General features: G+C 44.0%; 2 protein-coding genes across 5 annotated transcripts in view; both read right to left on the reverse strand.

Moving 5' to 3' along the window:
- Positions 1-2,608: 2,608 nt before the first annotated feature.
- On the reverse strand, positions 2,609-57,196 carry GTF2B (general transcription factor IIB). The gene is made up of 8 exons (XM_068099729.2): positions 57,119-57,196; positions 43,592-43,698; positions 30,585-30,718; positions 30,272-30,418; positions 29,561-29,690; positions 29,287-29,428; positions 6,678-6,817; positions 2,609-3,253 (listed from the first exon to the last, which is right to left on the reverse strand). The coding sequence occupies exons 1-8, from the start codon at positions 57,154-57,156 to the stop codon at positions 3,120-3,122; spliced, it is 972 nt and encodes a 323-aa protein (XP_067955830.1). The 5' UTR covers positions 57,157-57,196; the 3' UTR covers positions 2,609-3,119.
- An 18,473-nt stretch (positions 57,197-75,669) lies between these two features.
- LOC137423307 (DENN domain-containing protein 1B) overlaps positions 75,670-144,179 on the reverse strand; it is a 92,960-nt gene continuing 24,450 nt past the window's right edge. For 3 of the 4 annotated variants that reach the window (XM_068110320.2, XM_078774356.1, XM_078774358.1), the window contains 17 exons: positions 135,870-135,980; positions 131,102-131,258; positions 130,926-130,979; positions 126,798-126,908; positions 126,384-126,484; positions 125,610-125,655; positions 123,553-123,657; positions 118,602-118,727; positions 118,393-118,494; positions 100,566-100,653; positions 100,331-100,368; positions 84,324-84,395; positions 84,038-84,082; positions 77,762-77,797; positions 77,554-77,639; positions 77,079-77,316; positions 75,670-76,934 (listed from right to left, as the gene is read on the reverse strand). In XM_068110320.2, the coding sequence (XP_067966421.2) occupies positions 76,362-76,934; positions 77,079-77,316; positions 77,554-77,639; positions 77,762-77,797; positions 84,038-84,082; positions 84,324-84,395; positions 100,331-100,368; positions 100,566-100,653; positions 118,393-118,494; positions 118,602-118,727; positions 123,553-123,657; positions 125,610-125,655; positions 126,384-126,484; positions 126,798-126,908; positions 130,926-130,979; positions 131,102-131,258; positions 135,870-135,980 (2,089 nt within the window). In that variant the 3' untranslated portion in view covers positions 75,670-76,361. Of the gene's footprint in view, positions 76,935-77,078; positions 77,317-77,516; positions 77,640-77,761; positions 77,798-84,037; positions 84,083-84,323; positions 84,396-100,330; positions 100,369-100,565; positions 100,654-118,392; positions 118,495-118,601; positions 118,728-123,552; positions 123,658-125,609; positions 125,656-126,383; positions 126,485-126,797; positions 126,909-130,925; positions 130,980-131,101; positions 131,259-135,869; positions 135,981-144,179 lie in introns of those variants that run through there. The other variant, XM_078774359.1, reaches the window with a different exon arrangement.

Here is a 144,179-nt window from a genome sequence, read left to right on the forward strand (position 1 = left end):
GCTAACACAATTTGTTTTGGGAAGTTGTCACAAACTGAAAACCACTGCCCAAGCAGCATTTGTTTGAGTACCACGATAGCATAAGTTTACATGGAGACCGCCATATTGTTAAGCGGTACCGAGAACCTCGTTCCGTTCCATTGGAGTGCTTTGAGTAAAGCAACATGCTTACTAACGGAACACACCCCAGGGCTGCTCTTTGTTGAGCTAAAATTGTTACCACCACATAAGTTGTGGTGATCATTCAATACTTTGCTTCTTCTGATGTGAATCAAACGAATGTACTGTACCTGTGTTGTCTAGTCAGGATTCACTCTGGGAACATGTAAACCTCATATTGCCAATGCTGCAAACGAGTTGTTGTTGTGCTACCCCAGTCCGTTCTGGTTGAGCAGACCAATGGCACGGAGATAACCGATCGATCTCACAGGAGCGACCCAGAAAAGCTAGAAATTTGCTGTTACAAGGAACTGTGCACCTCTCATGTCAAAGTGGTCTTGATTTTTTAAAGCATTTTTACTTCTGTGTGTAGGTGCTCAACAACAACAACATGCATTTTAAGGCCATTTTCCCTGCTAGAGCAGGGGTTAGCCTTGCGGTCCACATGACAATCTTCTCCATTTTGCCCTATTTTCTGCATCTCTCCTTGTTAACCCCCTTACCCACATTTCTTCTTCCACCATCTTTAACCAAGTCTTTCTCGGTCTTCCCCGTCCTCTACTTCCTTCTACATTCATTTCCATCACTCTTCTCAACCAGTCACTTTCATCCTTCCTCAACACATGACCAAACCATCTCAACCTGTTCCTCTTCACAGCATCCATCACAGGCTCTATTGCCATCATCTTTCGCAATTCATTTGTCTTCCTCTCTCTCAACGATACTCCACACATCCACCAAACCATTCACATTTCCACCCTTTCCAGCCTTCGTTACTGCTCTACGTTCATTACCCATGTCTCCTCCCATAAATCATAACACTTCTCACACATGCAGCACACACCTTTCCCTTCAGCTTCAACGACACTCCCCTCCTCGTCAGCACGCCACTCAGTTCCCGAAACTTCTTTCATGCACATCTCACTCGAGCAACCGTTGCCGAATCTGATCCACCTTCTCCATTCAGCATGTCTACAAGGTAGCAAAATGTTTTCACACCATCTCCAAGATCCAACTCAACATTTCCTCCATCTGCAGCTCCCTCTGTGCACACCTTACATTTGAATGTAGCTGCCACGCTGGTTAACGACCCTCTCACACCACTACATTTTTGATGAACCCACTCAGCGCACATTGTACATTGAATGGAGTTCACTCCGACACCCTTCCTGCACACAGCACAGGGCCACTTCCCAGTTCTTTCCACCTCACCACATGCTTTTGTGATGTGTAGGTGCTCGATGGAAGTTTTTAATGTGCAACCTGTGATGATGAATCTGTGATTTGTATGGGTGTTGAGATCTGTTTGATACGCTGGAGGCCCAAGATGAGCTGGCATACAGTTGTGGCCAAAAATATTGGCACCCTTGCACTTTTTTCAAATAACTCAATTTTCTCTAAAAATAAGTTGAAATCGACCAAAGTATTTGGTCTCCACAATTCTTTATTTCACTGTTAATATTACAGAACCTTTGATTTTGATTCAGAACTTAATTTATCCTTTTAAGTCAGAAAATAAAAAGAAATGGCATTGACAAAATTATTGACACCCAAGACTTAATATTTGGCATCACAGCCTTTGGACAAAATAACTGCCGTCAAGCACTTCCTATAGCCATGAATGAGCTCCCGACACCTCTCGACTGGCAGATTGGCCCACTCTTCTTGTGCAAACTGCTCCAGTTCTCCCAGATTTGAAGGTTGCCTTCTCCCAACTGCTGTTTTCAGACCTCCCCACAGGTGTTCAATGGGATTTAGATTTGCTCATATATCCTTTTAAATATTTTTGTTTTTACTATTTATTTACTCATATTTTGTTTGAGAGTAAGACTTTTGGGAGTGTGTCAAATGAGTCGTTCCCAACACAGTTGAGGAAAGCTTATGATGAAAGCTTCCTTTCTTAATATTTTGGTTAGTATGGAGAACACTCGGAGATATTCCTGTTAACCGACTGAATGAACGTGTTCCTTGTTAGTTTGAATTGTATGTCAGCTTTCACTTATCATGGCATCTTCAATGAATAGCAACCAACTCAAATACCATTCATCCATTCATTCCATGAAGGGGAGTAGTCCCCAAACATAAGCTGATGAATCTCCACTGGAGGTCATCGCAGCAGAACATGACATTTTATGACGCAAAGTAACAAGGTAAAACACCTGCTTGCATTGCACTTTGGTCCATTGCTCATCTCTGACAGCAGTATCTATAAATATGGCTGCCGCCCAGCAAGGACAGTTGGAATTAAATCTCGGCACAATGATGCTTGAAAGACTGTGGACGGTTTGGCTTTTGAAGTGGTCCTCATACATCAGTGCATCTGAGATCACGCCTCTAATCTATTGTTAATTATCGAAACATGGACTCAAATCTTTGTGTTCTCCCAAATTAGCAAGGAATTAATCCTAGCTCCTGAAAATTTCGTTCAATAAAAGGCAGCACTGCAAAAGCCAGAAATACTGCAATTTTATTCCTCATTCAAAACAGTATACGAGTTGCAATGAAACCTTTGTCTATTACAATTTACAACAAAATTATCAAGCTTACATTTGATGAAGAAAAAAAAAAAAAAAACACAAGCAAACTTTCTCAAACAAAGACAAACTAATGAAATGAAATGAACAAAAAGGATGTGAAAACAATTCAAACAACATAATAGCAGCCTTAACGTTTGCATCAAGGTTCCATTGCTCATCACTGGGGAGAAGGGGGAAGAAGAAGAGGCTCTCATTTTCAAAAATCCGCTACTCAAATTCTTATTCCATTCGGTACAATGGAGATTGCTCTGGGTTTTTGTATCCATAAATGAAGTCCTTGTGGGTCAACCAAGATAGTCAAAGTTGGCCCCCAATTCTTGGCGTCCACATCTTCAAATTATATCTTCCTTCCTAAATTCTATATTTGCTTTCACAAAAACGACACCCGGCATTATCCCCAACGTTTATCCACAACCCATATCTTTACAGCTGGGGCAGTTTATCAACCGGTGTGTCAAACTTGAAATCGGGCGGGAAAAGCTCAGCTGCCTTGAAGTACAAGAGGCGGTAAGACTGCCGGATCGTCACATCGGCAACACCCGCGATGTCTCCAATTTCTGCAAAATAAATGTATAATAAGTCAGAAACATATATTGGTCAATTGTTGCAAGTGTACCTTTGATTTTTTCCCTGTTGCAGGGAAACAACAACAACAACAACAACAACAACAACAACAGGCATTTTAAAGGCCATTTTCCCTGCTCGAGCAGGGGTTAGCCTTGTGGTCCCCATGACAATCTTCTCCATTTTGCCCTATTTTCTGCATCTCAACCTTGTTAACCCCCTTGCCCACATTTCTTCTTCCACCATCTCCATCTAAGTCTTTATCGGTCTTCCCCATCCTCTACTTCCTTCTACATTCATTTCCATCAGTCTTCTCAACCAGTCACTTTCATCCTTCCTCAACACATGACCAAACCGAGCAGGGAAAACGGCCTTAAAATGCCTGTTGTTGTTGTAGACATGGAATTTTATTCCATCCATATCGGCTACATGCATAGCAACAACATTTTAAATAAACATTTATCTCTCATAATCAGGACATTGTAATTATCATTTTATCATTGTAAAATTTGTCCCCAATGAGGTTACAAATTATATGCACGGATCCCATTTTAAAACACTGCTTTCAGTAACTCATTTACAAAGTATTGCATTGGGAACAAATGTCAAAAAGGGAGAATAAACTGTATCAAACAGAAATACCAGTACTATACAAGAATGCTGCAATCCTCATGAAAGCATCCACATCTGAGTTGGAAAAAAAGAGATGGACAAACAGCTACATATGCAAACCCATGTGTACTACAAATAAACAGATGCCTACCAGTCAGTGTGATCCCTGGCCCTGCTTTCCTTTGCTGAGCGCCATTATCTGGGGGTTGTAGTTAGTCACTAAGTTGCACACATGCTTCGGAGTGGTCGGTTGTCAAACGACCGCGGGAGGGGCTGAGCACGTTCTTCATGTGTGAGAATATCTGCTCACAGAGGTACGTTGACACGAAGACTGACAGCAAAGTCAGTGCAACGTTCCGGAGACAGCTGAACTTCTTCGGCACGGATGTCCAGCAGGTGAAGATGCAGGTTCCGTGATCTTGCACTGCCGTGGTTTCTAGTCGTTTCCGTAGCTCTGCAAACTTAGTCACCCACAGTGTTGAACTCTTCAGCTCAATCAGCTGCATTTCCATGTCCTGTGTATCCAACCAGTCTATCAGAGATAAATCCAATTTGTGTCCATCAAAGCTGTCTGGCTTGATCAAGAAAGAGAACATGGATCCGTACTTCTGAAAGTCCTCAAATCATGTTGTGAACTCCGACTCGAGCTCGCTCATGTATTTGTATATTTCAGCGGTGCTGATGCTGTGCTGCGAGGACAGCTCCATTATGTGTCTGAAGTAGCGGAAAGTGGAGGTAGCAACATCGCTTGAAAAGATTGCTAGCTTGCTGACAAAAGCCGTCCATGTGTCGAACATGTCCAAAACAGTTTGCCCTGCACCTTGCAGTCGGAGATTGAGCTCGTTGAGGTGTCCCGTAATATCCGTGAGAAACATAAGTTTCACAACCCACTTCTCGTCCTCAAGTTCTGGGTAGTTTTGGCCCTTTTCAGCCAGAAAGGCCTTGATGGCATCAAAGCAGCTGACAAACCGCTCCAAAACTTTATCGCAGCTTAGCCACCTAACCGCTGAGTGGAGAGGGATATCTTTGTATGTGCAGCCCATTTCCTCAAGCAAGGACTGGAACTGTCGGTGTGTCAGAGCAGATCGCTTAACTATGAATTTAATAACCTTTACTACCGTAGCCATAACCTCATTAAGATCTGAATTTGACATCTTTGCACAGAGATTTTCTTGGTGTATTATGCAGTGGAGTTTCATGATGGGGTGACCGACTTTTTCCTCAATTAATCTGACAGCTCCCCTCTGTTTCCCGTCCATGGCAGGGGCGCCATCTGTTGTCACTGCAAAAATCTTCCTGAAGTCAATCCCTCGCTCCTCAAAATGTTCCATAAACACCTTGGCTATGTCCTCACCTTTTGTTGTGTCAGACATCGACTTTGAGCAGCAGAGTTCCTCTCTTACAGTCGAATCACAGTATCTTGCCATGACTGCCAAACGTGGAACGTCATTCACGTCCACGCTCTCATCAAGTGCAATGCTAAATACCACAGCATCTTTTAACCCAGCTATTTGCTGCACGCTGACATTTTCTGCCATTTCTTCGATGCATCGCTCAACACTTCTAGCTGACATGGGAATATCTTTTATTCTTGATTTGATTCTCTTTTTTTGGTAAGCCTTCAAACAGAACCTCTAAGCTACAGAGAAAAGCCTCCTTAATATATTCGCCATCAATGAATGGCTTTCTGCGTTTCGCAATGCAATGAGCAATGCAATAGCTTGCTTCAGTCACATGGTTTTTAGCAGTGGCAAAGATTTTGAGGGTGTTGGCTTGCTTCCCATACCTGTACATGGCACGTTTGATGGATTCTGCCTTGTCTGCCTGATCTTTGAAAGTTTTCTCGTGCTTTGTCTCAAAATGGCGCTTAACACTCGACGTTCGACAAACAACATTTTCAAAACATAAAGTACACACAGCAGGTCCTTCTGAAAAACAAAACCCCACTCTTCTGTCCATGAGGGCTGGAATGCCCGAACCTTTACTTTAGCTTTCTTAGCTAGCGGGGTTGCCATCATCTACCAAACCTGAACCACTTCACTGCAATTCCTGTGGGAAATGTGAGCAGAGACCACCAATCAAACTAAATAAGACAGGCTGCGCAACAGCCAATGGCTGTTCAAGAGGTCATTTGGCATGCAGCTGAGAGGGCACTGCTTTTGCCAGTGTGCCAATGATTACGCTGCCGCATGCCAATAATAATAATAATAATAATGCATTTATTTTATATAGCGCTTTTCAGGGAGCCCAAAGACGCTTTGACAGAGTGCAAAACATAATGCATAGCAAAACATAAAAACAATTGCAAAAAAAGAAGAATCAATAGGGAAATATTCAAAGCACAAAGGAGGGAGAAGGAGAGGAGATAGTCAGGGGTTAGATGCTGTGGGTTAAATGTTGAATGCAGTGTTGAACAGGTGGGTCTTGAGTGATGTTTTGAATGTGGTGAGTGAGGAGGAGTCTCTGATGGTGTGAGGTAGTGAGTTCCAGAGGGTGGAAGCAGCGATGGAGAAGGCCCTGTCCCCCCAGGATCTAAATTTGGTCCGGATGGGGGGGGGGGGAGGGGGGGGGGTCAGGAGGTTGGTAACCAGCAGAGCGGAGGTTGCGGGTGGGAGTGTGTCTGGAGAGGAGGTCAGCCAGGTAGGATGGGGCCAGGTGGTGGCACGTGCGCCGAAGGTTGCCGACCCCTGGCACTAGAGAGACCCAATTGCCCTTTTCCTTTTCAATCACTTTTTCTTGGTAATTCATTGCATTTTTTTGCACAAACAAATGCATATTAGGGAATAGCATTCGGTGAAAGCAAACCTTTCTGTGTGCGCTTGTCTGCAGATGCCTGAGATGCCATATAAATTGCCGCTGCAGCAACAGAGATTGGTGAGCGTCCAGGCACGAGATCAAGATCCACAGCACACCGGGCAATGTGCGTTGCCGCAATTTGTACTGCTCTGTAATACAGTATGAAAGCAATACGGTTACAAGAACAAAACTAGAAAGCATCTCAAAATGAAACTAGAAAGCATTTTCAGAAGAAAGCATCTGAAAATGCAAAGACCATCCACATCCGCTTTGTTGTCGAATCAAATTTGATGAAAACGACTGTTAAAATAAATTGTACATTTTATTCATTTGTTTTCCCCATATCTAATAAATAAAATTTGTCTGTCTACAAGTCTGTCTATGTTCTCGTATTTTGCAAAGACCGCTGGGCTGACAACCACCAAATTTGGCACAACGACCAAATCCGATGGGTATTTTCATCCACCACATCAGCTTTTAAAGACCTTCAATACCCCAAATACCCTTAAGACCCCAAAGACCATTTGAGGCCCTTCAAGACCTCAAAGACCCTTGAAACCCCTGAAGACGCTTAAGACTCTATCCACCCATGAAGCCGTGTGACTATATGTATATTAATTATGAACGGTTTGAAAATCAGTTGCGCCCTGACCACACGTGCGTCAATTAATTACCTAATATTGGAATGTACCTTTTAAACCTTTCAACCCTTTAGACCAATGGTCGGCAACCTTTTTCTCGTGGAGAGCCAGATTGTCATGGGGTTGCCGGGTGCAGGCTGGAACGATAACCACGTGGTTAATTAAATGAGGTCATTGGTTAGTTATTAGAGGTTAGAAGAGTTTCTTGTTAATTGCCAAACGTGAGATTTGCACACAATTTAAACATGGAATGGTACTGTTTTCTTGTCCGTCTGTCAATGTGAGTTCTGTACCTGCATTTTTGCATGGCATGGTGAGTGCAATACAAAGGAAGTGAAAGCCAAGCATTTCTCAGGTCTGCAGTCCAAACTGAATGCATCTATATGGGTCAGAAGGGATCTCTATGCTGGCCGGATCCGGCCCTCAAACCATAGTTTGCCTATCCCTGATTTAGACTGTTAAGACACTTTAAGACTCCCCAAGACCTTTAAGATCCCAAAGACCCCTTAAAAACTCCACAATCCTTAAGATCCTGAAAACACAGACTCTTAAGACCCCTAAGATGCTTTATATCCCAAAGATCCCCAAGACCCTATAGACCTTTAAGACCCCTAAGACCCCTAAGACCCCTAAGACCCCTAAGACTCCTTAAAATCACAAAGATCATTTAGATCCCAAAGACCCTTTAGACCTTTAACCCAAGATAAGTAGGCAATCCCCTGGGCAATCCAACCATACAGAATGGGTAGAGCCAGAGGTACACCCATCTAGGGCTGACACTTTAAGACCCCCTCTCCCCTCCCCACATGCCCCCCCCACCAACCCACTCTCCCAAATCTCCAAAGACCCTTTAGACCTCGAATATACTTAGGATCCCTTTTACCTTCAGGACCTTTTCAGACCCTTTTAACATGCGAGAGATTAATCCTTTCGACCCCTTAGGCACCAACTTCTATTGCAACATACTCTAATTTGGAGTTTCGACTCGAGAACATTTTAATTTTAAGCGCACACCACGCAAACATCTATAGTCCTTTTTGCAAAAAATAAAAAAATTTTAAAAAGAAGACGACTTTTCTCATCAAGTATTGTGCAAACTCAACCTACCCAGCTCAGGGTGGGTACTCTGCCATTGAATATACAGGGTATTTATAAAGTCTCCATCTATTTCAGTGAAATAACGGTTTTTATTGATTTTTATTGCAGAACCCCATGAAGATGAATGTGTAAGAACGTGTGATGGTTGTAGCATTGCATATTCAAGGAAAGAAATGCAAAGAAATTCGAGAGCAGTTTAAAAGAAAGAATTTTTTTTTTTAAATATCCAGAATCCAGTGTCTTGTCTGTAGGACCTAGATTATGAAATTTTCTTTCAAACTGCTCTCGAATTTCTTTGCATTTCTTACCTTGAATACGCAATGTTACCACCATCACATGTTCTTGCACATTCATCTTCGTGGGGTACTGCAATAAAAATCAATAAAAACCGTTATTTCACTGAAATAGATAGGGACTTTATAAACACCCTGTATAAAGAAGAAAGTTTTTTTTGTTTGATTGTTTATGCATTTGGGCCCTTCAGGAACCAGTGCGACCAAACTCCCAGGAAAAAAACCAGGCAGTGTATAAGCACAAGACCCGATCGAGGCCTAAAGACCAATTATCTTGTTTTATCTGGGGTCAATTTTTTATCCAAACATAGCCCTTCACCTTCCTCTCGATGAACGAGGAGGCAATGCAAAGTTTGGTCGCACTGGTTCCTGAAGGGCCCAATTTTTTTTTTTAATATCAGACAAAAAGCCTGATGTTGGCTTAAAGGTTAAGGTGGCTGGCTTGAGGTCTTCGGGTCCTGAGTCCGAGCCCCTGTCGTGCCATTAAATTAACACCAGATGGGTTGACTCAGCCTGTCATTCTACTGAGGTCGGCAAAATTTGTACCAGCTTACTGGTAACAGGGGCACTGCATCTGCTGCACAGCTATGCCCCCAGAAATTGATGCAGCCAAGCAGCCACAGGCTGCATATGAATGCCTACGTCACACATAGGCGGATTTGTCGGCGACTACTGGCGACTGGAAAAATCGCCACCACCCGCCGACAATCGTAATGAAACCGTAATGGACGGTCGCCTGTAGTCGTGGTTATCCTCCCCAGGTCGGCTGCAGTCGGCAAGAGCCGCAAAAGGGGCCAAATATTTTTTTTAATGTTTAAAAACGGCGCGCTCAGTCGCACTCGAAAAAAATCCGCCATGCTGTCGTGATGGAACCGCCATGCTGTCGTCGGTATCCGTAATAAGAGCGTAAAGCGGCCGCAACCCAGTCGCTCATAGTCTTCCGCAATCGCCCCAGCAGCTAGCACGGCAGAGATGCGAATGCCATACGGCCTTCCTGCGGCATCATCCCGACTACAGGCTGACACTGTTGCGGCTGCATATCGACTACAGAATAACTACCACGTCTCCCCTGCGGCTATGGGAGACTGACGACGACAGCAGTAGGACTAGTGGCGGCCGAGTTACGGCCATTGGCGACAAAGATACGACTGCCTGGCGACTGCATTACGACATACCACGATTCCATGGCAAGACATGATGGTGTGAGGGTCTCCGTGGAGTGAGGTCATGTGGTGCCGACAAGGATATGGCTTTATTGTTTGGACTTGGGACAGTAGTGTAATAATGTTGCTTCTGGGACACCTCCGTTTAACATGGGAAATCCCTATCTAATGTCATTTACCCCCTTGTCTTTTTCAAAAATCATAAACACCTCTATTTCTCCCACCCTCATCTTTATGAACCTTTTGTCTGTAGTACCTATCCTTAATGTTGTTCATTAGACCACTCAAACACTACAAATATTTGTTTTCTCTTATAGACCTATCATCCTTCTTCTACATATCATCTGGCAGATTAATCTTTGACCCATTCACTTCCATATTAATTCTTTCCCTCCCTCATTGCCCCTAAACACCTATATTTCTCTCACCCTGTTCTTTACGAACCTTCTAACCTTTTGACATGTTATCCTTATTCATTAGACCACTTAAACACCTGTGATCCTTCTGACCTCATGGACCTTTTAACCTTTTACTCTTAATATCATCTGGTGAATATAACCCACTCAAACAACGACCCTACAAATATTTGTTTATGCGTGGGAAATAATTTAATTCTCTTGCCACTCTCTTCACCATCTAATATATTAACAAAAAAGATGATTGAGTTTGGTTCTTTATTAAGATATTTTAACTGAGCTAAGATAAAATGGTAAACCTCCCTCAATGTTCTTGTTTGAGCGCCTCCAGTGCCACATACCATTTTTTGGTAAGCCCCGCCCACTTTTTGGTAAACCACGCCCATTTTACTAAGCCCCGCCCACTTTTTGCTAAGCTCCTCCCACTTTTGCTAAGCTCCTCCCACTTTTGCTAAGTCCCACCCACTTTATAAACTCTTCAGCATTGTATCATTTCCAGGTAATACATAACATCATTTTCAGGGAATTTCCATCACATCATTTCCAGTTAAGACACGCCCAGGGAATTTCCACAGGAAATGACACACACCCAGCCCTTCTTATAAAAGGCACCGACCACACAGGCTTTTTCAAACACGCTTTCTGCTTCACTTGAGAATGGACTCCTATGCCGAAATGGAATGGGATAACTTTGCTATTCCTTGGAGTCCTACTACCTGTGTAGCGCTCAACCTTCAGATTGATGAACTGGACTCGAACCTCTTGTCGATGGAGGAAATTGTATCTGAGCTACGAAATGAAAATTCTACTTTTAACACAACTTGGGATAAAGTTATTTTTTTGTTTGAAGATCTTTTGAACAACCAAGACCCACAGAACGAGTTCTACCTTGATGACCCAGCCAAAGAGTTATACCTTGGAGATCCACAAAATCCTGAAAAAGAGTTCTACCATGATGATACTTATTGTGAGTTATCAAAACAAAACCCACTGAACGAGTTCTACCTTGATGACCCAGCCAAAGAGTTATACCTTGGAGACTCACTAAATTTGGGAAAAACAAATTATGAGGTCTGCCTAGATGGTTCTAACTGTGGAGCCTACCTTGGAGACTCACTAAATTTGGGAAAAACAAATTATGAGGTTTGCCTAGATGGTTCTAACTGTGGAGCCTACCTTGGAGACTCACTAAATTTGGGAAAAACTAATTATGAGGTCTGCCTAGATGGTTCTAACTGTGGAGCCTACCTTGGAGACTCACTAAATTTGGGAAAAACAAATTATGAGGTCTGCCTAGATGGTTCTAACTGTGGAGCCTACCTTGGAGACTCACTAAATTTGGGAAAAACAAATTATGAGGTTTGCCTAGATGGTTCTAACTGTGGAGCCTACCTTGGAGACTCACTAAATTTGGGAAAAACAAATTATGAGGTCTGCCTAGATGGTTCTAACTGTGGAGCCTACCTTGGAGACTCACTAAATTTGGGAAAAACAAATTATGAGGTCTGCCTAGATGGTTCTAACTGTGGAGCCTACCTTGGAGACTCACTAAATTTGGGAAAAACAAATTATGAGGTCTGCCTAGATGGTTCTAACTGTGGAGCCTACCTTGGAGACTCACTAAATTTGGGAAAAACAAATTATGAGGTTTGCCTAGATGGTTCTAACTGTGGAGCCTACCTTGGAGACTCACTAAATTTGGGAAAAACTAATTATGAGGTCTGCCTAGATGGTTCTAACTGTGGAGCCTACCTTGGAGACTCACTAAATTTCATAAAATTAGGAAAAGAGTTTTACCTTGGAGACTTTGAAAACTGGTTTCGTTTTGGAGACTCGGAATGGGGGTTTTGTTTTGATGACTCGGAATGTGATACCTATCTTGGAGGCTCAACAGGAATGTGGTTATACCTTGGGAACTTGGAAAGTTGGTTTTATTTTGGAGACTCTACCTGTGGGGTTCCTCTTGGAGACTCTTTGGATTCTAAAGCAATGAACAATGTTCTTTATTTAATGACGCTTGATTTAAGCAATATCAAGAAAGTTCGAGGAAGAAAATGCTGGAAAATTCTTTCTTCCCATTTCTACTTCTTCAAACTTAAAAGCCTTGAAAGACAGAATTGGAGGAAGAGAAAAAAAAAAAAAAGAAATACGTATTTAAAAAAGAAGAAAAGAAAGATTATGTTAGGGTTTGGGTGGGATTTTGAATGTGAGGGTTAGGGATGGGGTTGGGTTAGGGTTGGGATTTTGAATGTGAGGGTTAGGGTTGGGGTTGGGTTAGGGATGGGGTTGGGTTAGGGATGGGGTTGGGTTAGGGATGGGTTGGGTTAGGGTTGGGATTTTGAATGTGAGGGTTAGGGTTGGGGTTGGGTTAGGGATGGGATTGGGTTAGGGTTGGGATTTTGAATGTGAGGGTTAGGGATGGGTTGGGTTAGGGATGGGGTTGGGTTAGGGATGGGGTTGGGTTAGGGTTGGGGTTGGGTTAGGGATGGGGTTGGGTTAGGGATGGGGTTGGGTTAGGGATGGGGTTGGGTTAGGGATGGGGTTGGGTTAGGGATGGGGTTGGGTTAGGGATGGGGTTGGGTTAGGGATGGGTTGGGTTAGGGATGGGTTTGGGTTAGGGATGGGGTTGGGTTAGGGCTTGGGTTGGGTTAGGGTTTGTATATTATTATGACTCACTCGCACATACACACACACACAAAAGTTAAGCCCCAACTAAAAAGTTGTGGGATTCTGTGTTTGGGGTTCACAGATTTAAAAACGTATCCCCATTATACACACACAAAAGTTAAGCCCCAACTAAAAAGTTGTGGGATTCTGTGTTTGGGGTTCACAGATTTAAAAACGTATCCCCATTATACACACACAAAAGTTAAGCCCCAACTAAAAAGTTGTGGGATTCTGTGTTTGGGGTTCACAGATTTAAAAACGTATCCCCATTACATTTTATTTATTTATTTATTATTTTCAAGGGTATTAGCTGCTTACTTGTGTTTTTTGTAATTCTTGTGAGTAAAATGAACCCAAGATTTCTTCTCCATTTAAATCATATAATTTGTAGGTCCAAGGGACTGTATCCATTACATCAATGATTTTAAATAATTCACGAGTCCATTTTTGTGTATAACCTTTCTCAAAATGACTTTTCCATTTGTATATTCTTACAATATCACCAACTTTAAACTTGGGCTTTCTCAAATTAATCTCCTTTTCATATTCTAATTTTGTAAACTAGGGCATGCCCGTACTATATATATATCTAAAATTATATCCCCCCCCCTATTTACATGAAATGGTTTGGTCCAAAGCGAACGGCTTGCGAGTGGTGACAATCCCCCCCCTCTATTTACATGCAATGGTTCGGTCCAAAGCGAACGGCTTCCGGAGTTTGGTAAAGAAATCGCCATCGCGTACACAAACGCGCAGGAAAGCGAATGAATCGCAAATTCGTTTTTATTAGTTGTAAAACATAATGCCCAATTATTCAATTAGCGCCAACGTATTTTGGCTGTTTGCAATTTAATCGCAAGGCAAAGTAGAAAGAGAAGAGGGAAAAAAAGAAAAGCCTTGCCTTGCTGCAAACAGCTGCTGCAAACAACAACAACAGGGAAGGCTGCACTGTCCGGAAGTTGGCATATCGCAGTTACGATTATTTTAGTGTTAATGGCCAATTATTCAATTAGCGCCAACGTATTTTGGCTGTTTGCAATTTAATCGCAAGGAAAAGTAGAAAGAGAAGAGGGAAAAAAAGAAAAGCCTTGCATTAACGCATTAACGCTTGCATTGCATTAACGGTTCGGCACACGTGATAGCTCGCTGCTCTCTGATTGGTTGAAGCGTTTTTTGGACATAGCTCGGTAGGTACTTGTCCGATTAATTTCAAACCTTGAAAAGGCACATCCTCGGGTCCCCAGCAATATACCTGGCAAGTTTCAAGTATATCGGACCCGTGGTTGTCGAGAAACAGCGGTCACAGACAAACACACAGACACACAGACAGACACACAGACACACAGACACACAGACACACAGACACACAGACACACAGACACACAGACACACAGACACACAGAGATTACTGGAATTATAGATAAATGTTTCTGATGGTTTTGATTGTGTTGATGAATGAACTGTATTATTGTAATTATCTACAATATCCTGAATTAAATACACCCATTTTTGAGAACCGAGTTGTGTGAATTTTTTATATAATTTCTCTTTTAAAGTACGATTAAAACGCTCAATAACAACTGCCTTTCCTTCATTAAAGGTGCTGTATAATTTAATACCCTTCCCCTTAAGAAATTTCATGAATATTTTGTTATAGAACTCTGTTCCCTCATCAGTCCATAACTTCTTTGGTTTCCTTTTATCCCGATCAAATATTAGCTTAAAGGCTAACATTAAAGTATCACCCCTTTTATTTTTTAAAGGGACAACCCAGGCAAATCTACTCCTCAAATCAATAACGGTTAAAGCATACCTGTATCCCCTGTCATTATTCAATTCAATTAAATCAGCGGACCATATGTGGTCAGTGTATTTAGAATAAACCTTCCTTCTTTTAAACTTTGTGATTATAGGTTTGTGTAATTCTTCAGCCAAAAGCTCCTCAGTCTTGATGGCATCATTAGAGCCTAATAGTTTTTTGAGGAATAACCAAGACCAAGTTTCAATTTAGCATTTATCAAATTTCTCACAATAAACCTATCAACTTTCTCTCTCAACGTTGGATTTTGTATCAAAGACAAATTATACAACATTTCGCTGTCGGCTTTATGTTTTTCAGTCAACGTAGTGGTTTTCCCATAAGCAATATCATGCTTCATACACACTTCGTCAACCCTATTTGTAGGTTTAGACCAAGGTTTAGGATTGTCAGCCTCATCTAATCTTTTATCCAAGTTTGTTCCTGGACCACAGAAAGAATACCCTGGAAGGTGTAATTCCCCTGGAATTCCAGTTGTTGTAAATTTACTTCCTGACAGAAACTTTTGTATGTCTCCTCCTCTTTTAGGAGAGATGAATTGGCACTTTTTAGAGCCACATACTTGACATATTCCTTTTTGATAAACTCTATTATTTTTAGCTTTAACATAAGAGATATTTTTAGATTTAGTTTTCTTTTTACATTTGAGACAATAACTCATATTTATTTATCAGAAAAATTCCGACAGAGTATCAAAACCTTTTTGGTTTTCAACATATACATTTCAATCTTTATTTTTAAAACATAAAGAATCCTAAGGAATGCCTTCACTCTCTCCTCCATTTATTTACAAATAAAAACTAACTAAAGTCAATGACACCAACATCATCAATCACATAATCTTTTCCTTCTTCTTCTTCTTCTTCTTCACCACTTTCTCGTTTAAATCTCTGAAATTGAAGACATTGACGTTCTTATTTTTGAAACCATTATCTTCATAAGAGTTGTTAATTCTTTAATTTCCTCTTCGGTGCGTTGAGATTGATTTATTTGCTTTAATACACTCAATCTTTTATGAATCTCAGTGATTTCCATCTTTTTATATTTTTCCTCCCTCTCTCTTTGCTCCCTCTCCTCCTCCTCCATTTTCTCCCTCTCCCTTTCCTCCTTCTCCTTTTTCTCTCTTTCCTCCTTCTCCCTTTTCTCCCTTTCCTCCTTCTCCTCCCTCTCCTCCTTCTCCTCCTTTTTCTCCCTCTCCTCCTTCTCCTCCCTCTCCCTTTCCTCCTTCTCCTTTTTCTCTTTCCTCCTTCTCTTCTTCAACTCCTTCCTCATCCCTTGCTACCCTTGAGTTTGAACCCCAAAGAATATTATACATATACTCATCTGGATTTTGAGATATTCTTGTATCTATAATTATTTTTCTCATAATAGGATACCAATAAGATTTGTTGACGATTTCTAAAAGAGTTTTATATTTCATAACTTTGAGAAGTTCATTTTTATTTAATATTTTAAACAAGTCTCTATTTGTGGGTTTAACAATATCAGTATAAGGCCAGTTTTTTATGACAAAATTCCCATGTATATGCTCCAAATCATAAGGTATGTAATACCGAGCACCCTTTTCTTGTAGGTATCCTTGAATACAAAAATTATAATTCTCTTGTAGTCTTCTTCCTGCCATTTATGTATCAGAAATATATGTGAGATTAATATTATGACAGGTAATACCACCCCATCTTCCCACTACCAAATCGGTTTGTATTCCTCGGCTTTCTATCCTTATCTCATTACCTTCCTTCTTTGTCATGCGAACCATCGCTATACTATCATATATTTTTATTTTCTTAAAATCACGTATTTGTTGTTTACTAATTGTACTTCCACATAAATCCTTATCTTCACCAAGTGGATAATATTCTTCTTTACGAGACTGATTTAAATCATGTAGGTCTTCTATGTTTATTGAAAAAGACCAATTATACCCTAAATCAGGCATATCATACCCCCATTTATTAATTCGCATATTAACTAAATGTCCTTCTTTATAAAATTCAATTGTAAGCAGGTAGTTAAATTCAATGAGGAAAGGTGTATGGTCAGTATAACCAGGTGTTGTGGTTGTAAATTTTACTTCTTTCACAAAACGTGCTGTTTTCTTTAAAAATATATATTGTGATAAATCACTTAATCTAATTAAGTCATTCGCATCTGTAGGGTTTGGATAATTGATTAATTTATAAGTATTCTTCATATTAATATTTTTACTTACACTATATTTTTGTCGTTCAGCCTGTGCCTTTGTATAATAATTTGATAAATCAATATCCTGAGAGGATTTTCCAAAGATAGAACCATCTTTTCCAACATAAGTCATTTATATTAGATTAAAAATGATATCATAAAACTTTTCATTATTGTTGAGTTGAAATAATACATATAAACATAATTGACCACAACATTTAGAATTAATTTCTTGAACTTGAAATGTTTGATAAACACCATTCTGTAAGAATTGTATTACTTCAACAGGTGGTGGCATACCATAACTATCAAAATAATATTTATCCTGACTATTATGAATACAAACCCAATGAGAACCATTCTGTGTGTCTAAATTCATAATAATATTCTTTGTATTCTTATTTATATGTATTAATTCATCTCTCATACAGATTACCACATTATCAATTTTTAGTGTTTTACAATACTTGGCTAGTTCTATATTTGACGTTGTATTCTTTCCAAATTGTTTAAACCATTTATCCATTTATTTATGAGAAAGATACAATCCATTACCCCGTTTAGTTAGTTTAACACCCGCTTGAGCGATAGAGGAAAGCATATCACCAACCAACAATCTAGCTTTATCAGGTAGACTTTCAAGTTTTTGAGCAAAATCTACAATTACACCACTTCCACTAATTTGTTTCTCCAACTCCTTGTTATGTCTTTCCAATTCTTTTTGAGCTTTTAGTTGTGCCTTCCTTTCGTTAGCAGTTTTTACCGCTGCTGAAATACCACCAGTCAATGCTCCCGCCGCACTTAAACCAGCAAATAAAGGAATTAGAAACGGGAGAAATCCTCCTCTTGACTCGTCTATTGAATATTTCTTTAACATAGGTTTCGTCATTTTAATTTTAAGTGATCCAACATCATTTAGTGTTTTTACTTGTGTGTGTGTGAGTAAAACATCAATTCTTACAGCTCCTTTTCTTTGAATTGTATTAACATTAATAATACAAGGCTTTTGATTTTGAATACAAGATGTTAATTTATTAAGATTGATTTGATTAACATATACCCCAACCATTTATTTATGAGAAAAAACCTATGTGATATTAATCATAACACCATTATCTGTATTAATCTGTAATTCTGTTTCCTCCAAAAGCAAACAATAAGCATCAACTTCTTCATTCTCCCCTCTTTCAATGTATAGAGAAGTATCCACTCGATTAGACTTTATAGTTTCCTTTTGAGAACTCAGGTCAATTGCGTAGATTGTATATAAACCTTTAAATGCAACCATATCCAAAATAGGATCATTATTACCATTACTTTCACACACCTTTTGGTAGGACTTGTAGGCTTCCGCATAATCATTTTTTTCCCAATCAATTTCCAATCTATCTCGCGGATAAAATGTGCCATCAAGAGAAACCCGAAGTTGTTTCACCTTAGCATTATCACTCAGCGCATTATTCTTATTAGTACCGTCCTCTCCATCTGGTTTTTTAAAAATGAGCCAGAGGTATCGTGGCTTTCCTTGAAGAACACCCAAATTCCAAGTGTAGGTAGTGTGTTCCAGTTTAACGTGTTGACATCTTCTTTTAAGGTATGATACATTTAGCGGTTTCTTTGAGTTAAGTCTTCTATTTAACATCTCTTCCGTTTTAAGATTAGGAGTATATTCACTGATATACCAACACAAATCATTAATAACAAATTTATTGTTGTCTCCAAAAGCATTTTCATCCCCAAAAAGCAACCTATTTACATTATCATTCCTTTGTAGTTGAAATCTAATTTTAAGACCATACAAAACTTTATCATAATCGCAAAATCCAAATATACCTTTAAGAGGTACTGCTACGGTAAAACTATTCACTGCTTTTGTTTCATCATTATACATTGACTTCCTTTGACTATAACCAGGGTCTGCGTTTGTACCCGTTGACATATCAGGAATAAAACCTTCAACAGCTCCCTTACCCATTCTATCACTAAACGAATATAGTGTAAATTTCATCATTTCAGATGTAGCAGCGACATAATCAACCGCTTCAACCTCTTGTGTTCCAATATACAGGCGGACACTGTCAAACATTTTCCAGAAGAAATCATTTACGAGTGTAGCATTAGTATTATTCGCAGCCTTAGTGAATTTAAATTTACACAGCAAGAAACTATCAGCTATATTCAAGTAAGTTTGTTGATTATTTATTTCAAAACTTTTTGTTCCGTTTGAATTCCAGTCTGTTCCTGTTATAGCATTTACCTTAAAATAGTCTTCCTTTTTAGTGGAGTTTGAAATGATAATCGTATCATCCAAATCATAGATACTATCAATCGCTTCCATACTTGTATTTATATAGCATTAAAATTGTTGAAACCCTGACCCAAGTATTTTAATGATTTTTTGTCGTTCTTGTGAAGATAGTTGAGTTTTACCTTTTTTTATTTCTTTGATTGCTTGTAATTTATGAGACTCCTTTTGAGCATCTTTTATACTCTTTATAGCACCCGCAACGGAGCCCACGGCAGAAGCAGTTGAACCAATTAGGTCTTTATGTTTAAGGATGGTTGAACCAATACCCATTAGAGTATCAATTATCCCATCTCCTTTATTTCGAAATTGATGACCTACACCTCGTTGTCTCTTAGGTTTATAGTATCCTCTACCCACATACCTTGTATAGTCTGGTGAAAGGAACATGCCCTCCCCTGTAATTATTTTATATTTTCCCAACTCGTGTTTTCTCACAATAACCATTATTTATTTATTGAAAAACTTCACGTAGGTGAATTCTGATGGATATAATTTCATCATTAAAGGATATCATACGATTATCTTGGTCGGTTATCCTAAAATTTACTCTGTATATGGTTTTTCCTGACACAGGTAAATAGACAAGATTTTTTGGTTCCATATTAAATTTATAACCAATCGGGGTTGAGTATGCACTGAATGAAAATATTGTATTTGTTCTTATTCCATCGTTATAAGCACCATCAATCAAATCACAATGAATTAATACTGAATTTATACCGGAGGATATTTGGATAACATTATCACTGTAAAACGTCCCGTTATTTTCAATCTTTTTTGAAGAGAAACCCAATAGCTCTCTAAACGAATTTTCAATCGTGAAATCAACTTTATAATTATTTTTAAGTTTAATAGTTGATTTTGAAGTGTGTTTTTGAATATCTATTACAATATTTTTTGGTTCATCACCTTTTTCTTTCATAAGGCGAGAGACTTCTGAAGATATTTGAGAAATCTCGTAAGCTCCAGGTGAAACAGTTATAGTTTTGTAGGCAGTGCCTGGATTATAACTAAACTTGTTGTTTTTCTCTGTGATATTAAAAAGGGTATTGTAAGTTTCCATTGACAACAAAGATGCCTCATATGAGGTAAGGGGGTCAAGTTGTAGTGGGTAAGGGAATGAAGCTGTGTAATCGCTCGTTGTGAAATTAAAACTAAGAATTGTGCTTCTCATCTTATTTAATATCTAATAAAATATCTTTGTATTGACATTTATTAATTATTTTCATATTCATCAACTGATCTAAAATGGCTGAGGATTCATTAAAACAATTGTTGTTTCCAGCCTTCTTACTACCTAACAACAATAATAGCCTATTAACTAATTGTGATGGGTCATTTGGAAGAAAACTAACACCTGAACCAAGTTTACTTAAAGCATCAATAATATGTTTCTCCTTCTCATTCTTCTTACTTTTACCAGCAACAGAAACTCCATAATCAAGTGCATTTAACAACTCAATATATACCCTATCTTCCTCTCTTTCCATATCAAGTGGTTCCTCAAAATATTTTGAACCGCTGAATCCGGGGTTTGTTAGAAGAAACATTAATCTTGGAGTTAATTTAACATTTGGTTGAGTAGAACTCAAGAACATCAATTCATCATTAAATATCAATACCTTTTCTTCCACAAGATGAAACACTGCTGGTTCTTCTGTTGGAATGAGACCTGCTCTGGTTTTTGAACCCGCCGAATATTCATTGTTTTGAAGAGCTTCCACAACATAATTAGGGGGTTGATTTACCTGCTCAAGTTTCCGAAATAATCCCTCGTCATCATATTCTAATTCACCAAGTTCTTGTTTTGTTATCTGACTAAAATCTTTGAGCATTTGAAGTTTTTTCGGAGTAAATTCTACCGTGGGAACTGTAGGTGAGTGTTGAGTTTTCAAAAGTGGTTTAAAGAATTTCTCTTGTTTTCTTTCAAAGGCTTCTTCACCAGTTAGTTTCTGTCTCCGTTTCTTCTTTATCTCTTCCTGTTGTTTAACAACTTTTGAAACTAATTGTTGATGTTCCTTAAACTTTCTTTCTCTTTCTTCGGTATTCATTTTCTGTATTTATTTATTGAAAAATATCATTTAGTATCTCATCTTGTTTCACAACAATATATTTATATTTTCCAATCGTGTGTTTCATATAATTTTCAAATTCTTTTTTACTACATAACGTAGAGCAATTATCTCTCCAAAAATTATTTACATCTATTGAATTTAACTTAAATAAAATAAAAGTATTGGCATTGTTTCTTATTGAGCGTCGAGGGAGTTGAAAATATGATTGACTAAGATATATACAATTACAAGAAGAATGTCTCCCTCTTGTATAGTAGCTATCCATTACTGTTTGGTTTCTCTCATTAACACAATCATCAAAGATGACGAGGTTCTTTTTTGATTTATCTAAATCTTGAGGTGAAGGTATATCATCCGTATTATCACTGAGAATACAAGTTATGGGTTTCGATTTTGATTTCTGTGTATCACAAAATAATTGTATTATATCTTCAATATTATAATCATTCAGTTTGTTTTGAAGTTTAAATAAACCGATAATGTCTTCCTTTTTAAGACCTGCATTAAAACCCTGTGAGAGTAGTTGATACTCGGGTTGAAAACTTGACTTTGTAAAAATTATTAAATTATCATAATCTAAAAAATTAGGACCAAGGAGCATCTTTAAAAGTAAACAGGTTTTCCCACATCCGCTTGAACCAACTATTAGACATCTCAATGAATTTGGAATGTTTTTATGGTTATTAAACTTTATCTTATTTTCCCAAACGGGTAAAAAATCATTCATTTATATATTTGGAAAACAAGTCATCTAACTTTTTTTGAGCTATTTTAGAAACTCTATATTTTATCCTGAGTTCGGGTTTAATTTCAAAATAATTCATTATTTTATTTATATAGTATCTTGTATTAACATTTCCATTAAAATTATTTTGAATAATAAATATCATTAAACCCTTATACATTTCCTCAATACAAAGAGTCTCTTTCCTTGTAAGAAATGGTGTATTATCACCATAATGCTTAACATTCATCTCTCTTATTAATCTTGTAAAGTAATTCATTTTTGGTTCTAATTTAAAAGAGTTATATGTTTTTTTATATTTCTTATTATCATTAATTAGAATATAATCACAGAATAAACATTGTTTATATGAACCCTCATTATTAAGCCCTATTCTATCACAAGCTGGACAATTCTCTAATTTATCATATGGAGAGTCTGGAAATTCTAAATATCCTTCAGAACTTATCATATTTATATAGTAAATTTTTACTTAAACTAAACGCAAGTTTATTCATTAATAAATACAATGTTTCAAAGCACAAAAGACAAATTTCAATCAATCTCTACTTCGGTGGAAGATATAGAAAAATATGTCAAAGATGTTAAATTGAACAAAGATAAATATGGAAATTTTTGGGTAAAACCAGTTATGGAAAATAACATGAGCCCCTCTATTTCATTTAAAGGAAGAGCTCTAACTATACCTGGAAAGACATCCATTAAAGTAAATCTAACAAAAGTTTCTCCTCTACTCCTGGCAATTTATTCAAAGCTTGAAAAAGTGATTGACCACGATACTTTGAAAAAGAATGATAAGACCATTAATAATTCTAGAGGAGACATTTGTATTTTCTTTAATAATCCAAAGGGTGTAGATCTAAGTAAAATGAATGATGTTAATATTTCTGGTGAAATGTCATTTCGTTCTATGATAGTTAGAGATTATTTAAAGATAACTTTTGATATTAAAAATGTAGAGATTGAATCCGTTAATGAAAGAAAGTATATTGGTATAGATGGAAAGGTTTTTTCTGCTAATTAAATATGAGTCATTACAGCAGTGAAGATTTTACTATTTCATTGAACTCGGACGATAGTGATGATAGTATTTCATTGAACTCGGACGATGGTGATGATAGTATTTCATTGAACACAGATGATAGTTATGATACTAATAGTTTGTGCTCAAATGATAGTTATGAGAGTAGCTTTATTGATGACTCTGAGTATGATTCTGAGTATTCATGTGATAGTTATGACTTAGATGATTCTGAGTGAAAAAGTGTTTTAGTTTAAGCACAGCGATATATATAAAACGGAGCTGTAAAGCTCAAAAGTGTTTTATTTTAAGCACAGTGATATATATAAAACACCACGTTTTCTCACGCTATAAATATGGTTTATTGTGATACTTGCGAGAAGGAAGTAAAATATTATAAACAACATATTCTCACCGCAAAACATACATACAACATTTTAAACAAACTTTCCCCTCTTCCACCTGAAACAAAACACTGTTCTACATGTAATAAAAATATCCTCAAGAAAGGCTTCAAAATACATCTTAAAACAAATCTACATTTATCAAATTTTATCACAACTAAAAACTCTGATGGAGCATTCAAAGGACATATTAAAATAAGAGTCTTTAACTTCAAACCTCCTGAACCAGAGTCTATAGTTGATGCTGTAGAAATAGTTAAACCTGCTGTTCAAACGTTGATTGAAAAAACACTAAAGGAAATGAAACCACTTAAATTTTATATGGGAGTAAAATTAGAAATGACAAAGGATGAAGGAGTTATAGATGCACCATACATGAGAACTGAGCCACACTTTATATCTTCATATCAAGATTTTAAAACATCAGGAGTCTATGATGAACTTATTAAACAAGAGCAAGATGTGGATAATTCAATCGTAGGAAGTGGATTCAATATAGGAAAAATTATTTACATAGACATTCATATTCTTAAATCAGATCCTCTAAAAGCTTCTTCTTACATTGATTTACCCAGTGTTATCAAAAATAGAAAAGCAGTTATCAATATCAAAAATAAAGACAATAAATGTTTTCTCTGGTCTATTTTAGCACACTTACATCCTCCACATTTTCATGATGAAAGAGTATCTCATTATAAAAAATATGAGAATACATTAAATACGAAAGATCTAAAGTTTCCGATGACTTTAAATGATATTCCTAAATTTGAAAAGATGAATAATTTATCAGTTAATGTTTATGGTCTAACAGAAACAAACAACATTCAGGTTTTAAAGCTTTCTGACAATTGTAAACAAACTCATATTAATCTTCTATATTTTAATTCAGACGAAAATTCACATTATACATACATCAAAGATATTGCTAAATTAATAAAACCACAAGTCTGTAAGAGAACAAATAAAATATATATTTGTTTGCGTTGTCTTAACTTCTTCAATTCACAAGAAAGATTAGATAAACATTCAAATTATTGTGGCGAACATAAATCAACGGTAATCAATATGCCTAAAGAAGGCTCAAAGATCACATTCAAAGATGAAAATAAAAAGATCAAACATCCATTTGTTATATATGCTGATTTTGAAAGTATTTTAGAAAAAATTGATACTGCTTCTCCAGATCCAAAAGAATCATACACAAATAAATATCAAAAACATACTCCTTGTGGTTTTTGTTATTATATCAAATCATCCGTTGGTGATAAATATAACAAGTTAGAGATGTATAGAGGCTCAAATACCCCAGAGGAGTTTGTGAAACGACTAGAAAAAGACTGTGTTCGATTAACCAAGATAATGAGAGAAACCAATAAACCAATGTCCTTAACAAGTAAAGAAAAAAGGGAATTTATAAAAAACAATGTCTGTCATATTTGTGAGGAGAAAATTGGTAAAGGTCTAAAGGTTAGAGACCATTGTCATCTCACTGGTAAATATAGAGGTCTGGCTCATCAAAGTTGTAATATTAATTATCAACTCCCCTCTTTCATTCCTGTCTTTCTTCATAACAACGCTCATTATGATACACATCTATTTATCAAGGAACTCTCAAAGACTTCTGGAAGTATCTCAGCAATTCCAAACACGGATCAGAAATACATTTCATTCACAAAAACAATTCACACATCTCCTATTACTCATATCAGATTTCTTGATACATTTAAATTCATGGCAAGTCCATTGGTTAACTTGGTTCAAAATCTAAAAGAGTTTCCATGTCTTTCAGAGTATTTTTTAGATAAAGATTTTCTAACACAAAAGGGAATTTACCCCTATGACTATATGGACTCATTTGAGAGATTCAATGAAACACAACTTCCTTCAAAAGAAAATTTCTATAACAAATTAAACAACAGTAATATATCTGATAAAGATTATGTACACGCACAAAATGTTTGGGAAAAATATAACATCAGGAATCTTGGCGAGTATCACGATTTGTATCTCAAAACTGATGTGCTTTTATTGGCCGATGTATTTGAAGCCTTTAGATCTGTTTGTCGCACTGGATATGGATTGGATCCTGCTCACTACTACACAGCACCTGGATTGGCCTGGAGTGCGATGTTGAAAATGACAAAACAAGATTTGGATTTGATAACCGATGTTGATATGCTTTTGATGATTGAAAAGGCAAAAAGAGGTGGAATTTCACAAGTCTGCTCGAGTAGATACGCAAAAGCAAATAACAAATATCTTCCAAATTATGATCCAACGAAAGAGAGTTCTTACTTGATGTACTATGACGCAAACAACCTGTATGGCTGGGCAATGTCTCAGGCTCTTCCTTATGGAAAACTTAGATGGGTAAAGGAAAAAGACTACAAAAACGTTTTACAAGATGTATGTATCTCTACACAAAAAGAATTGGATGAAGAAAAAGTTGGTTATTATTTTGAAATTGATTTAAAATATCCAGAGGAACTCCATAACCTACACAAAGATCTCCCATTTGCTTGTGAGAAAGAAAGTCCAAAGAAAGAATGGTTGAGTGATTATCAACGATCGTTTGATATAGGTGAATCAACAGAAAAATTACTTACTACATTATATAACAAGAAAAATTATGTTCTACACCAAAGAAATTTGCAACAATATTTATCAAAAGGTCTAAGAGTAGAGAAGATCCATAGGGTTCTAAAGTTCAATCAAAGTCATTGGTTAAAGGGGTACATTGATTTTAATACACAAAGAAGAACAGAGTCAAAAACAGATTTTGAGAAAGACTTTTATAAATTGATGAATAATGCGGTCTTTGGTAAGACTATGGAGAATGTGAGGAAAAGACAAAATATCAGATTATCAACATCTTGGGAACAAGCATCAAAATTAATTAATAGACCGAGTTTTACTCGAGCTGAGGTCTTTACTGAGAACTTTTGTGCGATCCATTTGATTAAAGAGAGTATTGAAATGAACAAACCTATTTATATTGGGACAACAATTCTTGATTTATCAAAGTCATTAATGTATGATTACTTTTATAATAACTTGAGGAAGAAATATCAAAATGATGTTAATCTACTTTATATGGATACAGATAGTTTTATTTTGAAAATTAATACCAACGATGTTTATTCAGACATGAAAAGAGACATTAATATCTATGACACGAGTAATTACAGTCCAGAGAGTGAGTTGTTCTCTTCTAAAAATAAAAAGGTGATTGGAAAGTTCAAGGATGAATTAGGAGGAAATGTCATGAGTGAATTTGTGGGATTGAGGTCTAAGGCTTATGCTTATAAATACATTGTGAATAACGTTGAAAAAACTGATAAGAAATTAAAAGGTGTAAAGAAAAATGTCATTAAAGAAACAATAAACTTTAAGGATTATTATAACTGTTTAACAACAAAGAAAGAAGAGTTTAGAAAGATTAATGGAATAAGAAGTTATAAACATCAATTATATTCAGAAGAGGTGAATAAGAAAGCATTGGGGGCTTTTGATGATAAGAGGTTTATTTTAGAAAATGGAATTGATAGTCTCCCTTATGGTTATATAAGTATATAAGTGATAAGATATATATAAGTGATAAGATATATATAAGTGATAAGATATATATAAGTGATAAGATATACATAAGTGATAAGATATATATAAGTGATAAGTTAAAAAGGGGGGGTTGGGGATTTTAACGGGCTACCGCCGCCTTTTTTACTATTATATAAATGATAGAACCAAGTATCAACCAGACTAAAGAGTGGAGGTGTAATCAACCTTGGTATATAAATGGAAAACATAATGAATGTGAAAAATATCAAATAGGTATAATTGAAAAGGCAACTGGTAAAAAAATTCACAAAACAAATAAGAGAATTAATTTAAATACCGGTGAATTGGGTAAAAAAGATGGAAATATTTTTGAGTGGACGGAAAACTTTGATGGTTGTCAGGAAAATATATACTTTAATTTAAAAATGGTATGTGGCACTGGAGGTGCTCAAACAAGAACATTGAGGGAGGTTTACCATTTTATCTTAGCTCAGTTAAAATATCTTAATAAAGAACCAAACTCAATCATCTTTTTTGTTAATATATTAGATGGTGAAGAGAGTGGCAAGAGAATTAAATTATTTCCCACGCATAAACAAATATTTGTAGGGTCGTTGTTTGAGTGGGTTATATTCACCAGATGATATTAAGAGTAAAAGGTTAAAAGGTCCATGAGGTCAGAAGGATCACAGGTGTTTAAGTGGTCTAATGAATAAGGATAACATGTCAAAAGGTTAGAAGGTTCGTAAAGAACAGGGTGAGAGAAATATAGGTGTTTAGGGGCAATGAGGGAGGGAAAGAATTAATATGGAAGTGAATGGGTCAAAGATTAATCTGCCAGATGATATGTAGAAGAAGGATGATAGGTCTATAAGAGAAAACAAATATTTGTAGTGTTTGAGTGGTCTAATGAACAACATTAAGGATAGGTACTACAGACAAAAGGTTCATAAAGATGAGGGTGGGAGAAATAGAGGTGTTTATGATTTTTGAAAAAGACAAGGGGGTAAATGACATTAGATAGGGATTTCCCATGTTAAACGGAGGTGTCCCAGAAGCAACATTATTACACTACTTGGGACTTTTGGGAACTTTATTTTTGGGACTTTGGAAACTTTATTTATGGGACTTGGGACCAGTGGAAATAATTTGTTGGACTTTATTTCCATTCTCTCTCCCTGCAGAAAAGTTTGATTATTACATTACAATGAGACATCTTTATTAACTTTGTTATTGTACATCAAACATCTTTATGCTTCATGTCATACATCATTGAAATGAATAAAGTGAAATGTAAAATAGAGAAATAAAGATTTAAAAAGTTGTGTGAATCGTCTCCAATCGCCGGCGGTCTTATTGCAGTCTTGCGGACGTCGGAGTAAACCGCCACCCGGCCCCAATGCAGTCGCCGCGATCCGCCATCGGTCGTAATCTAGCCGCCAGACTGTCGCCACACTGCCGCCGTGCATCCGCAATGCAGTCGCAATGTGGCCGCCTGCAGTCGCCATACTGCCGCCTGACCATATTTGACCGCCCGAAATCGCCAGTGGTCGCCGAAAAATCTTGATCGCCGGCAGTCGCCGGTAGTCGCCAAAATATCCGCCTATGTGTGACTTAGGCAGAACCACCCACAACCAGCCAAAAATAATTTGATCCCGGGTGGTGTGTAGGTAACAGAACACTACCTCGATCGCTCCCCCAAATATATTTTTTGTTTGCTGTTAAGAAATACGTATATAACCTTCCATTATTATTTTTTTTTTTAATCTGTCAACCAGCACAAATTTTCCTTTTTATATCATGGTAATTTTACCACAGGCTTTTGCTAGTTTTTTAAAATAATTGACTACCAGTATATTATTCGATGAGAATCCATAGCAATTTTGAGATAGCCAAGGCAAAGTTCCATAGCATGGACTCCATTTCCAAAGGTGGTACAAGTAATCTGTCACAAACAGCTTTGCTGAAGTCGATCAAACTCTTTGTTGAGCACTACAAAAATGACCTCACATTTATAAACTACAATACATATATGTACAAGATTGCAATAAAATAATTTGTAGACTGTTCAAAACTGAGGGTAAGTACAGCCTCATGCAACTTAACTCACTAGAATATCTATCAATTTGGCGACTCCCACCCCCTTTGCATAAATAAATACGTTACCAATCCCAAGTCTTTCCAAACTCCCTCACCAAATCTGTGGAGGCCAAAAACAATACATACTTCGGCAATCCCAAGTTGGAGCAGAATCTTGACATAAAGTCTCCTGTTGTGATGAGATCAACACTTGTTTCCAGTGCTTTTAGGATGAGCTTGAAGCAACGACCAATCTCTTTCTTTGAAATCCTTGATACAGCACAGATCTCTGAGAAGTGAGGGTTGAAGTGGGCAAGAGGAGGAAAGGAATGCATCAAACAGGCATTGATGCTGAAAAAATAAATAAATAAAGCCTGGTGATTGGGCTCAATATCTGGTATTTTCGATTGGTGATACTTGCCTTTGAATGTGCGTGGAACACCCTCCTGGCGACAAGCTATGTACAAACACGCCGAAGCAATGGCATCGTTGCTTCGTCCCTTTAGACACCTTTGCTCATACACCTGTTTGAATAGGTTGTTTGTTCGATCCTAAAGAAAATTGAGAACAGATACAAAGATTGTAAACTTTGGGAATATAGGATATATCTCTAGTCTTTCAGACTCGTCTTTATTCATGTGTTTCACATCTCACCTTTCTAAATATGCTTTGCATATACAGCAGAGACTGTTTGCAGACAAGCAAAATTGGATCAAAGATGATTCCTTTATTAGATCGCAAAGAATAATTGATGCAGGCTTTAGGTGTTTCACTGCCATGGAAAACGCTCATGCAATCAAATTCAAAATGTTTTTTATATATATTTTAATCGTACCTCTCATGGGAAAACCATCAAGTACCAAATTATAAACGGGAAAGAGAGAAAAATTAAAGTTGAAAATAAACTCAACATGATAAAAAGATAAAACAGGGAAACTCAATATGATAGGAAGATAAAACAGGGAAGAAAAGAGAGTCAAGGAAGAATGGAGACCACTCAAAAGATGTTAAAAGTTGGGTTTTAAGGAAGTTTTAAAAGTTGTCAGAGAAAAGCAGAAAAGAACAGGAAGAATTTTTTTCCTCAATGTCCCAGGAAGAGCAGCACAAGGGCACATCTTCATAAAGGTCATACCACGATGTTCCGTGGAAGATTGATGCGATCAGCCATGGTGTTTATTTCACGGAAAGCAGTAAGCATGGCACGATCCTGACTGGTCATTGCACGCCGGTTTTGGTACTTAGAATTGCCAAATTCATCAAAACTGGCTGCACCAGTCCCCTAAAGGATGAGAGAAACAAAAAAAAACAACATTCCATTGGCAATTATTTCATGAATACGTGGGGAAATTGCAATAATACAGGCAGCGATAAGCTCCAATAATGCAAATGGAAGAGAAAAATGTGGATTTCGGTTCATAAATGGATATAATGTAAAAAGTGCTCACCTTTCCAATGACTGTGGACAGATCACCTCCATTTAGTAATGGATTCTGTGCATCTCCAACTCGGGATGGATCTTTTCCAACGTGGTCATTACTGAATGTCCGCCACTCAGATCCCACATCAATCATTCGGTCTCCTGAAGAAACAAGACAATGCAAGTCTTGAAAACTAATTTGATAAGTGAAAATGTGAGTACCTCGAAACACGATAGAAAATACATATCTGATCAAATTAAATGGACTTCACAGGAGGAACACGCCACATTGCGTCACCACTTGCTACTCCACACTGCCGTGGAGTACCACACATCCAACTGAAGCCACAACTAAAAGGCAGACATCAGATCTGTCATTCACAGATTTATCAAAAATGCATTATGTGCAAGTCTGATAAATGGAACATGTCCTTCAATCCCGGATAACTTCAGTCTCACCCTGTCACTCCGGGAGGATCATCAAACGAACTCACCTATCTATTTCCACGGTCAGCCGCTGGACAATGTTCAGCCTCTTGAACTTATAGGTTCACGATCATCTCATTCCTGGGCCAACCATATAGCAAAGCCAGCTACAGACAGGACATTCTGTCGTTCTAAGTCTTCCTTGAAAAATCATAACTCACAGACAAGGCTTTGTCCATAGCTCATTGGAACACTGCTCTTCACTATAGAATGCCAGGCCATCATCACATTTATCTCCTGAATTCTGTGGAATTTAAAGCACTCACAATTATTGGCATCTCTTCATCTTTGCTTGCTATCTTTTATACCTCCTTTAATCTTACCTCACCAACCTTCTTAATTGCAGGTTACTATGTTTCCTTCCCTCGTCTCATTTTTGTTTTCCAATCAATTAATTCCCTTACTACTGTAGTTCGCTGGCTTTTACCATTTTTTTGCTTACCACCGCTTTTTCCTCCGGTGAAGCGTAAAGCCCGAAACGTCAGCGCTTCGTGATCCTTTATGATGGAAAATGTTATTCATTAAACTCACGTTTTGTTATTTCTCTTGTACTGCCAACATAGACCATTACTTCTCTGCTGGAATTAGCAACTATATTTTTACCGTCTGATGCTATGTTCTTACATAAACAAACATTTTGTATTTGCAAAATGAGTTCAAGCACTGAAATCTCAAATGTGAATACTGCTGGGAAGCTTAACTGCATGGAAATTCTGGGAAAATGTGTAATCGTCTATGTCAGAGATTTGGTAAGTGTTGAAATGACCTTGAAATAAATCTTTGGCAACCATAGGTAATTCCACAAGGCACACAAGAAATGTATGTCTATTCTCAAAACGAGCCAGAAAACATCTGGCAAATCTTAAAGCCCAAGTGTCCAATCTGTGTCTTCCCTCAAAATCCCTTGTGGCACATGTTTAGTCTGTTTCTGGTGTGTGTTTCTGGTGTGCGCTTCTCATCCATCCCGTCTCACCGCAAATGGCATAACATCTGACTTCGTTCAAGAAGAGTCTGACTATCTTGAATTGCTCTTCACTTCCAAGGCTTGTGTACCTAACCAATTCCTTTCCGTCCAGACCTTATCCCTTAGCACACACAATGCCTTCTGGACACTGCAATTTGTTCAACAGAGAAGGTAAAAAACGTTATTGGCAGCCTCGACTCTGCCGCAGTAACAGGCCCAGACGACATCAGTGTCCGCGTTCTTAAATTATACTCTGCAACTCACACATATCCTCTGTTTGCTCAATTCAACCTAATCTTTCAACTTTTGTTTCATCCAACCTGCTTGTAAAAAGTCAAAAATAAATCCAATACCAAGAAGGGTACAAAAACATATCCTCTCAATTTCAGGCTGGATAGCTGGCTTACTTCCAATTATCAAGGAAGTCATGGCATGAATCATCACAACTGACAGTCTTTCCTTTCCTCAAATTGCCTGATCTCCGACAATCAGTTTGAACTTCGTCCTGGCCAATCAACTAACAATTATGCCACTACCTCTCTCTCAATGGATGTAGGCCCTGAATCTCAAGCAAGAGGTTAGAGCAGTGTCTCTGTGCACATCTTAGGCATTAAAAATGCAGTGAGGTACTTTGCTCTGATAGCCAAGCTTTACTCCTCTATAATGAAAGGCTAACGTATTGAATGGTTTGCAGAGTTCATCCTTTTACACATTCAGCGTGTAACCCTCAATTGAATCCTCTCATCTAATCCCCCAGTTGAGGCTGGAGTGCCTCAAGGAGTCTTGGACCCAGTGCTGTTCCTCAGGCACATTAATGTCCTCTCTGATGCTCTGGAAAACAATTTTACTCTTTGCAAAAGACTCCACATTATACCATAGAATTCAAAATCTCACGAGGCTGGCTGACCTGCTGACCGAGGAAGGATCAGGAACTGGTCTAACACTTAGAATATTTCTTTCAATACAAGCAAATCTAACACTCACCCAATCTCTTCTTAATGATTGTCAAATGAACCCACCACCCCATTTACACAATCAATCACTGGTAGAATAATTAATTCTCTCAAACTTCTGGATTTCACAGCTACAACCTATCCTGGAAAGACAAAATCTCAGAACTGGCTTCCATAGACAGATGGGAAATAGGCCTCCTCAATCAAGCAGTCCTTCCTTCATAAATCTGAACCTTTCACTCTCAGACTGGGCTGGTGCTCCTGCCTCACACCTAGCTCGTCTTCACGCTGTTGAAACCAAAGCATTCAGAATCATTGGAATCTCCCACGATGAAGCTAACTCCAAGGGCCTCTCACTCACTCACCGCAGGCAGGTCGGTGGTCTTTCCATCTTCTACCGACTCCTCTCTGGCCTTGCCCCCCCTTCCCCCCCCCCCCCCCAGCTCTCTCTGGGCTCTGTCCCGCAAATATTCCTACAGGTCGCACAAGATCTGCCTGCAACCCCCTTATGGTTAAACTGCCAAAATCAAGACTCTGCTCACCTTCACTCCTTCATTCCTCTTTTCTCCTACCTCTGGAACAAACTCCCTCACTCCCTTCAATCCCACTCCACCCTCCAGGTCTTTAAAACAGCTGTTCACCACCATCTCTTATCTTCCCCCATCCAAAACCTTGATCTTTTCTACCCCCGCTAATTTCACCCCAATTCCACTTTTTTGAAATACCAACTTCTGTCCTGGAAGTCCTTGTGTTTTATACTTCTCCCACCGCCCCCCCCCCCTTCCCACGCCTCCTACCCCCAAGCCCTCTCCCTCCCACACATCTCCATGCTCTCAAATGTTGTGTGCTCTCAAGTGTTTGTGTGCTTCCCCCATCTCTCCCCATCTTGTCTTCCGCTCCCTCTTTTTATGTATTTTGTTTGTCTGGTTCATTTGTTTGTGAAGTAAATGTCAGCTCTTTCACGAGCCTCGATTCAGTATACAAAAAAAAAAAGAAAAAAAAAAAAGACATGGCTCCACATAGGAGGTTGCCAACTCACCTGGTCGTCATGTGGCCATTACATTTTGATGAAACTTTCTCAAAATCTCTATGGTTAAAACTGCACGACAAAACAATTTGAGCACCAACTTCAAATGGTTTTGGTGATGTGCCCCAACCCCCAAATATGGGATTCCGCATGCATTTTTCACACTTGCAAAATTCAGTCTGTTGTATTGAGGTTTTGGTATGCTCACTACTGTAAACCTGAATACTGCAAGGTCATTACTCCATCAGAAAGACGATGAACAATGTGATGCAAATCGATATTAAAAAATGATGTTTTATTTTAACAAAAGCAATAATCTTTAAGAGTTTGCAGCAGGCCAATAATGCGAGTCTAAAGCCATATAGCGATTTAGCCACACAGTACAGGCCTGCTGCAAACTGCAATAGCTAATTCAACCATATTGTTCTTTACTGCACTTCTGCTGCACATTTGGTTCAATGCTCATTTATGGTTGTACAGCAACCATCAAATCAAGTAATCGTCACCCTCGTCTGCCCGCACCTCACATTCACAACCGCTCACCCACCGATCCTCATAACCGCCACAGCCCCAAACTCAGTGTACACGTACACAACATTTACGGAGACCAACTCAAAGTAGCAGGCAGGCCATTATTATACACCGATCTGTGAACTAAATGTTATCAAAAGGTTAAAAACATCAAATTAATTGTGCAGCAGTTACTGATATCAAATGATTCAAGGTCTGACAACATATAAAATTAGAGCGGCACTCGTAGAGCACATAGTCTCGCCTCCCACATTCATTCTTAATAAACATACTATCGTTAACTGAACACGGTACTATTATAGCCCACTGCTATTATGGTCCATATACCCGTATTATCCATGCACCCGATTATGTCACATGGCATGGGTTATGCACGTCGTAAATGTAATTCTTCACTCCCATTGGGTCATAGATCAGATATATGAAGTTTCAGATTTTTCAGATAAGGATTTCAATTCAACCAATTATGGCTGGAATACCACTTCACTATGACATCATTATCAACCTATATACCCCAAGGGGAGTTGATTAAATATGGCAAGTTAAAAAAAAAATTCGTTGAGTGGTTATGGAGAAAATGATGTCCAATTTTTCCCTTTAATCCACGATTGCTGCCATACCATGTGACCTATGACATCAGACATGCATGGAGAGTCCCTCCTATGTTTAGAATTTTGCATCGATCGGACAAGCGGTTGCAGAGAAAACCATTTTAAAAGTGAAAACATATAGAAGTGGGCAAACACAAAGCACGCTCACACACACACACACATCTATAGCCTCGCATCCCCTTCGGGGCAAGACCGATTATTTTGGGAGGAAGAAACAGAAATGTTGATGAAAATGAGAAATAAGTGCCATCTTAAAGTTGCAAAACGTATTCCATATTGCATGAACTCTAGTTCTACCCAACCACCGCGACATTTGGAAATGACCTGTGCCTAAATCAGCAATGACCATTCCGACCAATGACCATTCAGCAATGATCAGCAATGACCATTCCACAATGACCATTCCGGGTGTATTCCGTTGGAGCAACCTACAAGATGAACCTTATGTTGTTGTTTGCAACGGTGACAAGTTTGTCAAAAAAAAACCTGTAATGCGGTATCTACAGAACAACTGACAAGGCTGTCAAAACTCACTGACCACTTCGACCATGGCTGTTAACAGATAGGAGTTCCTACTAAACACTAAATGCATTGTAAAATAATAATAACAAGTCAAGTGAATCCACTTGGATTCCGCCCAGGTTGGCACATGGAAATTATGATGTAGCATAATTATCATCTCGGGTCAAGATTTGAAATTATGCCATTGTTTTTGTAAAATTGCTACTAGTATTCACATTATGTACTTTCACCAAAACATACATCATCATAGAAACATACATAGAATTTGGGTCCTCTGGGTCATTTGGGTCCTCTGGGTCATTTGGGTCCTCTGGGTCATTTGGGTCCTTTGGGTCCTCTGGGTCATTTGGGTCCTCTGGGTCATTTGGGTCCTCTGGGTCATTTGGGTCCTCTGGGTCATTTGGGTCCTTTGGGTCCTCTGGGTCATTTGGGTCCTCTGGGTCATTTGGGTCCTCTGGGTCATTTGGGTCCTCTGGGTCATTTGGGTCCTCTGGGTCATTTGGGTCCTCTGGGTCATTTGGGTCCTCTGGGTCATTTGGGTCCTCTGGGTCATTTGGGTCCTCTGGGTCATTTGGGTCCTCTGGGTCATTTGGGTCCTCTGGGTCATTTGGGTCCTCTGGGTCATTTGGGTCCTCTGGGTCATTTGGGTCCTCTGGGTCCTCTGGGTCCTCTGGGTCCTCTGGGTCCTCTGGGTCCTCTGGGTCCTCTGGGTCCTCTGGGTCCTCTGGGTCATTTGGGTCCTCTGGGTCATTTGGGTCCTCTGGGTCATTTGGGTCCTCTGGGTCATTTGGGTCCTCTGGGTCATTTGGGTCCTCTGGGTCATTTGGGTCCTCTGGGTCATTTGGGTCCTCTGGGTCATTTGGGTCCTCTGGGTCATTTGGGTCCTCTGGGTCATTTGGGTCCTCTGGGTCATTTGGGTCCTCTGGGTCATTTGGGTCCTCTGGGTCATTTGGGTCCTCTGGGTCATTTGGGTCCTCTGGGTCATTTGGGTCCTCTGGGTCATTTGGGTCCTCTGGGTCATTTGGGTCCTCTGGGTCATTTGGGTCCTCTGGGTCATTTGGGTCCTCTGGGTCATTTGGGTCCTCTGGGTCATTTGGGTCCTCTGGGTCATTTGGGTCCTCTGGGTCATTTGGGTCCTCTGGGTCATTTGGGTCATTTGGGTCCTCTGGGTCCTCTGGGTCATTTGGGTCCTCTGGGTCCTCTGGGTCATTTGGGTCCTCTGGGTCATTTGGGTCCTCTGGGTCATTTGGGTCCTCTGGGTCATTTGGGTCCTCTGGGTCATTTGGGTCCTCTGGGTCATTTGGGTCCTCTGGGTCATTTGGGTCCTCTGGGTCATTTGGGTCCTCTGGGTCATTTGGGTCCTCTGGGTCATTTGGGTCCTCTGGGTCATTTGGGTCCTCTGGGTCATTTGGGTCCTCTGGGTCATTTGGGTCCTCTGGGTCATTTGGGTCCTCTGGGTCATTTGGGTCCTATATTCCTATCCTATAACATATATATCTCCTATAACCTATCCTATAAATATAGATTTGATGACGTCATGTTTACACATCTGAGCGACAGAAATGAGCGACAGAAATGAGCGACAGAAATGGGTGACAGAAACTAGCTTCACTTTTGAGCGCCCGAAATTCCCAGGCAAACGCTATAACGCACCAGGTTTACAACCTGTGCGTTAATAAATAAATACAGCTGTGGTGGAAAACCCTGGTGCACATGCACATAAGCACACACCAATTGTGATGTATGGTAAATACAATTGACGACACTTTTTGTGTGGTGCTCCTGCCTGACTCCATTTACATGCCTTCAGAATGTAAATTATGGTATCTGAGGAACAATCACCTTTCTTTAAAAGGCCGTCTGACGCTTTAAATTACTTGTACGCAACGTGAAAAGTACAAACTACAGGTTCACTCCAGCCTGCACTAAATGCATGTTCGAGTCTCACTGGTGTTCGAGTCTCACTGGTTGGGCGATCCATTTTCAACCACAACTACGTGCATTCTCACTCTGCTGCGCGGTGTTTGCTGGAACGTACAAGTCACATTTTGATTTGGTGATTAGGGTTAAGGAAGAGGCAAGGTCTTAAACTTGTAAACGATTTGATAGAAACATTTGACATTTCATGTTTTCCACAGTATGCGAAGAAGTCTTTATACACAACGGATACTAGCTCAAATCCATGTCTGTGTCCATGAGACAGGTTTGTATTGGACAGTCAGACAGACAGCTTCTGAAGGGAAATTAAGCAAATTTGGTATATTTCTTCATGTAGTTTGAAACTCCAAATGCAGTGACATCATGTCAATGGGTTTGAATTGCAGCTGGAAAACGCATGTGATTCACAACGATACGTTTGTTTTGCTGGGATCTAATGCGATTGTGCAAATTACCAGAGAATAATTGCCTTGGATAAACACCGAGGAACTCCCTCAAAGTGTCGCTGCTGAAAGCTGTATTTTGCTTCTGTGTCCCTAGTACCCTACCTGCAGCTCAATGCTATAAACTCCAACAGGTTCAGGATAATGGTAATTCAAGCCAGCAATGCTCAAATTCTCGCCGAGCCATTCCATGCTGTCAGCAGCATTCACAATCTTTGTTCGCACAACTTGCATCACACGCATATCAGCAGCGCTTGAGACTGGTGCCACATGCGACTTTATAGCTTACAGGACTTCTTCAGGGCCATTGTGAAAATTAACAGAGTTCATAAGAAAACAAGAATGACCGCACTGTGGTCACAACCTGCAATATAGAATACAGTGCCGAAAGAAAGTCGACTCCCTCTCAAGATTTTCACCCTTCGTTGCCTTATAGCCTGGAATTAAAACGCATTAAATCTGACTTTTACATCTTTATTGAAACATCATAATCCACAACTTCCAAGTGAAAAACAAATTCTACAAATTTCAGAAAAGTATTTTAAAATACAAAACTAGAATATCTTGGTTGGATAAGTAAGATAACACCCAATTCGTCAGTACTGCAACCGATGGACGAGTGACTATTGCTGACATAGCTACAGCCACAAAACCTCTATTTATAATAAAAGGGTGTGTGTGTGTGCGTGTGTGTGTGTGTGCTCCATAACTCCAAAACCATAAAAACCTAGCAACCCCAAACTTTGCATGCATACTTCTCGAACACCGCAGGAATGCATGAATTAAAACTGAGTGTTTGGGTTTGATAAAACACCCGTTTGGAAGATAATTAACGGCCTTATTTAATTAAAACAAAAACCGGCTTTATCCTAGGTCAGTCCGCTATCCCCTGCAAGGGTGTTATGTTTTTTTCAGCCTGCTCAACGCCTTGCCTTGGAACAGGCTGCAATGGTTTCTGCACGATTAAGCACTCAAAATTTACATTTTCACTTTCCTCACTCACATTAACAAATGCCTGATCTTCATACCTACGAATCGCTGTATACATCACCATTGTCGGTGCTATAGTTTTCAAATTATGAGCTTCAAGCGATTTTATGCATTATATGATGCGATGTTCCACAATTGTTTGTGGTTTTTTTTTTTGGTTTTTTTTTTCGGATACAAGATCGAGGCTCGTGAAAGAGCTAACATTAATCACACAAAAAGACAAACCGACACACAAAACACAAAAAACAAGGGGAGCGGCAGACAAGATGGGGAGAGAGGGGGAGCCCTCTCACGGACGAATTAAAGGATATAATCAAAGTTCTGATATTTTAAAAAGACAGCAGGAAATCCATAAGTATTACAGATTAGACAAAACAAAGGTTTCTTCGTTCACCGCTGTTATGTCTGCCCGTGTGGCGTGTATAGAGCCTTGCAAAATCGATTACACAAGAGAGTCGTTGGACTGTCTGTGTGTCACCATCTTTCTCAGAGATGGCTGAACGGATCTTCGTCAAACTTTCAGAGGTTCATCAGTGACTGCCTGGGAGTGTTTTAGGCAAAAATAAAAATAAAAATTTGAAAAAAAAAGTTCATTTTTTTAGATTACAAAAAAATGCTCACTCTATAGTGCCTAAGCCTTTTTGATTAATGATAGTTAAATAAAATTACACATTCGCATAAATAAATACAAAACAATCACCAGACATTTGAACACAAATAATAAAACAATTCCAGAAGCAGTAGAAGTTGGTGGTAAGGCTTCTTCTTCTTCCTGAACATCATCATACTTAACTCAGAAACGTGATGAACGACACATTCACCAGCATATATTCAACAAAAAGGTAAAATGATGATTTGATTTTTGCGATGGATCCTGATTTGGATGGAAATTTGCTTTTCCATTATAGTTTCCCTCATTTAAAATATGTTAATGTTTCTTTCTCTCTTGAGCAATGCTGGGTGCTCCAGCTATAAACGCTTTTATACTTACTCGAGGTACAAATACAAATACAACTTTGTCTGGGGGGTAACATAGGCTATGTGACTGTGACCTCATTCGGGGGTGTGGGGACCGGGAGAGGGGTGTACATTCTCTATGCAAGTGCGGCACCACTTGGTGATGGTGGCAGAGGGTATTACAATTTCCATTTTTACCTGTGCAACACTGAAGTTATGAAGCACTCCTTGCACGAGAAAAATTTTCCTCCTTCCCTTCCCCCCTCCCCCAAAACGGAGGGGCCTGTCAAAGCCACCCCCCCCCCACCCCCCACCCCCTCAAAATATGTGTGTCATATATCTTCTCCCCTCCCTCCCCCTTCCACTCCACCTACTCCCTTCCTCACTCCTCCCTCTCCTGCTTCCTCCCCCCCTCGACAACGCTGAGTACTCCTGCTAGTAATGCCATACAAGCAACCGTTCCTTATCAACAGTTATTTGTAAGCCATGGTGATACAGTTGCAAGCGGTGAAATTTACTTTTTATCACAGCGGACGTCGTTTATGAAATTAAAATTACAAATGTTAAGGACAATGTTAAGGTGACAAAATAAACATGTTATTCTTCAACTGTTTCGTTGGAGTGCTTGCTCAAGTGCTTAAGCCACTTGGCTTCCATGGTGATAGTGGCTCATTACTCTGTGGAGACATCCCAGAAGTTAGAAGACAAAATAAATTAGAGGATTAAAAGCAACGGGACAAGCACAATGTCCGAGATGTATGCACACTCACTCTAAGCCGTCTAGCCTGTGTTCAAATCCCGACCCAGCTACAAGCTGTCATCCCAGTGCTTCACAGGCAGAGCAATTCATCAATGTGTGTGCCGTCCCTCAGATGGACGTTAAACTGGGCGTCACATCTGCCTGACTTTCAACCGCCCCATATTCTCCCCCCCCCCCTTCTTCCCACCCTCTCTCTCTACCTCACACCTCCTCATCCTCCCTTCCTCCCTTCCACGCTCCCTCACCCCTGCTCCCTCCCTATCCCCATCCTCTCTCCCCCCTCCAAATCTTCCTGTTCCTCCCTCCCAGTCCTCCTGCTACACCCCCTCCTCCCCCTAATCACCATCCTCACGCTCTCCCTACTCCCGGTGCTCCCTCCGGCTCCTCTCTCCTCCTTCCCCCTCCCCCTGCTCTCCTCCTTCCCCCTCCCCCTGCTCTCTCAAATCCTCGTCCTCCTGCTCTCCCCTGTCCCTATCCTCCCCACCTTCCCCCTGCTAATTATATAATATAAATATATAGATATATGCACCATTTATGTAATAGATAGACGCAGTCTTCCTATCATGGTGTTCGTGTCTATGAATCCTCATCTCTCTTAGCTATGCTTTACTGTAGGTTCGGTTAGTGAGTTAATGGAATTATTGATTGTTGGTTGCATCATTTATTTGTTCTGATTGCTACCTTGTAAATTCCTCCCTGTGACAATCATCATTCTTTATTAAATCCACTTGATCTCAGGTGGATTGTCATTGTCGCGGTTCTCCTAAAATTATTAAAAGAAAGACCCATTACAAGGTAATTGGCAACAGTGAGTCAACACTGTACACCCAGAAGGCACGTCAGGCTCGCTTGGTCTCATTTGCACAAGATGTACGAGTTGCGACACCTCATCGGTGTGCCGCTCGGTGGATTCAGACTTCCAATTCACATGGTATTGTGGCTGTCAGACACGTGATCTGGTGAGGAAGACCGCAAAATGATCGACCGTTATGGTCACGTAAATACGACACGTCGGACTCATACCTCAATATTGCCAACCGGAGAGAGAGACGACCATTACAATATTGTGGAGGTTGGTGTTGTTGTGAACGTAGACAAGGATGGGGGAAGAGCAGGTATGTGATAAATCTATACCGTATTTGACACACAATGCTATAGTTCTAACATTTAAGGAATTTGTTTGTTGAGGTTAAATGATGTATTCATTTATGAAAGGTTTTTTTTTGTTTGTTTTTTTTTACATTAAAAAAAGGTTGTGAATTCCAAATGTTCCTATGATGTTGGCTTAGCGGTTAGGGTGCCGGCTTGGGATCCTTGGATCCTGGGTTCGAATCCCGGTCGATCGCTGAATTAACACCAGGGGGGTTGACTCAGCCTGTCATCCTTCCGAGGACGGCAAATTGAGTACCAGCTTGCTGGGATGAATGATCACGGTGTGTACCCCAATTTAGAATAGGTACACGTAATTAGGTACACGTAATTTAGAATAGGTACACGTACATGGTGTGTACCCCAATACACGTACGTATCCCTGCGCATCGTAAGAGCGTGACCAAGGGTTGGCGTCAGGAAGGGCATCCGGCCATAAAAACATTGCCTCAAACAGGGAACCATGATTGTCATGGGGCCCGCAAGGCTAACCCCCGCTCGAGCGGGGAAAATGGCCTTAAAACGATCATTCATTCATTCATTCATGCTGCCATGTAATTTGAAATTAATACTTTCTACCTGGCCTCAGATTTAAGAATTGCTGAGAACATGCTGGCAGTGCAGTGTTGCATTGCAGAGGAAAAGCTTGAATGAATACTTCCAAAAAGGTGGAAAGGGGTTTTCACAGATGCAGACAAGTAAGGGTGGAGAGGGTTGAAGATTTCTATCAAACTTGTGCAAATAAGAAACAGATGGCCTCTTGGGAGGAATATTCATCCAGTTGAATGGTCTATGGAACAAAATCCACAGGTTTGTCATAGCAGGACTTATCTAATCATCTAGTTCCATCAAGTCTTGCCCAAATTCTGGTGACATTCATGGTCAGATTTCTCCAAACATCCCTATCCTGCACTGCTTCCTAAAGCTCTGGCAAAAACAGCACGGTTGCAGCCTTTACCCCATCTATCAAACACATAGGATGTCTGCCTCTTCCTCTTCTTCCCTCACCCATTCACAGAACAGAATTGGTCGACTTCTCCAGACTTTTGTTTCCTGTACGCATGTGTCCAGGGTATGACAATTTCTGTTTTAGCATCAGCACTTCTACTCTCGACTGGACCAAAAATAATCAAACTTGTTAAATGACAATTTGATATTCACCATCAGACAATGTAAGCAGATAGTGGGTGATGCCACTCAAAATTGACCAACACTTCACCCCTCACCCCCTGTGAAGAACCACCTTTAGAGGGCATTTTTCCCCGCAGAGGGGTTGGCCTTTTTCGGGCACATTGGTCCCCTTTTTGAAGCAATGTTTTACGGTCAGATGCCCTTCCTGCCGCCAACCCTGTTAGTCGCCTCTTGCGACACACAGGGAATTACCAGTGAACTGGTACTCAATTTGCCGACCTCGGAAGAATGAGAGGCTGAGTCAGCCTTCCTGGCGTTAATTCAGTGATCGACCGGGATTCAAACCCAGGATCCTAGGATCCCAAGCCTGCACCCTAACCGCTAAGCCAACACCAAGCTCCCCCACCCCCTGTGGTTATAACATTTTAAAATTTGGTTACATATGAGTATTACACCATATATCAAGGCAAAAGGTATAACAGAACTCTGCCAACTGGCAGAAGTCCAAAATAAATAGCAACGTTTTAAGTCTTAAAAGTTGTGTGAACTGTGGCAATTATATCTCATGCTTACCAACGACCAGCCCACATTCTGGGCAGATCATATCGCCAGCACGATAATCTTCCACCAATACTGCCTCTGGGTGGCTAGGGCAATGAATCTTCGTGATTGGATGAGGGCTGTAAGGCAGAAGGGTAAGGAATGATAGAGAAATAAATGTAGTTAAAACAAGTACAACATTCAAAAGAAAGTAAAGAAGTTGAATCCATCCATCACCAGAAACAAAAAGACTAAATCGAGCAGCAAAAAATAAATAAATAAACATTACTCGTATCCATAATTGCGTAGCTAATTACGTTGAGATCATAAAAGACGAGACAAGCCACTGCGCAAAATAAAAGAAAAATAAAGGAAAAATCACAACCACTTGTTCTGTCAAAACGATCTTGAATTTGTGCTCTCATCTGAACTGAGAACCCAGGTCCATATCACATATATACTACATGCATTTATCCATTATCGATTTATGTAAAAGCTCAACTGTGAGCAATGTACAAAATCTACAAAAATAAAAACATGAATACAAGTCCTCTTCAATGACAAGCCCCAACCGCACCAAAATGGCATGTGTAGATTTTACATTTAAAACCTCCATCAACCCCCTTCTGTTGAAACTATCTAAATCTAGGATCACTGATCACACTCACTCATTCGTTCCTCTTTTCCCCCCATCTGTGGAACAAACTTCGACACATTATCTTCAATCTCATTCTTCCCTCTAGGACTTCAACATGATGTTCATCACGACCTCAGATCAACCCCAATCCAAAACCATGGCCCTTTCTAACCTTGCCACCATGCACAATCGAACCCCCTCCCTCCCTCACCCCCCCCCCCCCCCCAAGACCTCCTCCTTCAAAAGGCAGGTTGGTGGTCTTTATATCTTCTACAGACTCCTCTCTGGCCTTGCTCCTCCAGTTCTGTCTGTGCTCTGTCCCCCAAATATTCCTACAGGTCACACAAGATCTGCCAGCAACCCTCTTCTGGCTAAACTGCAAAAATCAAGATTCTCTATTCACCTTCACTCCTTCATTCATTCCTATTTTCTCCCACCTCTGGAACAAACTCCCTCACTCTCTTCAATCCAGGTCTTTAAAACAGCTATTCACCACCATCTCTTATCTTCCCCCATCCAAAACCTTGATCTTTTCTACCCCCGTTAATTCATCCCAGAGCCACGTTTTTGAAATTCCGACCTCTCCTGGAAGTCCTAGCAGTGTCCATGTGGTTTTTTTTTTTTAACCTCTCCCACCCCTCCCCCATTCCCACGCCTCCTCCCCCCAAGCCCTCTCCCTCCCACAGATCTCCCGATATCCGTGCTCCCAAATGTTGTACTTGTGTACTTTCTTCTCTGTCCCCATCTTGTCTCCCGCTCCCTTTATCATATGTTTTATGTGTCAGTTTGTCTTTTTGTGATCAATGTTAGCTCTTACACGAGCCTCGATCTTGTGGATAATATGAATGAATGATCGTTTTAAGGCCATTTTTCCATGCTCGAGCGGGGGTTAGCCTTGCGGAAAGCGGAAAAGGAATGTTACATACTGCTTCGGAAAGCCCTTGTATGAACTTGCGAGAGAGAGAGAGAGAGAGAGAGAGAGCGTTTGCTCAATAAACGTATTACGTACGCATCATTCCAGCCCCTCGCTATATTGCGAGGTCCGGTCGCGCGCCAACGACACACGAAGCTGCCTGCCGTTCTTCGCCCGCGGAACCGGAGCCTGGACGGAGTCGACCTACCTGGAACCATCTACCTGGACCTTCCGTCCTGCCCGCTACAATTCCCGTGTGAGTGTGTTTGTTTGTCCGGGGTCGTTAAGTTAAGACTGTTTAGTTAAGCCTGCCCTGTGTGCTGCTTCTTCTTCTTCCTCCTGTATATTCCTTTCGTTTCCTCTTTGGTTTTGTACATAATTAATAAACCACACTTTGTTCTTCCTTTACTCTGGTTTCCTCTCCATCTGATCGCTTTAGTCTTTTCCCAATTGAGTACCGGTGGCACGATTTTGGAACCGCTATAATCGGGTGTAGTATTTGTTAACGGCCCAAGTCGCGGCTCGCTTCGCTCGGCGTATTCATTAACGCTGCGGCTCGGGTGGGAGTTATCTCCTCGCTTTACGGCCGGTGGTAGTACTTAGGTACCAAGACTAATTAGGCTTACAACCCTACTTCCCACCGACCGGAAGTGACGTCATAGCTTCCAGGACTTGGGGGCGGCAGGCTTAAAAGACAAGGCGATTAAACCCCCCCCCTTGATAAGGGGAGCGTCGACCCCCGAATCCGCAACAATTGGTGTCTGGGAGTGGGATTTGAAGCCCGAACCAAATTTTCTAATCTGTAAAAAAAATTGGTCAAAAATATCAAGCGGCCAAAATTTAGCATTAAAAACCAAATTAAAATCGTGCCATGGATAGTCAAGGCGATCGGATGCCGGTGGGGGAAATAGAGGAGGAGTTAGAGGCAACCCAGGACCCCCGGGAGGAGGAAGAACAATTGGGAGAGATGGAGGAGGAAAATAATGAAGGTGTGGTAGAGGGGGTGGCAGGCGCCTCGCACATGGCGAGGGCTGCGCCCGCTGCGCAAATGGGAGGGATGAATATGCAGGACGTCATTGCGCAGCTGCAGGCAGCCGTACAAATGGGGTTGGGAAACCAAATCGAGGGATTAAAAAATGAATTGGGAAGCCAAATTGGGGGGTTGAGAAATGATATGGGTGGCCAAATTGGGGGATTGAGTAAGGAGATGGGAGAAATGAGGACCGATAGTGAGGGAATGGAAAATAGAATGAGGGAGCAATTAGAAAATAAATTGGGAGGATTAGAAGATAAATTAGGGGGCCAATTGGAGGACGTGGGTAGTCAAATGAAAGAAATGAAGGACGGGACGGGATTAGAAAATAGAATGGCCACCCAGGAGAACCAAATGGAGGCAGTGAAGAATGGGTTAACGGGGTTAGAAAACAAGATGGGAGGCAAATTGAGGGAAATGGGGGATCAATCCGCCCGGGAAATCAAACGAATGGGGGATCAGATAGAGGAGGTAAAGAACGGGCTGGAAAGCAAATTGGACGCCCAAAATAACGAATTGGAGCAAATGAGGGCGGCATCCAAGAAAGAAATGGGAGAGATGGGGGGGACATAAGGCACGGGGTGAGTGAAGAGGTCGGAGGGGTAAGCAGCGAGGTAAAGCGGGGTGAGGAGCGCGTGGAGAAAGAGGTGAGAAAGAGTATGGCTAGGTTACAGGGGGGTATAGAGGATTTGACATGAGTAGAGCAGCTGACAGTGGGACAAAAGGAGTTAGGGGAGCAAGTAAGCAGGAACACGGACGTGATAGGGGGGCTGAAAGCAGCACAAAGGGAAATTAAGAAGGAACTTATGGCAACGAAAAAGGAATGCCAGATGGTACACGAGGGGCTGACAAAGAGGTTGGACGAGGTGATAGAGACGTTGGGGGCAAGAGAACAAGAGGTTAGGAAGCATATAGAGACAACCAAGGTGGCCTTAGAAGAAGAAATTGTGGGGGCGCACCGGGAGATAGAAGAGGTGAAACAAAAGTTAGAGGAAGTGGAAGAGGGGGTGAGTGAAATTAAAAAGAGACGGAGGGAGACTAAGAAGGAAATAAAGGAGGAAGAGATGGAATCGGTGCAAGGTCTGTGCTCACATCGTGATGACGTGCTTAATAACCAAATAAAGAGTTTGTAGGTGGCGGAAGAGGAGCGAAGAAGAAGAGGCGCCGAGGTGAGTGGCGATATGTTCGGAAATGTATATGGTGTGAGGGGAGATTCAACGAGCTCGGGGGTTGGTATAGACCCGGGCGTTCGTGAGAGGCCAATGGTGAGGTGTGCGACTGGTCCGGAGTGTCTGGAAAGAGAGTGTGTACAAGGAGGTCTGACTATGGGGAGTGCGAGGGGAATTGGTGAGCCAGGGTGTGCGAGCATGGAGTGGGTAGCGGGTTGCGGAGGGGCAACCCAAGCATCGACGCCGACAGGGGTAGTCCTGAGAGGGACGGGGGACGCACAGGAGCCCCCCGGGAATAGTGTACTGTGGGGGCCAGAACGGTTCGGCCACGCGCTAACCCCGCAAGGAGTGACGCACGGGGTCCAGCCTTCGAGCAGCCATAAGGTTCCACTCGCGCCATATGACGGCAAGAGTGATTTGAGGGCGTACCTGGCGCAATTCGACCATGTGCGCAGGGGTAACGGCTGGAACCCGGACGAAGGTGGAGTACACCTTGTGGGGCACTGCGCAGCGCGGCAGCGGAGGTGCTGACAGCCTTACCAACGGGTACTATCACCCTGCCAGCCTTCCGTGCGGCTTTAATTAACAGATTCGGCGTTGAACAGCAGAGCGAGCTTGTTAAAGCTCAGCTCGCGGTGCGAAACCGCAAGCCCCAGGAGACCATCGGGGAACTTGTTAACAAAATTCGCCGCGCAGTCGGGATTGCAAACGCGGACATGGCAGCGGGTTCCCAGGAGAGCCTGGCGCTGGATCATTTTATCCAGGCCTTTCCGGACCCATAGCTCAGACAACAGCTCGCCATGTGGCACCCGCAGACCTTGAGCCAGGCGGCTGACGCTGCGGCCCATTGGGAAGCAGCGAGGCCCCTGGCCCGGGGAAGCGAGCGCCGCGGCGGTGCACCAGGTAGGGCCTGTGGCTGGTGGCGGCCCCCCAAGGGGGTCCACCCCCGAAAGGGGCCCTAACCTGGAGAGCATGGTTCAGAGGTTGGTGGACCAGCGTCTGGCGGGACCTGGACCACGATCAAATGCCTCAATTCGGACCTTCAGGGGGGGGGGGATTTGGAATTTCGGAGGCAAGCACCTTACCAGGTGAGGTGCTATAATTGTAGTCAGCTGGGTCACCGGGCGTGGGAGTGTCGAGCTCCACGCCGGGACGGACTCCGGCAGCCGAGACCAACAACTCCGCCCCGTACGGGTCGGACTAGCAGACCCCAGACCCCCCCCCCTGCCCCCCCGCCAGGGCCCGGGAAACTAGAAGGTGCCGGACTTACAGGGCCGTGTTCGGTAGTAGGGGATGGTGAAGCGCCCTCATTGACGCGACAGGTCATTCATTGTGGCCAAATTGGTACTGGTAGTTTGACAATTCGGTGCAAAACTGCCGGCGAAGGAGTAGATGCCGTCGTGGACACAGGAGCTAGCGCCACGATCATCAGCCCTGTGATCCTCAATTCGAGTGCAGACGGCTGGGATAAAATCCAGCGTCTGGAAAATCATAGTTTGCAGCTGGCTACCGGGGTAACGGCTCCGATCATAGGGCATGGTTTTGTAACCCTCAAGTTGGGGTCGGTAAAGAGTGAGATAGAAGTTTGGGTGGCGGAGGTGTGTGACCCATGCTTAATAGGGTTGGATTTGTCGACTGCTAGCGGTTGTAAAATCGATTTGTGCCGGGGGACCCTGCAAGTGGGAGAAGAAGAACTACCATTGGAGGGGGTGAGCACGGCCGAGAGGACGGAGCTGGAGGCTTCTGAGGCCGTGACCATCCCTCCGAGGGCCGAGGCCATAGTGCCGGCCCGATGGTGAGCTCGCCCAACATGGCAGGAGTCCTGCGGCCTGGTCGAACCGGTGGCAGCGCAGTCCATCCCGGGTTTAATCGTGGGTCGCACCCTCGTAAAAACGGACCGGCCGGTGGTGGCCGTCCGCGTAATTATTAGTGCAGAACCACGCACTATCGTAAGGGGAAAGAAGATAGCCGGCTGCACCCCAGTTAACGAAGTCGCGCCAGTGAGTGGTGAGAACATCCAGTCGAGCCGGCCCCAGGGGGAGCCTTCAAAAAGTATTAGGAATTGGCCCGAGCCCATTTGTGAAATGGTAAATCGAAGTAGTGTAGAGTTGGGAGGTACCCAGAGGGAGGCCTTACATAAATTAATTGAATCCCATTTGGATATCTTCTCCTTGTCCTCCGAGAATATTGGACGTACGGGCCTGGTGAAACATCAGATCCACACCGGTGAGGCCCGGCCTATTAGTCAGCCCGCCCGACGGCTCCCTTGGAGCAAGAGGGAGGAAGCTGACGAGCAGGTAGAAAAAATGCTCGATGCAAGTATCATCGAGCCCTCGGGAAGTCCTTGGATGTCACCTGTTGTGCTGGTCAAAAAGAAAGATGGGACCACGCGTTTCTGCGTAGCCTATCGCCAGCTGAACAACGTGACACTCAAACTCATATCCCCTGCCAAGAATTGATGATACTCTCGATGCCGTTGCGGGCTCAAATTGTTTCTCAACTTTGGACCTCAAGAGTGGGTATTGGCAGGTGGAGATGGATTGGGCAGGGAAGGAGAAAATGGCATTTTCCACAGGTAAGGGGCTGTATCAGTTCACTGTGATGCCGTTTGGTTTGTGTAACGCCCCCGCCACCTTTGAACGATTGATGGAGCATGTACTAGGAGGCATGCCATGGCAATCATGCCTGGTGTACCTGGATGACGTCCTGATGCATGCTAAAACATTCCCCCAGGCAATAGCTAATTTGGACCAAGTGTTTGGGTGCCTCAGACAGGCAGGGTTGAAGCTGAGTCCGAGTAAGTGCACTTTGTTCGCAAGAGAGGTGGCCTATTTAGGTCACGTTATCGGTCGCGAGGGGGTAAAAACAGACCCAGGAAAAATTACAGCGGTAGAGGAGTGGCCTGCACCACGTAACATCAAGGAGGTACGGGGATTTTTGGGACTCTGCTCCTACTACCGACGCTTTGTGGCAAAATTTACAGAGTTGGCCCGGCCCCTTCACCGGCTTCCGGAGAAGGGGACGAGATTTAATTGGACAAGTGAGTGCCAGGAGGCCTTCCTCGCATTGAAGGGGTGTTTGACATCCGCACCCGTTCTAGCGTACCCCACTAGTGACGGGACATTTACCCTTGACACGGATGCAAGCCAGGAAGGTTTGGGCGCAGTTTTGGCTCAGACACAGGAGGACGTGGAGAGAGTGATCGTGTATTATAGTCGGGCCATGAGTAGGCCCGAACGAAATCATTGCGTGACTCGCAAAGAGTTATTGGCTATGCTGGCTGCCATGAGCCATTTCCACCTGTAATTGTACGGGCGGAAATTTCTGGTTCGAACTGACCATTCCTCCTTGCAATGGCTCCTTCGGTTCAAGGAACCGGAGGGCCAAATTGCAAGGTGGTTGGAAAAGTTGCAGCAGTACGATTTCAGTGTGACCCATAGGGCCGGGAGGGCCCATGGGAATGCCGATGCACTCTCTCCGCATCCTTGTTTGGGGGAAAACTGCAAATTTTGTGCGAGACACGAGGAGAGTGAACAATTGGGCGATTCCACCACTACCCTCGTAGTCCGTGCAACCCGGATGAGGGCCAATTTTGCCACTAACCGCAGATGAAGAATTTGGCACATTGGCTTGGAGCACGGCCCAGCGGGAGGATCCCGTCCTGGGACCGGTGTACGAATGGGTTCGATTGGGACAGAGACCTAATAGGGAAGAGGTCACCCCCCTCGGGGCACCAACAAAGGCATATTGGGCTCAGTGGCAGACCCTGGAGTTGAAAGATAACATCTTGTATGGCAAGTGGGTGGAGGTTCCCTCTGAGAGAACTTCCTGGTTGGTAATAGTCCCTGACAGATTTAAGAACACAATATTACAGCAGGTGCATGGTACCGCTCCGGCGGCCATTTGGGCAGGACAAAGACAACATCTCGGGTCCGCCAGAGGTTCTATTGGGTAAATATGGGGCGCGATATACAGGACTGGTGTCGGAGATGCGACGCCTGTACTGCCAAAAAGGGACCAGCATGGAGGATGAGGGTCCCCCTTCAATTACACCAGGTGGGGGCCCCCCTTGAGCGGGTGGCCATGGATATTCTAGGACCACTACCCCGCACCCGCCAAGGTAATAAGTACATCCTCGTTGTAATGGACTATTTCACCAAGTGGCTGGAGGCCTATGCCCTCCCCAACCACGAAGCCGGGGTGGTAGCACAGGCCTTCGTGGAAGGATTTGTATGTCGGCATGGGATTCCACAGGAGCTGCACACCGATCAGGGTCGAAATTTTGAAAGCCAATTACTAAAAGATGTGTGCAGACTCCTGTCAATTAGAAGGACAAGGACAACGCCCTTGCGGCCACAATCTGACGGGATGGTGGAACGGTTCAATCGAACCTTGATCCAACAACCAGCATTGTTCACCACCACCCGTCAGGATGACTGGGACGAACATCTCCCGTATTTGTTAATGGCCTCCCGAACTAGCCAGCACGGAGCCACCGCATGCAGTCCAGCGCTGCTTATGTATGGGCGGGAGTTGCGAGCTCCCGCCGACCTGCTATGCGGTCCCGTGCCAGACACCACCGATACACCGCCGAGGGAGGGCTATGCACGTCACTTCGAGGAAGGCATGAAGAGAGTCCATGCCTTCGCCCGCCGCCAGCTCCAGCTGGCGGGGGCAAAGATGAAGCGCAGGTACGACCACCGGAGCCAGGGGAGTCAGTACACTCCGGGGATGAAGATTTGGTTCTTTAATCCCCGGAGGCAGAAGGGTAGGTGCCCTAAACTCACCTCTCCCTGGCAAGGCCCGGGGGTCGTCCTGTCGCAAGCCTGTGACGTGGTCATTAAGATCAAGATGGGGCCACGAGCCCTCCCTCGGATCGTCCAAGCCGACCGGATAAGACCCTACACCGGCGAGCAGGCGCCCTCGTGGATCGCCTCGGCTTTAGATGTCGAGGCAGGACCCAGTACCTCACAATGACGGGGGCTCATAGTGCGAGAGGACTGGGGGGTGATCGTGGGAGATGCCCGATGTAGAGGGATGGTGGCTCTACCATCCCTCACATCGTACCTTTTGGGCAGAGGAGCTATAGTTTATGGGGTGGCGGTGCAAACTATCCCGGGAGGGTTAGGATAAGGATAGGAATCTAGAAAGATGACCATAGGTGACCAAGATTTAAGTAGCGACATTGTACCTGTAGTGGGGACGTCGCGTAGATTAGATGGTTGATAACGACGAGGGATGTGCGTAGTATAAGGGATGACAGGGAAGCACTAATCTTAGAAGAGCGATAGATAGCCAGATGATGCTGTGTGTGAGAAATTGTGTTGAGACAAGTGGAATTGTGTTTGAGGTGTGCGAGCACAAAAGGTGTGCCAGAAAAGAGGTGTGTGGAATGAATGGTGTGGAGTGAACAGTCTGGAATACGTGGAGTGGAGTGTATGGTGCGAAGGAGTGGATGGGGGAAGGATGGACCCCTTCACGAATACCCGGGCAGGGTAGTTTAAAGTTAGATAGAGGGAGTAGGTAAATTTGGTGGATATTGACATCTGTGGTGCGAGAGTAGCAGAGTACTGCTTGGATTGGTGCATGAGTGAAGTGGAAAGGCTGGGGTGTGGCCTGTTAGAGTGTGGTTTGTTGAGCACTCCGCCACTGGTAGTCTGTCGGCCAGGTGAGGCTGCAGGTAGGCTCTGGGAGCCAGTTCAGAGTTAGTGTTCAGTGGGGCCCGGGGATCCCGAGAGAGGCCCCGGGTAGCCCGATGCCAGAGGGGGCATTAGTGGGGTAAGGGAGCCAGAGGGCCTTCCCCAGGTAGGTTAGGGTGAGGAGCTAGGTAAGCTCGGGTGGCAACTGCAGTGGCGGAGGTGTGTAGGTGAGCGGACCTGCTGGTGAGCCATACGACCCAGCCCTGAAATCGTGCAAGGGCACAGGTAGTAAAATCGGGGGAGTGAGACCCCAAATTGGAGAGCGCCACTATGTGCAATGGGAATTGGTTTTTAGAACCGCATAGAGTAAAGATGGCCAATGGTTTTGCAGGGCAAGACCCCGGTAGTTTAAAAGTGTTCATGTCATTTAGAAGGTAGATCGGAGAAAATCTCTTCACACCATCCGCATCCACTCACCTGGGTGATAAAACTCCACACCATATTTTTCAGACATTTGGAATGTAAGACGCATCTCGACATGGGCGAGACATTGTTTGTTGTTCCATCTCTTCCTCCTTAGGAGGGATTGATGATGAATTTGGAACTAGAGGGGATGGGAAAGACAAAACGTAGCGAGGGATTTATAAATTTGTAGGTTGTGTAAATACGGGGTAAGGGCAAGGGTAGGGTAGGTGACATGGGGGGTGACGCATGGATAGGGACGAGCTTTCTTAGCTCGCTCTCCCACGCCCTTCATGTCTGCATTGCCTTGATTCGATGTGTACCCCTGCGCCCTTGCCCCCCGCTAACTCTGCTTTGTCTTCCTTCCCCACTCATGGACCATCTTTTGTGTCCGAGGGAAAGTGTGCAGGTGCTGCAGTTGTGCGCCCGCACCCTTGCTGCCTGCCTGCCTGCACTGGTACACCACTTATGGCCAACACGTTCTGTGGCCTAGCACCACCTTATGGACCACACGTACTGTGGCCTGGCACGTCTGCTGGGACCGGCCATTGTCGCCAGCGGTGTCTGGCTTGCGGACCACTGTGTTTTAAGTGGCATCGATGCCATGTAGTGGACCACCAGAGTTGGCCCTGCTGGCCAAATCAATAATAAAAAGCGTACGCGGTTTGTGCCCTTATTTAAATAACAGCAAGCAAGAAGCCGACCAGAACCAGCGGGCCAGCAGAGCAGAGAAGCAAGAAGACATCATCTTATTATTTTTAAAATGTGATGACTGTGCATTTTTGATGTTGGTGCTTTTTGGTGCTTTTCATGCCTTTTGATTTATTGGTGCATGTGGGTATGGTGTATCGGTGCAGTGCAGTGCAGTGATTTTCCTCTTTTCAAAAAGATCTTTTTCTTGTTTCCCACAAAAGACAGGTCCTGGGTTGTAGTTGTAAATAATCAAAATAGTAGAGTTTTGTAAATAATGCTCCCCATCGGCTTTATGTGCAGTTTCAAAATAATTCCACAATTCGGTTAGTCTGTGGGCATGAGTCTGTTAGGTAGAATGCAACCAGCAGGCGGGACATATTTAGTGTTAAAACTGTCGCACTCAGGGGTGAGGTTAACAGTAGAGGGTAACCACACCTACGTGCCACACTAATTGTTAAAAGATAATTCCCTTGGGTGTCGGCCCGGTACGGCCCTGGAGGAAAGGAGGGTGCAGTGTTGCGGTTTTAGAACCCTCACTTTGTAAATAATTCTTGTAAATATTCCATCATTTAAAAGGTTAAAGGTTGAACCCTTAATTAGTCCATATGCAACACGTAGGCCACCATAGGAACTTTAGTTATTTCATTAGTATGTGTTTCAGATAAGGCTGTGTTCCCAATAGTTGAATCTGCGTTGCATTAATCAAATAAGATAGGCCCCATTCGCTTCTTTTCCAATCTCTCTCTCCAAGCTACGCCATTATGCGCCCCTACAGTCGGGGCTTGGCTCTCCCCAAATTGTCACGTGGTTTGATTAGCAGCGTTCGCTGCATTGAGCCTTCGTCGCTGCCTTAAGCGCTCGCTCCAAACGCCATTAACCATGCGGTCAGCTCGAGGAAGAAGGGGGCGGAGCCCCAAGAACAAGGCGTGGCCCTGTCAACCAGCCATCAAAGGCGGAGCCGGTAAGCTCTTACCAGCCAACCAGGGCTGATGAAATACCATCATGGGCGTGGCTCTAAGAAGCGCAGAGTAATCTGGGGGCACGTAATATAAGCGCCAGCGCCAGCCTTTTTAACGAGAGTTGACTCGGGTTGGAGACGGTGCTTGGTGGGGTCTGGCTGAGATGAAGCTGCGCAGAGCTCTTTGACGAACTGCTTCGGAAAGCCCTTGTATGAACTTGCGAGAGAGAGAGAGAGAGAGAGAGAGAGAGAGAGAGAGAGAGAGAGAGAGAGAGAGAGAGAGAGAGAGAGAGCGTTTGCTCGATAAACGTATTACGTACGCAGCATTCCAGCCCCTCGCTATATGTAAGGTCCGGTCGCGCGCCAACGACACGCAAAGCTGCCTGCCGTTCTTCGCCCGCGGAACCGGAGCCTGGACGGAGTCGACCTACCTGGACCTTCCACCCTGCCCGCTACAATTCCCGTGTGAGTGTGTCTGTTTGTCCGGGGTCGTCAAGTTAAGACCGTTTAGTTAAGCCTGCCCTGTGTGCTGCTTCTTCTTCTTCTTCTTCTTCTTCTTCCTCCTCCTCCTGTATATTCCTTTCGTTTCCTCTTTGGTTTTGTACATAATTAATAAACCACACTTTGTTCTTCCTTTACTCTGGTTTCCTCTCCATCCGATCGCTTCAGTCTTTTCCCAATTGAGTACCGGTGGCACAATTTCGGAACCGCTATAATCGGGTGTAGTATTTGTTAACGTCCCGAGTCGCGGCTCGCTTCGCTCGGCATATCCATTAACGCTGCGGCTCGGGTGGGAGTTATCTCCTCGCTTTACGGCCGGTGGTAGTACTTAGGTACTAAGACTAATTAGGCTTACAACCCTACTTACCACCGACCGGAAGTGACGTCATAGCTTCCAGGACTTGGGGACGGCCAGCTTAAAAGACAAGGGGATTAACCCCCCCCCTTTGTAAGGGGAGCGCCGACCTTGGATCCGCAACAATATATATATATATATATATATATATATATATATATATATATATATATATATATGTTTGTGCATACGTGTGTGTGTGTGTGTGTGTGTGTGTGTGTGTGTGTGTGTGTGTGTGTGTGTGTGTGTGTGTGTGTGTGTGTGTGGTCGTATTGACACTCATAGATATACATGCAATATGTGCCACATGTTGTCTTGAGTAAACCAATCAGGGAAGCGATGGTGTATGTATGTGTGTTTGGTGTATGTATGTGTTTGGTGTATGTATGTGTTTTATATATAGATATATAATATATATATATATATATACACATTACACACATATATATATGTTTGTATATACGTGTGTGTGTGTGTGTGTGTGTGTGTGTGTGTGTGTGTGTGTGTGTGTGTGTGTGTGTGTGTGTGTGTGTGTGTATTGACTCATAGATATACATGCAATATGTGCCACATGTTGTCTTGAGTAAACCAATCAGGGAAGCGATGGTGTATGTATGTGTTTGGTGTATGTATGTGTTTTATATATAGATATATAATATATATATATACACACACATTTATATATGTTTGTATATACGTGTGTGTGTGTATGTGTGTGTGTGTGTGTGTGTGTGTGTGTGTGTGTGTGTGTGTGTGTGTGTGTGTGTGTGTGTGTGTGTGTGTGTGTGTGTGTGTGTGTGTGTGTGTGGTCGTATTGACACTCAGATATAAATGCAATATGTGCCACATGTTGTCGTGAGTAAACCAATCAGGGAAGCGATGGCTCGACATGGCAAGTTTTGCAGGTAATAATGACGAATTTTGAGATCCAAGGCGGAATGGTTCGAGCGAGGTATTCCAATTCGTTGATGTTAAACTTAAAACTAAAAGGTGGAAAAACACAAGGTACTCGAGACAACATTCCAACAACATTTTGTCCCGCACAACAACAACAAAAAAATTCCCCAATTATCCATAATTTACGTTTTAAAATAACGCAGCTTCCCTAACACAATATGTGCGGAAAACATTGCGGCGGCGGCATCATTAACATTGATGGGATAACCTCACGTATCACTCGATCTACCAAATGAGTCTTACCGGGGAGCGCTGACAGTGACAGCCGCCGTCGCCGCCATTTTAATCCACTTCCGTATGATGTGTTCAGTACTTCAGTTTAGTAAAACAGGCTTATTTAACGAATAATTGATCAATCATTTTTTGTATAACATTAACCAAATAATTTTAGCCAAATGTCATATTTGGCAACCATCAACATAAGCGAAAAATTGTGCGGGGTCGTGCGACATTTTCATGCAAACTGCGGAATGAATGATGGAATGAATAAAATGAATGATTAGGAATGAACATCGTGTTTCAATTGTTTCCCATTGGCTATGACCTTGTATATGTTCTGCTTTATTCATATCTCAAAGGCCGCATCGCGTGTTTTCGTGAGATGCAGGCGATCCCGTCCGCACGGGGAAATTTCAAATGTACATGGATGGTCACGCACAAAACGCGCAAACAAACACATACATAGTTAATCATAATGGGCCATGAACGTAGCATTCATTACATTTCATACATTCGGGCCTTTGTTGAAAGTAATCGTGTTTTGGGCTTTCTGCAGTTCTTATTTTCCTCGGATTTTACATTATGCGGCAATTTTATTCCCCCTAACCAGAGGATAATGATAATGCATGTAACCGCTTGTGAGCGGTGCGGTGTATAGACACTCGTTTGGTGTGTTGAGTTATTACAAAGAGGACGTAGCTGTATTTATTGCAGCCTCACGTTTTAATCGCGATCTTGGCAGAACGACGCACAACATGGCGCGAAACCGTCACAAGTTTACGTCTGATCCGGATGGTCAAACCTCCCTTTACATTCTCACAAAGCACGTTAACCACCATGGGAAAGCTGCTCAAGCGTCCTTTCGAACGTCGGTCCTTCAGAACCTAAAATAAATTTAGGAATAAAAAAAAAAAATTTAACCCAGAGAACCCAAAAATACCTAAAAGTCCATGACCCAAAATACCTAAAAGTCCCTGAGGACCAAAAGTACACACAAAAACCAAAATACGCGAGTACTTTCGCGAGAACAAAAGAGTACTTTCATCTCTTCTATGGGAAATGTAGACGGTGATTTGCAAACCGATCATCAAGAGGGGTGTACAGAAGCGGTTTAAGAAAACAAAACAATAAATACCAAACAAAGGGAGGTGAAATTTGCTGCACGTGATGTGCAACGAGCACAGAGTAAAATTAATGAAAATCATCCGCTTTTGAGATATCTTGCTATATGTTGGTTTTAGCCCGATCACTCAATGGTGAAGAATCACTTAATAAATTAAATAATTCTCATATCCGAATCCATATTCATATCTTCACCAAAATCGATTCGAATCGTCCTTGTCACACACACAACCTGTCCACCAGGTTTCGTCCAAATCCGTCCATAACTTTTTGAGATATCCTGCAATGTATAGTTTTTGGCCCAATCTCCCAATGGTGAAAAATCACTTTAAAAATTCGAGTAGCTGGATCCGAATCCGGATCTTCACCAAAATCCAATCATTTCGACCGGGTCACATACATCTCTGCCAAATTTCGGCTGAATCCGTCCACAACTTTTTGAGACATCTTGTTCACAAACAAACAAACAAACAAACAAGACGTCATGCAGAGCACGATACTTGCAAACCCCCCCCCCCCCCCCCTGAAGGTTTCCATTAATACAGCAAAATGTCAATTTCATCAAGATTAAAATTGACGATCTTGATCAAAGCTCACGCCTCCTCCCCCCAAGCCCTCACCCTCCCATAGATATCCCGATGTCCCTGCTCTCAAATGTGTTTGTGTGCTTCCCCTTCTCTCCCCATCTTGTCTACCACTCCCCTTATTATATGTTTTGTGTGTCTGTTTGATTGTTTGTGTGATAAATGTTGGCTCTTTCACGAGCCTCAATCCTGTATACAAAAAAAAGAAGAAAAAAGCTCAGCTCAATAGGATGAAAAGAGACGATTTTTCAGATGAAAAATGATGATTTTCGAAGTCTGACCTTGACTTGACCTTTGACCTTTTGACCTTAAAAATAGTTGGTTTTCCAATTCAGTGAGGCCCTATACAAATGCTGTTCAATTTCCAAGTCAATCGGATGAAAATTGATGGGTTTTCAGATGAAAATTCATGATTTTCGAAGTCTGACCTTGACTTGACCTTTGACCTTTTGACCTTAAAATAGTTGGTTTTCCAATTCAGTGAGGCACTATACAAATGCTGTTCAATTTCCAAGTCAATCGGATGAAAATTGATGGGTTTTCAGATGAAAATTCATGATTTTGGAAGTTTGACCTTGAGTTGACCTTTCACCTTTTGACCTCAAAAATAGTTGGTTTTCCAATTTACTGACTCAATGTACAAATGCTATTCAATTTTCAAGTCAATCGGATTTTAAATGGCGATTTTAGAAATTTGACCTCCAGATGACCTATGACCTTTGACCTCAAAATCAATAGGCTTCTCAATTTGGAAGACCTCTACTACTTGGTGTAAGTTTCGTAACGATCGGTTTAGAATTGCGACCTGTAGGCCGGTGACAAACAAACAGACAGAATAAAAACGCAACCGACCAATATACTTGAAAAATCCTCGATTTTGCAGACAGAGATCTGCCAGACAGAATCCAGACAGACAGAGACACACGGTGAAAACATAACCTCCATCCACCTTTAGTGGCAGAGGTAAAGAGTGTTCATTTACATCCATATGATGTCTTGTAGTGCGGTGCTATGCGCACGACTTGTCTTGCCAATGAAGGAAGCAACAACGGACGTAATCAAAAGAGTCTTTATTCTAAGGATCACACTATAGCACTGCCGTGCTCGGGGCTGTGTGCCCCGTGTGTATCCCGAGGCCACGCCAACCCCTCGGGTGTGGCCGACACCCTTCTGGTGCGCGGAATGATGTCATCGCGCCAGCAAGCCATTGTGTCCGCCACACGCGCCCCCCCAGAATTCCCGTGCACCTGAAGGGTCAGTTTGCGGGGCAAACGGATGACCCGGCCGAAGCGCCCTCTGGCGGCTGGCGGCGTCTGGGACGCCGGGATGCCACCGGCTGCCCCTGGGATGGGTGCAGGACCGGGGGGCGGCATGCCGGTGGGGTTGAGCGGTGCCGGGGGTCCGCCCGCCGGGGGGCGGCCCCGACGTGGGGGCTGAGCCACTGGCGGGGGGTGGTCCACGTCGAGGTGGGCCGGTTTGAGGCGGTCTACGGACACGCGGTCAGGAGTACCGCCGATGTCCAGGGTGAAGTGCTTCGCCCCGGTCTCCAGCACGTGGAAGGGCCCGTCGTACGGGGGCCGCAGCGGTGTCCGGTGGGCGTCGTGTTCGGACGAACACGTACTCCGCCGTGCGAAGCTCCGGGGCGACGTGCATTGGCGGGCGCCCGTGGTGCGCCGTCGGCACCGGGGCGAACCTCTGGGCGGTCTCCTGCAGCGCTGAGCGCTGCTGCGCCGCGGACCATGGTGCCGTGGAGTCGGGGAGGAACTCGCCCAGCACCCGCAGCGGTTGTCCGAAGATCAACTCCGCCGCGGATGCGCGCAGGTCGTCCTTGGGCGCCGTCCGGAGGCCCAGCAGGACCCAGGGGAGCCTGTCGACCCAGCCGCCGTCGTGGAGGGTGGCCAGGAGCGCAGCCTTTAAGGAGCGGTGGAAACGCTCGCACAGGCCGTTGGCCTGGGGATGATAGGCCGTGGTATGGTGCAGCTGGACACCGAGCCACCGCGCGACCGCCCCCCAGAGCTCTGAGGTGAACTGGGGGCCGCGGTCGGACGAGATGTCCGAGGGGGCGCCGAACCGGGCAACCCAGGTGGCGATGAACGCCTAAGCGACGTCCGCCGCCGTCGTCGCCGCCAAAGGCACGGCCTCCGGCCACTGGGTGGTGCGGTCCACCATGGTGAGGACATGGGTGAAACCCCGCGAGGGGGGCAGAGGTCCCACCAAGTCCATGTGAACGTGGTCGAACCGACGTTTGGGCACCGTAAACGGCGCCAGCGGGGCCCGGTTGTGGCGGTGGACCTTCGCGCGCTGGCACGCGAGGCACGTCCTGGTCCAATCGCGGACGACCTTCCGGAGGCCATGCCAGACGAACTTGTCGGCGACCAGCCTCTGGGAGGCCTTCGTGCCCGGGTGGGACAGGCCGTGGATGGAGTCAAAAACCCGGCGCTGCCAGCCCGCAGGCACGATGGGGCGAGGCCGCCCGAGGGAGACGTCGCACAGGAGGGCCGTGCCCACGCCGTCGAACGGCACCTCGATGATGCGGAGGCCCGTGATGGCGGTCCGCAAGGCCTGGACGTCGGGGTCGGTGGTCTGGTCCGCCGCCATCCGGGCATAGTCGATGCCGAGGTGGACCGCGTGGGCGACGGACCGGGAAAGGCAATCTGCCACCGGGTTGTCCTTCCCCGCGACATGCCGGATGTCCGTCGTGTACTCGGACATGGCCGAGAGGTGACGCTGCTGCCGGGCCGACCACGGCTCGGCGACCTTGGCCATCATGAAGACCAGGGGCTTGTGGTCGATGAAGGCCGTTAACGAACGGCCCTCGAGCAGATGGCGAAAGTGCCTGACCGCCAGGTGAAGCCCGAGCAACTCGCGGTCGAAGGTACTGTACCGGCGTTCGTGCGGGCGATGCGGGGCAGGAAACGGTGGTAAAAGTTTACCATGCCCAAGAACTCCTGGAGCCCCTTGATCGTGCGGAGGCGCGGAAACCCCTTGACCGCCTCCACCTTTGCTGGTAAGGGGATGGCCCCGTGCCTGGTGACGCGGTGCCCCAAAAAGTCGATCTCGGCGACGCCGAACCGGCACTTGGCATGGTTCACGATCAGGCCATGCTGGCCCAGGTGTTCGAAGAGCGTGCGGAGATGGCGGAGGTGCTCTTCACGGGACGCGCTTGTGACGTGGATGTCGTACAGGTAGACATAGACGAAATCCAGGTCACACAAGACGCTGTCCATCAGACGTTGGAACGCCTGAGCCGCATTATTCAAACCGAAGGGCATCCGAAGGAATTCAAAGAGGCCAAATGGCGTAATGACGGCCGTCTTCGGGATGTCCTCCGGCCTGACGGGGACCTGGTGGTAGCCGCGTATGAGGTCCACCTTGGAGAAGCAGGACATGTTCGCCAACCGGGCGGAAAGGTCCTGGATGTGGGGGACCGGGTAATGGTCGGGGGTGGTGGCATCGTTGAGGTGGCGGTAGTCCCCGCACGGCTGCCATCCCCCGCCAGGCTTCGGCACGATGTGTAGCGGCGACGCCCAAGCACTCTTGGAGCGCCAGACGGTGCCCAGCCGCTCCAGCGTAGCGAACTCCGCTCTCGCCACCGCGAGCTTCGTTGGTTCGAGGCGGCGGGCCCGGGCGTAGACCGGTGGCCCGACGGTGGGGATGTGATGTTCCACACCATGCTTTACGGCCACCGCCGAGAAGGTGGGCCGCGTGAGGGCCGGGAAGCTGGCGAGGAGGCGGGTGAACTCGTCCGCTGCCGGGAGGGTACAAACCAACCTCGCCGGGACCAAACCGCTCAGCAAGCCGCTTGGCGAGCCGCTCGGTGAGCCGCTCAGTGAGCCGCTCAACAAGCTGCTCAGTGCGCAAGCAAGCGAGCTGAACGTTTCAGCCTGGACGAGGCGTCTGTTCTGTACGTCTACCAACAACCCGTTTGCACAGAGGAAGTCTGCACCGAGCAATGCCATGGGCACGCTGGCGGTTACGAACGTCCACGTGAAGCGTTGCCCTCCGAACCGCAGGGAGAGGCAGCGCTTCCCGAACGTGCGTATGGGTGTTCCGTTGGCTGCAAGCAACGCGGGGCCCCGGCCCGCGGTGTGCTTGTTGGACGTAGAGGCAGGGATAACGCTCACCTGTGCACCCATGTCGCATAGGAAGCGGCGCCCAGACAAGGTGTCCATTATAAAAAGAAGGCTGCCAGAATGGCCGATGCTCAGGGCCGCTACCGAGCGCCGGCTTGGCAGTTTCCCGACTTGCCGAACGAGCGCGGCGGGCGACAATTCCTCGCCTTGTGGCCAAACCTGGCGTGGAAATGGCACCAGGTTTGCGGCGAAGGCGGAGGCCGCGGTTTTCGCGGTGGTGGTGGGTGGGGCGTTGTGGCGGCCACGTGGTGTGCATCAGCCTCGGGATCCATGAGGTGTGGTGCATCAGCATCAGCATCAGCTCCGTGATCCGCGACGGCCGCACCGAAGCTCGCCCGCATGTCACGCGCCACGAAAAACCTGTCGGCCTCGACGGCCAGCGCGCGGGGCTCCTTTATCTTGCAACCGGCCAACGCGAGGCATACCTGGGCCGGTAGGTGGCGTAAAAAGAGCGCCCGGAATAGAAAATCCGGTGCTTTGTCCCCCAGGAGCGACAGCATATGGTCCATTCGGACCGATGGTTGCGTGTCGCCGAGGTCGGGAAGGTCCAGGAAACGGTCGGCCCGTTCGTCCTCTGTGAGGCTGAACGTGGCGATGAGGCGACGCTTGAGCGCCTCGCATCTGTCGTCGGCCGGTGGGTTCCGCAGGACGGACACGACGCGGGCGGCTGTGCCGGGCCCGAGGGCGGCGATGACGTGGAAATAGCGCGTCTCGTCCGCCGTTATGCCACGAAGCCGAAACTGGGCTTCTGCCTGCATAAACCATATCTCCGCCTGAGCTTCCCAGAACTCAGGGACTTTCACCGCGACCGCGTTGCTGCTCGTCATGGCGCGTTCTGTAGTTCAGCGTCGGCTGAACTAGTCGAGGTCACCAATGTAGTGCGGTGCTATGCGCACGACTTGTCTTGCCAATGAAGGAAGCAACAACGGACGTAATCAAAAGAGTCTTTATTCTAAGGATCACACTATAGCACTGCCGTGCTCTGGGCTGTGTGCCCCGTGTACATCCCGAGGCCACGCCTACCCCTCGGGCGTGGCCGACACCCTCCTGGTGCGCGGAATGATGTCATCGCGCCAGCGAGCCATCGTGTCCGCCACAGTCTAATAAATAAAGAATATTGGCACCCATGTACTTTTTTCAAATAACTCACAATTTTCTCTAAAAATAAGTTGAAATTGACAAAAGTATCTGGTCGACACAATTCTTTATTACCCTGCGCTCGCAAAGAGAAAAGCGGGGTTAAGCAATCGTTGCGTACATGTGGCGTACGTGTACCGTGTCTGCATTTTTAAAATTCATTTTCTCGGCAACCGTTGGTCCGATTGACATGAAATTTTACCGTCGAAGCGCCTCTGCCTGCAGATTTCTTTGCTGATAATTATGACGTTATCGGTCACGTGGTACGGACGCCATCTTGGAAAAACCGTACACCTCCATATCTCCCAAACCGCTCAATGGAAAAGGTTTAAACAAGGCTCATTGTCAAGTACTCCCCATGGGGAATAAGATATGTTGATGATGATGTCATCGGTGCCTTCATTATGACGTCATAATTCGACAAGTACAATGCTTGATCTGATCAGTCTGAAAAAAAAAATTGCACTGCAACTGTTAGTCCGATAGGCACGAAATTTGTACCATAGGAGCACCTCCTCCTGCAGAATATTTTAATGATAATTATGACGTCATGGGTCACGTTGTACAGGCACCATCTTGGAAAAATCGAAAAACGTTTCACCTCCATGTCTCGGAGACTGCTCCATGGAAAAATTTGAAACATGGCTCATTGTAAAGAACTCCCCATGGGGAATCAGATGTTAATTATGATGTCATTGGTACCTTATTTATGACGTCATAATTCCATAAGTACAACGCTTGATTCGATCAGTATGAATTGTTTTTTCTCTGCAATTCTTGGTCCGATTGACACAAAATTTTCACCATCGGAGGCGCCTCGTCCTGTAGAATATTTTAATGATAATTATGATGTCATGTCACGTCATACAGGTGCCATCTTGGAAAAAATTTGTATCTCTATATCTCTGAAACCACTCAATGGAAAAAATTTAAACATGGCTCATTGTCAAGATCTCCCCATGGGGAATAAGATGTGTTCGTGATGATGTCATCGATGCCTTCGTTATGACATCATAATTTGACAAGTATAACGCTTCATCCATTGAATTTTTTTCTCTGCAACTGTTGGTCTGATGGACACAATTTTCACCATGGAAGCACCTCCTCCTGAAGAATATTTTAATGATAATTATGATGTAATAGGTCACGTGGTACAGGCGCCTTCTTGGAAAAACTGAAAAATATTGCACTTTTATATCTCCAAAACCGCTCATGGGAAAAAATGAAACGTGGCTCATTGCAAAGAACTCTGCATGGGGAATAGGTGTTGTTAACGATGACGTCATTGGTGTCGTAATTATGACGTCAAAATTTGACAGGACAATGCTGTCTGATCATTTTGAAATTTATTGAGTGTGATCTATGCAACTTACATAATCTGGCAGCCGTATTGAATCAAAGAAAAAAAAAAAACCTTCAAAAACAGAAGAGTTGGCTCGCACCCAGTTGACTGCGCAGGGAAAGTATTCTAAGAATACCATCCAGTTTCAAAGTTAATATTACAGAATATTTGTTTTTGATTCATTCAGGTGTGTTTTGGGAAACTCCATTCGGGCTTTCTTACATCTCTCTCTCAGCAGTGGGGTCCTCCTGGGTCTCCTACCATAGAACCCCCTTTCATAGAGTTGGCGACGGATGGTGCGAGTTGAAACTGTCGTACCTTGTGTCTGAAGGTCAGCTTGAATCTGTTTGGCAGTTGATCGAGGTGCTTTCTCCACCATTCGAACAATCCTTCACTACAATCTTCGATCAAGCTCTCTCTTGCGGCCACGTCCAGGGATGTTGGCTACAGTGACATAGGCCTTAAACTTCCTGATAACATTGCATACGGTGCACACAGGAACATCAAGGTCTCTGGAGATGGACTTGTAGCCTTGAGATTGTCCATGCTTGGCTACAATCTTGTGTCTGACCTCCTCAGACAATTCTCTGGTTTTCTTTCTTTTCTCCATGCTCATTGAGGTGCACACAGTGACACAAAACAGCAGAATGACTCCTTTTCTCTTTTCCAACTGGTTGAATGAGTGATTTCTATATTGCATCCACCTGCAACTCACCACAGGTGATTTCAATTGCAGAGGAAAGGAGAATCACCTGCTTGAAATCTAATTATTTCTAACAACCTCGAAAAGGTGCTAATAATATTGTCCGGTCCATTCTAGGATTTGTGTGCGGAATAAGCTAAGATTTCGTAATTTTTTCAGCTTTTTATGTTTTGTTCCACTGCAAACCAAAGAAATACATATGTGGATACCAAAAGATTTTTAAATTTCAACCATTTTCTGGAAGAAATGGTGCATTATTTGAAAATGGTGCAAGGGTGCCAATATTTTTGGCCACGACTAAGCACAAAAAATATGATTTGCAAAACTACAACCTAAATGAGAAAAAAAAATTTGTATCAGGTTTTTTTTTTTATACAGGGGAGTGCCTTGGGGAAGAAGGAGGGTAGCAAGTGGAGAAACAGCAGTGTGTGTGTGTGCAAGCACACAGGATGACAACAGCCAAGGCTAGGAGGTCCAGATCAGCCCAGGCAGCGCTGCTGATGGATAACCTGAACATCCCAAATTAATGAAGATAGTACCAACGCAGTTCAGAGGGGCAGAATTTCAGAAGTGAGGTTCGGCTAGGTAGTTTGAATGTGAGATCAACGGGAGGGAGAGGGGTTGAGGTGGTCGAGATGATGGAAAGGAGGTTGGAAGTGTTGTGTGGGGACAGGGCGAGGAGCTTGTAGGAGGATACCTGTTGTTACATGTGGGTGTGGATTGAAGGAGTAATGGCTTAGGAATAATAGTATCAGAAGAGATCAGCAAGCAGGTGGCCAAAGCAGAAAGGTGAGAGGGATGGATCGTTATGGCATGGGTGGTGTTAGAGGCAAATGGTGTGTGTTATGTCAGTATATTGGCCACAAATGGAAAGGACTGGGGCGGAGAGGCAGGAATTCAGGGACGCACTGGAGAGGATGATGGGAATGGTTGAGATGGAGGTGAAGCTGTGCATTGCGGCGGACTTTAGCGCTTATGTGGGAGTAACGAATGCAGGTGAAGGGGAATGTGTTGGTAAATTTGGTTGGGGAACATGGAATAGAAAGGGTCAAGAGTTGGTGGGCAAGGAATGGAATGGCCATTGCTGGTTCATCGTTTCAAAAGGAGGAAAGCCAAAAGATTACCTATAGGAATGGACAGCAAAGAACAGAACTGGATTTGGTGGTGGTAAGGAAGCGACAGCTGTAGATGGTTAAGGATTGCAAGGCAGTGGCGGGAGGGCATGTTACCACACAGCACAAGCCTGTGGTGTTTGTGGTAAGGATGAAGAAAAGCGAGGTTAAGAGTAGGGGTCGGAAGGTTATTAGGTGGGGAAACCTTGCCGTAGAGTACAAGGAGACGGCGAGGGTCAGGTATGAGTAACTTAGAAGAAGCGGAAGGTTTGGAGGATGGAAGAAGCATGGAGGCATGTATGTAAATAAAGGATGGAGGTGGGAGGCTAGTGACAGAGGGGGGCACAGCATTGAGGGTGTGGAAAGGACATTTCAAACTGCTGTTGAACCGGGAAGGAAGCAACAGCGAGCTGGAGCTACCAAGTTAGGTGGAGGGGAAGGTAGAGTTGGTGGAATTCATGGACGAGGATGTGCGGACAGCATTGAAGAGAGTGAAAAAGGGAAGGGAGCCAGACATAGAGGTGTATATAGAGATAATTGCAGCAGGAGAAGTCTGAGTCGGGTGGACAAAGAGGTGTATGAGACAAAGAGGAATGTATGAATGAATGTATGTATGTATGTATGTATGAGAGGGTTCAATTCCGGAGTGGAGGACAGGGTTAATTGTGCCGATATGGAAGGGGAAGGGGGAAGTTCAAGATCTCAGGAAGCACAGGGGCATTACATGCCTGAGTCATGTAATGAAGGTATTGGAGAGGGCTCTGGAGGAGATGATAAGGAAGAGCGTGAAGATCAGAGAAGAGGAGCAGGCGTTTAGAAACGGTAAGGTGGAATGATAGATGGGATGTTCGTGCTGAGACAGCTGGTGGAGGAGAGGTTGGAGGTGCAAGGTGAAATGGCATTGGGATTTGTGGATCTGGAGAAGGCCTCCGACGCTGTCCCGAAAGTGATGGTGATGGCGACACCGAGATGGATGCAAGTGCCAGAAGCAGAAGTTCGGTTGGTGGAAGGGATGTACAAAGGGAATAAAGCGAAGAATTTTGATTGGTCCTGGGATATCGGAGTTCAGTGTGAACATTGATTTGAAGCAAGGAAGCGCTCTCAGCTCACTTCTGTTTATCATGGCAAGATGTAGCTGGTAGCAGGAAGGGGATATATATATACACAAAGAATTAAGTTAAGCACCCCTACACAACGAATTAAGGTAAGCACCCCCTAATATATATTCTTTGTGTATATGTATACATTGGCATATATTCTACGGTATGTGAGATCAAATAATGATTGGTATGACATTAGCAATTATCCATTGATGAAATGCAGATGAGTGCACTCGTAGGGTTGAGTTGGGTTGAGTAGTGATCCGATCACGTGGGTCCTACACACGTTATTGACGCAAAGATCGCTAGAGGTCTTCTCAGAACAATGACTGTACGTTAGAAAACATAAACGTCATCCACACTGTCCGTGATGGACCTATAGCTCCATCCCGACCCGGATCTCAGTCAACGGAACATCTTCTCTTCTGGACTTGGTTATGACTAACTTCCCTGAAAATGTCTGCTGCTCTTCTTCTGCTCCGATCGGATCATCTGATCATGTCCTTGTTAAAGTGGACATCTCTCTGACCATCCTCAGGGAGCCTGCTCAGCGTCGACGAGTCTGGCATTTCACTCAGGCCAACTGGCACGGTCTTCAAGCAGCCATCAATCATCTGGACTGGTCTCCCATCTCTACCACCTCTGACATAAACTCATCCTGGGAATTCTTCCAAAGTAAATTGCTCCCTCTCATGCACAGATTTATCCCATCTCGTCTTCAGTTGTCATACCCTTCCTCCCGTCCATGGTACACGGAATCTTGTGGTGAGGCTGTTGCCCAGAAACAACTTGCCTTTGTCTCCTGGAAAGCAAATCCAACGGAAGGAAATCTCATTTCCTTTCACAAAGCCCGAAACAAGTGTGTGTCCACCCTCAGGAGAGCCAGGAAACAATATCTCTCCGTTCTCAAGACCGAACTCTCTTATCTGTCTCCCTCTTCCAAATCCTGGTGGCGTCTGGTCAAATCCGTTTCTGGTGTTTGTTCCCCCTCCATCCCCTCCCTTACCTCAAACGGCTACACAGCTGACTCCACACGTGAAAAAGCTGAATGCCTCAACTCTGTGTTTGCCTCTAAATCTTGTGTCCCAAACCCATCCCTCTCTGTACCCACCATACCCAGTCGTACCCTGCTGCTCCTGGACTCCGTGTCCTTTCCTCCTGACAAGGTGGAAAAGTTTCTGTCAACCCTCGACTCCGATTCTGCAACTGGACCCGACGGCATCAGCCCACGGGTCCTAAAATCCTGCTCTGCTGCTCTATCTCACCCTCTCTCTGTTCTCTTCACCCTCTCTTTTGCTCAAGGTCAACTGCCATCTGCTTGGAAATCAGCCAACATCACCGCTTTGCACAAAAAAGGTGCAAAAACAGATCCTAGCAACTACAGACCAATCAGCCTTCTCCCAATTATCAGCAAAGTCATGGAATCCATCATTGCTTCTGATATGAAATCTTTCCTCTTCTCCAATGGCTTGATCTCTGATCATCAATTTGGTTTCAGACCAGGTCACTCTACTCTGGACATGCTGCTTCTGCTGTCTCAACAATGGATGGAGGTCCTCAATGCCAAACAGGAAATTAGAGCTGTCTCCCTCGACATATCACGTGCCTTCGACACGGTCTGGCACCCCGCTCTGCTCACCAAACTCTCCTCCTTTGGTATCCATGGAAATCTCCACGCATGGCTGGCGGACTTCCTCTCTAGTCGTCGTCAACGTGTGGCCCTGAATGGGTTTCTCTCATCTCCTCTTCCTGTTCAGGCTGGAGTTCCCCAAGGCAGTGTTCTGGGCCCCGTGCTTTTTCTGGTCTTCATCAATGATCTCTCTGACTCTCTCGAAAATCCTCTCTATCTCTTTGCTGATGACTCCACTCTCTGCCGCTCCATTCCTCTTCCCTCAGATCGGCAGTCTGCTGCCTCCTCACTCTCTGAAGACCTGGACAAAATCACAGACTGGTCAAACAAGTGGAACATGTCTTTCAATCCTGACAAATCTCACACTCTTACTATGTCTCTCCGAAAAGATCGACTGGACAACCCTCCCATCTACTTTCTCAACAATCCTCTCCAAGAAGTTCTGTCGCTCAAGATTTTGGGTCTCACTATCTGCCATGATCTTTCTTGGGAAAACCACATTTCCAAGCTGGCCTCCAAAGCCAGTCGCCGACTGGGCATCCTCCGTCGTGCGAAGTCCTTCCTCGGCACACCTGAGCTCCTCACCACATACAAGGCTTTCATCCGCAGCTCAATGGAATACTGTTCTCCCCTATGGGCCGGTGCTCCTGCCTCACACCTAGCTCGGCTTCACGCTGTTGAAACCAAAGCTTTCAGAATTATTGGAATCTCCCGCGATGAAGCTATCTCTGAGGGCCTTTCACTCACTCACCGCAGGCAGGTAGGTGGTCTTTCTGTCTTCTACCGACTCCTCTCCGGCCTTGCACCCCCAGCTCTCTCTGTGCTCTGTCCCCCAAATATTCCTACAGGTCGCACAAGATCTGCCAGCAACCCTCTGATGGTTAAACTGCCGAAATCTCGGCTCTCCGCTCACCTTCACTCTTTCATTCCTCTTTTCTCCCGCCTCTGGAACAAACTCCCTCACTCCCTTCAATCCCACTCCTCCCTCCAGGTCTTTAAAACAGCTGTTCACCACCATCTCTTATCTTCCCCCATCCAAAACCTTGATCTTTTCTACCCCCGCTAATTCACCCCAGATCCACCTTGTTTGAAATTCCAACTTCTTTCCTGGAAGTCCTGGCAGTGTCCATATGTTTTATACCTCTCCCACTGCCCCCTTCCCACGCGCCCCCCCCCCAAAGCCCTCGCCCTCTCTCAGATCTCTCGATGTCTCCATGTCTCTCGGTCCCTGCTCTCAAATGTTGTGTTTGTGTCCTTCCCCCTCTCCCCATCTTGTCTACCGCTCCCTATGTTATGTTTTATGTGTCGGTTTGTCTTTCTGTGTGATTAATGTTCGCTCTTTCACGAGCCTCGATATTGTATACAAAAAAAAAAAAAAAAAAAAAAAAAAAAAAAAAAAACTTAAATTGAGGTGAAAATATGCCTAAAATTCCCAAAAAATTTCACCTTAAATTATTCAGAATAAAATATTGAAAACGGCATGATTGTTATGTTTTTATGTGACCATAATATCACTTCTCCAGAAAATATAGCAATATCATGGGTATATTACACTGTTTTGACGACAACAAACTTGTAATGTGCGAGGTTGTAAAAAAACGGGGGGGATGCTTAACTTAATTCTTTGTGTATATATATATATGCAATTTTTTTTTTTGCATGTGAAAGCAGGTATGCATATCTAATGTGACAATAAAAACCAGGACTCTCAGCAATATTAAATAATCTGTTAACAAAAACAATGTCACCAATAAGCAAATAATCCAACATGCCACAATTTGTTCATTGCTGATCAGTTACATGCCCTCCCTAAACTTTGGATATAAATGGAACACCACCTTTGGGACTAATCTCCAACAACAACTTAAACGTGTTATGGTACCAAAAGTTGGACCAAGACTTTCGTTCCTGTTTTCTGCCACTCTACATAGACTGCTGCCCGGTGTGTACCCTGGTTAGAATAGGTACACCGTATCCCTGCGTGTCGTAAGAGGCGATTAAGAGGGTTGGCGTCAGGAAGGGCATCCGGCCATAAAAACATTGCCTCAAAAAAGAGAACCATGACAATTACAACTACATATGGGCAGGGTACAGCCCGAAGTGGAGATCGGTTTCTGAGGTTTGGGACATGGAATGTAGGGACAATGACAGGGAAATCAGGAGAAGTGGTGGAAGTATTGATCAGAAGAAGAGTGGACATATGTTGTGTGCAAGAGACGAGATGGAAGGGAAGTGGTGTGAGAATGGTGAAGGGTAGGCAGGGACAGAAATACAAGTTTGTGGGGCAAGGGTGCCCGGAGGGCATGAATGGTGTTGGTGTCCTGTATCGAGGAGTTTGTAGACAGTGTGGTGAGTGTGACGAGAGTGAGTGATAGGTTGATGGTGAAAATGATGATTGGAAAGCTCTTGGTGAACGTCATCTCGGGATATGCTCCGCAGGTTGGTCGGAGCGATGAAGAGAAGGACAAGTTCTAGTGTGCGATAGAGAAGCTGATGGAAAACGTGAAAGATGAGGAAGTTGTTGTGGTCGGAGGAGACCTAAATGGACATGTGGGAAGGAGTATGGACGGTTTTGAGGGAGTTCATGGGGGTTACGGATATGGTGTGAGAAATGGAGAAGGTGAAAGGATTTTGGAGTTTGCTGATGGAGCCGATTTGTTGATTTGTAATACTCAGTTCCAGAAAGAGGATAATAAGCTTGTTGCATACACGTCAGGTGGGTCGACGACAACCGTTGACTACCTGATGGTGCGTAGGCGAGATAGGGGGCACCTCCGGAACACAAAGGTGATTCCGGGGGAGGAAGCTGTTTCACAGCACCACTTGGTTGTCTGCGACATAAGGGTGAAAGGTGCGAGGAGAGCTCGGCGGGTGAAGTACCAACCGAGAATGAAGGTGTGGAGGTTGAAAGAGGTGACAGTAAGGGAGGCATTAAAAGAGAGGCTGAGTAGGGTAGAGGATGATGTGGTTGAGCTTGAAAGTTGTTGGATGTCAATGAAAGCTAGTCTGTTGGGAGCCGTTTGTGAGGTATGTGGATGGACAAAAGGACCACCGAGGCACTCGGAAACATGGTGGTGGAATGAGGAAGTTGTAAAGAGGATTGACGAGAAGAGGAAGAAGTTCAAGGAGTGGGAGAAGGCGAAGGGTACTGGAGCAGAAAAAGCAGAGCATTAAAGTTATAAGGCAGCCAAGAAGGCTGCAAAGAAAGAGGTAGCAAAGGCGCAGGAGGCATGTAGGAAAATGTTCGGAGAAAGCTTGGATTCGGAACAGGGTCAGAGCGGTATTCAGGATTGCAAAGCAGATAGCGAAAGAGAGGTGTGATGTGATGGGGGTGAGTTGCTTGAAGGATGAAGTGGGACAAATCGTTGTGGACCCAGATGGAATTAAAGGAAGATGGAAAAGATATATGGAAATGCTGTTGAACACAGAGAATGAATGGGATGGCAACATAGAGAGTAACCCAGTTTTAGGACCGGCAGAGAAGATAACCGAGAAGGAAGTTGAGGAAGCGATAAAAGCAATGAAGAGTAGAAAAGCGGGAGGGCCGACGGGAGTTGTGGGAGATATGTTGAAGGCAGCAGGAAGTTGGGGTGTGAAGAGAATGACAGAGATCTGTAATCTGGTGGTGAAAGAAGGCCGCATTCCAGTGGATTGGGAACCGAGTACCCTCGTCCCTCTATACAAGGGGAAAGGTGACCCTCTGGAGTGTGGCTCGTACCGAGCTATAAAGTTATTGGAGCATGGAATGAAGGTATTGGAAAGGGTGTTGGAGAGGAGGATAAGGAAGAAGGTGAAGATCGACGAAATGCAGTTTGGATTTATGCCAGGAAGAGGAACGACAGACGCACTCTTTATTGTGAGGTAGTTGCAGGAGAAGTACATGGAGAAGAGGAAGAAGTTGTTTCTTGGGTTTGTTGATCTGGAGAAAGCATTCGATAGGGTTCCACGCGAAGTATTGACATGGGCATTGAGGAAGTTAAGAGTGGAGGAATGGTTGATCAGAGTAGTGATGGCAATGTACAAAAGAGCACGCACAGCTGTAAGGACGAAGCACGGGAACAGTGGTGAGTTTGAGGTGAAGGTGGGAGTGCATCAGGGGTCAGACTAAGTCCACTACTATTTGTAGCTGTGATGGAGGTGCTGGCGCAGAACGTGAAGGAGGGTTTACCGTGGGAGTTGTTGTATGCAGATGATCTGGTGTTGATTGCGGAAAGTATGGATGGACTGAAGGAAAAGATGAACAAGTGGAAGGAATGTATGGAGACAAAAGGTCTGAAGGTGAATATCGGAAAGACGAAGGTGATGGCAAGTGGTAAAGCATGTGGTGAGGTGGAAAGAACTGAGAACTTGGCCATGTGCTGTGTGCAGGAAGGGTGTCGGAGTGAACTCTATTCAATGTACAATATGCGCTGAGTGGGTTCATCAAAAATGTAGTGGTCTGAGAGGGTCATTAACCAGTGTGGTAGCTACATTCAAATGTAAGGTGTGCACAGAGAGAGCTGCAGATGGAAGAAATGTTGAGTTGGATCTTGGAGACGGCGTGAAGCTGGAAGGTGTGAAAAAATTTTGCTATCTTGGAGACATGCGAGAAGGTGGATCAGACTCGGCAACGGTTGCAAGAGTGAGATGTGCATGGAAGAAGTTTCGGGAACTGAGTGGCGTGCTGATGAGGAGGAGAGTGTTGTTGAAGCTGAAGGGAAAGGTGTATGCTGCATGTGTGAGAAGTGTTTTGATTTATGGGAACGAGACATGGGTAATGAACGTCGAGCAGCAACGAAGGCTGGAAAGGGTGGAAATGCGAATGGTTCCGTGGATGTGCGGAGTATCTTGAGAGAGAGAGAGAGAGAGAGAGGAAGACAAATGATGAATTGCGAAAGATGATGGGAATAGAGCCTGTGATTTATGCTGTGAAGAGGAACAGGTTGAGATGGTTTGGTCATGTGTTGAGGAAGGATGAAAGTGACTGGTTGAGAAGAGTGATGGAAATGAATGTAGAAGGAAGTAGAGGACGGGGAAGACCGAGAAAGACTTGGCTAAAGATGGTGGAAGAAGAAATGCGGGCAAGGGGGTTAACAAGGAGAAATGCAGAAAATAGGGCAAAATGGAGAAGATTGTCATGGGGACCGCAAGGCTAACCCCGGCTCTAGCAGGGAAAATGGCCTTAAAATGCATGTTGTGTGTGTGTTGTCTACATAGACTGCTGAATCACTCTTCCTTTCTGGTCTTCAATCAGGTGACGTACCATCTCACATCCTCCAACAAGCATTTCTACCCCCATTAACCTTACCAAACCCATACCAGTTCTTGCAAGTGATCAAGTTTCCTCACTTTGCTTTTGTCAAACTACAGCTCCACTGTTCATATGTTGCCTTTTCACCCTGTGGGCACTATGCTCTTCTCCAAGACTAGGCCTTGGAGAGAAGAAAAGGGAAGAAAAAAAGAAAAAAGAAAAGAAAAATCGCACCAGTGTCCAAAGGAAGTGGTGCAGTTTGCCATTTTTAAAATATGAAACAGGCATAGCCTAGAAACTAATGAAACATTAGAATTGCCATTTAGAACCCATTAGAATTAAACACGATGGGTCAGAACTACTTCATTTTGACAGATGGACAGACATAGCCAAATATTGAAGCGGCTGCACCGCTTAAAATATAAAGCTATTGAGGCAGGGGAAAAATAATAATAATAAAGAAAAAAGGGCAGCAGAAAAAGGACCGTTTGTGAACCTTTATTGTTTGTGAAATGTACATATTTTTATGATGGTGCAGAGTGCAGGTCTATACACAATTTCAGCTTACGATTGCATTCAGGTGAGTGCTGAAATTAACCAATGTGTCATTTTGCAGAAAAAAACTCGAATAAATCTATGTGCCAACAAATAAAAAGCCTGAGAAAACAGGTTTGTGACAAAATATTTAAAATACACCGGCCTTTGGCCAATACTCATTTCGTGTATACGTGACCTAAAATGGATGGAGATTTGACAAATACATTTTGAACATTGCAGGTAACTAGATATGCAGAAAAATGGCTTCAAATCGAGATTGGTGACATTATACTTGCAACTATGATCTCTATAGAAATCTGTGTCACCCTTCAATAACTCTCTATTTATAAACACCAGTGCTTTAGATTTTTTAAACCACTTACAATCAAACATCAAAGCCAAAGATGAAATGTTGGCATAAGAGGCAATTATACAAATGGATCACATTTAAGATTACAATTCTGCCTTCAAAGCAAAATTCCACTGACAATATGGCCATGAAGATTAATCAAGCAACAATCAACTTGATGTACATCATGACAAAATGTCTGCCCAACACACCAAAGGCGGTTTCGCTTCACTTCAAATAGAGTCCAAGGCTTGGGAATTACACATTTATAAAATCTGTAATCTGATGTCAATCAAAAATTTCCCACTGTCTGCGTCTTTCGGCAACAACCTCTGCAGAAACATTATCGCTGTGTACTGCTGGAGACGGTGGCATTTTCTGATTGAGCATGCCGGTGGGTGCTGTTTGTGGAAGTTTGCAATGCATCGGGTTCTGAGTTCTGATGGAGGCTTGAGGGGAGTGCGATGGTGTGAATGAGCGAGGACAAAACTGAGGCGAAAGAGATGGGGTCAGAGGATAGGATATGAAGGGTGAGTGTGACATTGAAGGTACACCGAGGGATGATGGTTGAGGAGAGTGGGCCAAAAAAGGAAAAGGCTGGTAAGGCTGGCCCATGGGGGGAGTCGGGATAAAAGGAACATTGATGGGAAACAGCTGAGGAGAAAGGGCAGGAATCGAACGAGAACTGGTGGTTTGACTTTCAGAAGTCACAGAGAAAAGTGGGTCAAGAAGGCAGATGAGATCGTGATGGGACTCAGGAGTTGCAGGACTGTTGCTGGTAACCAAAGGGAGTGAACTTGTAGGGGGCATTTTGAGTAAGGGCTGGTCTGAAGACTCCGAGGAATGTATATAGTGACGAGGCTAGGGTAAAGAGAGCAAAAAAAAAAAACAAATTGTTAATTGTATAAAATGCAGCACATCAAAAAGGCAATCTGTCTAAAATCATTAAATATTTAACCGAATTTGATATACAATTATCTAGTTTATCAAAAAGCAAAATGTGACCTGTGGACGTGGCAAAGCCATGAGAGAAGGGGAGTTGCGATTTACGAAATCACTTGCCAAATCTGGCAATAAAAGTCGTGGTTTTGAGTCATGCCGCTGGTCTACAGAGACCACCTTGTGTTCCACATCTTCAAGTCTCAAATCATTAAGAGATCGAGCCATACTCATGATGGCCCAACAGTTATGGTCACTCGTTATATTTTTCACACAAGATACTTCGGTTGTTGATGGTAGACAACTAGAAAGAGAGAAAAGAGTATATTTTAAAAAGTCAAACAAAACAGCTCCCAAAATGAAAATAGGCAAAGTGGAAAAAACTAACGTAAAAGATGTGGGTTCACAGTATATTGGAGATATTCCTTGGAATCACAGAAAAATAAAACACAATTTAACTAAAAATAAAAGCTGAGTGAAGGTGTTATTTCAAAAAATATTCACCATTTCAACAAAGTTAAAGAACTATTAATAAGCTCACGCATCAGGGCTTGGCAAAGAACTTCGCCTCCTGTCTTTTACATAAGACGATGCACACTCTGCCGGTGGGGAATGCAATGGGGAAAGCTGCCAAAGAAAAGTAAGGAAAACAATTGGTTGCATTGTAATTTTAAAATTCTTATTACAATGAAGTATGGTACCAAAAGGTGTGAACAATAAAGTCTGGCTGTTTACAGTCCTCTACATACTGTGGTGAAGCCTCCATGTCCCGATTCAATCCGGCTCTGTGGGTAGGAGGAAAGGAATCAAAATATATAAAATAAAATAAGAGAACAGATATCCTTAAAGAGGACAAGGAAGAGGAGAAGCAAAAAGGCCAAAAAAATAAAATAATAACAATAAAGTTGAAGCTGGATAGAAACCGTTTTTAAAAAATTGCTGGCTAAACTTGCTGGACAAAATGCATTTATAAACTGGAGAATAATAATAATCATCTTGGTAATTGAAGTACTTAATTATTGTCACAAGCATACATAATGTGTAAATCTATATACAGTCACGTAAAAAGTAAGTACACTGTACACCCCATATAAAGTTTTGACTTTTTCAACATATTTCAACATACAGCTATTTGATCTTCATTTCAACAATATTGACAGATAAAGGTGATATAATATAACAAATATCATGAAACATTTACATTTTGTAGTCCATTGTATAATTTAAATAAACATAAATGCAAATTTCGCATGTGGAAAAAGTAAGTACACCCTTGGCTCTAAAAGGTGGTATTGCCCCCTTTGGCAGATACAACCTCAAGTAGGCATTTCTTTTAACTCTCTACCAGTCTCTGACATCGACTGGGAGAAATTTTTGCCCACTCCTCCATGCAGAATTATTTTAGCTGTGCGATGTTTGAGAGGTTTCTTGCATGCACAGCTCGTTTCAAATCCCTCCCACAACATCTCGATGGGATTTAGATCCGGGCTTTGACTTGGCCATTCCAGAACCCTCCATTTCTTTCTTGTCTGCCATTCCTTGATGAATTTACTGGTATGTTTCGGGTCATTGTCATGTTGCAAGGTCCACCTTCGGTTGAGCTTCAACTTTCCAACAGGTGGCCTCACATTATCCTTAAGCACCCTCTGGTACAATGAAGAATTCATAGTTGATTCTATGATGGTGAGCTGCCCAGGCCCTGATGCAGCAAAGCTGCCCCAAACCATAATATTTCCACCACCATGCTTTACAGTTGGTATCAGGCTCTTGTGGTCAAATGCTGTCTTTGGTTTTCGCCAAACATGTCTTCTGGTACTGTGGCCAAATAGCTCTACCTTTGACTCATCTGTCCAGAGCACATTGTTCCAGAAGTGCTGGTCTTTGCCTCGGTATTCATTGGCAAACTTCTGTCTTGCCCTGATGTTCTTTCTGGACAGCAAAGGTTTCCTCCTGGCACACCTCCCATGAAGATCAAATTTGTGCAGCCTTTTTCTAATGGTAGACTCGTGCACTTTGACATCAACAGTGGCAAGAGCTACCTATCGGTCCCGTGATGACATTCTGGGGTTCTTAGAGACTTCTTTCAGCATCTTGCGGTCTGCTCTCGGGCTGAACTTGCTGGGGAGGCCTGGCCTGATCAAGTTGGCAGTTGTTTGGAATCTTCTCCACTTGTAGATGATCTTCCGGACAGTCGAATGATTGATTTCAAATTGTTTGGAGATCTTTTTAAATCCCTTCCCAGACTCGTAGGCATCTATAACCTTCTTTCTGAAGGCCTCAGAGAGCTCTTTTGTTCTCGGCATGGTGACACTGCACACTTCAACAACAAAGAGCAAACCAAACTAAATGTCTGAGGTTTAAATAAGACAGGTTCCTCCAAGATCCTCTCTAACAATGTTCTAATCATTTGCACCTGAGCTGGTGCACCTGATTCTAATTTTAGGTATTTGAAGTAGTGATAAATGTAGGGGTGTATTTACTTTTTCCACATGCGAAATTTGCATTGATGTTTATTTAAATTATACAATGGACTACAAAATGTAAATGTTTCATGATATTTGTTATATTATATCACCTGTATCTGTCAATATTGTTGAAATGAAGATCAAATAGCTGTATGTTGAAATATGTTGAAAAAGTCAAAACTTTACATGGGGTGTACTTACTTTTTCACGTGACAGGACATATAAATGTGAGCGTTTGTTTTTCGGTTGCGCCTCATGGACAGTACAAGGAAGTGACTCAGAGAGAGAAAGGGGGTCCATGGGGGGTGGGGGAAACTTTTAACGACAAAAAACATGGGCGCAGATTTAGACTAGGGGCGTGCCAAAGCGGTGTGGCAGCGAGGGTGTCCAAGGGGCATGGCTTCCTCCGACTATAAAAAGCCCACTCCACACACGTGAGTGACTATTTTCCAGGCAACGCCAGGTAACTGCTAGTTTAAAAAAATTACTTCTTCAATACCTGCTTAGTTTCTCCAATGCTTACCACAACTGTGTTAAACTGGAGCTTTCGTACACGATTGCAATACACCTGTACCTTTTCCAATATATCTATAGACCCAATCGGTTATGCTTGCGACTCTGTCCTCAGTTCAAATGTGTTTTCAGAACGCTTGGCTCCTCAACATCAATTATAACAAGTTTCAACAAACTATTTCAAGAAATACTTGCAAAGCATGTCGCTGTGAAAAATTCCAAGAAAACTGGTAGGCAAGCAATCATGTAGAAAAAGGTCGATCTTAGATTTAAAATGCTGTAAATCAAATTTGAAACTTGTTCTGACCATGAATGCAGAAATGGTCAGCTTGTGAATGAAGATGGGGTGGGGAAAGGGGGGGGGGGGGGGGTGCGGGGAAGAAGGAATGGGGAGAATCGGGAAAGATAAATAAAACAAGCATTCTGAGTATTGCGCTGCAATACATGTCCCCTACCAAAGTTCAAAGTGCCATAATTTGTCAAAAATGATCGAATATGCAAATTTATGCACGGTTGATGCTGGTTTTCAAACTTGATCTGAGGTATGCTGAGACACACGTGTGTCACGCCTCGCCTCGTTGATAAGCCCGCAAGGTCGCTCCGTGGAGCAGCTTGCACGTATTGCATGTGTGAATTATATAATTACCAACTCACGGTCTGAGGTACTAGCGATTCAAGAGATATCCATTTTTAAAAAATATTTTCGTTTAATTAATGATATCTGCATACAACAGAAGACAAATGATGAATTGCGAAAGATGATGGGAATATTGCCTGTGATTGATGCTGTGAAGAGGAACAGGTTGAGATGGTTTGGTCATGTATTGAGGAAGGATGAAAGTGACTGGTTGAGAAGAGTGATGGAAGTTAATGTAGAAGGAAGTAGAGGACGGGGAAGACCGAGAAAGACTTGGCTAAAGATGGTGGAAGAAGAAATGCGGGCAAGGGGGTTAACAAGGAGAGATGCAGAAAATAGGGCAAAATGGAGAAGCTTGTCATGGGGACCGCAAGGCTAACCCCCGCTCTAGCAGGGAACATGGCCTTAAAATGCATGTTGTTGTTGTTGTGTAATGATATCTGCCAAACCACGTGACCTATCCCAAATTCCAAAAGGACATTTTAGTAGACTGAAATGCTGAACAGATCTGCGACGTTTCCCCTCGATTGGATCAAAAATGAGGGAGGAGCTCGGTTTTTAAGGTTCATGCTTAAAAACGTCATAACTCTGAAACCATGTGACGCATGACGTCATGCTCACTGATTTTTTGTTCGTCATGGGTATGCGATTCTGCCTGCAAAGTTTGGCCTCGATCTGTTCAGCCGTTGCAGAGAAAAAGGAGTTTTCGTGATTTCACGAAAACCAATATGGCGGCCGAACCACGTGACCTGTGACGTCATAATTAACATTAACATATTCTACAGACCGAGTCCCCCCTACGGTGAAAATTTGATCTCAATCGGTCCTATTATTGCAGAGAAAATGGTTTTTAAAGGAAATTAAAACTTAAAATGGCACCGAGTTGAGGATCATCAGAATTATCAGAATTACCAAAGTTCAAAGTGCCATAACTTTGTCAAAAATGATCGAAACGTCGTGAAGTTCGAACTTGACCTGTAGCTTATCATACAGAAACCATGTGCCAAGTTTGAAATCATTAGCATTAAGCGTTTAGAAAAAACGTCCGGAAAACTGTTCTTTGCGTGACAGACTGACGGACTGACAGACTGACGGACTGACGGACTGAGGGACGGAGTGCAAACCTATAGTCCACTCCGGTGTACACCGGTAGGGGACTAACAATCATTCTGAGTATTGTGCTGCAATACATGTCCCCTACCGGCAGTTTGTCGTCCGGAAAACTGTTGGGGAAATTACCAAGGGTTATTTACCCACAGGTTCTGAATCGTTCCCAATCGCAAATTACCTCAGGATGGGCTCACCTGTGATTCACACTCGGGACCTCGATTTATACACCTTGCAGACAGGTCAGCAGAAGCATGAGAAAATAAGTTGTTGATAAAGAACCTTTCAAGTCGCTAAATATCAGTAATTTATTATATTTTCCGGTTCACGATCAATGATCGATGTGTATATATATATATACGTTGCTCGGCTTGGCTCCGCCCCTCCCGAAAGCACGCGCTGTGTCGCGCTTTTGACGTTCGTGAGACGAGGCTGAGGGCGCGCGGTGCGGCTTGGAGAACTCTAGAATAAACAAGAGACATCCATTTGAAAAATATTTCCTTTAATTAACGATATCTGCCAAACCACGTGCCCTATCGCAAATTCCAAAAGGATATTTTAGTAGATTGACATGCTGAACAGATCTGTGAAGTTTCCCCTCGATTGGATCAAAAATGAGGGAGGGGCTCGGTTTTAAAGGTTCATGCTTTAAAACGTCATAACTCTGAAACCACGTGACGCATGACGTCATGCTCGCTGACTTTTTTGTTCGTCATGGGTATGCGATTCGGCCTGCAAAGTTTGGCCTCGATCTGTTCAGCCGTTGCAGAGAAAAAGGGGTTTTCGTGTTTTCACGAAAAACAATATGGCGGCCGAACCACGTGACCTGTGACGTCATAATTACCATTAAAATATTCTACAGACCGAGTCCCTCCTATAGTGAAAATGTGATCTCAATTGGTCCTATTATTGCAGAGAAAATCTTTTTTAAAGGAAATTAAAACTTAAAATGGCACTGAGTTAAGGATCATCAGAATTATCAGAATTCCCAAAGTTCAAAGTGCCATAACTTTGTCAAAAATGATCGAAACGTCGTAAAGTTCGAACTTGATCTGTAACTTATCATAAGGAAACGATGTGCCAAGTTTGAAATCATTAGCATTAAGCGTTTAGAAAAGAAGTCCGGAAAACTGTTCTTTGCGTGACGGACTGACGGACTGACAGACGGAGGGACGGCGTGCAAACCTATAGTCCCCTCCGGTGTACACCGGTAGGGGACTAATAATGAAGTAGAGCTACATTCAATGTACACCTCCCCGATGCCAAATAAATAAATAATATATCCTCCAGCCCGTGACATTGCCGGGGCACCTTCCTTCAGCACCCGGCAATGCATGCGCAGTGCAGCACAGCAAATGAAGATGGTATTGGGCGGGAGCGGTGTACAATAATTGATTGATTCATTGATCAATTGCAAAATTAAAATAAATAAATAATAATCGTAAAATGATTAATGTCTAAATCAATTGGCTATTAGCATACCTAAACCACCACTGTTTCATCTGAATCTACAACTTTTTGCCAGTTAATTAATAGATTAAATCATCGAATAATTAAATGGTGTTTGAAGTGGGGAGAAAGTTGATGCCTTAGGGTTGAGTGAGTGAGGACTTGAGGTTGGAAGGGGGGGGGGGGGGGTGGGGGAGGGGAGAGGGTAAGAATGGTATTGGGTTGGGAGGGGGAGGTCGAGGCTTTGGGGGTGAGCTTTCAGTGGGGGAGGGGGTTAAGGAGTTGTCAGAATTACATGCGAGTCAACTCACAGTAAAAATGTAATTGGCCACAGGTGTGTGTGTGTGTGTGTCTGTAACTATAGGGGAAGGGGAGGGACGCAATCACCCTGTGGGTAATGTGCTAGTTTTACATAATACAGCAAAGACTTGTTGGTGATGGTGACGTGTACCATTATACCATGGGAATATGTCACACTCACCAAAAAGTTCAAGGTCAAACATTATTTTCATTTACAAATCAAAATGAACAAAAATAAATCTCAATATAGATAGACATGTTGTGCAATGGTTGGAGCAACAATAACAAAAGTGACGAAATACATTTAATAACCAAAGCATAAAATGCCTTGGTTTTTGATATGAGGAATTTTAAGATCTGAGGTATTTTATTTTAAAAATAAAATAAAGATAAATATTAATTCAACACAAGCTTGTTCCACATCACAATCAGAGTGCATGCGATTAGCAAGTGTGAAGCTATCCAACACTGTACTGATACAACTAATTTAAATATAGGCATGGAATTTTTTTTAACTCTGATCATCACATGACAAGTAAACAGGCACATCTTACGGGGGTCTTCAAGCGGCTCGTGACTCCACGTAAACCCTGCCGCGCCTGAGGTAAAGATCATGGACATAGTTTTTACAAAACCTTTCATGTACTCAACTAAATCTGCCATTCTATCCTACACCACATGTTTTCATATTAAAATAAATGAATAAATAAATAATTACAAGTATCAATATCATATCAAAACAAAACGAAAATTAAATTAATATTCTGCAAGTAAATGTTTTCTCCATATGGAGGTCTCAAACACAATTGTTTATTATAAAATTTGAACCCCCCTTCATACAAATCTGTAGACGTGACGAACAGCTGGATTTGCTCTCGTTCGCATGGTATCCAGCAGAGCACCACCACCTTTCTGAGGAAACGGTTTCAAAAGTGTGAATCATTAGACTATTGGCAATGACAGAGTAACATTGAAATAATGTTGAATTTACACAACAAAATACAAAAGTAAAACATGGGGTTGAGGGGGTGGGTAAAAATAAAATAAAAAAACAGCAACAAAGCCAATCACATTTGAGGTAACTGGCAAGTACGCTGTGCCCGCACGGGATTCTAAATCAGAACGGAAAGCCGAATATATATATTTTTATCTAAAACTTTTGTTGGTTTTTTTATTTTCTATTTTTAAAGACAGGGGCAGAGTGCTTTTGTTTGGGAAGAGGACGAGGAAAATGCTGCATAAGAGAATTGAGGGGGAAAAGAGGTATTGTATTGGGCGGTATTGGAATCTCCACAGCATGTGATATTGAATGAGACAGGGAATTAAGAAGAAGAGAACCACCTTTAGAGGCCATTTTCCCCTGCAGAGCAGGGGTTGGCTATATTTTGGGCACCGTAGTCCCCTTTTTGAAGCAATGTTTTATGGCCGGATGCCCTTCCTGCGACCAACCCCGTTAGTCGCCTCTTGCGACACACAGGGAATTACCAGTGAACTGGTACTCAATTTGCCGACCTCAGGATGACAGGCTGAGTCAACTCCCCTGGCGTTAATTCAGCGATCGAACGGGATTCGAACCCAGGATCCCAAGCCATCACCCTAACCGCTAAGCCAACACCAGGCTGAATGTGACAGGGAATATTTCAACAAAAGTCTAATGTACTGGCTTATCCTATCCAATCTGCAACTATCCCATCAATCTTCACTTCACGCTGTTGAAACCAAAGCTTTCAGAATCATTGGAATCTCCTGCGATGAAGCTCACTCCAAGGGCCTTTCACTCACTCACCACAGGCAGGTTGGTGGTCTCTGTCTTCTACCGACTCCTCTCCGGCCTTGCTCCCCCAGCTCTCTCTGTGCTCTGTACCCCCAATATTCCTTCAGGTCGCACAAGATCTGCCTGCAACCCTCTTATGGTTAAACTGCCAAAATCTCGGCTCTCTGCTCACCTTCACTCTTTCATTCCCCTTTTCTCCCGCCTCTGGAACAAACTCCCCCACTCCCTTCAATCCCACTCCTCCCTCCAGGTCTTTAAATCAGCTGTTCACCACCATCTCTTATCTTCCCCCATCCAAAACCTTGATCTTTTCTACCCCTGCTAATTCACCCCAGATACACTTTTTTTGAAATTCCAACTTCCTTCCTGGAAGTCCTTGCAGTGTTCATGTTTTATACCTCTCCCACCTCCCCCCCCCCCCCCCCCCCACATTTCTCCCGATGTCCATGCTCTCAAATGTTGTGTTTGTGTCCTTCCCCCTCTCTCCCCTTCTTGTCTACTGCTCCCTGTTACGTGCTCCTCCCCAAACCCCCTGGTCACGGTGTACCTCCGAGTCCCGAGAGGACTCACGGCAGAAAGATGTTATTCTGTGTCAAAGATCAATGGTGAAACCACACCAATTGTTACCAACAAACAAATATTGTATTAAGGTCACACAAGAATAACACAAAAACAATAGTAATCAATTGTACAACAAATAGTATATCATTCCTATGATGGTACCATCAGGTTCGTACAATATAACTCACTGTGCTCCAAGTGAGCGAAAAGAAGAACATTCCCCAATGTCTCTATTCCCGGCTTCAAGCCAAAGTCGATTCCGGCTTCAAGCCAAAGTCGATCCCGACTTCAAGCCAAAGTCGATTCGCTCCAGCGATCGTCCGTACGATGTCGTATCGAGACCAGAATCCCGTTGCGATGACAGTCGCAGTCACGCGGCCAAAGCTGCGCAAAGGCACCCTCAAGGCAACTGGGAAATCCAAAGGCGCCCTCCAGGCGACTGGGAAATGACACCCTCGGGTATGGACGTTCCACGGCTCAGTCGGCGAACCGCAAATTAACCTTCAAAATCCACGTCACTCACACACACACACACACACACACACACACACACACACACACACACACACACACACACACACACACACACACACACACACACACACACACACACACACACACACACACGATCCACGTCTGAATGCGGTGACGATGATCGAAGCGAAGCCAAGCGCGAGTCAAAATGGCCGACGGCCCGTACTCGAGAAGTTACGGCCCGCCAATGATTCTCTTCGGAATCGACCGCAAAACCTGTCACGCAGGTTTATCTGTCACAACGATAACAACTCTGTCGCAGGAATCTCTTTCCCAGGAAATCCAAAGTTCGCTAGTGACTCCCGTTCGCCAACGTTCGCTCCAGCCCTCAAAGTAACTCGGCTTTCTTGTCGAACTCACTCGCTCCGCCTTCCTTTTCTCCTCTTCCTCTTTGTCGTCGTCCGGTTCCGGTTTCATTTAAAACATTAACTTTTTTACCTTTTGAAAATAATAATTTCTATTTCCCTCAAACGACAACAATAATAATACATGGAATCAAAAATGTTTACAGTGGATGAAAACCACAACAACGGAAGTGACGAATCCATAACACTCCCCTTATTTTTGTGTTTTATGTGTCGGTTTGACTTTTTGTGTGATTAATGTTAGCTCTTTCCTTGTGTCTTTTCTTTCCCGGTGTGTACCCCGGTTAAGAATAGGTACACCGTATCCCTGCGCATCGTAAGAGGCGACCAAGGGTTGACATCAGGAAGGGCATCCGGCCATAAAAACATTGCCTCAAACAGGGAACCATGATTGTCATGGGGCCCGCAAGGGCCTCTATGAGGAAAATGGCGACAGACTCTCTTATATAGAATGTATATATACAGTGTGTATCAAAAAAAAAGGTAATCCGAATTCAAGGGTTTAATATGCAAAGGTTATTTAATTTGACAATTTACATGTGGTTTACTAATTAAGAGGAGATCCTCAGCTCTCCCCCGATTCCTTTCATGCATCATTGCTGTCACACATGACCGAGTACATGCTCATTGAAAATGACGAGTTCAAATCGCATTTCTACAAGTTTGGCTAATCGGTGCAAACCAGTTTGAAATGGACATATTACTTGTCGACTGCCAAGTTGATTATGTAAAATGGTTAAGCTGGTCTGGTAATCGTCGGTTGCGTCATCCTTTGTTTAAGATGGGTATTTAAGATGGGCCTACAGTGTACAGGTTTAGAGACAGTCTCAGTCATTGAAAAGATGGTTCAACTTACGACTGAACAGTGGACCTTCGTGGTTACAACCTTTCACCAAACTGGAAGTTTGCAGTGAACTCGTGATGCGTTCAGGGAACGTTTCCCAGAACGGGAGCCTCCAGCAGCCAAAACCATCTGGGCGAATGTTAGAAAATACCAAGAGCATGGCACTAGCCTCAACCGCAACAAGGAGAATTCTGGTAGGAGGCGCAATGGGCGATCGGAAATGAACATTGCAGCAGTAAGGCAGCAAGTTTTGGAGCATCCTCGGGATACCAGCGCAAGACGAAATGGGACGGGATTGCCTTGGGCAACATTCAACCGAATCACAAGACTGGACCTCCACCAACATCCATATCGGATTCACATCCGGCATCAACTTACGCCAGGGGATTTTGCCAGGAGGCTGGTGCTTGCCGGATGGTTGATAGCACGTTGCGAAGCAGATGTCAATTTCCTGCGGTATCTCGTTATCGGCGACGAAGCTGCTTTCGCCATGGACGGCAAGGTCAATATCCATAATGTTCTTGAATATGCACCGACAGGACAACCCCCGGAATTTAATTTTGACACCAACATGAATCGACAAAAGTGGACTGTTTGGTTGGGACTTTGTGGAAGTGGTCAGGTGATCGGACCATTTTTCTTTCAAAGGAATGTCAATAGTAACAGGTATTTGCAGATGATCAATGATGAAGTTTTTCCGCGGCTGGAGGAGAACTTTGAGCGACAGGTTCGTGGTGTCTTCAGATATCTCTGGTGGGCCCAAGACATCGTCTTATCGCTGTCCGAGATCGACTGAGGGAACTCTTTGGAGACCGATTCATCACCCTCAACCATGCAGTGGAATGGCTGACAAGATCACCTGACCTCACACCATGTGATTATTTCCTTTGGGGACATTTAAAGAACAAGGTGTTCATAACTCCTCCCCGTGATCTTTACGAATTGCAGGGCCATATTCGACATGAAGTGGATGCTTTGCGCAATGACCTGGCTATGGTGAGACAAGCAGTTCAGGGCATGCTCCGCCGCTGTGAGCTATGTGTTGAAAGGGGAGGTGGACATGTTAAAGGTGTGGGTGCATAAAGGTCAATCATTCCTGAGAAAAGTTCACATCTGACGTTCATTTTGCATCAAATATCCTGACGTGCATCGATTAGCCAAACTTGTGAAAATGCGATTTGAACTTGTCATTTTCAATGAACATGTACTCAGTCATGTGTGACAGCAATGATGCATGGAAGGTATCAATGGAAAGCTGAGGATCTCCTCTTAATTGGTAAACCACATGTAAATTGTCAAAATAAATAACCTTTGCATATTAACCCCTTGAATTCGGATTACCTTTTTTTTGATACGCACTGTATATATATTGTTACGGATCTCTCCGTCGGCCTCTTATCCCCTTATCGAGGGGGGATTAATCCCCTCGTCTATGACTGACCGACGTGGTCCTGAAGTTGCCCAAGCTCCCTCCGGAGAGGCAGGTGAGCAACCCCGTTCGCGACCGCGGACAAGATGTTAATTGCCGAGCGGATTAGCAGCCGCGGCACGAACCGTTAGCAAGTAACTAACCCGATTCTTAAACGTTGGCCAAATCGCGCCACAGGTGTTCAATGTGGAAACCTCAAAGACGAACGGATGTGCAGAAGAAGAAGGCAAAAGTAGGAAGAACAAATATAATTTATTACTAACTATTATGTACAAGACCAAAAGAACCAAGGAGAAGGAAAGATACGAAAATGTGCAACTTTGGTTGTTTCTCGGTGTTTATCTTTCATAAATTGATCGTCTGTTTGCCGTGTCGCGAGCAAGGCCTTTGCCGCGTCGCGAACGATTTGAAATCGAAGTTAAGTGATTGTTCCCATTTGTATTTTCGTTAAAACTGTATTTATTTATGGTGTTGTACGTATATTGTGTCCCGACGAAGATTTTTCGGTGCAAATCTTTCATACCTGTATTGAAAATCGTGTTAATTCGTGTCGTGTCTTGAGGCCTTGTACAGTGTGCACTGTACAACCTTGAGGCTTTGTTTTTCTCAGCGGTCCGTCGTTTGTGATCCAATAACTTTCGTTCTCTGTATTCCCAGTCTTTTCACCCAAAGCCTACTTCCTTGTGTAAATCTCAACTCAAAAAAAACAAAAAAAACATTTCCTTCTCTGTTCTCATTCGTTTATTCCTTCTTATTCGTTCGTTCGTTCTTCGACCACGTGTTTCTCCCCCATTTCCCCAGATAGTTTTCACTCATTAACCTTCAATGTTTACACTTTCCCCCCAAGTTATGTATTCCATCATATTTTATAACACCTTTTTCTTCTTCTTCTTTAAAAGGCTGCTTTCGACTTGCTCACCAAATCAATTCATCCCAAAAAAAATATCCATCTCCTATAGTGCCTTTTTTCTACATTCCCTAAACTCTCCTGCACTCCATCCTCCATCCAGCGTCCTTAAACGTATTTTTAACTCGAAGGTCACAAGAAACTCATTTTGCAATAAATGTTCGTTTCCCATAAATCGTACACTTTCAAAAATCCAATCTCACCCCTCTCCTCCAAATCTTCCCCATAACCCCTCCCCTCCAAATCTTCCCCATCACCACTCCCCTCCAAATCTTCCCCATCACCCATCCCGTTCAAATCTCCCCCCTTGCCCCCTCCCTCCTAAACTACCCCCTCACCCCTCCCCGCCAAGATGCCCCCTCGCCCCTCCCCTCCAAATCTCCCCCATATCCCATCCCTTTCAAATCCCTCCCCTTGTCCCTTCCCTCCCAAACTCCCCCCTCCCCCCTCCCCTTCAAATCTCCCCACCCTCATTGCTTCTCAATTTCCCCCCTCTCACTCCCCCTCCTCAAAGCGTCCTCCCCGCTTCTTCCCCCTTCAAACTCTCACCTCCATCTCCCCCAACCTTCTGCCTCGCTCTTCCCCCTCCTCAAATAACACCTCATTGTGGCTCACCCAATCACCGTCAAACCTTTTGTCCGCCCCATCCTTCCCTTTCTCCGAGCTATTCTGAAATCTCTGACACACCTTCAACAGCTCTCCCTACCTCTTCCACCTCTTCCACATCTTACCCTACCCCTCCTCCCCCCTGTTCTGTATCTGATGCTCCCCCTTCCTCTTCATTAACGGTATGGACCTCAAACATCCGGGGCCTTCGTTCAAACTTAACTGATCTCTCCATACAGGTTGCTTCTGTCAAACCAGACGTGATCTGCTTAACAGAAACTTTCCTCCTTTATGATGTCTCTGATTCCATAGTATCTCTCCCGGGCTACTCCCTCCTCCGGTATGATAGACCTGAGCCTCGTCCTGGAGGCGGGGTTGCTATCTTTATCAAAAACTCTCTTCCTCACCCGCCCTGCACTGCACTCTCTCCACCTCACCCCCAGGAATACCTCTGGCTACGGCTTCCCCTTCGCTCCCACCTCTTGTTCATATGTGTGTTGTACCGTCCACCAAACAGTGATGACTCCATCTACATCTCGCTGTCTGATGATATGGACCAACTTCTATCTACTCATCCCAACTCTCTCTTCCTCATATGTGGTGATTTCAACTGTCATCATGCCAGTTGGCTGGGTGTGGGTACCTCTCTCACCAGCCATGGCTCCTCAGCAAAGGACTTCTGCGACTCACTGGGACTGACACAATCTGTCAATTTCCCGACCCGGATCTCAGTCAACGGAACATCTTCTCTTCTGGACTTGGTTATGACTAACTTCCCTGAAAATGTCTGCTGCTCTTCTTCTGCTCCGATCGGATCATCTGATCATGTCCTTGTTAAAGTGGACATCTCTCTGACCATCCTCAGGGAGCCTGCTCAGCGTCGACGAGTCTGGCATTTCACTCAGGCCAACTGGCACGGTCTTCAAGCAGCCATCAATCATCTGGACTGGTCTCCCATCTCTACCACCTCTGACATCAACTCATCCTGGGAATTCTTCCAAAGTAAATTGCTCTCTCTCATGCACAGATTTATCCCATCTCGTCTTCAGTTGTCATACCCTTCCTCCCGTCCATGGTACACGGAATCTTGTGGTGAGGCTGTTGCCCAGAAACAACTTGCCTTCGTCTCCTGGAAAGCAAATCCAACGGAAGGAAATCTCATTTCCTTTCACAAAGCGCGAAACAAGTGTGTGTCCACCCTCAGGAGAGCCAGGAAACAATATCTCTCCGTTCTCAAGACCGAACTCTCTTATCTGTCTCCCTCTTCCAAATCCTGGTGGCGTCTGGTCAAATCCGTTTCTGGTGTTTGTTCCCCCTCCATCCCCTCCCTTACCTCAAACGGCTACACAGCTGACTACGCACGTGAAAAAGCTGAATGCCTCAACTCTGTGTTTGCCTCTAAATCTTGTGTCCCAAACCCATCCCTCTCTGTACCCACCATACCCAGTCGTACCCTGCTGCTCCTGGACTCCGTGTCCTTTCCTCCTGACAAGGTGGAAAAGTTTCTGTCAACCCTCGCATCAGCCCACGGGTCCTAAAATCCTGCTCTGCTGCTCTATCTCACCCTCTCTCTGTTCTCTTCACCCTCTCTTTTGCTCAAGGTCAACTGCCATCTGCTTGGAAATCAGCCAACATCACCGCTTTGCACAAAAAAGGTGCAAAAACAGATCCTAGCAACTACAGACAAATCAGCCTTCTCCCAATTATCAGCAAAGTCATGGAATCCATCATTGCTTCGGATATGAAATCTTTCCTCTTCTCCAATGGCTTGATCTCTGATCATCAATTTGGTTTCAGACCAGGTCACTCTACTCTGGACATGCTGCTTCTGCTGTCTCAACAATGGATGGAGGTCCTCAATGCCAAACAGGAAATTAGAGCTGTCTCCCTCGACATATCACGTGCCTTCGACACGGTCTGGCACCCCGCTCTGCTCACCAAACTCTCCTCCTTTGGTATCCATGGAAATCTCCACGCATGGCTGGCGGACTTCCTCTCTAGTCGTCGTCAACGTGTGGCCCTGAATGGGTTTCTCTCATCTCCTCTTTCTGTTCAGGCTGGAGTTCCCCAAGGCAGTGTTCTGGGCCCCGTGCTTTTTCTGGTCTTCATCAATGATCTCTCTGACTCTCTCGAAAATCCTCTCTATCTCTTTGCTGATGACTCCACTCTCTGCCGCTCCATTCCTCTTCCCTCAGATCGGCAGTCTGCTGCCTCCTCACTCTCTGAAGACCTGGACAAAATCACAGACTGGTCAAACAAGTGGAACATGTCTTTCAATCCTGACAAATCTCACACTCTTACTATGTCTCTCCGAAAAGATCGACTGGACAACCCTCCCATCTACTTTCTCAACAATCCTCTCCAAGAAGTTCTGTCGCTCAAGATTTTGGGTCTCACTATCTGCCATGATCTTTCTTGGGAAAACCACATTTCCAAGCTGGCCTCCATAGCCAGTCGCCGACTGGGCATCCTCCGTCGTGCGAAGTCCTTCCTCGGCACACCTGAGCTCCTCACCACATACAAGGCTTTCATCCGCAGCTCAATGGAATACTGTTCTCCCCTATGGGCCGGTGCTCCTGCCTCACACCTAGCTCGGCTTCACGCTGTTGAAACCAAAGCTTTCAGAATTATTGGAATCTCCCGCGATGAAGCTATCTCTGAGGGCCTTTCACTCACTCACCGCAGGCAGGTAGGTGGTCTTTCTGTCTTCTACCGACTCCTCTCCGGCCTTGCACCCCCAGCTCTCTCTGTGCTCTGTCCCCCAAATATTCCTACAGGTCGCACAAGATCTGCCAGCAACCCTCTGATGGTTAAACTGCCGAAATCTCGGCTCTCTGCTCACCTTCACTCTTTCATTCCTCTTTTCTCCCGCCTCTGGAACAAACTCCCTCACTCCCTTCAATCCCACTCCTCCCTCCAGGTCTTTAAAACAGCTGTTCACCACCATCTCTTATCTTCCCCCATCCAAAACCTTGATCTTTTCTACCCCCGCTAATTCACCCCAGATCCACCTTGTTTGAAATTCCAACTTCTTTCCTGGAAGTCCTGGCAGTGTCCATATGTTTTATACCTCTCCCACCGCCCCCTTCCCACGCCCCCCCCCCCCCAAAGCCCTCGCCCTCTCTCAGATCTCTCGATGTCTCCATGTCTCTCGGTCCCTGCTCTCAAATGTTGTGTTTGTGTCCTTCCCCCTCTCTCCCCATCTTGTCTACCGCTCCCTATGTTATATGTTTTATGTGTCGGTTTGTCTTTCTGTGTGATTAATGTTCGCTCTTTCACGAGCCTCGATCTTGTATACAAAAAAAAAAAAAAAAAAAAAAAAAAAAAATTTACAGAAGGATGGAAGGACCAGAAGGACAGTGCAATATTAACTTACCTAAACAGTCTTACTTATACCCCAGGACAACACAGAAGACGGACGACAATCAGACTTCCACAGGGAGTGAAGGCAGGGATGAATGGCTGGAAGGAGAGGAAGGTTCAGGTGGAGCAGGAGAATGGTCGGGCCGGGAGTGAGCAGCCGCCGCCCCTCCGCACTCGGGTCCACACGGCCGGGATGCTCGCAGCAACACATCGGAGCTTGTCGTGGCAAGGCTGGTTGGAACAGCGTCTCCTTTTCCAGAGCTCTCTATTCGGGCTCCTTCACTCTCTGGCTCCCTCAATGACTTCGTTCTTCACCTCTTTCACCAAGCAGTCCCTCACTGAACTCTTGCGCACATCTCTCTCCCTCAATCATCTCTGGTGGGGGCGTCGCGTGACGGGTTATATTGGCCACACCCTCAAATCTTTTCGAACCTCCCCGGTCGTTCTTTCTCTGCCCTCTCAAGCCAAACCCCTCGTACCTGATTGGTCGGCAAGGGCTGGCTCACTCCTCCTTCCGATGACGAGGGCGGAGACACGCCTTTCTTCTCCGAACCGACCGCGTGTTCAATGGAGGGCGAATGCAGTTGGCAATGGAGGCTTTGCACTAGACAGGGGGTTCTACCTTATTTCAATTTGATGCAATGCAGAGTCAACTAATGGGAAACACAGCCTTAAACTAATACACATAATAAGGAAATAACTATTTAGAAGGGTATATGGTGGCCTGCGTGTATGTATATGGAGTAACTAAGAGGACGACCTTTGACCTTTACACACAAAACGGAGATATTTAAAAGAATTCATTACACTTACAGAGGGTGATATTTACAACAATTACAAATCCGCAACAATATATATATAGATTGTGTCCATGCTTGGTTGATAGTCCATGCTTGGTTGGCTACAATTGTGTCTGACGTCCTCAGACAATTTTCTGGTTTTCTTTTCTCCATGCTCATTGCAGTGTACACAGTGACACAAAACAGCAGAATGACACCTTTTCTGGATAAAAAATGGTTGAATGAGCGATTTTTATATTGCAGGCACTTGCAACTCACCACTGGCGAGTTCAATTTCAAAGTAAAGGAAAATCACCTGCTTGAAATCGAACTATTTCTAACATCTTCAAAAAAGGTGCCAATAATATTGTCCGGTACATTTTAGGATTTGTGTGGAATAAGCTTAGTAGTCTAGTAGGAAGACTAGGTCCCCCTGCACCCCCGGAGATATACTTCTAATCAGTGTTTCTAGATTGGAAAAAATGTGTAGAAAATGACTAGCTATGGCCCCAAGCTGAAAAAATGTCCCACATACCATTTTTATGCAAATTACTGCTGCAAATTTTATGCAAAATTATGCAAATTTTATGCAAATTTTTGATGAGGAGTAGAGTTGAGGGGTCTTTGAGGGCTTCATCGAGGTGCTCTCGGTTGCAAGACTGGGTCATTCTGAGAAGCACAGCAGGGTCAGAGATCATGATGTTCTCCTCCTCAGTGAATCTCTCCATCAACAGCCTCTCCATTGCCTCACACACTGTTTTGAGGCAAAAGAGGGACTTTGCGTAGGCCTTTCCACTGAGAACACCTTTGAGAGATCCACTTGTTACTAGTTGTGCCTCAAAGAGAATCTCTGCATATCCAGAACCACGCATCTTGTGTCCAGTGAGCATCCCGATGTAGTTCATGGATGTGTGGAAGGGTCCAATCGTTACTACATGACTAGCAAATTCATTTGGCCAGCGCCAGATGATGGGAAGGGCTTTCATGCAGACACCCAGATCAAATGTATTCAGGACCCATCTCTGACCCACCTCAGCAGTTGCTGCCTCGGAACGCTTCAGTAGCTCACGAACAACTGCGTTGTCTGTGATCGGTCTGTGCCTGGTGCCTGCATGGCATGGCAATGGCCTGCAGCCTGTGCCTGGGCTAGGGGGTTTCACCTCTGCAACTGGTTCTCCCCCACCCAGCAAATCAACAGTCGACTACTGCACGCCTATCCACCAACCGATCACAGACAACGCAGTTGTTCGTGAGCTACTGAAGCGTTCCGAGGCAGCAACTGCTGAGGTGGGTCAGAGATGGGTCCTGAATACATTTGATCTGGGTGTCTGCATGAAAGCCCTTCCCATCATCTGGCGCTGGCCAAATGAATTTGCTAGTCATGTAGTAACGATTGGACCCTTCCACACATCCATGAACTACATCGGGATGCTCACTGGACACAAGATGCGTGGTTCTGGATATGCAGAGATTCTCTTTGAGGCACAACTAGTAACAAGTGGATCTCTCAAAGGTGTTCTCAGTGGAAAGGCCTACGCAAAGTCCCTCTTTTGCCTCAAAACAGTGTGTGAGGCAATGGAGAGGCTGTTGATGGAGAGATTCACTGAGGAGGAGAACATCATGATCTCTGACCCTGCTGTGCTTCTCAGAATGACCCAGTCTTGCAACCGAGAGCACCTCGATGAAGCCCTCAAAGACCCCTCAACTCTACTCCTCATCAAAAATTTGCATAAAATTTGCATAATTTTGCATAAAATTTGCAGCAGTAATTTGCATAAAAATGGTATGTGGGACATTTTTTCAGCTTGGGGCCATAGCTAGTCATTTTCTACACATTTTTCCCAATCTAGAAACACTGATTAGAAGTATATCTCCGGGGGGTGCAGGGGGACCTAGTCTTCCTACTAGACTATAGATTTAGTAGTTTTTTCAGCTTTTTTGTTTTGTTCCACTGCAAACCACAGAAATACATATGTGGATACGAAAAGATTTAAAAATTTCAACAATTTTCTGGAAGAAATGGTGCATTATTTGAAAAAAGTGCAAGGGTGCCAATATTTTTGGCTACGACTGTAAATTAGATTGGATTGGTAAATGTGATGGATTAGCTAAGAAAGCACTTCAAATAAGGTGCTCATGTATAGTTTACATGATAATGTTCAATAAGGTTGTTCAAAAAAAGATAATTCAAACTATATTCCCCATGGCAAGTCGATCAAATGTGTAACGTTTCACATCAATCTGTTATGTCGTTAAGTCTTCGTTTTTAGGTTTTTATTTTCAATCCAATATGGCAACCACACCACATATGACCAATGTTGTCACACATTTAATTATTTACTCACATCAGTAGATGAGATTATATGAAGTTTCCGATTTTTCAGCTAAGGATTTTGATTCAACCAATTATGGGCGGCATACTATTTCACCAGCTCCGGCACCGGCGGCTATTTCACCAATTGTTGAATCCCTGGTGTTGGGCTAGCGGCTAGGGTGCCGGCTTAGGATCCTAGGATCCTGGGTTCGAATCCCGGTCAATCGCTGAATTAACGCCAGGGGGGTTGACTCAGCCTGTCATCCTTCCGAGGTCGGCTAATTGAGTACCAGTTCACTGGTAATTCCCTGCTTGTCGTTAAAGGCGGCAAAAAGGGTTGGCGTCAGGAAGGGCATCCGGCCGTAAAACATTGCTTCAAAAAGGGGACCGAAAAACAACAACAACCACAGTTCCCGAAAAAGGCCAACCCCCGCTTGTGGGGAAAAATGGCCTCTAAAGGTGGTTTTTATTTATTTTTTATTTTATACTATTTCACCGATAACATAATCGTTATCACTCTATGTACCCCATGGGGAGTCATGACACATAGCAAGTTTCTATTTTCTTTTTGTTGAGCGGTTTCAGAGAAGATTATGCCCAATTGTTTTCCTTAAATCCGATTTGGCCGCCATACCATGTGAACTATGATGTCAAAGCTATCAATAAAATATAATCGATGGGGAGTCCCTCCTATGTTTAAAGTTTCACATCGATCAGCCAAGCAGATGCAAAGAAAACCGTTTTTAAACGTTTTTTAAGGACAATATATCGTTGCGGACACGGACACGGACACACACACACACACACACACACACACACACACACACACACACACACACACACACACACACACACACACACACACACACACACACCCCCCTTTGGAGTGAGAATAATTCATTTCAGATTCAATTATTTTGTATGAACACATCTTTACAACCGATTTCTAGTTCAAGTTCCCCCCCCCCACCCCCCCCCAAAAAGCTATGTATTTATTTTATCTTGTGAACGACAATGGTACTCTACACATTGACCGATATTCCTCCACCCACATTATTACATAATACATACTTGTACCAAGTTTAATTTAAATCCCTTCAGCTCTTCTCAAGTATCACATTTTTCATTTTAAAGTATCAGAAATCACAGTATGTCGTTCACATTTTTACCTAACGGGACCTCTACCTTTAAGCTTTTGACCCCATAATGTAATCCGTTTATATTTGCATCATAATATATAGTTGTACCAACTTTGGTTAAAATCCCATCACTGGTTCACAAGTTATCACAGTAAAGAAACCCCATTATTGACTTTGACCTTTGGACTCTTGATGCCAAAATCTAATCAGTTCATCTTTGCATCATAATATGTGTCGCGCTACCAGATTCTTGTACCAGATGCGCTGAACATCTACTGCGTATAAACGCCGTTGAAAGGCGGCGCCGCGTGTTTCACCGTTTTCGCTTCCGGATTGATCGTTTATCAGCAATAAACCGCCGGAGATATACCTTTATTGGCCATCTGGTGACTCTGCTGCTGTTGGTGGCAAGCGTGCCAGGCCAACCTGCTCTCACTGTAAGCCGGTCGGCCTTCGCAGAAGCAACAGGGGTGTTGTGACCTGTCCACAACTTATATGACAATCTGATTCATTTTGTTGACTCATGACTGAAAATGATTGAGACAGTCATTATAGTTTGTGCAATTGATAAGACCTGTGCATGCTGCTCAGTGCTGTGCATCCAGTGTGCATGATATTTTATTCATATACTAGACAAAGAATATCGTTTACTGAACAATGCTGTACTTGTATGTACTTTGTGAATTAGGCTCACAAGACAATGACTTGACCTTTGAATCACACTTCTGGCGGCCAACTTAATATCCCGTGGGGTTTTCAAGTGTAAGTAGTATGATGCCACATGCATTTATTGTCCTTCATGGATAAGTCAAGCCTTTTGTACATACTTCTTGTAAATGGTGCTTCACCAAACGTGTGTGAAAATTCTATACATGTTGGCCTACTCGTCATTTTGCCTTGATATTTTGGCATGACAGCTTGGGCTAGCGTACAGATGGGGGGGGGGGGGGGAGGGGGCGAGGATTTACAGTATTTGTGCACATTTACAGTATTTGTGCACAGTAGTTTTTGCGAAATTTTCTAGATTTCGTGGCATGAAAAGTTGAAAAACTTGACATTTTGGGTAACACATGAATATTTAAATTTTTGTTTTCATGCATTTGTAATTGCCCAATTTGACCAACCCTGCTATTTTATGGAGGTACAGGGTTGGTACTTTAATGCTGCAGGTATAACTCTAAATCCATAATTTGAGCATCTGGTACAAGAATCTGGTAGCGTGACACATATATACATACAAGCGAGGTACTGAAAAATCTCAAAAAAAAGTTTAGAAATTTTATGAAAACTCCCATTCACCTTATGACACATGCAGGGACCCCAAAAGCTACATAGAAAATTTGGTGAGGCTGGCACCAAAACTGTGGGAGTAGTACTGTATAAAGTCAATGCACCTTTAATAATGACAATGAATGCCGACAACAACGATGAGGGTGATGGTGTTGGCTGGGGAGGGATGATTGGCTCTTATGGGCCAAGATGAAGGAAATGGACTATTACAGAGAAATAGCAAAAAGTCACGAATATATTTACAAGCGGAACCGGTGAATGTTTCCATGTGTGGAAAATGGCGAAACTGCCAATGCCAAACCTGTGAATGTGTTTACATGCAGAGAGCTCAATTTCGCACGAGTGGAAACTCAAAATCACAATTGTATTGAGAAATTTATGAAAGCTCCTAACCACCTTACGACACCCGTTGAAACGCCAAAAGGTTCCACAGAAAGTTTGGCGGGGCTAGACCCAAAACTGCGGGAGTAGTTCAGGAACTGACAAACAGTACTGCTTTGTTATATAGATACCTTGTTTGGTCAAAATCACATCACTGGTTCACAAGTTAGCTCAGTTACAGAATTTTTATCCAACGGGATCTCTGAATTTTGACCTCAATCTCAGTTAATCTTTGCATCATTATATATACACTTAGTACTAAGTTTAGCTTAAAACTTTTCAGCCGTTCTCAAGTTATCGTGGTAATGGACGCACGGACTGACAACCCGAAAACATAATGCCTCCAGCGACTTTGTCGGCAGAGAAAATACAATCCTTTGAGTATCGGACACACACGCACCTCCATTAGAGTATGATAGTATAAAATACTAGTGGAGGCCAAGTAAATTGTTGATTCTTATACAGCAGTGCACACACCTTTTACAACCAATTATAATGAAAACTTTCACTTCCCACTGGAATCTATTGTACTCTTCCTGTCTGTCAACACAAAGAACAAACCTTGACAGTCGATAGCCACTGATTGTAAGGAACTGAGACTAGGGGAAGGGGTAAAGCCAGGCAGCATGTAGAAGGGGTCAGGGGTGGAAGAACAAAGAGCAGGAACAGTATCAGAACTTGAAATGAGATACACACCTTGTAACCCATTTATATTCACAGTTCATCAATTAAGATTTCACATTTTCTCCCTCAGTTGTACATCATTATCTGGGCATATTAAGAAATTGCTTCTCACCTGCTGCACCCTGCTGTTCCAACTCTCGCTCAAACTCATCTGTGAAGCCACATCCAGCATTCAACCTTGACAAACGATCTTCCACAAACTAGAATAAAAATCATAAAAGGAAGGCATGAGAAGTCGATGAACAAGGCAAGCCATGGGATTAGTTTAACAATTGCCAAATGTGATATGGGCGCACGCACCCACACACACACGACAGTTAAGTTTATGGCACAAAAGTCAGGTATGAAGGGTCCAGACATTGCTATGTGAATATAAGATCATAAGAAATAGATATACCAGGTGAGAGCATTATTTACACAAATACACATGACATGGAGTTGCATGATCTCTGACAAACAATGACAACTCCTTATTGGAGCATTGTTCCATCTGAGGCATCACAGCCATAAAGCAAGGAATGATACTCCTCTGCGCAATCGTCCTGTCCAAATAATTAAAGTTTATGCATATCAGCCTCATGTCAACGCAATTATCAAATGGAATGACATGTACCAGAACCTTTGGAATCAACTGGAATGACATGTACTACAGATCTTTTCCACCTGGAACTAAAACAAATAAGTTAACATCAGAACAACAGGAAAGCAATTGGGGTGTTAAGAATCAATGGTAAAAGCTGGTTCTCCAACTTGTTTTTCTTGACACATTTTTCTTGACATCTCATGCGTATTGTCCACAACCCTGTACATAATTATACTCCTCTCTTTTGACCGATAGGTCCACAACTTTATCCTTCAAGGCTCAATCCCTTCCTCCTGGCACTAAAAGTTGTAAAAGAATGTACCTTACCCAGGAAGTGTGGCTTTTGATGGGGGTCTGCCCAGCTGTTCCACTTTTATGCCAGCGATAATCTCAGGTTTGTCACAGCAGACTGGCTATAAAAGGTTTTAACATGAAAAATCAAAGATTTCCAATGAAAGGAGTTTATAAAGTTTCATGATGAATGTTTCTCAAGATCCAACAATATGGTACTATCTTATCGATGAAAAGAGAAGTACTGGCTTACTGCTTGAAGACTACTTATTTGGCCTTGAGCGCCAACACTCACGCAAGTGGTGAAAATCAAAGTGTCACAGTCGACAAAGCCAAACTTGTGGGCGTACCATCCTGCAACTACAAACCACCTGACATACTCAAACTGTGATTTGCATTCAGAAATGGTAACTTAAAGTTTTGGATAGTTACACTCTACTTTGTGCATAAAGTCATTGCCATAACCTTCATTGACACGGCTTTTTGGTGTGAATTGTAGGGCGCAATCGAGATAAATGTACCTGATGAGCGAACGAGGAAATGATTGCATCTCACCGATTTATGTGATAATGATGCATCATACGTCACTTGAAAGCTATCATAATCAGGAACCCATTAAGTTTTGTGAATATTTATCAAGGGGTTAACATAATAGCAGTGCCAAGATATTGTGAACAAATAAACCTTCTTGCTCTGAATGACAAACATTTTGGAAGAGCGATTCATGATGCACCTGTGGTCACATGGTGCAGAATGTCCTCGCATCGTCCATTGCTAACACCGCCACGTTTGAGGATTCTGCAATGTTTTTCTGACAAAAGAACAAAAATAAACTTGCAAATTTACCACCCAAGGCCGTTCACCTGGAGTGCAAGCAGTGGTGTTATCAAGCAAACAAACATAACGATAACTGCAAATGCTGATGCCACCACTGTTTTGAATGAGCTCAAGTTGCAAATGCCAAAATAACCCATGACTGGCTCTGCCCACGATAACAGTGAAGATAACAAAGGAACTTTAAATAGCTCATCTTCTCTATTGTATTTATGATCTTTAAATGCAAAAGAATAATCTGAGATGAAACAGAGTGAAACATAATAATTTGTGTTGCGGCAAGCCTTATGATTGACTAATAGGGATCCCCCACCCTCCTCACACGCCCCAAGTCATCAATTCCCCCTCCCAACCCAAAGGCTTAAACAAACGACCCTAAACCAATCATCTTCTTCCTGATCGTTGAAATCTTTAAAAGTAAATAACGGCTCTATTATTCAGTAAAAAATAGGTTATAAACAATAAGGACTCGTGGAACCTCCAGGGTAAAAGCCCTTGATCGAAAGAATGCCACAGTTATTTGGGCAGTGTATAGGAAACAGACCACTGCCTTGATCGCTCCTGAAAATAGAGAAAATAACCACTGTTTGAAGCAAAAACTTGCCCACTACCTACCTATATATATATATATATATATATATATATATATATATATATATATATATCTATATATATATATACACATACATATATATATATGAGCTTGGCTCGGCTCGCTACGCTCGCCTCACCGAGCATCGTTACTGAGGATCAGGCTTATTTCAGCTGAGGATAATGACTGCACCTGAGTTGCTGTGTTGTCATGATTTACACCAATCATAATATAAACAATTATTTTGCAAAAATAAATTTGTTGCGTTTGTGATATTACATTTTTATAGGCAATTTCGGTTGAATGTTTTTTTTTCAAGAAAGCACCCCTCAGGACATACATAGGGGAGGGGTAGGTGCAGACTGGAAGTTTGGGACGACTACACCTCACCACCACGAAATTTAAATCACCTCACAGCCATAAAACACGTAATAAAAACACCTCACAGCCACGAAATTAAAAACACCTCACAGCCATATGAATGAATGAATGAATGATCGTTTTAAGGCCATTTTCCCCGCTAGAGCGGGGGTTAGCCTTGCGGGCCCCACGACAATCATGGTTCCCTGTTTGAGGCAATGTTTTTATGGCCAGATGCCCTTCCTGACGCCAACCCTGAGTCGCCTCTTACGATGTGCAGGTATACAGTGTACCTATTCAAAACCGGGGTACACAGCCATAAAACACGTAATAAAAACACCTCACAGCCACGAAATTAAAAACACCTCACCACCACGAAATTGAAAACACCTCACAGCCATAAAACACGTAATAAAAACACCTCACAGCCACGAAATTGAAAACACCTCACAGCCATAAAACACGTAATAAAAACACCACAGCCACGAAATTAAAAACACCTCACCACCGCGAAATTGAAAACACCTCACAGCCACAAAATTGAAAACACCTCACCACCACGAAATTAAAAACACCTCACAGCCACGAAATTGAAAAAAACCTCACAGCCATAAAACACGTAATAAAAACACATCACCACCACATAATTCAAAATACCTCACCACCACGTTATTAAAAACACTTCACAACCACGGAAACAAAAGTTTGAGGGAGTCGTTAAGTGACAACACAGACATTGCCCAGATATGTCGATATATAGATAAATGACTACCCAAGGTGCCGTTTTGTCATGGTTTAAACCAATCATAATTCAAACAATTATTTTGCACAAATGTATTTGTAATATACGTGATATTACTTTTTATAAACAATTCAAGTTGAAAAAAACAAATTCCCCCCAAAAAACAAACATTTGGAACATTTTTCAAAAACCATACCCTTAGGACATATCGACAGGAGAGATATGTGCATACCAGAAGTCTGGTACGATTTCACAAAAGTTTGAGAAAGTAGTTCAGTGACAAGACAACACAACAGGACAAACGCTGCACAGATATATATATATATATATATATATATATATATATATATATATATATATATATATATATATATATATATATATATATATATATATATATATAGTTACGGAACCCAACGTCGGCCTCTGTTCCCCTTAGAGGGGGGATTAATCCCCTCTTCTATAACTGACCGACGTGGTCCCTGACACTGCCCAACTACCCCCGGAAAGGTAGGTGGCACAGCCCCGCTCGTACCGCGGACAGATGTTAATTGCCGAGCAGTTTTAGCAACCGCGGCACGAACTATTACCAAGGACTAGACCCGATCCTTGAACGTTGGCCAAATCGTGCCACAGGTTTTCAATGGGGAAAAGACAAAGACGACGGATGTGAAGAAGAGGAAGACAGAAGTAGGAAATACGAATATTATTTATTTGTATCTATTATGTACACAATTAAAGAAACCAAGGGAGAAGGAAGAATAAGAAAATAAAGACAGAAAGAGGGACGGACCAGAAGGACACAGTGAAACTCTAGCTTACCTATAAACAGTCTTACTTAACCCAGGACAGAACAAACAAAGACAGACTCACACGAATGGGGAATGAAGGGTGGATTGGCTGGAGGGATCAGAAGGTTCAGGTCGGACCACAAACTGGAAAGTTTTTGGCAGGGCGCACAGCAAGCAGGTCCTTCCCAGGCTGGGAGCGAGCAGGGCGCCAGCGGCACACGTATCTCGCCCTCCCTTGACACGCCTCGGGCTCTTTTGTCCTCTGCTGCGGTCCTTTCCTCCCTCAGAATCGTCTCACGCGTCTCTCTCGCTCAATCTCCTGCTTTCACGATCGTCGCACGTATATCTGTCTTTCAACATGCTGCTCTCCCAATCGTCGCACGTATCTCTCTTTCAACCTGCTGCTCTCCCAATCGTCGCACGTATCTCTCTCCTTCTCTCTCAAGCGCGGGGCTGACACGCCCCCCTCAGTTTTCGGTACCGCCCTCCTCCGCGCTCTGTTTCGTGCCCTTATAAGGCAATGGCATGGTCTTGCTACCTTATTTGGGCAGAGAGTCGAACGGCGCGCCCCTCGTGGCGAGCCACGGGCTTGTGTCCTTACTTGGGCATGGGGCTGAACACCCCGCCCCTCGTGGCGCACCCTGGGCGTGCCTCTTCCCGGCGACCCCGCCCTTCCTGTCCAAACAGAGCACGGAGCACATCTTCATCATAGCGGCGAACGCCGCTTCCCAAGCCAGGCCAGTTGAGGAGCCGCGCACCCCACGCTTGTTAAGCTTCGTTACCCAGAGAGGGAGAGTTCGGCTGGAAAATGTCATTGAAGGGGAGCTATCCTTACTTGATTCGGTGCAATGGAGTATTAACTAATGAAAACAGAGCCTTAATCTAATACACATAATAAGGAGATAACTACTGAACAAGGAGGAAATCTATGATTGGCTACGTGTGGTATATGGAATAACTACGGGAATGACCTTTGACCTTTATACACAACAAATGGAGGAAGGAGGGTGATATTTTACAACAACAATAAAAAACACAATTCTCATATCCACAACAATATATATATATATGTGAAAAGTACACCCCCATGTAAAGTTTAGACTTTTTCAACATATTTCAACATACAGCTATTTGATCTTCATTTCAACAATATTGATAGATAAAGGTGACATAATATAACAAATATCATGAAACATTTACATTTTGTAGTCAAGCCTGGTGTTGCCTTAGTGGTTAGGGTGCCAGCTTGGGATTTTAGGATCCTGGGTTCGAATCCCAGTCGATAGCTGAATTAACACCAGGGAGGTTGATTCAGCCTGTCATCCTTCCGAGGTCGGCAAATTGAGTACCAGCTTGCTGGGATGAATGATCCCGGTGTGTACCCCGATTTAGAATAGGTACACCGTATCCCTGCGCATCGTAAGAGGCGACCAAGAGTTGGCGTCAGGAAGGGCATCCGGCCATAAAAACATTGCCTCAAACAGGGCCCCATGAGGTCATGGGGCCCGCAAGGCCAACCCCCACTCTAGCGGGGAAAATGGCCTTAAAACAATCATTCATATTCATTTCATTTATTTACATTTTGTAGTCCTTGTATAATTTAAATTAACGTGAATGCAAATTTTTGCATAATGAAAAAGTAAGTACACCCTTGGCCTTAATCGGTTGTATTGCCCCCTTTGGCAGAAACAACCTCAAGTAGGCTTTTCTTATAACTGTCAACCAGTCTCTGACATCGACTGGGAGAAATTTTTGCCCACTCCTCCATGCAGAATTATTTCAGCTGTGCGATGTTTGAGGGGTTTCTTGCATGCGCAGCTCGTTTCAAATCCCCCCACAATATCTCGATGGGATTTAGATCCGGGCTTTGACTTGGCCATTCCATAACCCTCCATTTCTTTCTTTTCAGCCATTCCTTGGTGGATTTACAGGTATGTTGAGGGTCATTGTCATGTTGCAAGGTCCACCTTCGGTTGAGCTTCAACTTTCCGACAGATGGCCTCACATTATCCTCAAGCACCCTCTGGTACAATGAAGAATTCATAGTGGATTCTATGATGGTGAGCTGCCAAGGCCCTGATGCAGCAAAGCTGCCCCAAACCATAATATTTCCACCACCATGCTTTACAGTTGGTATCAGGTTCTTGTGGTCAAATGCTGCCTTTGGTTTTCGCCAAACATGTCTTCTGGTACTGTGGCCAAATAGCTCCACCTTTGACTCATCTGTCCAGAGCATTGTTCGAGAAGTGCTGGACTTTGCCTAGGGGTCACGGTTTTTCGAAGCTGTTCCACGATCCTCACGCACGCTCGAAGTTAAGTAATTGTCACATTTGTATTTTTGTCGAAACTGTATTTATCTTACGTCTGTGTACCTTTTGCGTGTCCCTCGGGAGATTATATTATCGGTGTTAATCTTTCATACCTGTAAAAAATAGTCGAGTATTTCGTGCCACGCGGCCTAGTTGTTGAAGCTTCCGACCTTGAGGCTTGGTTCTCTCCGGGCATCCAAAGCGGTTATTTTTTCATTCGTGTGTTTGTCAAATTTCAACTCGCTATTTTATCGTCCATGCGTTATTGTTTGTTTATCGTTAATTTTGGTTTGAATTTCCTGTAACTCGTAATTAATTAATCGTGTTCTGCTCCTCGTGTGCGGCCTTGTACCCCCATCGGTGCTTGTTTACTTAAGTCCCCTACATCGTGTTTTGCTTGGCTCTTAGTTTTTTTCCCTTCTACCCCGAACATAATACTCTTTGTCTAACGTTTTAAATACATTTTTTTTAAATACCCCCACCCCCAAAAAAGAAAAAAAGAAAAAGAAAAAAATAACCAAAAACATTTATTTTCCTTTCTCCACGTGTGCTTTGTCTCATCCTGTACTTTCTGTTCAGGTGTGCTGTTCGCCCCGCCCCCATTATCTCCTTGCCATCCACCTTTTGCCCTGTCCACGTGACTCGTGGTGGTCCCTCTCGGCTCTCCCACCGTTGGTACTTTGTGCATATAAGATTGTTTACGGTTCTGTTTTAATATTATTTAAATATGTATAAACTTTCCCCTTCAGTGATTTATTCAATGGTATATTACAACACGCTGTTTTTCTTCCTATTTAAAAGGCTTTTTTCAAATTCCTCTACATCTCATTCCACGTCAAAAAAAATAAATTCAATCTCTTATACGTCTCCCTCACTACATGGTCTAAATTCACATTCATTCCATCCCTCCTCCATCGTTCTGAATCGGATTGCTAACTTGAAAATCACAACAAACCCAATTTGTTATCAATGTTCGTCTTTCATTAATCATCCACTTTCGAAACTCCCCTCTAGCCCCTCCCCTCCAAATCCCCCCCCTTGCACCTACACTCCGAAACTCCCCCCTTGCCCCTACACTCCTAAACTCACCCCTTTCCCCTCCACTCCGAAACTCCCCCCTTGCCCCTCCACCCATAAACTCCCTCCTTGCCCTTCCCCTCCTAAACTCCCCCCTTGCCCCTCCCCTCCTAAACTCCCCCCTTGTCCCTCCCCTCCTAAACTACCCCCTCACTCCTCCCCTTCAAAACTCTCCCCCAACCCCTCCCATTCAAATCAACCCCCATACCATTCCTCTCCAATTCTCCCTCCTCCCCCCTCCTCCTCAAAGCTGCCTCCTCCCCACTTCGTCTCCCTTCTATCTCATACCTCCACCCCCCCCCAACCTTCTACTTTCCTCTGCCCCCCCTCAAAGAACCCCTCACTGTGCCTCATCCCTTCACCATCAAACCTTTCATCCTCCTCATCCTTCCCTTTCTTGGAACTCTTCTGTAATCTCTGACACTCTATCAACTGCTCTTCCTACCTCCCCCTCTCATCCTTCATCTTACCCTACTCCTCCCCTCCCCTGTCCTGTACCCGATGCTCCCCCTCTCTCTTCATCAACGGTAGGGACCTCAAACACCCGGGGCCTTCACTCAAACCTGACTGATCTCTCCATACAGGTTGCTTCTGACAAACCAGACTCAACATGCTTAACAGAAACTTTCCTCCTTCAAAATGTCTCCGATTCCTTAGTTTCTCTTCCTGGTTACTCCCTCCTCCGGTATGATAGACCTGAGCCTCGTCCTGGTGGTGGGGTGGCTATCTTTATCAAAAACTCTCTTCCTCACTCTCCTTGCACTGCCCTCTCTCCTCCTCACCCCCAGGAGTTCCTCTGGCTACGGCTTCCTCTCCGCTCCCACCTTTTGTTCATATGTGTTCTGTACCGTCCTCCAAACAGTGATGACTCCATTTACATTTCACTGTCTGACAACATGGACCAACTTCTATCCACTCATCCCAACTCTCTCTTCCTCATATGTGGTGACTTCAACTGTCATCATGCCAGCTGGTTGGGTGTGGGTTCCTCTCTCACCAGTCATGGCACCTCAGCAAAGGACTTCTGTGACTCACTGGGATTGACACAATCTGTCAATTTCCCGACCCGGATCTCAGCCAATGGAGTATCTTCTCTTCTAAACTTGGTTATGACAAACTTCCCTGCTAATGTCTGCTGCTCTTCTTCTGCTCCAATCGGTTCTTCTGATCATGTGCTTGTCAAAGTGGACATCTCTCTGGAAATTCTCAGAGAGCCTCCTCAGCGTCGACGAGTCTGGCATTTCACTCAGGCCGACTGGGACGGTCTTCAAGCAGCCATCAATCGTCTGGATTGGTCTCCCATCTCCACTGCCTCTGACATCAATTCTTCCTGGGAATTCTTCCAAAGCAAACTGCTCTCTCTCATGCACAGATTTATCCCATCTCGACTTCAGTTGTCTTACCCTTCCACCCGTCCATGGTACACTGAATCTTGTGGTGAGGCTGTTGCCCTGAAACAACTTGCCTTTGCCTCTTGGAAGGCTAATCCAACTGAAGGCAATCTCAGTTCCTTCCACCAAGCTCGGAACAAGTGTATGTCTCCCCTCAGGAGTGCCAGGAAGCACTATCTCTCCACACTGAAGAATGAACTCTCAAACCTGTCTCCTTCCTCCAAATCCTGGTGGCGTCTGGTAAAATCCGTTTCTGGTGTTTGTTCCCCCTCCATCCCTCCCTTACCTCAAATGGCCACACAGTTGACATCACACGTGACAAAGCCGAATGCCTCAACTCTGTGTTTGCCTCAAAATCTTTAGTCCCAAATCCATCTCTCTCTGTTCCCACCTTTCCCAGTCGAACCCAACTGCTCCTGGACTCTGTGTCCTTCTCTCCTGACAAGGTGGAGGAGTTTTTGTCGAACCTCGACTCTGATTCTGCCACTGGACCAGACGGCATCAGCCCACGGGTCCTAAAATCCTGCTCTGCCGCTCTATCTCAAACTCTCTCTCTTCTTTTCACCCTCTCTTTTGCTCAAGGTCATCTGACAGCATCCTGGAAATCAGCAAACATTACTGCTTTACACAAAAAAGGTGCAAAAACAGATCCTTGCAACTACAGACCAATCAGCCTGCTCCCAATTATCAGCAAAGTCATGGAATCCATCATCATCAGTCACCTGAGCTCCTCACCACATACAAGGCTTTCATCCGCAGCTCAATGGAATACTGCTCTCCCCTCTGGGCTGGTGCTCCTGCCTCACACCTAGCTCATCTTCACGCTGTTGAAACCAAAGCGTTCAGAATCATTGGAATCTCCCGTGATGAAGCTACCTCCGAGGGCCTTTCACTTACTCACTGCAGGCAGGTTGGTGGTCTTTCTGTCTTCTACCGACTCTTCTCCGGCCTTGCTCCTCCAGCTCTCTCTGGGCTCTGTCCCCCAAATATTCCTAAAGGTCGCACAAGATCTGCCTGCAACCCTCTTATGGTTAAACTGCCAAAATCCAGACTCTCTGCTCACCTTCACTCTTTCATTCCTCTTTTCTCCCACCTCTGAAAGAAACTCCCCCACTCCCTTCAATCCCACTCCACCCTCCAGGTCTTTAAAACAGCTGTTCACCACCATCTCTTATCTTCCCCCATCCAAAACCTTGATCTTTTCTACCCCCGCTAATTTCACCCCAAATCCTCTTTTTTGAAATACCAACTTCTTTCCTGGAAGTCCTTGGTGTCCTTGTGTTTATACTTCTCCCACCCCCCCCCCCTTCCCATGCCTGCAGTGAGTGAGTGAGTGAGCAGTGAGATCATTGATGAAGACCAGAAAAAGCACGGGGCCCAGAACACTGCCTTGGGGAACTCCAGCCTGAACAGGAAGAGGAGATGAGAGAAACCCATTCAGGGCCACACGTTGACGACGACTAGAGAGGAAGTCCGCCAGCCATGCGTGGAGATTTCCATGGATACCAAAGGAGGAGAGTTTGGTGAGCAGAGCGGGGTGCCAGACCGTGTCGAAGGCACGTGATATGTCGAGGGAGACAGCTCTAATTTCCTATGGAATGATGGATTCCATAGGTCATTAGGAGTGTTCATGCCAAATTTGGTGATTTTGTCCACCTTGTAACGGTAATTTTGCTAAGCCACCCTACTAGAGGCTCAGGTCTATCATACCGGAGGAGGAAGTAACCCGGGAGAGATGCTAAGGAATCAGAGACATCATGAAGGAGGAAAGTTTCTGTTAAGCAGGTCACGTCTGGTTTGTCAGAAGCAATCTGTATGGAGAGATCAGTTAAGTTTGAACGAAGGACCTGGATGTTTGAGGTCCATACCGTTAATGAAGAGGAAGGGGGGGGGGCATCGGATACAGAACAGGGGGGGGGGGGGGAGTGGTCGGGTAAGATGTGGAAGAGGAGGAAGAGGTAGGGAGAGCTGTTGGAGGTGTGTCAGATTTCAGAATAGCTCGGAGAAAGGGAAGGATGGGGCAGACAAAAGGTTTGATGGTGATTGGGTGAGGCACAGTGAGGTGTTATTTGAGGAGGGGAAGAGCGAGTCAGAAGGTTGGGGGAGATGGAGGTGAGAGTTGGAAAGGGGAAGAAGCGGGGAGGACGCTTTGAGGAGGAGGGGTGAGAGGGGGGAAATGGAGAAGAAATGAGGGTGGGGAGATTTGAAGGGGAGGAGCGAGGGGGGAGTTTATGAGGGGAGGGGTTAGGGGGGAGTTTAGGAGGGAAGGGGCAAGGGGGGAGATTTGAAAGGGATGGGTGATGGGGAGGATTTGGAGGGGAGGGGCAAGGGGGAAGATTTGAAAGGGATGGGAGATGGGGGAGATTTGGAGGAGAGGGGTGAGTCTTTGAGGGGAGGGGCGAGGGGGAGTCTTGGAGGGGAAGGGTGTGGGGGAAGATTTGGAGGGGAGGGGTGATGGGGAAGTTTTGGAGGGGAGGGGTGATGGGGAGGGGTGATGGGGAGGATTTGGAGGAGAGGGGTGATGGGGAGGATTTGGAGGGGAGGGGTGAGATTGGATTTTAGAAAGTGTACGATTTATGGAAAACGAACATTTATTGCAAAATGGGTTTCTTGTGACCTTCGAGTCAAAAATACGTTTGAGGACGCTGGAGGGAGGGTGGAGAGCAGGAGAGTTTAGGGAATGTATGAAAGAGGCACTGTAAGAGATGGAATTTTTTTTTGGAATGAATAGATTTGGTGAGCAAGTCGAAAGCAACCTTTTAAAGAAGAAGAAGAAAAAGGTGTTACAATACACGACAGAATACAGAACTCCAGGGGAAAGTGTAAACATTTTAAAGTTTAACAGTGAAAACTATCTGGGGAAATGTGGGTGAAACACGAAGAACGAACGAACGAATAAGAACTAATAAGAACAGAGAAGGAAATATTTTTTTTTGTTTTTGAGTTGAGATTTTAAACAACGACGTATGGGGTGAAAAGACTGGGAAAAAAAACAGAGAACGAAAGTAGTTGGAGCACAATAGGTTCCTCCAAGATCCTCTCTCACAATGTTCCAATCATTTGCACCTGAGCTGGTGCACCTGATTCTAATTTTAGGTATTTGAAGTAGTGATAAATGTAGGGGTGTACTTACTTTTTCCACATGCAAAATTTGCATTTATGTTTTTTAAAATTATACAATGGACTACAAAATGTAAATGTTTCATGATATTTGTTATATTATATCACCTTTATCTATCAATATTGTTGAAATGAAGATCAAATAGCTGTATGTTGAAATATGTTGAAAAAGTCAAAACTTTACATGGGATGTACTTACTTTTTCACGTGACTGTGTATATATATTGTAATGAAATTGTGTCTAAGATGAACCTAGGTGTTATGCTGTTCCCGACCACTGAGAGGCTCCTGTAAGAACTCGGACGAACATCGCTCCGACACATTCCTGTGACATTTATTCTGTGTGGTAGTGTATACTCGAATGGTGTGTATTTTTAGATGTTCCAGGCTTGCTTGCACTAATTGCTAATTCATTGTTTAAACTTGCATGATTACGGAATACTGATAAAGCTTGTTGATTTCTTACAGGTGTTGCCAAAGATCGAAACTGAATTAAACCTACTATTGGGACAATGTTGTTGACCTTGCTTTTTACAACAATTAATTCTGTTTCCTCTCTTCGTCCTGAACGAGAACGACATGGCTCATAAGCTGATCCAAGTTCCAGTTTTCAGCGCAGACCCCCAGGCGACGGACGCGGCCACGCAACTGATACATTGGCTGAAGCTCCTGACTAATCATACAAATTCGCAGGAGGGAATCACCGCGGACACGAAGCTTGCAGCGCTGCAATCCAAGGTGAATCATACTGTGTACATGTCCATTACACAGTGCGCGACGTACGATACTGCTGTGGCCGAGCTGCGACATTTACATTAAAACGCGAAGTGTGGTCTACAACAGACATTTGCTTGCGTCTCGTCGATAACAGCCCACGGAGACCATATACCAATTCGCTCAAGACCTCCGACGACTACTGAAGGACTGTACCCCTGAGGTACGCACCCATGAACAAGTCTGTGATGACCTTGCCCGCGAAGCTTTTGTCTCAGGTATAAGATCGCCGGTCGTCAGACAAAGACTACTTGAAGAACCCGACCTGACCCGAGAAGCAGCCCTTCGGTTATCTCATGTGTACACCCAAGCGCGGGCACAAGCCGACGCGTATGAACGCCCATACGTCACTGCGGGGATAACCCGACACACGACCGGAGAGAGCTACCGCCGAGCTCGAGGATGCTGCACCTCTGCCGGAATCGGAGACAATGGACACTCTCGAGGACCCCGACCCGAGTTTGACGGTGGCTGCTGCTGCTGGACCCAAGCCAGGAAGTAATGCTAAGTGCTATTTCTGCGGGAACCGGAACCATCTCAGGTCAGTTTGTCCGGCTAAGGAAGCGAAGTGTCATTTGTGTACAAAGACGGGTCACTTTGCAAAAGTTTGTCGAGTGTCGCAGGGCCGGCGAGCTCGCTCGACGCTGAATGTGCTTATCTCCGCGCCCACGGTACGAACGGCGCCCGGCGTGCCTCGCCCGACCTTGATTGGAATCGCCCCTCTCCGTGGGCCCCGAGCTGAGAGCTCGACCTTGATGAGACTCGCCACGCCGACTAAACAAGTGGCGCAATCACTTCAGTACACGGCACGACCGTCGACAGGAATTCTTTCGACACCCAGCCAACTTCCAGGATCGGCCCCCCGATCGGCGAACGCTGGCTTCAAAATTCTACGCGTGGCACGAGCGCCCTCCGGAGACTGGCCTACAAGCAACTTCAACGGCACGAAAGTCATTAGCTGGCATCGGATCCACACGCGAGGCTCGAAGGCCTCCTCTCGACGATTCAACATCTACAGGGCCACCTGGCTTGTCCCGCGCTATTATCCCACTCATGATTGAAGGAATTTTTGCAAATGCTTTAATTGACACGGGATCCACTGATAGTTATGTTGATTTTCGACTTGTTCAGAAGCATGCATGGCCGATTCTTGGGACAAAACGCAGAATCTTCATGGCTTCTCAAGGGCTATAGCTTAGCACTCGGGGAGAATGTCGACTGAAGCTTGTAATTAAGGGTCGAATGTTTCCGGATGTGCATTTAATGGTCTTACCAGCATTATGTGCAGAAGGCGCCGTTACCTGTGCGACACGGGAGCGCAGGTGAGTGCCGTTCCCGCCGGCACGTCAGACAAGCACGCCGCGGGCGGGGGCCCCGCGCTGCTTGCCGCGAACGGGACGCCCATCCGTACGTACGGAAAACGCTGCCTCTCTCTGCGGTTCGGAGGGCAGGTTTTCCGATGGACGTTCGTCACCGCCAACGTGCCCATGGCACTGCTTGGCGCGGACTTCATGTGCGCTAATGGGCTCCTGGTCGACGTAAAGCGCAGACGTCTTGTCCAGGCCGAGACGTTCAGCTCGCTCGCTTGTGCGCTGCCCAGCTCGTCGAGCAGCTCAACGAGCGGCTTGCCAAGCGGCTTGCCGAACGGTTCGGTTCCGGCCACGTTGGTCTGTAACGCTTCCGGCAGCGGACGCATTCACCCGCCTCCTCGCCGGCTTCCCGGCCCTCACGCGGCCCACCTTCTCGGTGGGGGCCGTCAAGCACGGGGTGGCCCATCACATCCCCACCGTCGGGCCACCGGTCTACGCCCGGGCACGCCGCCTCGAGCCGACGAAGCTGGCGGTGGCAAAAGCGTAATTCGCTACCCTGGAGCGACTCGGCATCGTTCGGCGCTCAGAGAGCGCTTGGGCGTCGCCGCTGCACATCGTGCCGAAGCCTGGCGGGGGATGGTGACCGTGCGGGGACTATCGCCGTCTCAATGACGCCACGACTCCCGACCGCTACCCGGTCCCCCACATTCAGGACTTTTCCGCCCGTTTGGCGGGCATGTCCTTCTTCTCGAAGGTGGCCCTCATACGCGGCTACCATCAGGTCCCCGTCAGGCCGGAGGACGTCCCGAAGACGGCGGTCATCACGCCATTCGGACTCTTCGAGTTCCTGCGGATGCCCTTCGGTCTGAAGAATGCGGCTCAGGTCTTCCAGCGACTGATGGACAGCGTCCTGCGCGACTTGGATTTTGTCTACGTCTACCTGGACGATATCCTCGTCGCCAGCGCGTCCCGCGAAGAGCACCTACGCCACCTCCGCACGCTCTTCGAACGCCTGGGCCAGCATGGCCTGATTGTGAACCCCGCAAAGTGCCGGTTCGGCGCCGCCATAATCGATTTTCTGGGGCACCGTGTCACCAGGCACGGAGCCGTCCCCCTGCCGGCCAAGGTGGAGGCGGTGAAGGGGTTTCCGCGCCCCCGCACGATCAGAGGGCTGCAGGAGTTCCTGGGCATGGTGAACTTTTACCATCCGTTCCTGCCCTGTATCGCCCAGCTCCTGCGCCCCCTGCACGAAGCTCTCCGAGGTAAGCCGGGCAAAGGCGACGTTACCTGGACCGAGCAGATGGACACGGCGTTCACGGGCGCGAAGCTCGCCTTGGCTAACGCCACCATGCTCGCGCACCCGGCGCCCGATGCACCGATCGCCCTCACCACCGACGCCTCGGACTACGCGGTGGGCGCGGTGCACGAGCAATGGGTGCGTGGAGCCTGGCAACCGCTGGCGTTCTTTAGCCGGCAGCTTCGCCCGCCCGAACGCCGTTACAGTACCTTCGACCGCGAGTTGCTCGGGCATCACTTGGCGGTCAGGCACTTCCGCCATCTGCTCGAGGGCCGTGCGTTCACGGCCTTCATCGACCACAAGCCGCTGATCTTCGCGATGGGCAAGGTCACCGAGCCGTGGTCGGCCCGGCAGCAGCGTCACCTCTCGGCCGTGTCCGAGTACACGACGGACATCCGGCACGTCGCGGGGAAGGACAACCCGGTGGCGGATTGCCTTTCCCGGGCCGTCGCCCACGCAGTCCACCTCGGCATCGACTATGCCCGGATGGCAGCAGACCAGGCCGCTGACCCCGACGTCCAGGCCTTGCGGACTGCCGTCACGGGCCTCCGTGTCACCGAGGTGCCGTTCGACGGCGCAGGCGCGGCCCTCTTGTGCGACGTCTCCCTCGGGCGTCCTCGCCCCATCGTGCCCGCGGGCTGGCAGCGCCAGGTGTTTGACGCCATCCATGGCCTGTCCCACCCGGGCGCGAGGGCCTCCCAAAGGTTGATCGCCGACAAGTTCGTCTGGCATGGCCTCCGGAAGGCCGTCCGCGGCTGGGCCAGGACGTGCCTCGCGTGCCAAGGTGCACCGGCACACCCAGGCCCCGTTGGCCCCGTTCACGGTGCCGGAACGCCGGTTTGACCACGTCCACGTGGACCTGGTGGGACCTCTGCCCCCCTCGCGGGGTTTCACCCACGTCCTCACCATGGTGGACCGCACCACCCGGTGGCCGGAGGCCGTGCCCTTGGCGTCGACGACGGCGGCGGATGTCGCGCAGGCTTTCATCGCCACCTGGGTCGCCCGGTTCGGCGCCCCCTCAGACATCTCGTCCGACCGCGGCCCCGAGTTCACCTCGGAGCTCTGGGGGGCGGTCGCGCAGGGGCTCGGGGTCCGGCTGCACCGAACCACGGCCTACCACCCCCAGGCTAACGGCCTGTGTGAGCGATTTCACCGCTCATTGAAGGCCGCGCTCCGGGCCACACTCCGCGACGGCGGCTGGGTCGACAGGCTCCCTGGGTCCTGCTGGGCCTCCGGACGGCGCCCAAGGAGGACCTGCGCGCATCCGCGGCGGAGTTGGTCTTCGGGCAACCGCTGCGGGTGCCAGGCGAGTTCCTCCCCGACTCCACGGCACCATGGTCCGCGGCGCAGCAGCGCTCCGCGCTGCAGGAGACCGCCCAGAGGTTCGCCCCGGTGCCAACGGCATGCCACGGGCACCCACCGACGCACGTCGCCCCGGAGCTTCGCACGGCGGAGTACGTCTTTGTCCGCCACGATGCCCACCGGACACCACTGCGGCCCCCGTACGACGGGCCTTTCCGCGTGCTGGAGACCGGGGCGAAGCACTTCACCCTGGACATCGGCGGTACTCCTGACCGCGTTTCTGTAGACCGACTCAAGCCGGCCCACCTCGACGTGGACCATCCACCGCCAGTGGCCCGACCCCCGCGTCGGGGCCGCCCCCCTGCGGGCGGACCCCCGGCACCGCCCAGCCCCGCCGCCCCCCCGGTCCTGCAGCCGGAGGCATCCCAGATGGCATCCCTGCATCCCAGACGCCGCCAGTCACCAGGGGGCGCTTCGGCCGGGTCATCCGTTTGCCCCGCAAACTGACCCTTCAGGTGCGCGGGGATTCTGGGGGGGCGCGTGTGGCGGACACGAAAGCACTGACGTGGTGACATCACCCCACACACCAAGTGGGGATGGGCCACGCCAGGGAGAGAGGCGTGGCCTCATGATATACGCGGGGCGCGCAGCCCTGAGCAGCTTAGTGCTGCAGTTTGAGTACTTTGAATAAAGACTCTTTTATGAACCGCGTTGTCCGCTTGCTCTTTGCGTAAGCATTAGCGCGCGCAGCATCGCGCTTTAACGTCAAATAAAAAATAAAAAAAATTGTCAGATTTTTCCTTTAAAAAAAATAAATAATAATAATTTGATTTTTACTTTAACGAAGTTGAAGCCTCTCAGCTGAAAATGAAAATATACGGCTTCAGACTCAATACCATTATTGGCCACGTATTTGTTCGAAATCAAGGGCAATCTCCACAGTCATGTTCTGCAGACACCTCCACAGTCCGTTTTCACAAAGTGATGCAACTTTTTATAAAGCATCAAAAACGTAGAGCTGCTGCTGCATTTGTAGGACATCACCACATACCAAAGTTATCACAAGCTGTTTTATACTCTTTTGGGGGCAGAACAAAAACTTGAGGGTTGTGTTGACAGCCTGAAGAGTTGCTGATGTATAAAAAGAAATAGAACGGGCAGCACACCTGTTTAAAAAGTTGCAACTGCGTAGCCTCTCCCAAGAATGGTCGAAGTGCATGTGGTGGGCGTAACAAGAATGCCTCTTCATTGAAAGTTATTGGTTCACCCTGAATTGAAACAAACAAGTGAACAGCATATTTGCAGAAAAGCAAGGGGCAAGTAAAATAAATAAATCACAGGAAATAAATATATTTGGAACAAAGCGAGACCGTACCGGGTTGAAGACCAAACCATCTCGGTAGCTCCCAAAAAGAGAAACTTGAACTTGGAGAAAGACTCGGGAAACAGCTTCCCCTTCTTCATCACAAGCACGACGTAGTCTTGTGCGCAGCATGGACTCCTGCAGCAAGGGGGTAGGGTTCAACCCTACAGTGCTGGGAGGTTGTAGGGGAGAGGGGTGGTGGGGCTTCAACCCTACAGTGGGGCAGTATAGTTGAAACTCATAGCGATGTTAACAAAAGATGCCTTTTCACTGAAAGAGTTTAAGGGCCCTGAAAACAATGGCCACAACTCAATGTCGAAGACAGTAATTTCAGCATCCAATTTCAGGGAAAAAAAATTCAAATTAAAAGTGTTATCCTGAATTTCATGTTCTAAAAATATAATCTGAAAACAAAGGTAAGGAATCCAGATTTTTCAATGCACCCCTTTTTGTTCTACACATGTGCATTTGCTCCATCTGTGCGGAACAGTTTAATGCTCGCAGCATACAAATCTTTTAAAATGGTATTCAAGCCACCATCAGACCACTTCAAGACCTCTGCTTTCACAATCCCTGAGGAAACTTATATTCCAAGTGTTCGAAGAAGTTGATGGCAAATCTAGACTATAAAGGTGGGATGTGTTTTGGGAAACCACATGGTGCATCAATTCCACATTTCAGGTGTGTATCAACAATGGTTGAGACACTACCCATACAGACAATTACTCAAAATAAACTGTTATGGGTAATGGTTGGGGGAACCACAAGACCTTGTTGAGCATGAGACCCAAGGTGTATGCACGTGAAACTCGCAAACCATTTGACAGAGACCAACTGAGATTTACAAATGAGATGTACAGTTTGTCGATATATCCATCGCACACAGAAGTATCTGAGCTGTGAAAAAAAGAAAACTAGACAAATATCATTAATTGATGATGGAATATGCTCATGCCCAACTGAGTGCTGTGGCTCTTATGAAAACAGTGTGGGACAGTACAATTTTGGCAGCAAGTGTCGCAAACTGAACAATGAATGTGGCAGAACTATTATTGGATACAAGTGTAGAAACCTTGTATCAATCACACCTGGAATTTAATACCAATTAGATCCCATGGGGATGGGAAGATGGTCCAAAAAGTTATATGATCAGTTACTAATCTGTCACTGTCAGGTTAGCATAAAACTTTAGACTGACAAGGATGCATAAGCCGATGAAGCCCAAACATGGCAGAGCACACGATTATATGTAAACTGGCATCAAGGCTTCAACACACTGATGAAACAAATCAATGCATACATGTGGTAAGGGTAAAACCATGGACAATAAGGTAAATTTAAATAATTTCACTTTGGTTTCAAATTGCTAGAACAAAAGGGAGGTTTAAACTTGAACTATTCAGGTACATGATTATGAAAGCATGTACACACAGTCCACATTTAGAGTTTTAAAATAAAAGTTAATTTATAAAAGAGCAAATTGGGATAGTTGACTCCCATCTTCAAACAATTACATGGTGATACTCATGAAAGATTGGTAATTTTTTTTTCTATAATGACAACTTTCCAAACGATGAATGTAGAGTGGGCTATTCATTTTCAAATAAACAGACGATGGGGCAGTTTTAAAGAAAAATTTGCACTTAATTTGTAGTTACATTATTTTTAAAATAGCTACAACAGTCTAAGAAACCAACAACAACAAAAAAATTTTTTACCATAGCGTGTGCACCAAATTATACATGCAAGAGGCACATGGAAGAGTGAGCGGCCAAAGAGTTAAAAAGGCAATATAGCGATAGTGACCCACATTTTGATGCTAGCAATGGAATAGCAAAGTCCAAAGAATGTATATTACTACAACAAAAAAAAACAACTACAAAGTAGAAGTAAATGTATAGAATTATAAGAATTATAAAGTATAAACCAGGTCAGCTAAACAAACCACAATGAGCCAAATGCCAAAACGTGATGCATTCAAAAACTTCTGACAACTACGTACTCTTTGGCACCATACAACAGCAGTCTTTTTGCTTCTAAACCTTAGGTATCATAAATCTGACTTTCTTGTTTCAGGATTCTGGCTGCTTCATAGAATTATAGAGCTTAAAAAGAGCATCAAGGTGTCAAAATATATAAATTGAAGGTGCCAGCACCAAAGACATTCACAAACAAGTACATATCAAAATTTTGCCCTCGTATTTCCTTTGCCAAATCAAAGGCAAATTTTACACGTGGACACGAGTCCCTTAAAGATCATTCCAGGCTAGGACGGCCGGACCATTGCCAAGGTTGAGGTATTAAACTTGAAGGATTGGCACGATAAGGTGACCAACAAATCCACGAAACATGACATTTCTCAAGGCGGCATTTTCAGGATTATTCACAAATACTTCAATGTACAGTATTCTAAAGTCTCAGCAATATGAGTCACTCTAAACCTCAGCTTTCACAATCAACAGCAACAGCTGGCATCATGCCACGAACTTGCCAAACTGCTCAAGAGATTTAGCAGATTGCATCACTCATATGGCAACTGTTGATGAAACATGGTGTTCATAAAAAACAAATTGGAATCCATGCAATGGAAGCAAATGTAATCGATAAAAAGTAAAAAAAAGAAAAGAAATTTCACAACCAACTTCCAACTGGCAAGATCACGATCTTAATTTTTTGGACAAGCCAAAGCAATACTGCTGATATAAATGATCATTCGTACAATGAAAAATATGAAAATGCATCCAATTTATCAAAATTAACTGCTATATTTATTATTACCAGTATAAATTTACAATTCAAAAAGACAAAGTATGACAATTGGTTGAGTCAATACTCAAATTGGACATGGATTCTTTATGCCCAAAGTGTTGATTCACATTATATTTAAGGATTAAAATAAATAATTCTCATCAGGAAGAGCATCTTACCACTTTACAAAAAATGAAAAAACTGGTACACATTTTTATTTACAAGGTAAACTGCAGTTGGAAAACAAATCGCAGAAGTGTAAAAATGCATCCATTAAAACCGATATTAGATGTATTGGCTCACGTACATTAATTTGGGAGAATCGATTTAATGAATACTTTCTGGCTCTTGTTTACCAATGTCAATGTCAATTTTATATTTCAGTGAAAAGGCATAGTGAAGTAGATAATATAACAGACAAAGGAGGTGCTCGAATCGAATGGGCAGCAAAATGTCGCCGTGGACACCAAAAGCCTGTTTATACTGCCAGTTAGCATCACAGTGTTCTTAGGAGACCAAACACGCCGGGGCATTCACATTTACTAAGCCTCCGACATCCAATGTTCAGAATGCGCCGACAGGGACCAAAAATAAACAGCCAAGTCCAACTTTGGGCATCATTTTGATGCCCAAAGTCTGGCTGGACTCCTCTTGGAGGCCATCTACTTGTATAATCTGGATTTTTTTTTTTTAAGTTGAATTTCAAACCTGTTCTCAAACTGGCTAATTAATCTCTGACAAACAGTTTGACTTCTGATATGGCTATGTCATACCTTCTGAAACAGTCGATAGATGTGCTGAATCACAAGATGTTACACTCATCACACTGGATATCCCTGAGCATATAACACTATCTAGGATTCGGTCTTCATTTCTATGTTGTGTTACTTCAATATGTAAGGGCCGCCTGCTCAATGTTTGCTCGATTTCCTCAGCGAGCCGAAACCAGACGGCCCTTGATGGTGCCTTTCAAGCTGGGGTTCAATAAAGCAGCATCTTTGGCCATACATTATTCTTCATCCATACCAATTGTCAGATTTTTCCTTAATTAAAAAAAAATAAATTTTGATGCCATTCTGTGCAGAATGGTACGTTACTTGTGCAAAGTAAGCTGCTATGGAATCCTTCATCAGACCTGGACAATAACGGGATGCTGGTCATCTACTTGGAACACGACGGTCAACAGCAGCAAGTAACATGCTCTAATGCAGTCTCTCCACAAAGACTAACATTCAATAGCTAATCCACTTATCTTGACAGTCACTTAAAGGTGAGCAGTCCTTAGAACCCCTTTACCTCACTATCTGCCTCAACCATTCATGTAAGGATGATATCTCCAAACTCGCATCAAAGGGTAGTTGCTGTCTGGGTATTTTATGTAACATTAAGGCTTTCCTGAACCACACAGCTCATTGCAGTGGTCAAGGCTTTCATACGGATTCTCCATGGAGCATAGCTCTCCAGTTTGGCCTCAAGCTCCTGCTGCTTACCTTGCTCCGATTAAGGTGGTTAAAAAAAAAAATCAGGGCCTTCCAAACCAATGAAATCTCAACACAAGAAAGAGGTAGGGCCCAGGGACTGACTCTGCAACCGGCAGGAAGTTGGTGGACACTTTCACACAAGTTTATCTGGCCTTTATCCTCCTACTCTCCCCCAACCTCTATCACCCTCCACCACTCCCAGATCACACGTTACTCAAACACTCATCTACTTACCTTCCGAGAGTCGAAGCTGCTTTCCCACCTGCAGTCACTAATCACCTTATTCTCCCGGTTATTAAAATGGTTTCCTGTGTCTGTAATCACGGCTTCCTCACTTCAGTCTGTCATATGCCCTGCCCACCCATGCATCATCTCTACATGCTGATTCTCGACCAGTCTGTTCCTTTCTGGCCATTGTTACTCATTTTTGTTTTATACATCCTTTCCACCTTGTGCACATCCACGATTCCCTCCCCTAGTCTTTAAACTGCCTAGTAGTCTGTAAATGAGCCTATAATAAAATAATAATCAAACCTCATGCACATTTTCCCTACAACCTTATCCATTTTGGAAATAATCAAATAGAACTGACTCAAATAGAAGCATGCTGTCCAGTTTGGTTATTAGAAAGTCTGGTTTGGTCAGTTCAGATGCTAATGGGCAGTATCAACTTGCCTTTGGATGTGCAAAAGTCTACATCACCAGCCTTGGTAGTAGTATTGAGAGAAGCATACAATGTGAGAAGGAATTATACTGTTGTCGACTCCATCTCCCTCAAATGTGTTTTCATCAATGTGGTACACGAGCACACCCTCCAGGCCTGTGGCTTTCTTCACACCCTGGATGAAGACATGGCCATAAACGTTTCTTGCTTTTGGTACATGCGCATCTGCGAAGGTTTTTTGTTTTTTTGCAGATTATATTTTAACATTATGTAAGTCACCAAAATAAAATTTTCACTCAGTATAATTAAATAACTAGTCAATATTTAATTGCAGAGAAAAGCATTTTCTGATTATGCAGATGTAACAAACCACAATTATTAAGCCATTTAAATGGAAACAAAGTGGTGCGTGTGTGTTCCTAGGATACGGCAGCATGCAATAAACTGTTCTCGGTGACAGTTAGAACATTTGAAATACAAATACAGAGGTAGGTGGTGTGGTCATGCTGGCTGGCAGATATGGTTTATTCAAGGTATGATGTGCATGAATTAATGATATTATCATATTATGGAGTGTGTAAGGAAAGTTATAAATACTAGGGCATGCCCGTACTATATCTATATCTAAAATTATATCCCCCCCCTCTATTTACATGAAATGGTTTGGTCCAAAGCGAACGGCTTGCGAGTACGGTGACAATCCCCCCCCTCTATTTACATGAAATGGTTTGGTCCATTCGCAAAGCCAAAGCGAACGGCAGTTACGAATCGCAGTTACGATGAATCGCAAAGTAGTTTTAATTAGTTTTAAAACATAGTTTAACGCCAACATAGTTTGCCAACGTGAAATAAATGAATACGCTCTCAAATGTGCCGTCCGAGGCAGAGTCTGTTCGGCACACGTGATAGCTCGCTGCTCTCTGATTGGTTGAATCGTTTTTTGGACATAGCTCGGTAACTACTTGTCCGATTAATATGAAACCTTGAAAAGGCACATCCTCGGGTCCCCAGCAATATACCTGGCAAGTTTCAAGTATATCAGACCGGTAGTTGTCGAGAAACAGCGGTCGCATACACACACACACACAGACAGAGATTAGTGGAATTATAGATAGATATGATAATACATTAAATCCTATAGCGAGTAAAGTTGGAATAAATGATGTTGCATTGATGAGTTGACCGACTGCCTGGATGCAACTGAGGTTGTGGATCTACTGATGTACCATCTATTGATGTGGATCCATGATCGAGGTTGTGGATCCGCCGTTTGGGGAGGTCCTGGCCTGAAAGGATCGAAACCTCGAGGAATAACGGCGCCCAGCTGATGATCCGTGCAGTCAGGGAACTAGTCAATTGCTTACAGGTTAAGGTTCTTGCTTTAAGCAAGGGAACTATGTTTTGAGGTTTACAATTTAAATAAAGTTGAATATAGGATGTTGTGAAATTAACATCATTTACAGCAATCCTTTAAATTATTTATATTTAAGTTTAGGAACAACCAATACTGTACAATTAATTACATGCATTTTTAAATAAGAATTGAATGAGACAAATAAGAATTGAAAATCATAAGAGACAGAATTGTGAGGAACAAAAAACAAAACAAAAAACAAGATGTATGTGTGTGTATGTATATGTGTGCGTGTGCATGTATGTCTGTGTGAATAAGAGAGAGACAAATGAAAAAACGAGGTGTCTGTGTGTGTGTTTGTGTTTCTCGAACAATCCATCCCACCGATTGGTTGGACAGCTGCCCCAACTCCACCCACAATTATAAGTTTGATGCGTATACAAGATGCTTCACAAAGGATATAATTAATTTACGATCATTTATTTACAAAATTAGGCTACTCAATCATTTGCTAAAAAATTACACGGATAGACAAACGACCGACCGTAATAAACCATGACCTGTCGGACATTCACTTCCTGTTTTGATCGCACTTTCCGTGAGGAGAGTTAATGGCATAAAGAGTGGAAGTGTGGCAATAATGGCCATAACATAAACACAAAGAGAGGAAGTGTACTGGATGAGGACTGGTGTGTCGTAGGAAAATAAACAAAAAAGTGAAGATGAAAGTGAAGTGAATAAGGAATGATAAATACATTTTAAATACAACTCACTTTCATAAGGCTGGAATGCACACCAATGATAAATGGCATGGGAGCCCTAGGTGAGGAAGAGGAAGATATACAAAAGTGAACATTATAAAGTAAATAACAAAATATAAAAGAAGCTGCGAGATGACCAGTTGAACAATAAAGAAAGGGAAGGCATGAGGGACTGAAGCATGAGAGCTACGAGGGGGAAGAAGCAGGAGGTAAAAATAATAATTATTTAACTAGAACTGAGCAGTGCTGTCATCTTCCAAGCAGTATAAATCTGCCGCAGACATGGAGCCACATTCGTATGTATTCTGGGAAAATCCATGCTACATGCGGTTAGCTACTTCCTTTGTGAAATGTCAGTGTTTTGTGATTAGGTAACTTATTCGACCAAAACCTTCAAACTCACACGAGAATACCATCCTAGGGTGGTGCATTTAACTGGTCTAGGTGGTCTGGCAAATTTAACGTGAATTTAACAAATCTGGCAAAAATAACTAGGTGGTCTGGCAAATTTAACGGCATTCAGTTCAGTAATTCTGGAAAAGATCGTTTTATGTTTGGGACAAGATCTAATAGCCACCAATACAGGGAAAAAAAAAAAGTCAAAATAAAATCTGTTGGTCACGTTTCAAGGGCAGGCCATAAACATGCACAGATAGGAACAGACAGTTGCAACAGTTTTTTCAAAATCGATTTCATAAAAATAGTGGAACTAGAGCAGTGGAGAACAATCATAAAAAACAGTTGAGCTGCCTGTTGACTTGGGAGCCTGAAAATAATAATACTGACCCACAAAACTCCAGTAGGTGTGCTGGCAATGCTGGGATGAAGACATGATGCCAGGAGAGTGGTGAGAGCAGTAACGGCAAAGCATGTACACATGCAGTCAGCTGGGGTGATGTAGAAGGAAAGGCAGCTATTAAGTTTTTTGTTTTTTTTTAACTATTGGAAATTCTTAGGAAAGCAACTGGCATAGCTTTTGCTCCAAGCCCACTTGATCTTGCTGAAATATTATTTTTTCATCCCCATAGTTGTCAAAACTCCCAATCTTCACACACACACACACACACACACACACACACACACACACACACACACACACACACACACACACACACACACACACACACACACACACACACACACACACACACACACACACACACACACACACACACACACACACACACACACGCTTCTTACAGCGGAAAGGTCATGAGAAGACAAGAGGAGGCGGTGTTCTCCAACCATGGAACCAAAGAGGCGTGATAGGGAAGCAGGTGGCACAGAGAGGCACAGCTGTGCCAGGTTTCTCTGGAGGTCAAGACAAAAGACAGAGGGAACATTAAGAACCAGAAAGAAACAGGTATAAAGTTCCATCCCCTAATCTTAAAAAGAAAATCCATCAAACACTCCAAATGCTGTGGTAACTGACAATCATAGCATAGAACTTTATTGGTAGCTGGAAAAATGGTATCAAAAGTCCTCATTTAACACTGCAGATCACCCTCCAGAGGATAGTACAGATCACCCTCCTGAACGGTGAAAGATAGGAGGAAACCTCTGAAACAAAAAATGTCGGGACTGGCCCCGGGAAGGTTATAGGCTAGGTGGCGAGGCCGGGCGAGGCCGCTTCGGCCGGGGTGGGCCCATTTCACAATTAAAAGCTGAGCTGAATTATAGTAGTCAATCTTCTACGGCCACGAATAAAAGCTGAATTATAGTAGTAAATTTATTCAAAATGAACCCGGGCAACGCCGGGTGCTTTCGGCTAGTTAATTATAATTACATCCCTGCAATGGCTCATCATTTGTGAAAATCGCAGGGATTAATTAAACTCCATGGCAGAGCACAAACTGTGTACATACAGTAAGAGACAGAAGATAACACAAGAAATGAATAGAGTACAATTAGTCCACACCATAAATCAGAACCATGCTCATTCGCCAATATCACAACATGCACAATCATAACGACTGAAAGAGTACCCACTCTACAGGCGATCTTGTTCAAAGCGTACAAAGGTTGTTGTGACACATGCCTTTATTCGGGTGGTGTATAGACAGACTGCTGCCTCAATCGCTCCCGGGAGAAAAAAAGGGAGAAAAAAACAAAACAAAAAAAAACTGGTTGCATGCATGAATGAATGAATGAATGAATGAATGATCGTTTTAAGGCCATTTCCCCCGCTAGAGCGGGGGTTAGCCTTGCGGGGCCCATGACAATCATGGTTCCCTGTTTGAGGCAATGTTTTTATGGCCGGATGCCCTTCCTGACGCCAACCCTTAGTCGCCTCTTACGATGCGCAGGGATACGGTGTACCTATTCTAAGCCGGAGTACACACCGGGATCATTCATCCCAGCAAGCTGGTACTCAATTTGCCGACCTCGGAAGGATGACAGGCTGAGTCAACCCCCCTGGTGTTAATTTAGCGATCGACCGGGATTAGAACCCAGGATCCTAGGATCCCAAGCCTGCACCCTAACCGCTAAGCCAACACCAGACTCGTTTATGTGTTTATGTGTTCTTCATTGACATGCATGAAGCAAAAAATACCTACTAATGTGCATATTTAATTACATCGAGGTTAGACAGCTCAGATAATTCCAATTGCACTGGCACATAGAAGGCCTGTGCTGTTATCAGCTCCAACCACTCGATATTTGATGATCTTTTTAACAGTTGCTTAGGTTGTTTTACACTGAACGGGAAACTTATCGTGAGGGCATTGCCATTGCGAATGTTGGTTTTGAAGGAGGTGTTAGGCTTACCAAAACGGCGGGCAGAGGATTTTTTTTTCCAGGTTACAATTGTGGTTGTCGTTAGGCCAACTGTCCAACCAATGGGTGAAGAGCAGACAGATGCATACTGTTATGTTTGTGGGGGTAGAGGATGAAATACCATAGTGAAGGCAGTATTGTATAAAATAGCATGGACCGCATGCGAGTAGGAAGCCAATCTCGATGTATACAAGTAGAAAAACTGTGAGCTTAAGGTTGTTTGTGTGTTCTTCACACAAGGGGTGAAGACATGCTAATTAGGTAGGCTCTAAGGGTAGTTCTTTCAGTATGTGGTTGCTCCCTGTGATTTTTCCCTATGTTTTACATTTATGAGGCCAGCCATACAAAATACATTATATCACAGCCGTCCATTAACAAACAACCACCCGCCACAGACAATGCCCAATATTCCCGATCGGACAATTAATCCAACCCCACCAACTGACTAAGAAACAAGGCCACACCCGAGTGGGACATGGGCGTGGAAACTATCATGGCCGGCAGACCACGCTCCGAGCTTCGTCATTCATCGAACCTGACCATGGAGCGATTGGGTGGAACTCGGCGATTGGTCAGGGTGATATCAGTGTGATGTCAGAACGAAGGTTTGAGCAGGAGGAAGAATCTCTCAATTGCTCTCTCTGGTGACAGAGATCGCTCTTCGTGGAAGGCAGTCGCGTTTCTTGTGTGCACTTTTTGGAGAGAACATTTCGGAGCTTTGGGGAGCCTTTGCAACGTTGGAGGGGGTGTTGTTGACGGTGGTGCTCTTCAGAGACGGAGGTGGTCACGAGCAGACCGAAGGAGGCTGACCTGCCTGCTTGCCTCACGTCAGCGGCTGGCTACGGGCGCAACTCCGCACCATCTTGTGCGCTTCCTGCGCAATGACTAGAGTTTGACGATGACCAAGCTCCTCAAAGTCCTCGTTGGGACGCAAAGCGGACTACCAGCTGGCTTAAACCATTTATTTTGATTTAATATTTCCTCTTGTCTGTTTTGTGTGTCTGAGTGGAGACGTCTCAACTTAGATATCAGGATTTGATTTTACCAAAACATCAATTTATTTCTTTGCCTTAATTTCATTAAATTTATTATTGTGCATTTCATTTGTTGTATTGTGGATTTTCCTTGTCTCGTTTGTATTCGTGGGTTTCGGATACAAGCCCCGTGAGCTCCGTGCAGGTAAGCACCCTGGTTCCCTCGCCCGCACACGACAAACTGTCAGCCAATTTTCGGCTTGATCGCCTCGGAGTAAAGAACGACCGGCTATCCGTCCAAGGCTGGTCTTCATCAGCCGTGGACTTGACAATACAAACACTTGCTCCATTATATGTATAGACAGCATGCAAAGTGAGTTGTGGCATTGAAGCTTTATCTAAAAACAAATTTTGTAATAATGTAAGATGCAAAGTAAAATGGTGTTCATCCATAATCATAATCATTATTTTTGACTTCATGAGTTGGGATTAATTTAGGATTAGATTTTTGTTGGGATTTTTTGAGAAAATCGTTTACATCATCCTTATCAATTGACTTCTTGTCCGAAGTATTGACAATACATCACCCATGTTATGGACCGTGACAAGTTTATATCCATTTGTTGATTCTCCCTTTTTCATGTTGTAGCCAATTTGAAAAGTATGTACATATATGTATGCATACCATTCCTTTACACATCCGACAGATCTCGATCTCATGACAAAATAAGACCCTAACCTTTTAGAAAAAACCCTAACCTTTTTAGTGGCAAACGCTTTTAATTTCACATGTTTGTTCGTATGGACCATCTAACTCTGTAGTCCAGACCATAAAGAATGAAAACGTGTTTATACACCACCTCACATCCAAACTTGCAATAAATCCACGTTCAAGCAACCCCTCTCCCATGCATGATTTCACATGAGACCATAAGGCGTATTATTTATAAATAAATAAAAAAAAAAAAAAAATATATATACCTTTTTAGTGACAATTCGCTTTAATTCCAAATCATGTTTTAACCACAGCCTTACCTTAAGATACTTCCGAGTATTTTTTTAATAGCTTGTACTTATTGTGACGTTTTGTACACACACTTTTTCCATTTGACTTGGACGTTTTAAACACAGATTTTTCCATGTGTATCACCAGTTATATGGAATGTTGCACTTAACTGGGATCACAACTGGGTTGAATGATGAATCACAGTGCAAACTATTAAGATACAACTGGACTTTGTCTTCATTCAAAATAGTATTCTTGCAGTATTTGCTTTTTACAGCCATTTTTGTTTTGTATTAATCTTAGGCTTGTGGTCGAACTTGTAAATAAATAAAATAAATAAAAACATACAGGATTAGGACATTAGTAGGAATCAATGTACAAAAATGTGAAGACCATTCGTCGAAAATGGCTAAACATATTGCAAAATAATTTCATACCACTCGCACAAGCACACACAAGCAAGGTCACAGCCATTTAAATACATTTAAACAGAGCAAATTAGAGGCAACAATGTGTATAAAGAACACAAATTATGCAAGCAATCAGTTTAAACAAAATAAATAAACTCACATTTTCAGGAATGGAGGGAAGTTGAGCTGGATCAGGAGCAATGAAGTAACCAAGCTAAATGTGAGAGGTCACATGGGATTAGCATTCAAATTCACCACGTGCTAAACCAATTCATGGAATTTGTGCTCAATAAACAACATTTGACAGCTAGGGCTTTTGTTAAACAATTATCTTACCTCTCCAACCTCCACCAAAGTCCCAAATTCAGGAACCTCAATGTCATATAGCTGTGGAAGCAGCATTTCCTTTTGAAATGCTACTCCTTGATAGTCTCCCAAAATTAACAGCAATTCTTGTAGAAGTCGATGAAAAACCTCAAACCAAGGCAATTCACTGCAGAGGTTGAAGACAGGTTCATATCAGGCGGTAAAATATGTACATGTAGAATATGGCTACCACAATACAAGTGAGGTGTAACCTTTTATTTATGCAAATGTAATAATTAAATGACAATAATTAAACAGAAAAGGTTTATAGCCTCAACCATAGTGATAATGAAGTGTTGAAACATTTATCAATCTCAAAAATGCCTACAGACGAATAAAATGCAACAAGAATGCGAGGCAAACTTGAAGCAATGAAAAGAAAAGTATACAAAACTAGAAAGAGCAATCAGAGATGGCAGACCATCACCAGGACTTGTTTTCTGTCGTGTGTTTTGTGTAGACAATGCATGGACGCCATTAGTTTCTGTTCAAACAGTCGAAATACATCCCAAATCCACCTTTTTCAATCTCCAACTTCATGCCTGAAATTCCTCGTAGTGTCCACTCGTTTTATACCGTGTATAAAAGTACTTGGTAGACTGTCGTTATCTCCACCACCAGAAGTGGACAGAGGTTACTTTTTCATCAGTTTGTGAGCACGATGTCAAAAAGTTGTGGATGGATTCGGATGAAATTTGGTGGACAGGTTGGGAGAGTGATAAGGACAAATGGATTGATTTTGGTGAAGATCCAGATAATAGAATTTAAGTGATTCTTCACCATTGAAAGATATAGTCCAGCAGATAGTTGAAAATTAGGAATGAATCATGCGTGCACTGTGGTAAAATCAAGAAGCTTGCCACACATCTACCCCATGCCAACACATGTAAATGTAACGACAGTGCCATCTCAAATTTGGCCTTTGGAGGTGGTGGCCATTTGCCAAAATAGCCACCGTATCCCAGAGCAATAGCCTATATCTCAGAAACTAGTTGTGAAAGGGCCAGAACCTTCATATAAGTTTTTGGTGCCACAGTGTTCAGAAAAAGCATTCTTGAGTGTGTGAGACAATGTACAATGCAGCGGCTAGAGCAAAAATATTTGGACAAAATGACAATCGTGAAGGTGGGACAACGGAAGCACTCTATGCATGAGCATTTGCAGAGCTTATCGTGTTTATTAAGGCCACTCGCTGACAGAAGAACAAAACACTTTATAAACACTTTTTTAACTCTTGGATCTTGTGAGGCTGTACATGGACAGAGTTGCACAACTCAGTGGGTCTTCTCAATCTGTGCACTCAACAAGGCTAAATGATCGGATTTTAGCAAATGTTCCTGAACTGAAGGCTTTTAAAGGACAGGATATTCTCTTGATGTTCAACAAGGACGTTGGTACTGCTTTGCGGAAAACATATGAGAATGATGCGGACAATTATGCATTTATACTAGCACGAGCAGTACGAATGTGGTTGTCTGGTTTCCTCTATGAAAGGAAAGTGGGTGGTGGTTGATCGTGTCCTTTCTGATGATCCTTCGCATTAGGCTGGGGTTCCACAAAGAAACATCTTTGAACCTACAATTCTTGATCTGTTTATTTTGAAAGCAAACTACTGTTTTCTGATGATCACCATGTTTAGAACGATACCACTTGTGAAAGACTAGTGGCTGTTGAATCACTTTATTCAGAGGTGAACAAGATAAGCTGCTGGTCAGAGATTTGAAACTGCATTCAATGATGGCATGTCTGTCTGTCTGTCTGTCTGTAGGTATGCATGTATGTATGTATGCATGCATGCATACCATGAAACCCCGACATTCGCAGCATTTTCCAGGAACGTATCCCCCACCAATGTCTTAGGATATATCAAACTATCCAATCCACCGCTCTGGATGAGCAATCCATGGAACTCTTGGCCTATATCTGATATCACATTTTATGGGAGGATCACATTACCAAGCAACCTTCAAGGGCTCGTCACCATCTGAGAATTCTCCACAAATCAAAGGCATTCCTGAGCCACACCAAGCCTATGGTATACTCATATGTAAAGACATCCATGAAGTCAGGCTTCTCACTCTCGGCTATTCCTCCTGCCCCTCTTGTAGTCCAGGAGCCAGAATCTGCTCAAAATGGTTTTGTGCAACACCCACTACACAGTTGGTTTGTCACTCCCAGGTGATTGGGGAACATCTATAGAACAAATCCAGCCCTGATGTGCAGTTGAATTGTGGCAGCAACAATAAATGGCAGCCACTTTTCTATGAGGGGGGTGGTGTCCGAGGCGTAATTCTGAGATTTTGATGGATTTCATTTATTTATTTATTTCTCTTAGCTCCTACAGGCTACAGGGAGATATTATCCCACCGACAGAGGATACTGTCCGTGCTTGTGAACGGTTCATATGCTCCCTGTACACAACAGCTCAGGTAGCAGGTGACACGGCAGACAAAATCTGATATTGGATGTTCTGCCAGAAAAGGCAGAAGAGTGAATGCCTACCACCAACATCTGACAGTATTAGGCAACACATTTATCGAGCTAACTATCAGTCATTCATCTGGAAGAAGTCATTGCTCCCCAACCAAGCACGACCAAAGCCAGATGGTAATGGATGGAACATCGAAGATGGAACTCTCCAGCCCACCCTCATGACCAAAGACCCTGCTCCAGTTGGACTAGTGGAGCTGACCGCATGCAAGTGTAAAGTGTCTGCATGTCAATGCAGCCACGTATGTGCCTGCAAGAACAATAACATGCCATGCACAGAAGCCTGCACTTGCATGGGAGGTGAACAATGCAAAAACACAAACAAAGACCCTACTACAAGCGACTCAAAGATGATGATGAGGAAGATTAATGATGACATTTTCGTGATTTTATACCACTTAGAGGATGATTCAGTAGCAAAATATGTGTTTATTTTAATAATACAACAAATAACAGTTATATGTTAACATTGTAATGTTCAGTGAACGACTATGGTTATGATACGCAGCCAGATTTGACCTGGTGAGATATTTTTGCCGAGATTACTTGTGGACTTTTGGTCATAACAGGAGTGGGGTTGATGATTTAAGGGGAAATTAAATCTATCTTTTTCTGACTTTTCTTAAGGATTGTCCAATTTTGTTTCTAGAAAAGATCAGAAAGATATATCATATTACAACCATAACCGCATTTGAACAACAAAGATGATATTGCATAATTACAGTCGAAAAGCAAAAACTACATATTTCAGCGATTTTGTGTGTTTTGGGTATAATACAAGGTATAATAATAATTATTTTTTTAAATCACACTTGAACAGCATAACGAAAATCCCCTCATACTTCCCACTATCCTTTTAATTATAATGTTGAAGAATCCCTATTGGAAGAGCTGAAAAAACAAAAATACAAAAAAAAAATCGTCAATTTCGAGCTTTACGCTACCCCCTTAATAGAAAAGTGGCTGCCATGTATTGTTGCTGCCACAATTTAACTGTACATCAGGGCTGGATTTGTTCTACAGATGTATCCCAAGCACCCTGAAATGACAAACCAACTGTGTAGTGGGTGTTGCACGAAACTTATTTTCTAGGCCTCTCTTGAAAACTGGCTCCTGGACTATTGAGGCAGTCAAAAACTGAGCATTCTCCACCACTGAAATAAAGGCAGGTGGCAGAAACCCCAAGGACTGACCCTCTCACGCTGGCAGCAAGTTGGTGGCCTCTATTTTTATATACGATCTGGCCTGGAACCTCCTGCCCCCTCCCACCCTCATCATCCCCAAGCCACCCTAAGCATCATGCATTTCTCAAGAAAACCTCACTTGCTGCTCACAATACAATAGTTTAACTTGGGTATCCACATGCATCAATTTGTCCCGTTTGGTATCATTTCTGATATTTCATCCTTGCTTCAATCTTTCAAACGTGCTGCATATCAATACCTCATGTACTCATGCAGCCCATCCACAATCTTCTGCACATGCACATTGATTTACTCTCCAGACCAATGTTATTCCTTCCTTTCTTCCTTGTGTATGACCACCATCCCCTCAATACCCTTTGTTTGTAAACCAGCTACCCTTTGTCATTCATCTCTTCCATGAACAGAGGCTGTTGGATACTTAAAAAGAAAGATATGCATAAGGCAAATATAATTTATATGAATGAAAATATATTGGAATGGGGGACAAGGAGTGATTTTTTTTTAACATACCAAATTTCAAAGAAAGCCATGACAGAATTAAAGAAAATAATTAAGGTTTATTTTTGTAATTCAAAGGGGGTTGGAAAAAGTGGAACCAATTTCGATTGTCTCTGCTGAGGGCAGAGCAACTGTGGGACAACTGCATGTTCTGGCATTTGCAAATCAATACACTGAGATGGAGAAAGCTTTCTGGTAAAAAACAATTAGCAATCAAAAAGTTAATGCACTTCTTCCAACAAAATTGCATATCAAAAGTAGTTTGTTTCAGAGGAGTGTCGGAGTGTCTTTCCAAGTTTGAAAAGGTTAAATGTCAGGTAACACCATTCATGCACATTTTCTGATGAAAGTAAAAACACCGTTTCAACCCTCCCCTCTCCCTCCTCTCTTCCCCCCCCCCCCCCCACCCCCTCCCCTCCTCCTCTTCAAACAATAAACCCCAATAATCATAATCATGCACATTCCTTCCATGAGTATTAGATGCTCTCAACTGATAAAAGTGGCTGTCCGAGTACAGACTGTTAGAGTGCAGACTGTTAGAGTACCTTAGCAAGCAAAGAACAGTGGTAGGTGATGTTGCTTGGCAGTAACCATAGCGATGCTGACCCGCATCGCCCGTGAGTGCAAAAGTGAAGGTGCTGCCAGGAAGGGCTGACCTACGAGTTAGACACCGGAGAGATTTCATCATGCAGTGCTCACCTACTTTATAGCTCAAAGCCAAACAATCAAATCATTCAAAATGGTCACATTTATGACATTGGTCACGTGGTGTGGCGGCCATATGGAATTCAAAAATAAATAAATAACTTTTAAAATTATTTGAAAAATCCTTCCTTGAGACACCCCATCTCCCTTCCACAAAAAGGCCTTCATCTGCAGCTTGATGGGGTACTGCTCTCCCTTCTGAGCTGACTGCCCTACCCCACACCTTGCTCAGATTCCCAGCACGTGCCGTTCCCACCTTCAAAAATTGATTTTGGTTATGGGTGGGGGTTGTAAACGCAATAACAATCTTTGAGGTGGAAACAACAAAAGTTAGACAGAAACAACCAATCCATAATTTCTCCCAACAGTTCTGCTCCTCAATTTCAACCAACAGTTCTGATATAAACCGTACAATATACTTTGCTTTTGTCTTATCAACTGAACGAATTATCACTCCAGCCTAAAACAGGGCCATAATCATACTATAAATAGTCTGCAAGTTCAAACAATAATGCATATTTGAGGTTACACCAACTAAAGCATACGTCAAGGACGAGTTCAGCTTCCAGAAAGGAAGTTATACCAGAGATGCAATTGGCAGGAGTGTCCAATAGTAAAGGATGCCTGGAACACAACCATGACCATTTGGTCTGTTTCATTGAATATGGAAAGGCCTCCGACAAAATGAATTGGACCTAGCCTGCGGACTGGCTGACAACAACAATGGGACCACCAGCTTGGTCTGCTTTCAGGTCATGAGGATCTCCAAATATCAAGGGAGGCCATTACAAATGAAGATCAACATTAAGTCACTGGAGCAAGTGTCCCAATTCAAGTAGCTTGCAAGTATGCTCACAGAAATTGCAAAGCAACAAAGAGATATAGATGAAAATTGGTGTGGGAAAGGAAGCTTTCAATAAAGTAGACACTCATCAGCAAGACCAATCTGCAATTATGTGAAGGGACAAATGACAAATTAAGGGGTGTTGCAAGTAGGTGGTGAAACAAATAGCACAGTCAGTCAAAAAGACAAAAGGTAGAATATCTGGTTGAGATAGATTTTGGGATGGGGCAGGGGGTGGGGGGGGGGGGGGGGGGATCAGGGGGAGGGGGTTTGTTTATTTTGAAAACAAAAATCAAATAGGAAAGAGACCAAGAAGAAGAACTAGGCGAATACTGGAGGCAAACAAAAGAAAACACCGATGGAATGTCAAACAGATGAAGATGCCGAATAAGCCAAAGCACCTGCACTTAGGTATAATACAAAGAGGAATATGAAGAAGAAGAAGAAGAAGAGGAAGAAGAAGGAAATAACAACGGTGCCTTTCAATGCCCTCCACACTACAGGGCCAGCCATGTAGATGAGCAGAACATCTTTCCACTCACTTGAGCCTCAAAAAATATTATAGGGGGCTAAGTGAGAATATGGATCTTTCATATTTTTCAGATCTGGGGAAGCCTACAAAAACCATTTCTGCTGCATTGAAGGTTCCCAAGAGCACAGTGGCCTCCATAATTCTTAAATGGAAGAAGTTTGGAACAACCAGGACTTTTCCTAGAGCTGGCCGCCCGGCCAAACTGAGCAATTGGGGGAGAAGGGCCTTGATAATAGAGGTGACCAAGAACCCGATGGTCCCTTTGGCTGAGCTCCAGAGATCCTGTGTGGAGATGGGACAAACTTCCAGAAGGACAACCATCACTGCAACACTCCACCGATCTGGGCTTTATGGCAGAGTGGCCAGACGGAATGGTGTGAAAAAAAGTCCTTCACAATACCAATCTTGGCTTCAGTCACGAGTCCTTTCGATAAAGCGCATAAGTCTGCTATCATGCCAATGCTTGGCTTCCCTCACGAGTCCTCTTGCAAAGCGCGTATATCCTCCAGTCCTGTTACAAAGCCCATCGCTCATCAGTCCTCTCAATAAGTCTTCTTTAATGCGCGACTTCCAATAGTCCTGTATCATGCCAATTCTCAACGGGACCTTTCACAGTCAAAGTTCCCCAGCGAGTTCTTTACACAGGCAATCCTCAACGAGTCCTTTAGACAAAAGCACCTCTCCCAATTGTCCTCTGCAATGTGCCGCTTCCAGTAGTTTAGCGCATGCAGACAACAACAACAACATGCATTTTAAGGCCATTTTCCCCACTAGAGCGGGGGTTAGCCTTGCGGTCCCCATGACAATCTTCTCCATTTTGCCCTATTTTCTGCATCTCTCCTTGTTAACCCCCTTGCCCGCATTTCTTCTTCCACCATCTTTAGCCAAGTCTTTCTCGGTCTTCCCCGTCCTCTACTTCCTTCTACATTAACTTCCATCACTCTTCTCAACCAGTCATTTTCATCCTTCCTCAAAACATGACCAAACCATCTCAACCTGTTCCTCTTCACAGCATCAATCACAGGCAATATTCCCATCATCTTTCGCAATTCATCATTTGTCTTCCTCTCTCTCAACGATACTCCGCACATCCATCGAACCATTCGCATTTCCACCCTTTCCAGCCTTCGTTGCTGCTCTACGTTCATTACCCATGTCTCGCTCCCATAAATCATAACACTTCTCACACATGCAGCATACACCTTTCCCTTCAGCTTCAGCGACACTCTCCTCCTCATCAGCACGCCACTCAGTTCCCGAAACTTCTTCCATGCACATCTCACTCGAGCAACCGTTGCCGAGTCTGATCCACCTTCTCCATTCAGCATGTCTCCGAGGTAGCAAAATGTTTTCACACCTTCCAGCTTCACGCCATCTCCAAGATCCAACTCAACATTTCCTCCATCTGCAGCTCCCTCTGCACACACCTTACATTTGAATGTAGCTGCCACACTGGTAAATGACCCTCTCAGACCACTACATTTTTGATGAACCCACTCAGCACACATTGTACATTGAATGGAGTTCACTCCGACACCCTTCCTGCACACAGCACACGGCCACTTCCCAGTTCTTTCCACCTCACCACATGCTTTACCACTTGCCATCACCTTTGTCTTTCCGATATTCACCTTCAGACCTTTTGTCTCCATACATTCCTTCCACTTCTTCATCTTTTCCTTCAGTCCATCCATACTTTCCGCAATCAACACCAGATCATCTGCATACAACAACTCCCACGGTAAACCCTCCTTTACGTTCTGAGCCAGCACCTTCATCACAGCTACAAATAGTAGTGGACTCAGTACCGACCCCTGATGCACTCCCACCTTCACCTCAAACTCACCACTGTTCCCGTCCTTCGTCCTTACAGCTGTGCGTGCTCTTTTGTACATTGCCATCACTACTCTGATCAACCATTCCTCCACTCCTAACTTCCTCAATGCCCATGTCAATACTTTGCGTGGAACCCTATCGAATGCTTTCTCCAGATCAACAAACCCAAAAAACAACTTCTTCCTCTTATCCATGTACTTCTCCTGCAACTGCCTCACAATGAAAAGCGCATCTGTCGTTCCTCTTCCTGGCATAAATCCAAACTGCATTTCGTCGATCTTCACTTTCTTCCTTATCCTCCTTTCCAACACCCTTTCCAATACCTTCATTCCATGCTCCAATAACTTTATCGCTCGGTACGATCCACACTCCAGAGGGTCACCTTTCCCCTTGTATAGAGGGACGAGGGTACTCAGTTCCCAATCCATTGGAATGCGGCCTTCTTTCACCACCAGATTACAGATCTCTGTCATTCTCTTCACACCCCAACTTCCTGCTGCCTTCAACATATCTCCCACAACTCCCGTCGGCCCTCCCGCTTTTCCACTCTTCATTGCTTTTATCGCTTCCTCAACTTCCTTCTCAGTTATCTTCTCTGCCGGTCCTAAAACTGGGTTACTCTCTATGTTGCCATCCCATTCATTCTCTGTATTCAACAGCATTTCCATATATCTTTTCCATCTTCCTTTAATTCCATCTGGGTCGACAACGATTTGTCCCACTTCATCCTTCAAGCAACTCACCCCCATCACATCACACCTCTCTTTCGCTATGTGCTTTGCAATCCTGAATACTGCTTTCTGACCCTCTTCCGAATCCAAGCATTCTCCGAACATTTTCCTACATGCCTCCGCTACCTCTTTCTTTGCAGCCTTCCTGGCTGCCTTATAACTTTCATGCTCTGCTGTTTCTGCTCCCGTACCCTTCACCTTCTGCCACTCTTTGAACTTCTTCCTCTTCTCGTCAATCCTCTTTCCAACTTCATCATCCCACCACCATGTTTCCGAGTGCCTCGGAGGTCCTTTTGTCCATCCACATACCTCACCAACGGATCCCAACAGACTAGCTTTCATTGACATCCAACAGACTAGCTCATCAGTCCTCTCAATAAGTCTTCTTTAATGCGCGACTTCCAATAGTCCTGTATCATGCCAATTCTCAACGGGACCTTTCACAGTCAAAGTTCCCCAGCGAGTTCTTTACACAGGCAATCCTCAACGAGTCCTTTAGACAAAAGCACCTCTCCCAATTGTCCTCTGCAATGTGCCGCTTCCAGTAGTTTAGCGCATGCAGACAAACAAACAAAAACTTTTATATATATATATATATATAATAGATAGATATATAAAATATGAGGCTTGTGGAAGAGCAACGGGACAAACCCTAAAAAGGCAAAGCCTACTTTAAGTGAACAAACTGTGGCAAATAAATTGCAATATTCAGTAGTAGCATTTCAATGTCTATCAGTAAAAGCAAACCCACTTGGCTATAACAACTAAACCACAGAAAGGTGGCAATTGATTGATTTTTGTGGCAATAGATAGGCTATTGATTTTTTTTTCATTTTTCACTCTTCACACCCTGTTAACTACTTTGTTGTTCCCTCCCTCCTTTCTATCTGTTTTTTCAAAACTTTGACACCCCTACCTATCTATCTTCCAAGTTGCCCCCCTTTTGTGGATACACATCCTGGTTCTATTGTCATCGTGTTTCCATTGTATGTCATGATTAGTGTTAATTCACAGGTTCCTCTAACTGAATTACTCATTGTCCTTGTCATTCCACCTAATTAACTCTAAACTTCACACTATTCATACTTCAATACTTGTTTACAGGCACTTCGAAGTGTAATATAAATTTAGTTTACAAGTTGTTCTTTCTTCATTCTCCTGAAGACGACCAGAGCATTCTGACCGGAACGTGGAGTTCTCTCTACTCACATGGTTGTCCCACAAACCTACCTTTTGATACATTAAGCTTGCTTCGTATTATAATGTTAATGAGTGAGAGTCTTCCTCAGGCTCACATATAATATGTGTGGTCAGTGCTTCACTTGAAATTCATCATTCAGTGTAACTACAACTTTGTTGAAGCAGTAAACAGCAACTATCACAACTTTTACAGCCAGTTATTGGATTTGACATCTCATGTGAGTATTGATATTTTATGTCATATTTCATTTTACAATGTATGCATGTGATTAACTATATGGGCTTATATGTAGGGCCAATTATTTATAGAAATTAATTCAAATAGGCCCTACCTTATTTTATCAAAGTTCTGGCATTTGTTTGATTTTAGTAAAATGTTCTGTTTGCCAGGTAAAGTCAAGTTGTATTGGTCATGTTCAGTTAAAGTCTAATTTAATTGTAACTTACATGAAATAATTTAATTTGTGCACAATGATAAGTTTGAAATAAATATACACCTACTTTGATGAGCCTCGCACAATTTTAAATTTCAAGATTATACAGTCTTGGACTGAGGTTTTCTCTTGCTATTCGTTCCTTTTGTTATCAACATTTTTGAACTAAAGTTAATTATATCCATCATTATATTTACAGGACAATTCAACATGGGGATGTCAAGTGCTGAGAAACAACGGAACTACAGAGAGAGAAAGAAAGAACAGGGCAAGCATGAAGAACTGAAAGCCACTGACAGAAAACGCAAGAACGATAAAAGAAAAAGTCTATCAGCAGTGGATTTGAAGACCTTGCAAAGAGCAGAACGAGACTCCAAGAGAAAGGCTCGGGCCAAAGATCAAATTGCAACACCAAAACCAACTTCAAGCAGTCCCCAACAACACTTCAGAAGTGCACAAGCCCTAGGAAAGGCAGTTAAACGAGCAGCTTGCAATCTTCCACTTAGTCCTAGAAAACAGAGCAAAGTTATCAGAACTCTGGTGAAAAGATTTGATGTGTCTGTAGACAATAGTCATCATTCTACACAGGGTGGAAGTAACAAGATTTCTGATGAGACTCATACTTTAGTGAAGGCTTTCTACTGCCACGATGACATTTCATGGCAGAGTCCCAACAGGAAAGATGTGGCAATTATTACCCATGATGTGGATGGCAACAAAGAATACACTCGGAAGCATTTCCTGGTTATGACTCTGGGAGAATGCCACCGTCTATACCTAGATGAACATGCCAACAATCCTCTAGGCCTATCAAAGTTCTCCGCACTTCGTCCAGAACATGTGTTTCTTGCCAAAGACTTTCCTCATAACGTCTGTATTTGCAAGTACCATGAGAATGTACAACTGCTTTTAGCTGCCATTCATCAGGATGTGCCTGAGGTGCCATTAGGTTTTAGAGACTTCATATCAACAATAGTTTGTAGCCAGGAAGATGAGGACTGTATGTTTGGGAAGTGCGACGAGTGCAAATCCAAATTTCAGGAGAAATATTGCTTTCCTGAACAGGAAAATGATCAGTTGTGTTGGTTTCAGTGGACCAGTCAAGGGAGAACTGAAAAAATGGCGGATAATGGTACCTTGAAGAAGTGTCTAGCCCTGCTTCAGGATCAACTCTCAGCATTCCTTGTGCATACATTAAGAGAAAACAGAGTGCGCACTTTGAGGATGAAAAATCACGTGCCGATGGTCATCATGTTGTTGTCCAAGTGGACTTTGCCGAGAACTATTCAATTATTCAGCAAGATGAGATCCAAAGTGCTCATTGGAGCCACGATCAAGTGACGATATTTACTGTGTGCGCGTACATTGGTGAGGGCAAGGTGGAATCCTTTGCAATAGTGAGTGATGACCTCGTCCACAGAAAATTTGAAGTGGCCACTTTCATGGATTATATCATCAGAGACTTGAAGATAACATGTCCTGAAATGAGTAGCATTACATTCTTTTCTGATGGAGCTGCAAGTCAATTTAAGAACAAATTCTTGTTCGAAAACATCACTCACTACAAAGAAACGTACAACCTGCAGCATGTAAGTTGGAACTTTTTTGCAACGAGTCATGGCAAGGGGAGTGTTGATGGTATCGGTGGTCAGGTGAAGAGGGTTGTCTTCTCATCATGCAGACGAGGAGCTTACGTCAATGATGCCCAGTCGTTTGCAGCCGAGGCAACAAAGAACCTGAAAAAGATCAAAGTTGTCTTCATACCTGCTAGAAAAGTTGAAGATGGCAAAGATGTGCTGAACACCCGAAGGGAAAATTTAAAGACATTGCCAAATACCCAATCAAATCACACAGTCATTGTTGTAGATAAACATGTGGTTGACTATGCCGTTTATGCGAAGTCTGATAATTTATCAACAGTTTCAACTGCCAAATCACCTGAGGTACATGTAACACCAAGCGCATCTGGGAGCACATCTAATAATGACATTGACAACATTCGTGTGGGCCAGTGGTGCGTTGTAGAGTATGATGCAGAACTATTTGCAGGAGAAGTGAAAGAAGTCAGGGAACATGGAGATTACAGAGTATCGGTGATGCATCGGGCAGGGCACAACTGGAAATGGCCTAGCCCCAAAGACGACCTGACATTTTATATTAGAGACAAAAGTTATGCTGCTAGATTATCCACTCATTGCCAACAACAGAGGACATTTCAAATTCACAGCCCAGTTCTAACTGAAAACACACAAAATTGTGACCAATTGGCAAAACTGTACATTACACTGCACTGATTTCTTGCACTTAATCAAAGGGACTGAAGCCTAGTGATTGATAGACATTTTTTTTGATAGACAATTGCGTAGTATAAAAAAGTTAATGTAGTTTAACTTGGGGTAACAAAGTGCACTGGATTATGTGTTGAAAGAGTAATATTTTTGCATATTTCAGGAACCACATGATTTTCGTTCAATGTATTTGAAGTGTGATATTTACAGATGGAAAATGATATTTTGAACTTCGAGATAATTTGATTCTACTGTAGTGATAGAAGAGGTTTTGCTGTTGTGTAC

This window comes from Myxine glutinosa, chromosome 3 (genome assembly GCF_964187855.1).
Source record: "Myxine glutinosa chromosome 3, kmMyxGlut1.1, whole genome shotgun sequence".
Lineage (NCBI taxonomy): Eukaryota > Metazoa > Chordata > Myxini > Myxiniformes > Myxinidae > Myxine > Myxine glutinosa.

Coding starts and splice junctions, on each gene's coding strand:
- GTF2B (XM_068099729.2), bottom strand. CDS start 57,156: ATGGCGGCGACGGCGGCTGTCACTGTCAGCGCTCCCCG. Junction 29,691..30,271: donor ATCTTCCACGGAACATCGTG/GTATGACCTTTA, acceptor AATTTTCTTTAG/GATCGAACAAACAACCTATT. Junction 3,254..6,677: donor AGACAAGCGCACACAGAAAG/GTTTGCTTTCAC, acceptor TTTATTTTGCAG/AAATTGGAGACATCGCGGGT.